This window comes from Cinclus cinclus, chromosome 23 (genome assembly GCF_963662255.1).
Source record: "Cinclus cinclus chromosome 23, bCinCin1.1, whole genome shotgun sequence".
NCBI classification, from domain to species: Eukaryota; Metazoa; Chordata; class Aves; order Passeriformes; family Cinclidae; genus Cinclus; species Cinclus cinclus.
The window spans coordinates 4609717-4741769 of record NC_085068.1 but is presented as its reverse complement, the minus strand read 5'-3'; the positions used below and the strand labels follow the sequence as shown (position 1 = coordinate 4741769).

The 132053-nt window shown below is 47.6% G+C and overlaps 1 protein-coding gene across 1 annotated transcript; it reads right to left on the bottom strand.

Annotated features, from left to right (window-relative positions):
- Positions 1 to 14054: 14054 nt before the first annotated feature.
- On the bottom strand, positions 14055 to 96770 carry KAZN (kazrin, periplakin interacting protein). The gene is made up of 8 exons (XM_062507700.1): positions 96705 to 96770; positions 24522 to 24678; positions 16465 to 16601; positions 15893 to 16063; positions 15422 to 15611; positions 15136 to 15266; positions 14822 to 14872; positions 14055 to 14222 (listed from the first exon to the last, which is right to left on the bottom strand). Exons 1-8 carry the CDS (start codon positions 96768 to 96770, stop codon positions 14055 to 14057), a joined length of 1071 nt encoding a protein of 356 aa, XP_062363684.1.
- Between the last annotated feature and the right edge of the window lie 35283 nt (positions 96771 to 132053).

Sequence of the window (132053 nt, the reverse complement as noted above, 5' to 3'; positions counted from 1 at the left end):
CTCCTGGCTTTCAGAGCTGTTCCTATTGCTGCTCCAACAGTGCCCTGACGTCAGTATCCTGGGAAGGGAGCTGCTGCTGTCTCTGCCTTGGGTCCAGCGCTGTCTGGATGCTCATCCCAGAAAACAGAAAGCTCTGGGGGGAAAGGGACCTTAAAGCCCATGTCATCCCACCCCCTGCCATGGGCAGGGACCCCTTCCACTATCCCAGGTTGCTCCAAGCCCCATCCAACCTGGCCTTGAGCACTTCTAGAGGTGGGGCAGCCACATCTTCTTTGGGCAACCTGTGCCAGGGCCTCACCATCCTCACAGGGAAGAATTTCTTCCTAAATATCCAGTTCAAATTATCCCTCTTTTACTTTAAAACCATCTCCCCTTTACTTTTCACAACAGGCCCTGCAGGAAGTTTGTCCCCACATCAGCTGGGCAAGTGCTGCCTGAGTGCTTCAGCCCCCTACAGCCCCTTCCCCTTTCCTCTGCCTGCAAACCAGACCTCTCTTCATCCTGCTCCCTGCTCGTCCGTGCCCTGCCCTGGCAATGATTTACACCAGGATCTCCGAACCATTAAACTCCTCCGGCAGGCTGCACAGCCCGGGGGTACCCACACATCCTCCGGGCCTCCCGCACCTCTCCCCTACTCCTGCAGGCTGCCGCGGTCCCTCGGGATGCTCTTGCGACATTTCCTAGTGTTAATTGGGCATGGGAAGGTTCGGGATAAGCCCGTTCTCAGCAGCACAAGCCCCGGAGGCTTTGGCACGGGCGGCCAGGTGGAGCAGCAGCAGGAACAGCTTCCCCTCCATGGGACACAGAGCAGACCCCCGGCGGGGCAGCCCCGGACCCTGTTCCACATCCCGGTGCTCCCGGAGGATCTGCGGCCCCGCTGACTCAAGAGGAAGCCCGACAGCCCCTGCTGCCCTCAGCAGCACCCACGCTCCTCTGCCCTCCACAACCTCTGGATTTTTCCGTGCCATGACATCACCTTCCCACTCACGCTCCAGCAGCAGCACCTTTGTCACGGATCACGGGAGATGAGTCTGCAGTCCAGGGAACAGGTCGGACCCCGCTGCAGTCACCAGACATGGGATGAGCTCCAGGGCTTCCTCGCCCCCCAGGACAGCACCACAAAGCAGCACGGCCCCTCAGAGCTGCCTCCAAAAACCAGGGGGAGACTCCATCACCAGTCAGACAAATCATTTTCTGGAAAATTCTCGGAGAAAATAAACCCGTTCTCCAACCATCCAAAGATTCCAGAGTCTCCTCCACGTTAGATTACAAGGCTCTCCCTTCATCTTCATGCTTCCACCCAGAGAACCTGCTCATTAACTCCCTTCACTGCCAATTGCTGGCCCAGCACATCCTCAGGAGCTCATTTCTGCAATAGCCACAGCCTTGTGCTGAGCCCTTGGGTCCAACCCAGCAGGAACACAAAACTCCACATGGGGGTCTAAAAAACAACAGGCCAGGACTTGTGAGGTATTTTCACAGAGTCCCAGAATGTTTGGGTTTGGAAGGGATCTTAAAGACCATCTACTTCCAACTCCCTGCCATGGTTTCTCTCTTTTTGTCCCTTCTTGCTGTCCCTGGAACAGGGATGTTTTTTGCCAGATGCAGCCCAGAGAAATCCAGCTGAGTCACAAAAAGAAGCACTGCTGCTGATTTAGCCAACTTCTGATCTCTTGGACAAATCCCAGCCCATTTTAGAGCATCTCACCAGGGAATAGGAATCTGGAGGGACAGCCCCACACAGACTATCAGGGATTTTCCACATTTTGCTTACACTTCCTGCCTAGAGCACAAAAGAACACATCCACATCTCCACTGCCCCCAGCATTTCCTACAGACATTTAAGAGGTATTTCACCCTCTTTTTCCCCCAAATTTAATTTTTAACAGCCCCTCCTCAGTTGTACCTTGTACACAGCACTGGGTGACGGTTTCCTCAAACCCTGCCCAAGGCTCTCCCCCCTCTCCCACTCCAGAAGGAGCCCAGGGCCCCCAGCTCTGTAACTTCCTGCAAAACAAGGATTTCATGGGAAAGCCATTCCCATTCCCAGGCTCAGAGTGCTGCAATCCACCCAGCTGGCTGTGGCCTCCACAGCAGTGACAAGCTCACAAAACACCCCATTTCCACAAAACACCCCATTTCCACAAAGCAGTGCCTGACCATTCCCAAGCCATATCCATCTGCCTCCGCCGTGTCCCTGGGAGCTCTGGGCAAAGCTGCCAAAGGCTTCTGAAGTGGCACACATCACACAGACCACAGCAGCCAAACTCCAGAGCTGTAATCATGACTGCAGCAGCCATCACCTTGGCCCTTGCCACTGAGATACAGGAAACTTTCCAGCCTCCCACACTCCATCTCCCCATAATTCCATTCTATCCATCCAAGCGGCGCCTGCTGCATGGTGGGAATGCCCAGGGACAGAGAGTCCTTTTACGTTTGTGTTTCAGGACGTTGCTGTTTGTTCCTGGGGACAATGCTGCCGTGGCCACCGAGGCCAAGCTGGCAGCGGCCCTCGGCAGGTCGGCGAGCCCTCGCTGTGTCCTGGCTGCTGTGCAAACACTGTCCTGGGGCTTTTCCTGATCCAGGCTCTGCGACTGGCACTGGGACCAACTGCCACACTAATGCTTTCAGACCCAGCTCTGATGAACCACGGAGGGGGGCTTGGAGTGATGCCTAAGATTTTTAGCTTTTTATATTTTTCATGTACTTGTAGTTTTGTAGATTATTAATGCACGGCTGTAACTTCTAGTACTTTTACTATCTTTCTTCTTTATGTTTAGGAACAAAAAGCTAACCTTAGAAACACTTTCCCAAAATGCTGTTTAGTTTTATTCCAAGAAGAGAACCGACTACAAGGATGTCCTGTTTTCCAAACAGAATCTGGACCAGACAAAACAAAAGTGGGGCAAAAAAAAAGCCTCTGGACTGTTTGCAGTGTGGCAGAACAAAGAAATTATTACCAAATCATCTAACTTTTTTACTGGAGAGTATATGATCAGTATACTAACTGACTAATCTTATAAAATTGTAGAATTACTTATATAATTGTAGAATTACTACACCATGTGTGATTTTCACCATATTGTGTACCTGAAAGCTTTCAAGTAAAGGTTTGCTTTTATATCCACTCTAACATTGTTGGGAAGATTGATTATATTTTCCAGGTAACAGGGGTGCTCACCCCTCTCTAGGGAGCTGAATTCCCTGTGCACCTAGGCCTGGGAAAGCATGCCTGCCTGGAAAATCCCAGCACTTTGACTATTTCTCCTTCCTGCTTTCCTTTGGACATCACCTCACACCTCTGAGTTTGGAATAACTATTTTTTTTTAAATTCTGATCTGCAGTTTCGGCTGAGATAAAGCCATTCCTCCGCAGCCTCCCCCTGGCTTTTGTTCTGGGACCTCTCCCCATCTCTGTGCCAGATAACACCCAGATAACACACCCTCCTCCAGAGCCTTCCAGCATGGGGAGACATTATCCATCTGCCGTTTTGATGTCCTCTGAACAGAACCCAGCATTCACAGCGTCTCTGGAGTCCTTTAAGCACCTCCTGTCCCACCACTGGAGCCCCTGGATGATTATCTCTCCTTCTCACAAGCCCCTAACCTGGCACCTCACACTCATCAGCCTCGCCAGCACCGCCTTCCTCATCCTCTGCCAGCATTTCCAGCAACATCTATTTCCCCAACACAGCATCACCTCTCCCCATGCTTTTCCAACAGCTTCTCAGGAGCATGACCCCAGAGAAAACCCACTGTGGACGGTCAAGGAGCCTCCAGGGCAGGAAGGGAGTGAGAGGTGATGCTGGAGGAGCCAGCCTGGGGACATGGAGCAGGCTGGGCAGCCAAGCGACACGGAGCAGCCAGGCACAGAGCAGCCGTGTTCCGCAAGGTGGGCACAGGTATTTTGATATGGATGGAGGTTTGCTGGGGATTATGTTGCTCCAAGCCACCTGCACTGCTCACCCAGGATATCCAGCTGTTTCCACAGAGCCCTGACATCAGTTTCAGCAGTGAAATACGCTGGGAATGAAAAAAGCATGGAGCAGCATGGGGAGGCAGACACATACCTGGGCTGCTGGAGGGATCCCTCCTCCCAGGCTCCAGGTAGGAGAGCAGGCAGACAGCCCTGCTCAGCTGAGAGCCCTGCCCAGCCCTCTGGCATCTCCTACAGCACCACCACGGCGCCAGGCACCGACACTCAGCTCTCTCCAGGGCACCAATGGCCAAACATTCCTTCTTCCCCAGGCACTGCCCTTCCCAAGGGTTTTCCAACCCGTGTAATTACACAGCTAAAATCAAAGGTGTTTCACATACTTCCGAGTCACCTGAGTCCAGGACTGGGTTCACCAGCCCCACACCCACATGCTCTTCGCTGACACCGGGGAGGTTTCCCTTTCTGGCTCTCATGCCAGGACATCCAGGGCTGTGGACAGCTGCAGGTTGCTTGGATTTGTTGTAGAGGAATGTCTTGTGGCAGCATCCCATCTGGCAGTGGCCTGGGTCTGCTCCAGACAGGCTTTAAGGAGCTGGAAAGCCAGGACCACAGCTCCTGGAGCAGTTTCACCTCTCCGGGCTCCATAATCACACGGAGCCAAGGGCAGCCCATCTCACACTCATGGAACCGCTGGTTTCTGCTCACACATCCACCCTTCCCAACAAACACAGCTATGCTGTGCTCAGCTACGCCTGTCCCCACCAGGTCACCTCCAAAAATCAGACACCAACACCAGCAGACAACCACTCCAGGACAGGCCTGGGAGACACCCGCGGGTTTGCTGAGCCCCTCAAAGCTCCAGGCCACTCATTCTTTGGGGGGAATGTCACTATAGGAATGGCTGAAACCCCAGTGACCGTGCTGGGCTCAGGGACTGCCAGGCCCCGACCTGGCCTGCACAGGTGTTCTCCTTGGCTTTGTTTGCTCTCCCTGTGTGTGTGTGCCTGGCTCACACACCGCTCCTGCACCTTCCCGGGGAAGGACTCGTGATCCGTGACACTCCTGTGGGGCCGACACACGTGGGAACAGGCAGCGGGGTGGGTTTGGTGTGGGGGAGGACCTGGCCCCTTCCCCAATACCATCTTTCCCAAAAGTGCCAGCTGATGGCTCCCAAAACCACAGCCACTCTTCCCCCCACTCAGCACGGCCACCACGGTGCCAGGCAGGGCTGGTGAGGTGCCCCAAGCCCCCGTGTCCCCAAGGGGTGTCCCCCAAAGGTGATCCCAAGGGGTGCCCCCAAAAGTGATCCCAAGGGGTGCCCCCCAAAGGTGATCCCAGGGGGCGCCCCCCAAAGGTGATCCCAAGGGGTGCCCCCCAAAGGTGATCCCAGGGGGTGCCCCCCAAAGGTGATCCCAAGGGGTGCCCCCCAAAGGTGATCCCAGGGGGTGCCCCCCAAAGGTGATCCCAGGGGGTGCCCCCCAAAGGTGATCCCAAGGCACCGGCGCTCCCCAAACGCCGCGGCTCCAACTCTCTAACGCGCGTTCCCGCTTTGGGGTGCTCGCTCCTGCTTTGAGGGGTGTTTCCCCGACCTCTGCAGGTCTTTCCCCGAGCTTTGCAAGTGCTTCCAGCTCAGCCCCAGCCGGAGCCGGCTCCGACTCCCCTCCGGTCCCGTTCCCGGTCCCGTTCCCGGTGGGACTGAGCCCAGCCCGCCCCGCTCCGGTTCCCAGAGCACCGAAGGGTCCCAGAAGAGGGGATCCCGTCCCCCCCCGGCTCTCCCGAGCCCCGTACCTCCCCTCCAGCAGCGGCTGCCGTGGGTCCTGCGGGGCCGCTCCGCCCTCCCCGGCCCGGCCCTCCCGGGGCGGCGCTTCCCGGCCCCGGGCACCGGGATCCGCTCCTGGAAACCTGCCCGGGCCAGGCGGCGGAACTGAGACTTCCAAAAACACTAGGGTGACTCCCCACAAACCGCCAGGGAGGTCCCCAAAACCAGGTGTGGGTCATACTGGGGATGCCGATCGGGTCACCCCCTCGGAGCCGCTGCAGACCCTTGATGCATCGCAGCCCCCGTCTCTGCTTTCGTAGAATCCTGGAGTGGTTTGGGTTGGAAAGGACCTTAAAACCCATCCCGTTCTTCCCTGCCTTGGCAGGGACACCTTCCACTATCCCAGGTTGCTCCATGCCTCATCCAGCCTGCCCTTGGACGGTTTTGGGCATGGGGCAGCCACAGCTTCTCTGGACACCCTGTTGCAGGACCTCACCACCCTCCCATGGAAAAATCTATTCCCAACACCCAATGAAAGTTTTGGTTTCTATTCTATAGTTTAAAACCCATCTTTCAATGTTTTGTCAAACTGTCTTGAGAGGAGCTTTTGCTCAATCAGTTCCAAGCTTTCTTTGGAGAAGCCCCATTTTGAGGAACTCAAATCACTCAGGCTCATCAGTGCATTAACAGAGCAAAGCCAAGCCTGCACTCACAGGGAGCCTGGAGAGTGCTTTTTATCAGTCTGCTGCCGTCTATAAACTTTCCCAGTTAACCACTCGTGTGCTGGGAAGAGCCATTTCAGGCATGGCCCTCACCATGGCTCCTGGCCACATGCCTTGGCCTCATAGCCAGACATTCCCGTGGTTTCCAGACTGAACCATGGGGAGCAGAGCTGGGCTCTGGCAAACTTCAGTGCAACTAACGCTGTGTCCAGTGTCACTTCTCCTTGGCTGCCATCCCAGCAGCATCGAGGATGTGTTGTTTTTCCAGGCTCTTCTCACACCCAGCTGTAATAATAAACACCACCAAGGACTCAAATCCTGTTAGAGATTATACTCAGGGTGGGTTTTTTCCTGATCCAAGCGAATAAAACTGCATTGCTATGCTGCTGGACCAGCCACTGCAGTTTTTCCTGTCCCTTAAGCCCTGTCAGACCTTGTGGAGGCAAAAGCATCATGAATAAAACGAAACTTGTCACATCACCCAGCATGACTCAGCTCCACAGCCCTGCCTTGGGGCCACTGGTGTTCAGGATGCTTGGGAAACCCCCCCTGCTTCCCTGCATCTCTCCTTGGGAGTGCAATCCCACATGGAGCCAAGGGTAGTTTCCACTGACTCACCTGCCCCGGTGCACGGCAGTGATACCTCCCCCCCTAATCAAAAGGGCAATTGCAAGAGCTGTGCTATAACAAGAAATAATTATTAAACATAACTGCCTTCATTTTTTCCCCTTGGATGGATTGTTTTGCATTTTCCGGCTTGGCCACTGGCTCAGGCAAATTCACCCCACTTCAGGCGGATTTCCCCCTCTCCTTCTCCACCTTCCTGTGTCAAACCCGACATCCCAAGCAGCTCTGGCAGTCAGGAGACATAACAGGGAATTGTTTTCTCTGTAAGAAAATGGGGGGAACACGGCCTTCACACAGTGACTGTCACCAATCCAGCGCAGGGAGAGCTCCGTGCCCGAGCCAGGTCACCCCCCTGCAGAGGCCCTGGAGACCGTGAGCACAGAGGGGACATTCATAACGTGGTTCCTCGTGTTCCCACTCCACAAAGCTCAATATTGGCTAGGAATGGGCTTTTCAGTGGCAGTGGAGCAGGATCAAAGAAGGGGGGCTTGCCTTCACCCCTTGGATGGCTGCTAAAGCACCTGCCTCTCCCTGATTCACATTTTCTGTGAGAATGTATTCACATTCATCCCTTGGGCTCATTTCTGTTTCCAGCTCTGCAGCTATCCCAATGTGGGGATTTATCTCTGGCAGCTCATATCTTCCCCTTGCAAACACTCCCTGCCCAGTCCCAGGATGGGACTTCTCCAGGGTGATTATCCAGCCAGGTATGCAGGCTTCAGAGCACAGGAATGCCAAGGAGGAAACTGGAGCCCCACTAGAGCCACCAGCAGGCAACAAAAGGACCTTTCAGAGGGGCATCTGATGCCCTGCTACGTGCAGAGATGCCAGGGGCTCACATTATCCTGCTTTAGAAATTGCTCACTGGCACATTTCCCTGCTTTTTCCTGGTCAAAGGTGCTCGACATGCATGTTAAAGTCACCAGTAGAAGCCTGGACATGTTCCTGGATTCCTCCAAGACTTCCCAATGGTGAGCCAAAAGCACTGCTCTAAGTGAGATACTCACACCTGGGTGGCTTGTCCTGAAAGAGATAAAGCCCATCCCTGGGAGTCAGGCTGGTACAGCCACCAGACTGCACATTTATATTATACTGTAATATTATCATATTATCATGCCATGGAGTAATAGGACAAGGTGAAATGGGATCAAAGTGGCAGAGTGTAGATATAGATTAGATATGAGGAAGAAATTCTTCCCTGTGAGGGTGGTGAGGCCCTGGCACAGGGTGCCCACAGAAGCTTTGGCTGCCCCATTCCTAGAGGTGTTCGAGGCCAGGCTGGGTGGGGTTTAGAGCAAGCTGGGATATTAGGAGGAGTCCCTGCCCATGGCAGGGGTGGATGAGATGGTCTGTAAGGTCTCTTCCTATCCAAAATATTCTGTGATTTGATGATTAATAGAGTTAACAGCTAATTAACACCATAAATATAATCTATATATATGTATCTAAATATAATGTATAATGGAACATGGCAGGGCCCCAGCTTTGCCTCCAGGATGAAAGCCCATCCCAGCCTGCTCTATGATGGGCTCCCTCAGATCCCATTCCCAGCACACATGCACTGGTCTGTACTTTTCCCTCTCTTCCTCATGCCTTAGTTCCTGCACCCCAATTTAGAGTCCCGGTGGGGCTGCAGGCTGGGAACCTGCCATGCAAGTAGGAGAAAAGAGGAAAACCAGCCACTTGGGAGGCATTTCCTCATGCTCCCGGTGGGAGGGTGTGACCTGCCAGCATCTCCTGGTGGGGTGAGGATCCGGTGTCTCTGGGGCTGCTGGGACCTGGCAGTTCCAGTACAACCAGTTCAACCACTGTGCCAGGTCACCGTCTGCCGCTTGGAGCACACGCACGTATGCAGCTGGAAAACAATGTAAATAAAACTGTTGTGTTCACAGCAATAACAATAAATAACCTGCTGCTTCCTCCTGGAGCTGCTCTGGGGACTGCTGCATCCCATCGGGGAAGCTCTGGCCTGGGCAGGACTTGGGAATGGGAGACCCAGGGCTTGAGGAGAGCACAGCTGGAAGAGTGGTGGTATCGTGCAGCTGGTTACTTAAAAGAGCTGAGCAGAGATTAATGTAGCTTTTCAAAATTAGGAGCAGATGGAGAATGAGGGCTGATGCCCAAGAACAGGACAATGCTGGGAAATCAAACACTAGCAGTGATAAAGCTCCAATAAAACCTCCTTACCTGGATATGAGGCCTTATCACAGCTCCGGTGTCACAGCTGGATGGAGTGGAGCCACTTGCTGCTCTGTGCTCTGCTGGTGCTCATGGCTGTGTCAGGTCGGAGTAGTGGGAAGGTACAGACAGGGGCTGAAGTGGGGACATCTGCAGGGACAGTGGCAGAGCAGGATGTCCCAAAGGATGTTTGCAATGGGGGATATTGTCAGGCACTGCTGCATGCCCTGGGTTGTGCAGGTGAGGACTCAAAGACACTTCCAGAGCTGACTTTAGACATACAAAGCAGAACCAGTGGAAAACTCCCCCAGGGAAAACTCTGAAAAGAGGTGAATTAACAACAGGCACATTCCAAAATTTTCAGCAGTCCTGAGCAATAAGCCAGCAGCCTCAGCAGAAGCCCTTGACACCACCTTGACTCTTTTGGGGAGGTAACACCATCACCCACACTCTGTGCCAAACCTCACCAACCTACTGATGATTTATTCAACTACTTGGGGTACATAAGTTTAGCTCTTTATCACCAAAAGTCCAGCCCAGGAAGATCACCAGCTAAAGCTATGGGGTGAGTAAGTGCAGAGGCAGGAAATGTCCCAGACTCACCCTTGTTTCTCTGCTGTGACCTCTCAACCCCATTCCTGACCCACAGGTTACCAGTGCAAAGCTATGGCACGGCAGGTAAACCCAGCTTCTGTTGTAATGTCACCCAGAGGTGATGCCAGGACTGGCACAGCTGGGTTACACACCCGGACAGGCTGCTGGGGACACTGGGTGTCCCCTCTGTGGGGTACCCCGGCCATCCCACACAACACCCCATGCCCCGACGTGGTGTTGAGCGATTTGCCTTTCTCAGTCTAAAGTCCTCGCCAGAGAAAAGGCTCTAGTGAGCGTCCGCACAACAATGAGCGCGGTGCAAAGTGAAACGCGGGCGAGTCACACCTAAAACAAACACACCCGGGACGTAGAAACTCGGGGACTGCTCACACGGTGGCAGCAGAGCAGCACGGTGCTGCAGGAATCAGCACGGCGGGGATGCAGCAGGGATGCAGCTGATGTGAGAGGGATGCAGCAGGGATGAGGATGATGTGAGGGGGGATGCAGCAGGGATGAGGCTGATGTGAGAGGGATGCAGCAGGGATGAGGCTGATGTGAGGGGGGATGCAGCAGGGATGAGGATGATGTGAGAGGGGATGCAGCAGGGATGAGGATGATGTGAGAGGGATGCAGCAGGGATGAGGTTGATGTGGGAGGGGATGCAGCAGGGATGAGGTTGATGTGAGGGGGGATGCAGCAGGGATGAGGATGATGTGAGAGGGATGCAGCAGGGATGAAGCTGATATGGGATGCAGCAGGGATGCAGCTGATGTGAGAGGGGATGCAGCAGGGATGAGGATGATGTGAGGGGGGATGCAACAGGGATGAGGCTGATGTGAGAGGGATGCACCAGGGATGAGGTTGATGTGAGGGGGGATGCAGCAGGGATGAAGCTGATGTGAGAGGGGATGCAGCAGGGATGAGGCTGATATGGGATGTAGCAGGGATGAAGCTGATGTGGGAGGGGATGCAGCAGGGATGAGGATGATGTGAGGGGGGATGCAGCAGGGATGAGGTTGATGTGAGGGGGGATGCAGCAGGGATGAGGTTGATGTGAGGGGGGATGCAGCAGGGATGAAGCTGATGTGAGAGGGGATGCAGCAGGGATGAGGCTGATATGGGATGTAGCAGGGATGAAGCTGATGTGGGAGGGGATGCAGCAGGGATGAAGCTGATATGGGATGTAGCAGGAATACGGCTCCTGCAGCCTCCACTGCCAGGAGTAGGTCAGGGGCAGAAAGCCACCAAGACCCCCCTCTCAGCCCAGGACATCACAGACACAGGCAGTGTGGCTCCTCCGCTTGCTGTGGCTCCGGTGCAGGAGGTGACCTGTGTCACCCCACGCAAGGTCTGGTGCAGATCCCACATCACAAGGAAGGGTAGAAGCCTTACCAGGACTGCTGTGGCACTCTGACATGTTCCTGGCTCCTAAAGAGCTCCCAAAACTTAAAAACCACAGATGGGATGGACTAGCACCCACACCCTATCCCATGCACAAATGACACCACCAAATCTCAGCAGGGAACTGCTCCAAGTGCAGCAAATCCCACCATGGTCTGTGCCCAGCTCATGTTTGCTGTGCTCAGCAGTTGCCCTTTAATGCCACCCTTAATGCTGGATTCCAGCTGCAGGTGATAGAGTTGGAGAGACAGCTGGCTTCTCCCGAGTTTTTCCTATTTTTCTTTGCTCCAGTTTCCCCCATTTCAGACTATGGTGGCTCTTACCTCCTCTGCAGCTGCTCCCAAACCCAGGAGGCTGCTTCTGTCAGAAATAAAAGAAAAACTACATCTCTTGATCTGTACCCTGATTATGGGCTTGAAATTCATTGTAGGTTGCCCTTGCTTCAGCCTGCAAAACAGCCATTGACCCCAAAACAGCATCAGGCCCCACTGGAAGTGCTGGCACAGTCCTACAGGTGACCAATGCCATCTGAATAATAGTAGTAGTAATAATAATAACAATTATATCAACCTGTACATTGATAACAATAATTTATCCAGTTGGAGCACAACATCTTCTGATTTCTCCATCCCTTCTGCTTTTCTTGATCCTTCTCATTATATTTTCCATATACGAGCAGGACATCTCCTGGCTGTCCTTACTTACCTTAAACCCCTGAAATCACATTTCATAGGAGTGCAGACAGTCCCAGACTCCTGCCACAATTATTGCATCTGGGAGCAGGCATTTGGCTGGGAGCTGGTAAAAGCTGGCCCAGCCTTGTCCTGAATTCTCCCATCACCCCAGAGCCCCCAAAAATCACATGGCACTCAGGGTGTGCTGCACCCTGGTGCTATGACAGAGAATGCCAACACCCATCCAGGCTCTCCAATTAAACCACGTGGAGTTCATCCATACTTTAAAATAAGCTTTATTTAGATCTTTTATAATTTTATATTTGCATCCATGCCTTCAAGGATTCTCCCCCACTCACAGAGGGAAAAGTTAAATCTAATGTTACCCATAATTCATATGCTATTTAGCAAAGTTCTCTTTTAAATAAATCATCCTCTTAGTAATTTTTAGAATTACTTCCTAATTTACAAAAAAGCTGAAATGCAAAGGAAACTACTTGATAACAAGGAGATCTCTCATCTGTTCGGGTGGTTTAGAGTTTAAATTATAAAAATGCAAGGATAACAGAAAAAAAACAAACCAAAACAAAACCCAAGAAACAACAAAATGTATAAAAATGCTTCTCCGCAGAGAAAAGATGCCATGGGGCAAAGCCTGCCCTGCCACCCCAGGAGAGCCTGGGGGGGCTGGTCCCTCTGTCACCCCCTCCATGGCCTCTCTGCATCATCCCTTGGAATGGAATACACAGCACGAGGGCATCGGCTTAGTTTGGTGATTTAAGACAAAATACCCTTTTTTTTTTTTTTTAAACCAGGGTGCACGTACTGGAATTAAGAAAAATAATACACTATTATAGTTCATTAAATAAATCTTAATACATTTTTTAAGAGCTTAAAATTATACTGTAAGCATTAAAGCATAAGGTACTTATCTTGGCATAAGCAGAGCACGGCACGTGTTAGTGAAGAGGGGAAGCGGCCGCTGCGCCGGGGGGGGGGGGGGTGGTTTGGGGGCAGTTCCAAGGGATTTGGAAAAACAAGCTCCACCTGTGCTTCCAAATCACCCCAAAGCCAGAAAAACCTTCCTAGTGGGGACTCGTACCGATTTCCCCAGCCCCCTCCGACGGCAGTAACACCCCAAATTGGAGTGGGGTGGCCAGCCCTATCTGGGCAATGTCTTGGGATATGGGATATCTTGGGATATCACCTTTCCCCTTGCTGCCAGCTCGTGCTGGATCCCCCTAAATTTTACTTGAAGCAAAGGGTGAGCCCCCCCAAAAGCAGGGAAAAAACAGCGGGCAAAGCTTCCACCAGCTCACCCCTGTCTGATTTTCCGGCATGTGTTTAGGTTTGCGTTTTCCAAGGCGTTAAGTGCTCCTGGGGCAGCTGAGGGAGCCTGGGCTGGGGGGTCCACAGCCCCAATCCCCCCCAACAGCAACTTCCCAGGACAGTACAGTACAAACACCCCCTTCCTCCTCCCCGCCCCATCCCAACTGACGTGGAAAAATATAAAAATCCCAAAACTTCTGCAATAATTTAGTTAGAATAGCTCCTCTGGGTTTGTGCAAATAAATTAAAACAACTAAAAAGGAACGTTAAAACACTTATTTCCAGACTGGCAGGTGTAACAACCAGCCCGGGTTGCCTCTGCGGGGCTCGGCCAGGAAGACATCGCAGCGAAGGAGATTTTCATGTCGTTGTTTTTGTGTGTTTTCACTCTAAGATCCCTCAGCTGGGCAGGTCCTCTGTCCCCAAGCGAGGACATCCCACAGGCTGGGCTCCGGAAAACAGCGGGTTTCGGACAAGAGACGTCACAAGCACAAAGTGCACAATATTTCTCATATTTACAGAGACACAGCAGTCCTTCAAGTTTCAAGTTTTGTCAAAAGAACAAGAAAAAAGGAAAAAAAAAAAACCCCTCCCAAAACAAGAAAAAAACCCCAACCCAAACTGACAAACTGAAGCGACAACAAAGGAGTGACCGGGATGGAAAAAACAAAAACAAAACAACAAGAAAGGGGGAAAAAACCAGGAAGTTACGACACAGCTGCATCGCTCCCAAGACAACAGGTAACACGCCCACAGGTGGGACGGGGGTGTGGGATATGGGATATAGGATATGGGATATGTACATGTGCAGGGCCGGGAGAGGCTCCGGCGCCGTCACCAGTCCGCGTCCTCCTCGATGTAGTAGTCGGGGGCTGTCCCGTCGAAGAGACCGGGATCGAGGGACTTGCGCTGCTTCCCCCGGGCAAACACTCTGGAGATGGAGCCAAAGCCCATCTTCTCTTTCTTCTTTTTCCGTTTTTGGTCTTCCAGGTCTTCTAGAGACTGTGGGAGGAGAAGACACAAGTTTGAGCACCCAGCTTTTCTTTTACCGCTTTACCCCTTTGTTCACATCAGGGATGATGGTCCGTGTGGTTCCAGTCCCAAAAAATATTTGCATCTAGATCCCATAAAATATTTTCATCCAGGTCCAAAGTAATGTTAAGATCCTGGACCAAAATACAGTAATATTCCTGAGACCTGTATGGTGGAATTTGCAGTGAAATTGGGCCCCCTCTCCACAGTTCTGGGATTTTGGCCTCTTTAATTCAACTGGATCAGAATTCCAGCTCTGGGAATAAACAGTCAAGAGCATCTGTCTGGAGTGCAAAAATATCCCAATGTTTTAGAGCCAAATACAGAAGAATAACTTGCTTTGGCTGGACCTTATAAAAATCAACGCTGCAATAGGCCTGAGCTCAGTGAATGCCTACAGCATTACCCTGGATTTCGGGGCAAATTATGGCAATATGAGACATCCCAGACTTACAATTCAAGATGACTTCCATTCATCCCAAACTGGTGCCTCTGACCCACCACCCCCAAGTACTTTCTAGCACAAGAAGGGGTCTCACAAGCAGGATTTGAGAGGATTTGTGCCCTACCTGTACGATTGGATTGTGCAAGTTCTTCTGTACCGGTCCAGGACTGTCCCCCTGCGGCACAAGGAGATGGATCCATTGAATCAACCCTGATACAGCCCAAGACCCTCCACCCCCAGGGCAAAAGGCAGCAGTTTTGCAGCTGAAGTGCAGTAGGGCTGGGATAAACCCTAGGGCAGCAGCTTTCCAGGTCAGCCGAGCCCCAACGTGCCCCCCCTCCAAACCCAATGCCGTTTTGGGAAGCGGATGCCCCACAGAATCCCCAGAGCCCATCTCTCCAAAGCAAGGCATCAAAGCCCCAGCAGGCAGGCCCTTACATTGCAGAGGGAGTGCGTTCGATGCCGGGGGGAGTTGATGTCACTCGGCGTGGATGACCGGTCACCCTCGGCCGCGGAGGCGTCGGAGATGATGGACGGCTGCCGGGAATGGCAGGGGCTCACTCTGACCGCTGGAAGGCAGGAGGAAAATGGAATCAACGCCAGCACAGCCTCTGATGCACTCCCAAAAACATTCAGGGAGGAGTGCTCCTGACCATCTTCTTTCCTCCCCCGGAGGGGTTTGGCTCTGAGAACTTGCCCATGTCCCGATGCATGGGGTGCCCACCTTGCCGGTCTGCCGAGTGCTGGGGGTGTGAGTGGTAGAGGGTCTGCTGGCTCTGCCGGATGGCGGCGGTCAGCGGGAGGTCAGCCTGCATCACCCACTCCTGGTTGCCGTTCAGCACCGTCTCACCCGGCATGGCCAAGGAATGGCGCTTGGGCACGTCCTTGGTCAGCGTAGCCAGGGACTGCTTGGCCTGGGGAAGGACATCAGGGTGGCGGTGATGGAGTGGGAAAACCATATGAACGTGTCCTGGAGCAGCAGAACAAGCAGCAACACACTGCACACCAAACCCACCCTCCCCTGGGCAAGCCAAGATCCCAATTGTGCCACTCAAAATTCAAGTTATTTTTGAGTGATGTTGCCCATGCCAAGGGTATCGAGATCCTTTTGAGAGATGGAATATTTTCCTCTCAGTATTGCAGTAGTGCAACCATTGCGGCAAACACTCAGATCTACATAAATTATCCAGCTCACCATGGCCAGCTCGGCCTCCAGTTCCTTCATGCGGTTGTCCTTCAGGTCGAGCTGGGAGCGGAGGGCACTGGCGTGGTCTGTGGCTTCCTTGGCCTGCCGCCGCAGCTCCCACTTCTCCCGCTCCAGGAGGTCCTTCTCCTTTGCCAGGGCTTTCACCGCATCCTCGCTCTCCTGCCGGGACAGAGGAGGGTCATCAAAAATCCATGTGCTACTAAAAACCCCTCTGTCGCAACCTCCTTGGGGAACGCCCAACCACGAGCAGCATCTTCAGGTGTCACAAGAGCCCTGTGCTGGAAGGAATGTCAACCCTTTTTGGGGAGATCCAGAATGCAGCTGGTTCCCAAAAAGAAATGCTCACTGTGCACCTGGTTAAAATTACATCGAATTCCCTAGGTCTGGCTCTATTTCCTCCAGTGCTTATTTAACCTTAAACTGCTGTGGTCCATCCCAACTGTAACAAGAGTCCAGCTGGGGCTTTAGTGGGGTTTTACCAGACTATAAACCAGGTTTCACACTCAACCTGCTGCCAGCCCTCTGTGCCACGAGACCATGGTGCTGGGCTCTGCACTTACTTTCCTGTGCTGTTCGTAGTTCCGGATGAAGTCGCGGAGCTGCTCCTCTCGGCTCTCCAGTGTGGCGTACAGCTGCTGCATCTGGCTCACCAGGTCTGTCTTCTCCCCCTTCAAGCGCTTGCGGTCGGCTTTCATGGCTGTGGGAGAGAAGATCACTCCAGCATAGGAGGCATGGCAGCCTCTTGACTCCATCTCCTTTATTTTTCAAAGGAAAAAGTACCAAAATTACAATGCGGGGGGCTGGGCTGGGATGGGAGAAGATGCCAAATTCATCCCCATTGCTGCATCCCTCAAAATGCCCATCACGTCATCACTGTGGCTCCTCATCACTGCCCATCCTCCAAGGGGCAGCTCAGAGCCTGGAAAAGGAGGTTTGGGAGCAAAACTGCAGCCTGACCCTCAGGGCCTGGTGCAGGAAAACCTGCTGCTGCCTTTCCAGGATAAATAAACCACCACCAGTTTATTTTTAGCAGCGAGGCAGATTCCAGAGCACTCCCACAAGCCCAGGGCACAGCTCCCCAAGTGTCCCCTTCTAGCTCAGTGATGCTGTGTCAGGATGAAGGGATGGAGCAGAAGCACGTGGGACCTGATGGGTGTTTCAACAGCCCTGAGAGGAAATCAAAGCCTTTATGTTTTCCCTCCTCATTGCACCAGGGAGGGATGCTTGCTGACTGCTGACCACTGACCCCAGGACAGCTGCAGAAGTCTGGCAATCTAGGGAGAATTACAGAAATCTCATGTAGGACAAGGAGTTTGGGTCACTTCTGTACATCAGTGCTTTACCCAGTACTGAACCTGGTCCTTGGCAGTGCTGCAGAAGCCTGTGTGGAGCCCTGGGGCTCCCTGCTCCAGATACACCTCACCCCACCCCACCGAAATAATGCCCAGTTTAGGAATCAGATCACAAATATTTCATTATATATTCCTGCTTTTCCACCCTGAACAAGTGCTATGAAACACCCTCTGCCCCTCCAACTCTCCCTGCACTCGTCATATTGAATCACTCAGTCTTGCAAGTTGTTGTTCATATTATAAAAAAAATCTTAAATGCCCCCAAAACTCTCCAGAAAAAAACAACCCCAAAGCCACCAAGGGCTGTGTATACTACAAAACTGTCTCCATGCACACATCCAACCTTTCTCCATCAGATTACAGAAATCACAGCGGGTATTTCAGCCCATGCTGCATTTTCTACCCCCTGTAATGAGTCACTTCATCTGGGGACTTAAACTGCACGTAAGGTACCTTTGGGCTCCTCTCAACACGTGGGGACAGTAAAGACAATGTAAGAAATACAAGGAAACCATGACTGTGGCACTCTGAAAGGGAATTAATTTCCATCACGCACCTTTGGCACTCTTGGCTTTGAGCCTTTGCTTCACCCAGCACAGGGGAGCTCTGCTCCCACCCTCCTCTGCTGGGAACCCTCAAAAGGAATTTCCACCTCCCTGTAAGCAGGGAGAGCATCATTATTTGATGTGCAATGAAGCCCCCAGGCACCCTCAGGCAGAATAACCTGACAGCAGGAATCACTCAGCCCTGTACGTGTGCTGGAATAAACCCCAAAATCAGAGCAGCCCTCCCAACCCCATCCAGCTCTGTGCAGCTCCCACATCCCAACCCAGCTTGTCACAGTCTCGAGAAGGGTTTTATTCAGGTATGAACTTCTGTGCACAGGTTTTACTCTACTTTTTTTACCGTTTCTTACTCTAAGTTTGTGCTGGGAAGATGAACAATAAATCAAGTGCTTGGAATGGAGCTGTAAGGAAAGGAGGGGGTTTTCAGGTGAGAGGAGAAAAAGATGGGGGAAGAAATCAGACTAAATAGTGGTGGAAGAGGGAGATGCTCGGGACTATAGAGGTTTTTATCTTTTAATATCCGAGAGATTAAACTCTTTGGACCAACTATTCTGCCATTAAGCATTGGAGATAAATCAGAACACCAAAAACCAGAAAATGAGGTAGGAAATGCTGCAAAAATTCACATTGTCCTGTGACAAGGAGCCTTTCTCGTCCACTTCAATGAACATGACTCCTCCTGGGACAGCTCAGCCTCTTCCGACACCAGGACTTCCCTTACTTTTTTCCCATCTTAGGAAATTACTACAGAAACCCTCTAAAAACAATCACAACCACACCCATGTCTTTGAAAAAGCCCTTTCCCACTGCCTGTGTGTACTTAACCACCACCTTCCCCTGCCCAATTCTTTCACAGGAATTAAAAACTTGCTACAAAAGAAAAATTCATGATAAGTTGACCAAACCATACTGGGGTGAGATCCGAACCCCACAGACACATATATATCCATATATGTAAAATTTAATTTCCTCAAGGATATTGGGAGGCTCTTATAAAAGTTTAAGTCACATTTGCCAATCTCTGAAGCTGGAGGCGACAAAAGAATCCTAATGAATTTAATTAAATAGTGAGTCTCCTATAGCATAAACACTCCTTTAATTAGTGGCAGTGTTCAAGGCCCTTGAAGATTTACAGAAAACACATAATCACTCACCAATTAAAAAAAAAAAAAGAAAATGCTCTGAAGTACTATTAGAAGAGGGGGAAACTATCTCCCAAGGTTGAATATGTATTGATATACTAATATTTACCAATTATGCCAGTGTATCAGTATTAGAAGAAGATTATGAGTTTTGGGTATTAAAAGAGCAGATTTTTTCCTATTAACCCAACAGGACAATTTACCATTTGTTGCATTTCATATTTGAGAGATTTGCTGAAATTAACAGACTTTTTTACTCCCCTCTATTACTCTCCGTCCTCCAAGAATGATTAGCTCCTAAGCTTAAAGAAGATTTATCAGTCATTTGAGAACTTCATTCCAAACCAAATTAATAGGAAATTAATTGAAAAAGGCAGGAGAAAAATAAAAAGTGAGGCAGAATTGAGCTGTGAGGGCTGCCAGCAGCTCCTGGACGCAGCCCCACTTGCTGCAGCAGCTTAATTTGTCCTTAGCAAACAAGCCCAGCTAATTACTCGGTCGAGGAAAACGAGCCTTTGCAATCCATGACCAGCCAAGGAGGGATAAAGCAGCTTTTCCCTGGCTATCAGGGCCATCTGAGGAAGTGAAATGCCTTTTTCCTTTAATCTGATGATCCAGGGCCAGGTTTCTATATCCCAAACCCCCACAAGCATCCAAATAAATTCCCCAGCCCATCGGCACAGTGGGCTCTGGCCAAACCTCTGACCTCTTCATAAACCCAAGAAAAGAAGCAAGAAATCCTAAACCCAGACCATGAGTGGAAAGTACTTCTCTTACTTGCATTATTAATTTTCCCCTCCCCCTCAAAGCACATGGCAGAAGGAGAGGGGGGACCCAGCAGCCCCCCTTGTACTCAGCAGCTCAGCAGCAGCCCTGGCAGCAAGAGACAGGGGAGATGGGTTGGGATGAGCTGGGTGAACCCCCCAGCTCTCAGCACCATCCCCACCTGCACCAGGTCACCCTGCCCTCCTGTCATTTGAGCTTCCACCTCCTGCCACTTGATCTGCCCCTCAGTCCTTTGGGAGAAGAATGATGGACACAGAGATGTAACAGGACCAGCTCCGTGCTGGGCTCCTCCTGCAGCCAAAACAATTAAAAATCCACCCCCTCGGTGCCTTTTATTCCCAGCTCTATGTGAGGAGCCAAAATCCAGTTGCTCCACTGGAGAGGCACAGCCTTGTCTGGGACAGCAGCAGGGCTGGAACCACCCAGCAATGTCCCTGCTGGAAGTGTCACCACCCCGTGGCCCCAGGCTGATCTCACCATCCAACAGCTTCCAGCTGGGAATTAGCTCCTGTATCCTAAACCCAGGCATCCCCTCCCAGGATGGTGGATGCTCTAAACATTGCCTTTGCTCTTTGAAATTAGCAGTATCAGATTAAGGGGATATCAATTACAGAACATCCTGATCTGGAAGGGACCCATAAGAATCACTGATGTCCAATCCCTGGCCCTGTGAGGGTTTGGAGTGCTCCGCCATCCAGCTGAGGGTCCCTTGGAGGACATATGAGTAATAATTAATTTGACTACCTTGATAATGTGATATTAGATGAAAAACTACTGTTTGAACCACAGAAGCAGCATCTCTGCCCAGTTTCACAGTCCTGGGATAAGGCAGCAATGCCCGACATCCACCAGGGCACTGGCAGACAATGCAGCACACCCTTGAACTCCAAAGAGCAGCTTCCCGTAACTCCCATCTACTTCCAAGTCCTCCTCTCACTCCACACAATGTGAATTTTCATGCCAGGAACAGAATCAGAGCTTTATCACTCACTGAATCACAAACTTATTTTCTAATTCAGGGAAGAGCATCCTCAGGGAGCACGGCTGGAACCCCAGCAATGCCCTGCATAACAGGAATGTGCAAACCCATCCTGTCCCATTAACATTTACTTAATTTCTCCTGTTTCTTCCTTGCAGCCATGAAATCCAATATTGTCACCATGACCAACCCATAAAATCAGTATTGCAGTGCTACTCCTTGCTTTGAAATTGAAGATGCATGTGTGGCCCCCAGGGCAGCTGCCACCATCAGGGAGATCTTGACTTTGAAAACATCAACGTTCTGTGGTGTCAGGCAGAGCCATCACTCCTGGGTGCATGGAGGTATGGAGCAGTCAGGAAATGAGAGCCCAAAGTCAAATTTCAGGAAAAAGTTAGGTGAGGTAATACTCCTGGGGAAGTTTACCTGGTAATAGCCAAGGACTTTCCAAACCTGACCCAGCAGTCAACAAGGTGGTCAATGACTTCTGAATACTTCAGGTGGGTCTTCAAAGGAGAACAACAGGATTTCTGTAGAAATTCATGTCCTTATAGTGGAGATGGCTTCCTTGGCTGGGTCCATGGCTGGGACATCCATCTGCCAGGACACCCATCCAGTGGGACACCCATCCAGTGGGACACCCATCTCCCAGGTAACACATCCTTCTGGGATATCCATCCGATTCAATCCCCATCTTCTGAGTCATTCTTCCACTGGGACACCCATCCCCTCATTTTTTTGCTACCCACCCCCTCACTGCAGGAAGTTGAGTGTGCTATGGATTTCTGTAGGAGGCTTCCCCCAGCTCAAATATTATTCTTGGGGTGTCACAGCTTTGAGCTGAAGGTGAAGGAGGGAGAAAACCAGGCTACAACCCATTTGTGGAGCAGAAGCAACCAACCATGAAGTTGGTTCATGATTTTCCAAGCAGCAGGGAAAGCCAGCCTGAGGTTTCCACCCTGGCACTCAATAAGGAAACAGAAACCAGGTTTGGTCTCCACATGATAATCCCGCAGGCAAGCTCCAGCATATTGGATAAACCTTCCCAGAAATGGGGTTTATGCCATCAGCCCACACGCTCATGGATGTCACCCAGCCAAGAGGCTCCTTGAGTCCCCCAGGTGCTTTGGGCACAGTCCCTGCCCACAGCAGGACCAGCAGTAATAAAGCTGTCTGCAACTTCTCCCCTCAGGGATTTCCACACCAGAAATCCAGACCACATCTATACCTTTTCAGCCAGGACAGGGGTAATAATAACTGCACTAATGCTGGAAGCACAATTCAGAGTCCCAGCCATGGCAGAAGTGGAGAGGGTGGTAGGATGTAGCACTATGGGGTTTTAATTGGATGTTAATGGATTTTTAAAAAGTGCAAGAGGTGGAAGTAGCCCAGGAAAAAAGTGGAATAAAGATGCACAAAGCACATGCTGACAAAAATAAAGAAACTGGTCGAGTTGCTCTTGCAGAGTCCCCTGTGCTGGGCCAGATCCCTGCTCCTACCCTCCACAGCAAGGACTTGTTAGCATGGCACAGGGAAGATGTAGCACAGGCTTATCAGCTTTATCCCTGTGCCAAATGCTGTTGGGAAGGGCTGGAAACACACCTCCAAAGGGAGACAGTGAACCCACCCTCCATGGAAACCATCACAAACCAAACCCTGTGTGGCTGTGCAAAATAAAGGCTCTTAAAAACTACTGGAGTCGCCAAAAGCAAACCCGTCCAGAAAACCCTCTCTGCTTCCCCCTGCAGCATGGCCTGGCAAGCCAAGATCCATCTGAACCAGCTGTGCTGCACTTCCAGGCTCAGAGCCAGCAATGATGACAGATTTCCATATAATTTATCTGCTAATGACATTCCACAGCACCCACCATGGATCGTGGGCTGCTGCAGGAACAAGGATGCTGCAGCGGATGCTGCTGGATGTGGGAATGGGGTGCAGGAATGCAGGCTGTGAGGAGGAGTTGCTCTTGGGAGATGCTCTGGCTGCAGGACACAACTGACACAGATCCTTAAGCTACAGGACAGTGTGGCCAAGATTCCCTGTGCTCCTGGCATGGCCTTATCCTGCAGTTCCTTACTACAGAGACATGACTTCCCCAGGGCATCCATCAGCAGAACTGTCTCTCCTGGCAGAACCAGCCACCAGAATTTTCCTCCAATTTTGGCTATGTTTCTCTCTGGACAATTTTTCATGGGAAGGAAAAAGGATTTTTTCCTCCTCCAGCTGCTGATCTAGTTTTCAAGTTATCCATCTCAGTCACTGTTGCCAAGCCTGCTCTGCTGCCCAGAGTCTCCAGTCCAGATCCAGCCCGGACAACTTTCCCAAAAAACCCACAAAATATTGCAGGACAGGGAAGGAGCATCAATTGAAAAAAGCTTTCTGCTATGTGCCAACCCAAGTGTCAACTAAGATTCTCTCTTCCTTTCCACCACACCTGCAGAGAAGTCCTGGAAAACCAAGGTCAGGGGGTTGACTATTGGCAAATAAAAGCCCAATAAAACCCCAACATTGTATTCCTCAAATACTCTCAATTTTCAAGTCAAACTTACATTTTCTCTGGAGTATCCTCCACAGAAACACATACGACATCATTGCAGCTTTGGAGATGACTTCTTACTCTTATTTATTTATTTTTTTGTAACTAGTATTATAATAGTTCTGCTTTTCTGCATTTTGCACTTATCAGCATTCCCCGCCCCCCCCGCGGCCCCATCCACATGGAGCAAATATTCTGTAATTGCAGTTTTTCTCCTCCAATTACAGTTCTATAAACTCAGAGCATTTCCTGCTGCCTAAGGCTGCATTGGTGGTGTGGGGGAAAGCAGGATTTTGAAGGTATTTTGGCTGTTGCTGATGTATAGGGATGTTTTTCTATATCATAGAGTGATAACAAAATTTCCTGAAGTCCTTTCACCAAATACTGACTCAGCTCAATTCTCTGTGCCTCTGAGCATCTCAGCATCCTGGACAGGGGCAGATGCAGAAGCCCCACAGCTCCCCACGTGCCTCTCACCCTCTGAGCTTAAAAACTTTTGACAGCTTCTCCTCATAATCCGCAAACACGAGCTGACAAGTGCAAGTTATACTCGGTATGCTGGGGATTTGAGATGATATTTAGAGCCACGGCACTGCCAGGGTTTGATGCATGAGAGCCTTCCCTGCTCAGGATCATCCCCTAGCTCCAGCTAACAAACCATCCTGCCTGGATTTATTGTCAGCTTGCTTTTAGAGTGGAAAAGCTGCAATGTTGTATTTTGCTCCACACACCCTACTCCTGGGGCTTGCTGTGCTGGTGAGGAAGGGAGACCACAACCCTGACTGCCACAAAAACCCCAAAGGCAGGCATGAAGGAAGGAGGAGACCCTGCACTCACCTGGAGGTAACCCCATCTGGTACAAGGAAAATTGCAGTCACCAGGAAACTCGCAGCTTCCCTCCTACAAGTCCGAGGGGTGCAAATCCAACCCAAACCCCATCACCAGCTGCATTTCAGCTGCTGCCTTGGCTCTACTCTACAGCTGTGGAGGAATTCCTTTGCACGGCTGCAATCAGCCCTCGCATCCCATCTCCCAGCCCATTGCTGCACCTCAGTCCTCCCCAGTTCCACACCCCCCCCTTGCTGGGGCAGGAGAGCAGGGGGGTCCCAGGGACACCAAAGCCCCACCAGGAACGCCTGGCAATGCACTCTGCAGAATCCAAGTGAAAAGGATGGCTTTTCCTATCTTCATTAATCAACCTTTTGAAAGTTGGAGGTGCCAGGGAGAGGTAGAGCAGAGGGAGGTGAAGCCCTTACCCTGCAGAGCCTCCTTGGCACGTGCCAGCTCCTGCTCCTTCTGTGCCAGCTGCACCTTCAGCTCGGTGGCCGAGAGCACCTCTGGGGACTTGCTGCCGTGTGTCTCCTCCAGCTCCTTGGTCAGCATTTCCTTCATTTGCCGGAGCAGGTGGACCTCCTCCTGCAGCTGGGCCACCTCCTCCCGCAGCAGCGCTGGAGGAAGGACAGACACAATGTGAGGAAGTGAGTGATGGCTCCCAGAACAGCCCCACGTCCCTGCTGGAAACTCAAACCCCGGGGAAATGCTGCTGGGCTGGCCCCTCCCAGATGGCAAAACTGCTCTGCACACCCCAAAATCTACACTACGCCGGGACTGGAGAAGGAAGAGGATGGATGTGATGGGAGGGAGGCGGGCAGCTTCCACTGGGTGATGGTTTTTGCATTAAATATAAAAATAGATGTTAATACGTAATGATAATAGTAATAAGAAACCAAGGACTTTCCTACCCAAACCACTCACTGACTCTCTTGGGGTCCAACAGAGTCTCCTGAGCTCCCACACATCTCAGCTCTGCCTCCAGCCACCCACATGGTCAGGGCACACTCAACAAAACCACTGTGAGACTGGAAAAGGGAAGATGACACTTCCATCCACAGCCCCAAATCCTGAAGTTTGCAGATTTACACCCAGTGACTGCTCACTCCTTCAAGCAGCTACACTGCAGGAGCATCCTGACAGAACCCAGCCAGGATCCCCTCCACATCAGGCACTGGAGGAAAGTTCCAGCACCCTGTTTCCTACAGCTGCACCCACTGTTTCATGTAATAAAATGCATTTCTGCTACTTCTGCATTGCACCCATCACCCTCATCCTGCAAAACACTTCTGGGTTGTGCACATGACACTGCAATCTGCCCTCTAAGTCTGGCTTTGCTTTCTCCCCCTTTAAAAACAGGTGGAGAAAAGTCTTTTCGCATCCCAAATTGGCTTACTGATTTTGTAGAATCATGGAATGGTTTGGATTGGAAGGGACCTTAAAGACCAACCAGTCCCACCCTCTGCCATAGGCAGGCACACTTTCCACTAGACCAGGCTGCTGCTCTAAGTCCAACCTGGACTTGAACACTTCCAGGCATGGGACATCCACATCCTCTTGGGTTGGCATTATGGACACGGGAAGAAAAAATGACCACATCAGCCCACACGTCACAGTTACCAGAAAAATGAAACAGAAATTAAACCCGAACACCTCCTCTCTTAAGCACCGTGCTTGTGTCCTTTCCCCAGTGTAGCAGGGAGCCTGGAGGACACCAGCTGGAGACAACACAGGGATTTTTCCCCTTATTCCTCCCCGGGTCCCTCTGCACGTGCAAGGGCCGTTTCCTTTCCAGCAGTGCTGGCCCAGCGAGGCCGGGAGGTGACGCCGGCGGCAGGACAGGGAGAGGCAGCTCCCCCCGGCAGCTGCGCCAGGAAGGCATAAAATCTGCTGCACATACTTGAAATGCTTCCCGAATGAAAACTGGCAAGGCCCCATTCTGTAAATTATTTAGCAATAAAGTCACTAATGAGGAACAGTCGAGCTCCGGGCTGGGGGGTTTCGTGCAGCCCATAGTGCTTTATTGAAATCTGTGCAAAAAGCAAGAACTGGAGGCGGCCGAGGCCAACAGGATCTTTCCCAGGGATGGGAGAAATGCAGTGCGTCCCTTCCAGCCTCTGGGAACCCTGAGAGGATGTGAAGGGCTCACACATGGTGGAGTATTTGGTGTGCAAAACCCACCCAGCGCCCTCCCCAGCCACAAAAAGCCCCCTGCAGTCCCACAAAATACCCCTGCCTACAACAAATTGCTGGGGTTTTTTTTCCCCCCACTGATAACTGATTTTCACATTTCCTTACATCCCACTTCACCAAGGGCCATTCCTAGGGAAAAAAATTAACCAGCAGGATAGAAGCAGGGCAGATTGCACAGGGGTGACTGATCCCGATGGATTCCTGCAAATTGCAGCATTTTAGTGGGAACCAAGAAAATCCCCACACAGTAGGAAGTGATCTGGGAAAGTGAGAGGAAAGACAAGACCAAGGACAGCCTGGGAGGAATTCTGAAGCAAAGAATTCCAGAGGGGTCTTTGGGCATGGCCCAAGGTGCTATAATGCACTGTCCAGTGCAGCTCTCAAAAAATGCACTGATCCCCTCTTAGAAACACTGAAAAAACTGAAAAGCATCTCTCCTCCAAAACAGGCAACAAGGGAATTTCATCCCCACTTAGTACTCAGCTCCTGATCCAGGCAGAAACTGCTGAAGGATTAAAATCTGAGATCTATGGAAAGCTACAGATGTAATCTGGAGAGAAGCATGCAGCACCATGCTCTCCATGCTGCTGGCTGCAAGCCAAAGTCTATGGAGAACCTGAATTATTGATCAGCCATATATCCAAAATTCTTACTTTTTAGACACATAATTTGAGATAGACATATATATATATGTCTGTAGAATATATATATGCCTGTATATAGTCTATATATATATCTGTAGAAAAAAGGATTATGCTTTGCAATATATAGTTATATTTGCTACATATATATATTATTATATATATGGCAAAGCCAAATACAGTTTATATATATATATATATATATATATATATACACACACACACATACATAAAATTAGAAAGCACAATCCATACAGCCAGGGTTTGATAGGAAAATCCCTTTTTCCAATTCCCTCTCAGGGCTCCTGCCAATGTCATGGAATCACAAACTGGTTTGGGTTGGAAGGGAGCTTAAAGCTCATTTTGTTCCACTGGGCTGGGCTGTAGTGGTGATTTACAAACATCAGCCCCTTGAGGAGATGATGCTGTGGGGTGGAGAGGGGGCTCGTTTTGAGCCACTTTGAGTCCACTGTGGTGTCCAGGTGTTGGGCAGGGACACCTTCCATTGTCCCAGGATGCTCCAAGCACTGTCCAACCTGGCATAGAACACTTCCAGGGATGGGGCAGCCACAAATTCTCTGGGCACACACCTCTAATGACAACCACTTGTGTGAAGGATTTCTATCATTCCAATGCTTCCTCTGCTATTCTGCCCACCAAAATCACACCAACTTTCCCCCTCAAAACAAGTCCCTCCCCAGCATGGAGCATCTGTTCTCCATCACTCTCCTCCAAGCTTCCAGTTTAAGTACCTAAATAAATGACCAGAAAATGCCGTTTGCAGGCAGCTCTTAGTGACTGTAACAGAAAAGTTCCAATAGCTGGGAAAATGGGGTCAATTATTCAGGAATCTCACTTCAGCCTCTATTTCTTCCACATACAGATGGCTGAGGGAGGATTTCCATGTGATTCCTATGAGCTGGATGGAGCTGTGCCTCTACTTGACGGTGCAAAAGAGTTTGAAGTGAGCATCAGCCCTCTCTAGCAGGGCTCAGTGTCCCTCACAAGGAACTCCATACACCCCCCAACATGATGCAAAAGCAATAAGGAGAATATTTTTAAAGGCTTTTTTTTTTGCAGTTCACCCTTGCAAGTGTCACTATATCAGGGCGCAAAGTTAAATCTGCCATTAGGAACCACCTCCTAAATGCAAAAGCCTCAATGTAAAAAGCTTCCACAGCACTTTTACCCCAATATTTTTGTGCCTTTAATATTTTCCCTCCTCTTTTTAACCCTTTTTTTGGGGAGGAGGGGGGGTGAGTGGGGGAAGGGGAGTTGGGTGCCTTCTGTAATTCCTGACTACCCAGACAAGGAGGTATTGCCTTGCATGGACAAGCCCCATCACTCATCCCAACCCCTTCCAAATCTGCTGCAAGTGGGCAGAGATGAGATTAATACAATTTAAACATTTCCCAGAGCAATTGATGGAAACTACCATTCCCACTCAAATAACTGGCTGTTAATTATATTTTAGCTGATCACATTAAACTTCCATGACACTGCTGGATTCTGCATCGTTTATGGTTCAACCACTGATGTGTGTTAACAGACAACCAATGAGATTTTTAAAATTATTATTGTCATTATTTGTGGTGAACATCTCCAGACAACATTTGGGGCTGAAGTTTCCACTCCTACTCCTGCAAATCCCATCTCGGACTCCTCTGGGCAGCAGACCAACTCTCCATGCAGCAGCAAAGACATTTACTGGCCTTGGAACAGGCATCACTTTAAAGACATCCATTTAAAAGCCTTTTTTTTCCCATGTCACTCAGCTGACACGACTGCTGTACATGCATTTCTGCCTTTGGAGGGGACATATTAAAAATGGATGCAGAACAAACGATGAGGCTCGTGTGGGTGAATCAGTATCTCAGGTGAAAGCTGCATTTTGTGTCGCTTTTGTGAGTTTGATGGTGAGATGGTTTTTGCTTTGCTGGGCACAAGTCAAGGGTGTGTTTTTATCCAGAACATCAGCAGGATAAATATACATGTACACACACTTCTGTCCTAGGAAGAGAAATGCAAGGGTCATAAAGAACCTTATCAGAAAAAAAAAAAAAAAGATTCAAGACTCAAGGATGAGCTGAGTTTGTATTTTAAACAGCATCTCATCACCTCTGATTTTTAAGTAGCTTCTCAGCTTAGGACCTCCTTCTTGCAAAGGTGCAGAAAGCTGGAGAGGGACTTCTGGCAAGGGTCTTGAAGTGATAGGACAAGAGGGAATGGCTTCCCACTGACAGAGGGCACAGTTAGATGGGATATTAGGAAGAAATTCTTCCCTGTGGGGGTGGGAGGCCCTGTCACAGGGTGCCCAGGGAAGCTCTGGCTGCCCCATCTCTGGAAGTGTTCGATGACAGATTAGACAGGGCTTGGAGCAAGCTGGGATAGTGGAAGGTGACCCTGCCCATGGCAGGGGGTTGGACGAGATGGGCTTTAAGGTCCCTCCAACTCAAACCATTTGTAAGAGGACACAGCTACTGCCACTGCCCAGGACTTGTGGGGCAAAGCCCACACATCCAACCCCTCCTTCAATACCTGGACACCATAATGGACTCACGGTGGCTCAAAACGAGCGCCCTCTCCACCCCACAGCATCACCTCCTCAAGGGGACAAGTACAAGGGCCTAACATTCGTAAATCATCACTACAGCCCAGTCCTGCTGCAAATGCCAGGCACATCCCTCAGCACGGAGCCTCTGCAGCACTGTGGCACTCCATGACCTCAGAGGAGCTGTTGCCACCCAGTGCTCCCTCCTGGGTGGGTATTGGGGTGCCCAGCAGAGCCTCTGGGATTAACAAAATGAATTTTGGCTTTGCACACCTCTCTCTCACTTTTAAATAAACTTTTATTTCCATCATATGCTGCTGCTGCAATGCTACGAGTGAGCTGTCACACCTGGTCACAGACAATCTGTAATGATTTCAGGGAAAAGCATTCACCCAGTGAGAGCAAATCTTGCAAACACCACTTCTGAGCATTTCCTGAGTTAGACACCAGCTTGGCCTCAGTGTGCCCACATGGTCACAGCTCTGGGACAGAACCCCCAGCCACATACACTGACCCTGGGGCAGGATGTGCAGAGACCACCTGCTTTCCAAGCTACCCGCACGTCCGGACATTCCCTACCCCAAAATAAGGATTATTTCCGCCACGCAGTCGCCCAGTCTCTGGTCTGCCCCGGTGACACGCTGGAGGGTATCTCACAGCGGATGCGAGTGAATACAGCCTGATCTAAACCCCTGTGCACGCTGGCAGGAGGCCGAGGGCGAGCAGAGGGGCTCGGGGGCCGCAGGGCTCGGGGGCCAGGCCGGGCTTGTGGAGGCTGCCAGAAGCACACAGGGCAGAAGAGGCGCTGGCCGGCGGGCTGCGAGCCCCGCGGCAGTCCCCGGAGCCGGCTCCGAGCCCTCCGCCAGCTCCCGGCTCGCTCCAACTTCTCCGGGAGACAAGATGGACCACGGGGCACCGGGAGCCGCCCGCCCCGACCCTCCCCAGCGCCGCGGGGGCACGAAGCCCCTCGTCCCTGGCCCTGGGCGAGGGGACAGCCCGGCCACCGCCGCCACCCGCCCCGCGGCCCCGCCGGCTCCCGGCGTTGTTTTGTTTCTCCCAGGAGGAAGCGAGCTCCCAGCACAAAGCGAGCGAGGGGAAGCCGTGCACGCCGGGCTGCGGCCGCTCCCGGGGACCCTCCGGGGACCCCCTTACCTGCGTGGGCTAAGCGGGGGCACAGCGCCCTGCCCGGGGCGGCGCCGTCCGCGGCCGCCCCTCGCCGTGCCCGGCCGGCAGGACAATGGGCCGGGCGCGGAGCGGAGCCCTGCTGGCAGCGGCACGTCCCCGCCTTGCTCTCCTCCTGCTCCGACTTCATGGCGGGGCACGGCGGGCCCGGGGGCGAGGAGGGGTCCCCGGGTGGGCGGCTCCTCCCCGGTACCACCCGGCAGAGCGGCCAGCGCTACCGGCGCCGGGAATTTGACCTCTCGCCGGTCGCTTGATGTCACACGGCTCGGAGGAGTGGCTCTGCCCCGCGCAGCCCGAGGTGTGCGGGAATGGGGGCCCCCGCAACTCTCCCGGAGTCCCGGGGCCGCGCAGGAACCCGCGGCCGGCCGGCGGCGGAAATGATTCCCGGCTGGAATCATCCATCGCTGCCGCCGCTGCCACCCACCGAGCGGCCGGAGCCACGTCCCGGCTCCATCGCCACCGCTGTTCGCGATACTCGGCCAGAGCCGGCAGCACGGGGGAAAACTGAGGCAGGAGGTTGGCGAGACAGCCCCGGTGCCAGCGCACGGCTCGGGTCAGCTCGTCCTGGCAAGGCAAACGCAAGAGATTTTGCTCGCAATGCAGTTGTTACTTATTTTATATAGGATGGCGTGAGCAGAAGACAAAGCAAAACCCGTTGAGAACACGGAGACCACCTGCCTTTCTGTGATAAAAGCCACATAATAATACACCAGAACGACCAAACTCTCTGAAACCCAGCACGCTGGTATAGCTTTTCCATAGAATCATTAAGGTGGGAAAAGACTTCCAAGATCAAGTCCAACTTTTAACCAAATAGCACCATGGCCACTAAACCATATGGCACAATGTCACATCTGGTTGTTTTTTGAACACTTCTAGGGATGACGACTCCACCACTTCCCCTGAGGAGCCTGTTTCAATGCTTAACCACTCCTTCACTGAGGAAATTTTTCCCAATACGAGTATTTTTGTTCCCTATGGTCCACGGTGCACCTACTACCTGCCCTCACCCTCCTGCCTGGGCTGCCTGTTTCTACGCCCCCACAGCAGACCTGCTTTATGAATTTTTTCACCTGCTGAAGTGATGAAGAACTGGGCAGAAGCCCTTTGGGTTTATGAATTTTTGCCAGTCTCTACACTGTTCACCTCACTAGATGAGCCCTGCGTGGCCAGATGCTGGCTCGGGGATGCTCTGGGGGCAGCCCCAGCACACTGCAATCATACACCTTTTGCTCTGCCCAGGAAGGCAGGGCTTGCACAAAACTCATAAAACAGCCCAAGACAAAAGAAAAAAAAAGTCACCATATTCCCCTTTACAACAGCACCAAGCCTCTGCCAGCCAGCGTGAAGCCAGCTCCCCCACCCTACAGCAGCAGTATCTCAGGCATGGGGAAACTGAGGCACACCCCGTGTGCATGGGCTTTGACGTTTTGGGGAAGCGAGTGACAACCCCACTACGGGCAGAGTGAGCTGTCCTGCCTAGGAAGGGATGCACCCATGGCCACCCTGCACACCCGAGTCAATAAACCAGGTTGTCACCCACCCCGTGACCGTCCTGGCCTCCCAGTGCGCCGGCGGGCATTGCCCCTTCCCTGTCCTGCTGCCTCCTCGCCAGCGGCTGGGGAAGGGGAAGCGAATCGGTTTCGTTGTGCAACAGGCGCTGGCTCTCATTGCGGCAAACGGAGCGCACGCAACGGGCTGGCACTGCCACACGGCTCTGCCGCCAGCTGTGCTGTGCCCCACGGCCGCGGCCATCTCCTACCTCAGCTCCGGGAAGCCCAGGAGAGCTCTGCGTCACCTCCCATCGCGCCCTGTTTGCACAACTCCTCTCCCCGGGATCAAGTCGGAGCGCGCCCGTGCCGACTCAGCTCCCAGCGCAGCGGGAACGGCCGGAGCCACCCCACGGGAGCCGGGAATCACCGCCGGCTCCGCGGCACCTGCGGGTTTAATCCTGCTCTGTACGTAATCCCAGAGCAAAGGTAGCCGTGTGACCTGCCACGGCACGGAAGGTGCTGAGTTGCAGTGCCCCCGAACCAAAGCAGAGGGAGGAGGTTCTCCGCGTCACAGGCATTGCACAAGCCCAAAGCTCCCCAGGAGCTCCCCTTGGAGCCTCCTCCCTGGAAGAGGAGCCCGGTGAGCGAGCGGGAATGCTGGGCTGGGTTTAATCCTGATTTCTGCTGACTAATGGTGGCCCGGCAGCGTTACTCACTCCCGCAGCAGCTCGGCTGCTCTTTGACCCAGCGATGGACCCGCCAGGATTCTCCTGCCCCTTGGTGATTAGTAATCCCTTTGGAAGGCACACGGACGAGTGGTGCTGCTAAAGTCAAAGACGCCTCGGCTGGGTTTGTGTGGTGCTGCCGGGCTCTGGGCCCCGTGACAGGCAGCAATCACCCTTTGACAGTGGTTAAAGTGGGGTCGGGTATTGGCATCCTGTCCTTGCTCTGGATCAAGCCATTGCTGTGTGGTGGTCCCTGGCCTTAGCCAGGTGGAAGCTGAGGCCAGGGAGGTATTTCTGTCCCTGGAGTCATTCCCCGTGGATGCTGGCTGCTGCTGGGAAAGGGACAAGTGATGGTATCAGTGCAGATGGGTCTGGCTCTTCATTCCAAATTGGCCAGGGTCCTTCTGCCCTCCCTAGCCAAAACCCTTCTTCAGGGCCAGGAGACCCTTCCCACCCAAGCCTGGTTCTGAAGGTCTCTGCAGGCTGATCCACTTAACAACCCCCACCAGAGGACAAACCTGCATCTTGTGTCCCATCTCCAGCTTCCTGGGCTTGGAGGTCTCACCAGAGTTACGGTTCTGAAACAAGCAAGCTACCGGTGATCACCACCAAAAATTGTCCTAACTCTGCCAGAAAGCCCAGCCATCACCCCCAAGGGCAGGACCCACCAGAGACAGGCAACAGAGAGTCAAGTTGGCGTCAAAACACTGTCCAGCCCTGGCACAGGCTGCCCAGGGCACTGGTGGAGTCCCCAACCCTGGAGGGATTTAACAGATGTGGATGTGACACCTGGGGACATGGGTCTTGGCAGTGTTGGTTGGACTGATGATCTTGGAGGGCTTTTGCAATCTTGATGATCTTATGATTCTGTGAAAAAGCAACTCCGCTTCGGCACTGCTGCGCCAAAGGGAACAGCTCTCCCTCCCTACAGTGTGGAATAGGAGCTGGTGGCTGATCAAATGCAGCTTGAACATATTGCTGGTGCTGTGTCACTACCCTGGAGGCACTGGCACCTGCAGCCACTGCTGTGCAACCTCAGTCCTGCCTGAAGAATCTCTGCACAAGGCCAGAGATGCATCCATGTACTTTCAGACAGGAGCTGGCCCTTGAGAGCCACATTTGACCTGGAGGACAGAGCTCCATAAAAACCACCAGAACAGAAAAACCTGGAGACCTCAAGCAAAGACTCCTGCTTCAAAATGCCACCTGCTTCCAGGAAAACTTCCTAAAACTTCTCTCCCATGGCCATGGAAACCCCCCTCTCCAACCCCCTCTTTCACAAAATAAAGATAACAGAGTGAGGACATGTTTCAAAACAGAGCTGATTTCTTTTTTCCCCCTGGTTTCTCTTTCAAGGAAAAACTTCTCTCAAAAATGACAGATTTTTGTCAAACATTTCACTCATGACAAATTGGCATTGTCATCGAGGAGAGCACTTGGCTGGGAATTTCGGAGGCGCTTTGGGAACCTCCATCTGCTTTTACTGAGTTAAAATCTGATGGTGGTGAGGTTGGAGAATTTAACATGTGAGGCAAGGATTAATTAACATCGATCTGGCTCCAAAACTAGGGGTGGTGAGAGTAATTTTCATTGAGGAACTTGGCACCGCTTAGCACCTCCTCCTCCTCCAGTGCTGCCAGAGTATTTTAAGCTCCTGAAAATCACACGTGCATCACCAAGAGTTTTTGCAGTTATTAATGAAAGCCTGAGTAGAGAGAAAAATCTTAATTTTTTTGTTAGCTCCCCACTCAGGCCATACACAGCAACTTTCCCCTTCTTTAAAACAGCACTGCAAAAGCTGTTTAAAAGAGGTGAAAAAGCAATGGGGAAAGGGCAAACATCATGTTCGTTCCAATCTCATTTGGGACAACTTCCTGAGCTCATCACAGTTATTTCTATTGTGTTTTTAAATTTATCACGAGGATTATAGTTATCATCACAGACATTTTATGCCTAACTTCTGGGTTCTTTACAATATTTTCATTCAAATGCTAAAAGGCTCTAATGAGACTAAAGATAATGGCCCGCAAATATAAATGACACAGATCAGAATAGGGGGAAATTGGTTAAAAAGGAAAACAAACAGAAATTATCCATCTTAATTTGCATTCAAAGGCAGTAACTGGGGAAAAATTGATGTATTATGGAGAGGGAGGTTTTCACCTGGTACCCGAACCCAACAGAACCTGCTGTGCTTCTGCAACATCTGGATCCAGCTGCAAATGTCACTGACTCCTCCCTGCCCTCCCCAGCTTCGTCAGCACTAATGAGGTGAGGGATGGCACAGACAGCTGCACGTTTGTGGCTGTGGAGGGCCAGGGTGGGCATCGATCAGCAGAACGTGAGTTCTCCGAGAGCTCTGAACCGCTGAACCCCGCCAGAATCAATGTTTTCCTTTTTAAAACAATGCTGGGGGGAAAGCACATCTCATATAGATTCAGTGTTATTCTGGGGTTTACATTATTCATTGAACCTCATCCTATGTCGTGCTGCAGTGAATATATTACCATATATGATGATAGAAAAATTACACGACTCCTGCAAATACCCGATAAAGTGTCAGGCTGGGCTGCTAAAGGAGCTGCAATCACTCATTAGCAATGTGTAATTACACTGCCACACGTCGGGGTTGTGCCTGTGCCACCAGTCACTGTACAGGGAAAGAGAAGGAAAATAGTAATAATAATAATAACAATAACAATAATAATAATAATAATAATAATAAATCAGGCAACAACAAACCCCAGAGCTTTATGGTGGGTCTCAAACTTTGGGAAATATTTTCTTGCTGAAGCCTTATCTGCCCCACAGCACATCCAGGAATGTCAATGCAAGGCCACCAAGGGCCGCCGTGTCCCCAGAGCCTCCCAGTTCAGCCCACCCCAGCAGGGATCATGGGGGCACTTGGAGGGAACAGGCTGCTTGCAGAGAAACATCAGGGGAACTGGGAAGTCTATTGGGAAAGGTTAATGATTTATCCCTGTGTATAAATGTGCTGCTGTTTCTAAAAATGGCTTTGCAGCCTCAATGACACCCACACAACCTGCTGCATTCATCAACACAACCAAAACTTACCCAAATCCCATTTCTTTATAGCCAAAATCTGCCACTCACCAGGCACAAGGCTTGTTCATGTGCATAGACTCCAAGTGATGCTACAGCACAATTTTTGGTTGCTTGCAGGAATTGCAAAGACAAAAAAAAAAAAAAAAAAAAAAAAAAAAAAAAAAAAAAAAAAAAAAAAAGTGGGAATAAAGCCTGGCTGGGATGGCTGGGATTTGTGAGGCAGGTTAGGAAAGCCCAAAGGGCTGCATGGATCAATGACCCCTGAGCCTGGACATATCCCGTTCCCCTCCTGTCACTGTGTGTATCAACAGAATATTTATAAATCAATTGAAAGCAATTAATCAGCGAAAGAAAGATAAGGGATAATGAAGAAAAGAGATTAGCTGGCGGTGCACAAACAGGGCTCCTCCGGGGAGGAACTGCTGTGGCTGGAAGCCTCCTCTGCAAAGCCTATTAGCTCCACTTAAAAAAGAAATTCAAAAGAGGCAACCTGAATAATTAAAAGGAAGAGTTAATGGTTCATACTAACAGCTTCTAAAAACCTGCAGCAGCCGTGTTTGTTAACCAAGGGGACCTGCAGACAAACCACTGCTGCAGGGCTGCAGCTGCAGCCCCACATCCCTGCCTGGAGCCCAACATTCCTGCATCCCCTGGCATGATGGGGCCAGGCAGGCTCACCTGGAAACCACGAGCCAGGGAGGCTGACCTGAACACTGTGAGTTGAGTGGGGACACCAGACTGCTGGGCTCACTTAAGTGGCCAACCCTTTGAGCTGAGTTACAAACAGTAACAGAAATGACTCCAGGATATGAGGAGAAGCCTCCAGCGATGTAAATCCTAATATTACCCACCCGGTGTATCCCATGGTATTTTTCCAACCACCAACACGCTCCTTGTTTGCTAAACCAGGACTAAATATATAGTTAGGTTGGTTGCCAACTGAAAAAATAACCTCTGGGCAGGGCAGTCACCATTTCTGCCATTTTCTGTATGTTTTCCTACTGATTTTCCACCCTAATCCTTCCACACCAAACTCTCAGGAGGGGCGACTCAGGGCAGGACCATCAGCATTTTCCTTGGCTGTACTGCTGCCAATAATAATTTATTTCACACCCAGAAGATGCTAACACCAGGGCTGGGTTTAATCCTGTCTGCAGAACCAGCACCACCATGATGGTGTCACTAAGAACTGGGTGCTTTTGGCCAAAAAACTTCCTGAACCTGCCACTTCATTTCTGAGCCCCATCCCTCAGCTGTGACCTGCAGCCTGAGAATGTTTGTGAGGAGCTTTCCCAAATTTATGGGGAAATTGGCAGCTTCTTCCAGTGCTGTGGGATCCCACCTGAGAGCTGGCAGCAGGTGGGCGTCTTAATCAGGAAGACCCATCAATTCAGAGAACTAAACACAGCATTTCAGTGCAATACTTGCCTTTTTCAAGTAGTACTCAACAAAATTGCCAGGTCAGGGCTGGAGCTCATGGGTTTTTTTCAGAGGAGGAGGGTAAACATCTCCCTACCTTCCTCACCAAACTGCAAGGCAGCAATTTAACCTTCAAGGTAGAGCTCACATTCATTTAGTAACAGCCCTTATCTACAGACTATGGGCCAGAATAATTCCACTGGGAACAATATATAATAGATAAAAATAACTGCACTGCAGCATGGACATGGATGGCACAAGCAGCTTCCTCCTTGCCCATCGATTTCATGGCAGGTGATGGGCTGACAGCAGGAAAACTACCCAAATTCTGATGCTTAGGAGGCTAATGTTGATTTAACAGGATAATGCTGGTCTTGGAAGGTGTGAATCCACAGGCTGAGCCCACCTCAGGCTGTCCAGACACCCCAATGCATCCTGCTCCCACTTCACTGCCCTTCACCCTGAAGACCCAGAATCCTGTTTCAGAAATCTTATTTTTCCCCTCTTATTTTTAATTTTTTTTAAATGAAATAAACTTGAAAGTTTTCCCAAACGCCTAAGAGAGACAATGTTTTGCTTGACAATTACACACCACTTATTGAACTTCTAATCTATGCTTATTAAAACTTTTCACTGCAAAGTTTGCTCTACCCTGCCAGGAGGTTCAGGACAAAAACTGAACACCTGGGGATTTTAAACCATTTTTTTTTCCCACCAAAGTCTTACTACTACACTAAATAACACAGCACACCTGACTGTGATGAAACAAATATACCTATGCCCATAAAATCACAGAATGGTTTGGGTTGGAAGGGACCTTAAAGCTCATTCCATTCCACTATCCTTCCACTATCCCAGGTTGCTCCAAGCCCCATTCAACCTGGCCTTGGACAATTGCAGGGAGCAGGAGTTCACAACCTCTCTGGGCAAAAAAAAAAAAAACCAACAAAAAAACAAAAAAATGACCCAAAATCAGTAGTGGAAATAAGGTTTTTCAGTCTGAAAATGAAGATGCCAACCAAATGCCAACCAAAATACCAAAAAATACACTTGTTTTTCTGAAATACCCACAGTATTACTGGAAGGGAGTGTGGCTACGGGTGGTGTAATGCTGCCCCATCTATTTTACACACATTCCCAAAGGCAGGAGAAGCCATTTAAAGCTGGGAGGCCTGCACTAGGTGCCTGCCTGGAATTAAACACCACACTAGGTAGCAAAGTTAATAAAAGTGACAGCCTTTTATTCATCTTGGCTAGTGCTGCAGTGCTTGGAGGCAGCAGGGAGCTGCTCTCATGGAGTTATCAGGGTACTGCACCAGGCAAACCTGGGGCTGGGAAAATAGAATGAAATTGAAATTTTAAATAAAATAAAAAGAAATAAAATAAAACCAAAGGGAGCAGCAGAAAGCATAGAAGCTGTATGTCAAAGCCAGCAGCACAAACCCAAGCTCCAGCAGCATCAGGGTGGGGACATATGGGTTGGAATGTGGGACTGGATCCCTGTGGAATGAACTCAACACTCTGTAGATCGACTCTTGTTAGGGTGGAAAAACACATCCCAGAGAAGGTGTGAGGATGCACTCAAACCCAGCTAAGCAGAGGAAAAAAACAAAAAAAAAAAAAAGTATTTTATTTCCATCCAGATGAAGCAAAGCAGTGATGCTTCCTGGAGGAAGCCACTCTCTGCAGGGTTCTATCTGGAGAGCCCAGGGAAGTCGAGCATAGCAATTCCTGCAGCAGCAAAGCACCAGGTGAGTGAGCAGGGAGCAGGTGAGAACACCAAGCTCCAGGAAAACACGATCCAAATGACCCCAGATGCTGCATCGTGGCTGGAAATAGGTGGTGGAATGATCAGTTTGATTTTTCAACTGCACTAAATGCCTTCCCAAGCTCCCCAAGAAATACCCAGTGCTCGGTTAAGGTCACAGGGGGATGTACAAACCCTTCCATGCCCTGTTTTACTTGGTCATAGAATCCCAGAATGGTTTGTGATGGAAGAGACCTAAAAGCTCATCCTGTTCCACCCCCTGCCATGGACAGGGACACCTTCCACTATCCCATGTTGCTCCAAGCCCTGTCAAACCTGGCCCTGGACATTTCCAGGGATCCAGGGGCAGCCACAGCTGCTCTGGGCAATCTGGAAAGTTCCTGCCACTCTTGCATGGGACAGCAGCCAGGGCACAGTGACACTGCCATGAGGAGAAATCCTGGCTCCAACATGACATCCTTGATATTCCCGAGATCATCCAGGGATAAATACGAGGCAGCAGGGAAGAGAGGTGGGACAGGAGTAAAGAGGAAGAGAAGGGAGATTTTACTGGAGCAAGATGTACAACAACAGCAGCTGCTAGTTTTCATCACTTCCTCACAAATCTCACAGCAATGATTGCATCCGGATTCTTCTTTTCTTTCTTCTCTTCCCAAAATTTTTTTTTTTTTTAAATTCAGACTCATGAAAATCTCATAAATAAATTTCCATGACCAGTATAGAAAAGACTCTTGCATTTTCCCCCATGTGCTGCAGAAGGCTCAGCAAGCAAAGCTGACAGCAGGAACCCTTATCCCTTCCACATGCACTTCATAACCCAAACCACGATTTTCAAATAGCCAGAGCTAGAAAATGAAAATGAGCAATACATGATCCTAGGAGACAGGTACCCAAGAAGCAATCGTATTAACTCAAAGCTAAATATGATCAAGAGTAATAATTCACATATGGGTTTTCAGTGCGGTACTTGAGGAAGACAAAAAATATGTTATCTCCTGCTATTTATTCACATAAAGGTTCCAAAGTCATCCACCTTTTTACACTGCCCTCACAGGACCTCTCCCAAGCTGTGCCCAGCACTGGGCATTTTCCCAGAGAAAACATGGTTGTACTGGAAAAATGAGGCCAATAATAACAAAAAAAAAAAAAAAAAAAAAAAAAAAAAAAAAAAAAAAAAAAAAAAACCCAAAGCAACGGGGGGATTTGGAGGAGATAAAAAAAGCCACAGGCAAATGCAATTCTTTCTACTTGATACAAGCACCAGTGTGTGGGACCAGGATAGGAGAAGGGGCACCCAAATGACTCCAGGATTAGATTTATAACTGGAAAATTAAAGAAATAACTGATCATTCACACACCAGGCACCCAATACCCTCCCCCCCCACCCCACTGCTGAGCACACCCAAAAGATTTCAAAGACTTAAAATTCTTCAGAACTCATTTTTACTTGGCAAAACAGAGATTTTAAAAAAATTATCTAGCTGTTTTGTGCTGGGACAGGATGCTGGCCAAGTCCCCTCTCTCAGGGGCCGTCTGTGAGATCAGAAGAAAAAGTATCTAAAATTCAGGCTGGGTGAAAGGGTCTCCATTTCAATATTTCTAAATATAAAAGTCTCAGCAACACCTTAAATAATTCAGGAGCTTTAGGAGAGGCACAGCACAGCCCCAAGTTGAGCCACTTTTGGTAACTTCTCTTTCCACCAACTTCCCCCCATCTATACCACAAAAATGATGGAAAAAATCCCTTTATTTTCTTAAGGGAGATTCACCCTCTCACTGCAGTCCCCACAGGAGTACAAATATTTGATGCGATCGGAAAGAAAACAAAACCGTCCCGAAATGACAACTGAGAGGGAAACAATCTGGGAAGTTTTAACCTTCAAAATCTGTCTCTTAATTCTGGTTGTGATTTCTGCAGGCGAGGGAGGAGGAAATAAGCACAGCCCGAGCAGTGTCTGCTCCTGCCTTACAAAGGCAACTTTAAATGGGATTTCAGGAGAACATGACTAGGCCGGAGTTAATGCTATTAAAATTCAAAGTGCAAAGACAGCCAATAATCCCAGCCGGTTCCTGGGACAAGAATCCGATCGTGCAGCACACAGAGATCTGGTGCTGCTGGCTGCTATTGATTTCCTTTTATTGGAAGGAGGGGAAAAAAAAGGGAGAAGGATCCACAAGGAAACCCAAAGCTCCTGGGCAGCCCAGCCAGCCCAGCTCGCTTTCAACACCCGCAGCTCAGCAAGCGGAAAGGAAACCGCTGGCAAGATGAACTCAAAAACACAGGAAAAATAGAGATTTGGAGACAAAATCATCCCCTGGGCTGTCAGACCTGCCCAGGCGTGGATGTGTCTGCCTGGGAGAGCTGTGGAGCAGCAGCACAGCACAGCCTGGAGCGGGGCACAGGGCAGGGAGGAGGTGATGCAGCTGCAGAACAGCCCCAGAGCATCCACAGCAAGACACGGCCCATCAACACAAAATACTTCCCTTGGACCTCAGCCCTGCCCTGGGAGCTTTGGACACCTGAAATCCCAAACTTGCTCATGATCCTGTGCACCTTCATTTCCTGCACGCTTCAACCAGGCTCTGCATCTGCAGGAGCCACTGAGGGACCACTTAAGAGGAAACAAGTCACTGTATTTATACACACAGACTGTTTTTATTTTTTAATTGTATTTTTTAAAGCACATGGTCAAATACTGCCTTGATTTTTTTTTTCCAATTAATCCTACAGCCATAGATTTTCCTCTGTTCTTCAGCCACTTGCAAAATCCTCCCAAAAGATTGCTGGGGGTTATAGAGGAATTATGTTGGTTAGTGAGCCAGTTATTATCCCTCTGATAAGAGGAGCTGATCTGGGTGGAGAGGCATTGGCTCCACACTATTTGCAAGGAAAAATTAAAGCTGAGATAGTGGCAGGTTTGCTCAGCTCCTGCCTTATCTCCAAAGCGTGGCAGAGATATTATTTGATCCAGCTCCGGCCATGGAAGGAAAGCAGGGCTCCAGGGGAATTCAGCAAAGGCAGTTTTTCCAGGCATTGGCAGCTCTAAGCACTGCGGAGAAAATCAAAATACAGCAACAGAGATGTACAGGGAAACCTGCATGCAGGGAGTTTTGGGAACAGACACCTGGAAATTGGGTGTCCTGTGACCGAAGGTTTATTATATGGTGAAAGGCACCTATAAACCACGCCACCTGCAAGGTGTCAGAAATTCCCTTCCTTAGTGGATGCGATCAAGCTGGACAGACTGAAAGCAACCCTGAGGGGAGGTTGCACACCCAGGAGGGCTGGAAGTGCCAGCTGCCCTCCAGAGAAATCCTTACAGCAGCACAAGCAGCATCTCCAGAAAAAAATGTGTCCAAAAGAAACTCTCCTCCACCTCCACAGCTATAAATAGGGCAGGACTGGATGTTATCCATGATGCTTTACACACTGTTGTTTCAGTTGGAACCACTGAGAAATGATTTGTGACTGAGGAAAGATTTTTTTTTTTTTTTAATTTTTATAACATTTTATTTTTAGATTTGGGGTCACCAATCAAGCTCCCTGGAGCTATTCATTGCCCTGAGCCTGGTTTTGAGAGGGCAGCACCACACAAAGCTCTCCTCAAGTTGAACAGTGATGAGGGTGTGATGCAGGACAATGAGGTTGGTCACAAAGCCAGCTTTTCTCTGGGAATTGCAGGTTTGGGAGCAGGTTCCTCTCCACCCTCCTTAGCAGCTGTCATTATTTGGGCTAAGTTATAATATCTTCAGGGGGGTTTATAAGCCTTCATCACTCTGCAACAGCAGCACAAGGAGATTTACATGCAGGAGTCTCTCTCCAAATGTACTCCAGGGAGGAAAAGAGTATCCTTGGGAAGATAATATTTTAAGGGCAAGGTTTTTAATTTTAAGACATGTTTTAATCCAAATTGTCTGGACCCAAGGAGCAGACAAATGGCATTTGCTCCAGCCACTTCTCATGGTCTCTGCTGTCGCAGCAGAGGAAGGGAAGAAAAGCAGATCAAAAGAGCCATGTAGGGAAAATAATGAGTTTGGATTGCACTGGTGGCACAAGGAACAACACGGAGTGAGGCAGGAACAGAGAAATCCATATGTGATACTGAGTTTCTTTTACCTACTACTGGGCTTTTGAGTACACCAGGTATTTGAGGAAAGATACAGGTAAACCCAGAGGAACTGCAAACCAGTTGCAAATGTGAATTAAAAACCTAATTTTCAGATAACCCAGGAGGTTTTTTTGAGGAAGTAGTAACAGTGCCTGCCCTGATGAAGCAATAATGGGGCAGAGGTAACCCCAGAGGCTCAGTGCCTCATTTCCTTCAGCACAGGGATCACCTGAGTGAGTACCCAGGGCAGGACTAGGGGTGGTGGAGGAAGCAAACCCGAGAAGGGAAGATGGGCTGATGGTTCTGCAAGCACTGCCAGAATGTTTTAGGGAGCAGCTGTGCCTTACCAAAAACATGGAGAATCATCCCATCACCCAGCCTGAATCCCAGCCAGCTGCATATGGCAGTTCCCAGGCTAGGTAATTGCCATAGCAGTTATGGAAATGAGAGGCTAAATTCTCCTGAACACTTTACAGCCCTTTTACACTCTGCAACATTCAGCAAGGGAGGGACAAGGGAGACTGCCAAGGTTGACCAAGGGGATGCTCGAGCCCCCCAAAGGCTGAAAATTGATTGTTCCCCCCTTGTTTTCTGCAGAACAATTACTTCCTGCTCCTTGGACTCACTTGTGTAGGATTTTAGTGTCCAGGATACACGTCCTTACCCTCAGCTCATGTGCACATTCCCACCAAGCCCCATGGATCCTGCAATGCACCATGGACTCTGCACTTCCCAGGTCCTCTCCATGTTCTGGAGGGGTTCCCAAAAATAATTTATTGCAGTCTAATGCTACTCACTTATACATGGAGGCCTTTTTAATGTAAATTGTTTAATTTGAAGTCAAAAGCATGCTTTAAATTAATACCCACAATGAGGGGGGAAAGGAAGCACACTCCAATTAAATAATTATTTGCAAGAGATAATTCCACATGTGAATATTCTCTATCACCTTCCTATCCTCCACTTCTTCTCTTACCTATCTCCAAAGCTGCAAATGTTAACTTCAAAGCCAAACACCATTTCCAAGTGGAAATCCATGGACTGGTCCCCAGTGGATGTGGGGAGATGAGGGGCAGCCAGGATGCTCAGCCCCAGCCAGTGTGTCCCAGGAACTGGTGAGACCCCTTTCCTCAGGAATCCCTCACCCTAAAATCCCCTCTACACCCTAGTGCACATAAATCACACACACTGCCCCAGTTGCTGCATCTTCCCAAGGAAAATGCCAGGGAGCTGAACCTGCCCTTGGCACTCTGCATCATGGACTGCCCAAGGACAGGGAACCTCACAGTCTTCACTGCAAGACATTCAACATCCCAGAAATAAGCCCCAGGAGGATGTGGGGAGCTGGGGAATGCTCCATCTAACTGGATTAAGCTCCAAAATCATCTTTGGAGATGCAGCAGCTCTCCCCAGAGTGGCCGGGGCACTACAGATGCACGCACAGACCTCTCATTCCTCTCCATGCAACAGACCCCTGGCATTTATCTCTGCTGCCTAAAGATCTGCTGGAGCCCCGAGGATCTCAGCATAAATCAGCATCAGCCTGGGCTCTGCTCACTTGAGCCCCCCTTCATCACAGCAGCGAAAATGCCTGTCCCCCACCAGAAATCCTGCAGCCAAACACAGCAAGAAGCAGGATTTCAGGAGAGCTGCAATCCCGGCTTTGCAGCTCCAACATCTCACATGAAAGGGAGGAATTTCCCTCCCAGTGAATAGCGGTTTATACATTCTTTGGCAGCCTGTTACCATTAGCAAACACAATCTGTATTTCTGCCTCACTCATTTGTTTGCCAAGTGCATTGGAAAGGAATATTTTATCCACTGCCAGATAAAACCCGTAAGCGACCGTGCCCAACGTTTTGCTGCAGGTATGAGGTTTGCTCCTGCAAAAGGACACCTCCACAAACCCCACCTGAATAAACTCCCCCCCAACATGGGTCTGAGAGTTCAACACAAGGGTGGGGGGCAAGGAGGTGTCATCCCAGCCCCTCTCCTGGCCTGGGATAAAAGGTGGTGGCAATAAGGGGAAAATTGGCTGCACTAGAGCACGGTTAAAAAGCTCATGCTGAATTTGGGATGGAGAAGAGGAAAAGCCCTGCAGCTCCCAGCCTGAGCTGCCACCTGAGAGATCGCTGGTCCCTGCCAGCACCTGGAGGTCCCTGGAGTTTTGGCTTCCTGCAGCTCTGGCCCAAGATCAACTCAGCTCCTGGGCACTGTAACCCTGGGTTTAAACCAAGCTGCTTTCAGCTCATGCCCCAGCTCCTTTGCCTAGGGTATCATTTAAACAAAACTCCCTGAAAATGCCCAAACCAGACATTTGTGGTTCCACAAGTATGTTTTTTTCTCCCCTTGGTGATCTGCACATCAAACACATAAAAAAACAGACAGAGGAAAGGGTTTGTTTGAGTTATTTTCTCCTTCCTCTGACCCAGCTCTCACAGCCGAGCCTTTCCTGCATCCCCAGTGCAGCAGAAGCAAAGTTCTGAACACACATGGGAAGAGATCCTGGGAAAAGGGAGCAGCCAACTCACAAAGTCCCATCATGCAGTTTCAGGAAGCTTAAAAAGCCTTCCCCCCGCTCCCCCAGATTTTAATTTAATTTTTTTTCCCCATTTCCTGCCTGTATTCTGCTCCTCCAGCTGGAACATGCTCCCACGCAAAACTCCTCCAAACCCATACCAGGGGCTATTCCTATGGGAAAAGCAGCTCCATTGCCTTCTTGGAGCCCCAGCAAGGGAAAAAGCACACCCAGGACAACACACACTCCCAGCATCAGCTCCATGGCCCCTTATTGTGAGACTTCCCCCTCCCCAGCAGCCCCATAGCCAGACCAGAACTACCAACATGCATCTGGGAAGCTCCCAAATCCCACTGGCAATTTCCACAGCCACCCAGTTCCACCTTTCATTTCCAGAGCAACCTTTCCCCTCTTTACTTGGCTTCCAAGTTCAGTTGAAGACATTAACCTAATTACAACCATCTCTGGCATCGTTTTCGTCTCACTCTCACTCCCCCTGCATTCAGTCAAGGTCAATTTTGCAGCTTATCCCAAAAATTCCTGCTTGTTTGGGACTTTTTTTTTTCTTGCAGCAGTTCCACTTCAGCCAAAAGGCAGGAGAAACGGAGATGCTGTAGGGGAGTGAGAATAAATGGGAAAAAGCTGTGCCAAGGGTGGCATAAGGGGAAAAAAACCCATTATTTGAAATTAAAAATACATCCGTTCCCCGGATGCTGTTTGAGCTAAGGATGGGGTGATTCTGGAAAAGGCTGGCAGGCATGGAGCAGGCAGCTCAGTTTTATTCCCTACTGGCAACCTGGAGGTAATTTGGGGGGCACAGAGAGTGACCCCCATTTCACCTGTGCAAGCTGCATGCCCAGAGGTGCTGGAGAGCTGGGATCCCCCACTTCAGGGTGAATTTTCAGCACCTATTTAAGATTTAAGATTAAGCAGGATTTTCAGGAGCACCAAAGCCGTTTAGGTGCCTAAATCCCACTGAGTACCTTTGAACACTGCCACCTTCCTGAATCCCGGGTGTTAATTAGTGTCATTAGACCCCTAAACACCCCCAGGCACATGTCCTAATCCCAGGGCTGGGAAGATGCTGACCATCACCAGCCAGCCCAGCTCTGCAATATGTGGGCAGGGAATCCCAATTTGGGCACTTCCAACTTGTTTCAACCCTTCCCTGTCTGACCTGGGAGTCCAAGTTTCTCCTTTTTTTTCCCCCTCTTGCTCTATCTAGGTGAGCACTGGGGTGAAGTGGAGATCACTGTCTACAAAGTCTCTTTGAAAGGGTTGTACAACAAACCCCCCTGCATTTCCTCCTGTTCCACACAGGCCCACAGCCCTGTGCTGGTGGAGGATAAACCTTTAAACCAAGGGACAACCCACAAGGGAGATGTGGCAGCACCCTGGACCCACAGAACTGCAGTTCCTGGAGCTGCCCAGTGCTCCAGCTGTGGGTGCTGCAAATCCCCCCAAGCAAACACACCACCACCCCAAATTTGGGGTGATTTTTACCTTTCTGAAGTTGCAAGGAGAGGGGATGCAGCTGCAAGCAATGCTCTTGGGGGTGCAGACCCTCCCAGTTTCTTTCCTGCATTCTCAAGCTATTTAAGTTCTATGAACTTCTCTGATAATGCAGGGAAAGAACATGCCAAGGCATGTGTTTGGTTTCTATCATGTCAAATACATTTTAATTGTTGATAATTCCTGCCTGCCTGGTATATCCAGGTGAAAATGAACCCTGTGTGCTCCTCTCTGCTCTGCAGGTTAATGTTCCTGTTCATGGGGCTGGAGCAGTGGGAATTTAAAAAAATCAGCTTTTAAAGGGCATCTCTCCCAAAAGCACCATGAGATGTTTAAACTTAGCTCCAACCTGGGAGCAAACTCCTGTTTTAATAAATGTAAGGGATTTGGGGTTATTCTCCCCTTCCTCTGCTGAATGGGAGGGACACCTGGAATCAAAGCAGCACCTGGGGGGCACATTCTCATTTTACCCCACTATGGGCACAGCAGCCACCCCTCACCCCAGGCACCCGATGCTCAGGGGAGGATGCACAGCTCTCCATCATCTCCTCCAGGCTGTAATATTTTGATCAATAGCCTTATTCACATCCAGAGGCAGATGAAGGCACTGCTGTGTGCTTCTCCCTCCCTTTGAGCAGGGAACAAACACAGAAAACCCGGGAGGGACGGAGCCCCCGCGGCAAATCCGCACCCACATGGATGGTTTGGGAATTATTCACTGGGCAAGCAGTTATCCACCTGGGCTACAAGTGGATGAGCAGCCAGAAACCTGAATGGGGTTGTGATTAATTCACACACACAGCTGAATTTATGTGGTATTTTTATTTCTTGATTCATTCAGCCAGCTTTAATTACACCACGGCCAGATGGATGCTCCGCAGCAATGAGGTCTCTGCCTTCTCCCTCTCCTCAAGCTGGCTCTCACCAGCACTGGGCTCCTGCAAAGGCAGCATGAGGGGGGTGCTGGGTTGGGGGGCCCTGTGGCAGGATGAGCCACAGGACCATCCAAAGAGCCTGTGATGGAGCCACAGCAGCTCCTCCTGCACCAAGCAAGCAGGGCTGAGGTTTAGACAGCATTTAGCACAGGTAGCAAACACCCTCAGCAAAATACCATGGTCCAGGTCTCCAGGGTTTCCATCCCTTTTGTATTTTCTCCTCAGTGCCCGTCACCTTTGCAGGCCCAGAACTGGCAGATAGGAATGGTAATAATTCAAATATTCCTCGGGGAGCGCTGGCAAGAAAAGCACAAATCTTCCCTTTGAGCTGTGTGTGAAAGGCAATCTTTGTGCTCAGGAGCATCAAGTGCCTTTGGAATCTGTGCTGGAAATCTGAATCCAATCTGATGGGCTCCTTCATTTTATTTTTTCCAAAACAAGCCGAACAACTCTATATAAACAAAATATGCCAAAGCTCCTCTTTCCTCTCACCTGTCTGATTATTTCTTCCTCCTCTCTTGCTTTGCTGTATCAAAATAAACAAACACTGTCTATTGATTCTGACTGTTCTCTGAAGATTTGTGGCAGAAAGCTGAAGACTCCTGAGCTACTGTAGAAAAATAACTGGATGCCCACTGGTTGGAAATGCTTTCTTGGAACAAAAAAGAGATAAAAAAGTGGCTATATCATAGCAAAGGACATGCTTTGCTTCCTCAGACTGGAAGGAAGTGTGAAGTATGACTTTGTTAATAATTCATTTTGACAAGTCTCCATCCTTTCTGCCTTTTTTTAAAATCCAGGATACACTAGGAAAATCAATACAAGAAATAGAGTTTTGCTTTTATTTTATTTTCCAGAAAGCAACAGGGTTCACAGACCCTGCATCTCCTTGCACCCAGCACATCCAACCATTTCCACCAATCATTCCTGCAAAAATACATTTTCCTATTTCATCTACATGATGGCACGAAATTAAAGGCTTTGCTCTCCCCAGTACTTTCTGCAACTCACAAAACTTCAAATTAACCTTTTGCTTTCAGAGTAATTAATGCTGCAACACCAGTAATGACCTGGTTGGATTCTAATACACTGGAGAGCTGCTGCAGCTTGATTGGGATGTTCTTGGTCCACTCTGGATACAGGGTTATAATCTTCTTAAGGAACACTTTTCAGCTCGGTAATTGCCTTACATTGTAAAATCCTGCAGAAAAAAACTTGCCCTGAAGCACATTTGATATGCTCTGGTCCTTGGCAAAGCTCTGCACAAGTCCATTGGATTCTACTGGGCTTTTCCCCCTTTAAATTTTACTTTTTTGGGGTTTTCTCTATGGTTAGTATGGCAGGATTTGGCACATTTCATGCACAGGGAATGCAAGAATCAGTGAAATGACAGAGATCAAAATACAAGGTCCTCAAGACCAAAAACCACATGAAATCCCACAAAAGAAATCTGGGTTAAATCAGCTGCAACAGTTCAAACTGAATTACCTTCACCCTAAACCAGAAATCCAGCCCATACTAATACCAGCCCCAGATTTCTGAGGTTTATTCACCACCACAACCCAGACTGATGGTCAGGTCCCCTGGGGTCACCAACCTTGTGTTCCATTCATCTTCACTTGCAACTCTATTAAAAATCTCAAATGCATAACTCACAAAACATTGAGATTTTGTCACAAACCTATCTTGAGCTGACCTCTGGCCATCAGTTACAGGGGAAAGCCCAGGGACAGAGGAACTCTCAAGCAGAGCTGCTCACTTCCATAGCTTTGGGCAGCATCCTCTGCCAGCCAGGTCTTCCAAAACCCACCCTTCCCTTCCAGTGTTCCCACTTTCCCCATTACCTGCTAACAAACAATGAGGAAAGACCCCAGGGAAGGTATTCAAAGCAGTTGCTGGAAATCAGGAGCTCCATCTAAGCCCAGACAGGGTTGATATCACCTCCAGCTATGCAAAACCAGCCCACAGGTGGCTTATAGCAAAATTCTCTTTGTTCACAAAGCACTGAAGTTAGTTTGCATTGAGCTTCTCCTCCAAAAAAATTGGGGTTTGCCCCTAAAACCTAGGACTGTTGGTGTGGCACAACCACTCCATGTGGTTCCCTTCTTGGAGAACTTGGTGCCTGTGGCTGCATTGCCTGAGGCTGCAAACCAACTCCCTCCTGCCTATCAGGCTGCTGGCTTTTTTTCCATTTTAAGATTCATGATCACTGCCTTAAAAAGAGAATTAAACTGATGGATTGTGGACAATGTAAAACCTCGATGTCCTAGGAAGCTGCACAAATAAATGTTATCAGAGTAACTAAAAGGGGAGACAAGCTGATTTTGACACTAAGTGGGATTGAGATGGTCTGAATTTTCTCCATCCTCCCTGAATCACACAGTCCTGGTATCACCCATGTACAAAACCACCTGCAAATCAGTTCCCTGTAGGAAAGGGGTTGACTGGAGCAACTTCAGCACAGAAAATTCAATTTGTGTTTCCATTGAGACCAAGCCATGGCCACCCATTTCCCTCCACTGCTGGTCTTGAACTGAGACCAGAAGCAACCTCAAAAAAGCCAAGAGTTTTTTCTGGCAGAAACACAAGATCAGCACTGATCACACTGCCAGGGTATCAGCTCACACTTGCTGCCAACACATCAGGCCAGCTGTGCACCTGCACTTGCTCATTTGGCCACTAACCTGCTTTAGCAATTACAGATAATTAAAACATCACCCTGCAGTCATTCTGATTTCTGATGTACCCATCTCCTGCTTCTGCTCTGGAGCTCAGCTGGAAGATGAAGCACGGGGGAAACTTTCAAGGGTGTAGATCAGAGTGTTCCCATCTATTCTCTGCAGCAGCACAATGACTCACAGAGATGGGAGAGCTAACTGGTGTTGGAAGGTGAGGAGGACAAAGGCAACCCCTCTGCCTTGCATAAGGGATGCTCTTTCTAATTTGCAGGCCAAAAAGCCATACTAAATAACCCCAGACAGGTGCAAGAACAGACTCTGAAATCTAAGGAATACACATAATTTCATCTGCTGGGGGAATGCAGTGCCAAAACCCTGACCATCCCAACAGACCAGGTTAAGACCTGCCCCCTTTCACTGCACACTGGGAGACCCTTTCTGTGGTCCAGATGTCCTGAAAAGGTTATCAAAATACCAGGGTATGGAGGAAGGGGGATGTTCCAGCAATGCTCCCTCCTAATATACCAAAGCAATCCCTTCCAGGAGGAGATAAAGAATTTCTTCCTCCACTGGCAATAAATCAAAGGGCACTGTTCAGCTGATGGGAATTGATTTTTCTCCCTTCCTTTGCACTTAGAGCGAGACGGGACCATGGCGAGAGCCCCCAGATGTGACAGAGCCCAATCGATGGCAGGGAGGAGAAGAGCTGGGGACATTTGGCACCAGTACATGGCATTTCTGGCCCTCCTGCAGCAGGGGCACCCTGCTCCCACCCTCAGCTCCAGTGGAGAGACACAGGGAATGGAATTATTTAGGTTGGAAAAGCCCTCTAAAATCACCCAGTGTAACCACTAACCCAGCACTAAACCATGTCCCCAGGTGTTGCATTAACTGTCAATTAAATCTTCCAGGGATAGGAACTCCACCACTGCCCTGGGCAGCTCTTCCAGGGCTGGATAACCCTTTTGGTGAAGAAATTTTCCCTAACATCCAACCTAAACCTCCCCTGGTGCAACTTGATGCCACTTCCTCTTGTCCTGTCATTTGTTATGTGGGAGAAGAGATTGACCCCCACCTGCCTCTAACTTCCTGTCAAGGAGTTAGAGAGGGCAAAGCCCTTCTCAAAAGGAAAGGGCACAAGTGAACTTTAGTAGGAAATGAATGAGATTTGATCCAAATAAAAATGGAGGGGGAGCATGGGGTGGGGAAGGTGGAATTCTCTGCACAAGCAGAGCAATGGTGTAAGGGGTGAATCCAGAGATGGGATGGGATGGGATGGGATGGGATGGGATGGGATGGGATGGGATGGGATGGGATGGGATGGGATGGGATGGGATGGGATACAAACCCCCTGCACGCTCCTGCTTTCACAAGTGATAACTAGGAGCCTGCCTGGCAGCCCAGAATAAACAGGCATCTGCCATTCCAACTAAAACACAGCTCCAGTTCTAATCCACTGTTAATTAAAAAGCTTTACAACATAGGTTCCATCAAACCCAAACCTCTTTGGCTTTTTATCTGCACAGAAGGGAAGGAGGGGAATAAAAAAAAAAAGCTGCCTGTAATGCAGATCATCCAGAGATCAATCCCTCTCCCCTTGCCAAACTCTTTAATAAGAATCACTGAAGGCAGTGATTTACCCCCTTCTTCTGCACCCAGCACTGCGCTGCTGCAGGATGGGGAATGCTGGATTGATTTGGTTTCCATCTAAAACCCTACAACAGCCTAACTTGGTTTTGTGTAGAAGCAGAGGCCTGATTTAACAGGTTATAAAGCTCTACTGTTATCTCACTATTGGCTTTATTGCAGTGCATAAGATTTTTAATGAGAAATAAATTGATAGAGATACATTACCACAAGGGAACTCTGATCTGCTCATTTGCCAGCTATAACAGCATGGACCATGTTTCTGAAATCGAGAGGGAAAACTGCACTCATGGTGTATTTATGTCAGTATTCAGCTGGAATGGGTACTTAAGTGTCACCTGGATGGTGAGGGTCCCTTGCAGTGATGCTGGGAGAGACAGTGGTGGTGGGACCAACCCAGGTGATGCCCAGCAAGTGGCTTTGCCATGGCAAGCAGAGCCTGAAAAGATGGAAGGAATCGCTCAAGCCAGGGAGCTAATCACCTTTTTCACTCCTTTGCACCCACCCTTTGGTATCCACTGTGTCCCCATGCCTTGGGAGCAGTTGAGGTACATCCCATGGCAGAGCCATCTCTGACTGTCATTTACATCAGCCAAACCCAGCAGGGAGTCCTTCACACATCACCTGCTGTACCCCAAGGATGACACTGGGGGGTAAAAAACCAGAACATACATTGCACTTCAATAAAAAAAAAAAAAAAAAAAGGAAAAATTGGCATGATGGGAAAGCGTTGCCCTGTCCCAACATGAGCACTGTATCTTCATCCTTGTGCCACCTTCTGCAAAGCTCCTGTCCCCTTCTATCTCTCCCTTGGCATGGGCTCTGCCACCCTTCCTGCAGCTCCACCGTGCCCAAGGCACCTTCTCAGCACCTGCCCAAAATGCCAGGACACTGCAAGGTGATGGCCTTGGGAAGAGAATGATGGCAGAAACCTTGTGACCACAAAGGGGACCTCATGCTTGGGGGGACCAGAGATGACCTTGATGCTATTCCCAGATGTGCTGTCAGGTGAGATGGCTGCTGCACATCTGGATCTTTCTTTTTTGCTTCCCTTATCAGGAGAGGCAGGTCAAAGCACAAACATTTCAAAAATTATGTCCAGGAATGCCCTTCCCACAGCACTGCCATGGACAAAGCCCTGGATTTCTCTCTCTTTCTCCCTCCCACCTTCCTGCCCACACGCTCCAAGCACTGCCATTCCTACACCCACACACCACTGCTCTCCTGTGCCAGCGATGCAGCTGTGCAGATTTACCTGAAATCGCTACTCTAAATGTGTATTCACACTTATATGGGCAATATTATTATTTTTAGTATAGAAAACAACTCCCACCTATTGCTTTGCAGGCAGGCTTGGACTGATGACTTTATCATTTGTCCATCACTTTCCACTGGGACCATCCCCACTCCAAGAGGAGCACACAAATACCTGGGAAGGTGGCACACATGTGCTGCCACATCTGACAACCCTCCTGATAACACAATGGGTACAGGCTCCTTCTGTGACACCCCCCACCCCAGAGCTCTGTCCCAATGCACTGTCTTCTCCCTGATACCAAAGTGGAGGGATCCTTCAGTACTTTAATTAACAAGTACTGGAGCAAATCAAGCCAAGTCTCATCTTCTGCCCTTTCTTTGATTTTCTCATTGACAGTTAGGGAGAGAAGAAAAACAACTCCTTGAATGTGAAGTTTTGATAATCAGAGTGCTGGGAGAAATACTGGTACCTATAGTGATATTCAAGGAACTGAGGACAAATGTGCATATCCTGGATACCCAAGGGAGAAAGAGAGCACTTAAACTATAGGAAAACAAATCTAGGTAGTAATTATTGTGCTTGTAAAATAATAAAGATCTTTATCAGCTTCCAGCTTGCCACTGATGGTTAATAATACACATCCTCATGCTGTTGGAGTTGGCTGCTGGGCCAAGGGGTTCAGCCACATCCTCATCCAAAGGGTTTTGAAACCCCGAGCAAAGCAAAAACCAGCAATAGACCTGAACTTTGCAAGGTCTTTATTTTTGATCAGAGTAAAGGTAGGTAAAATGATGGGCATTTTACAGTGAGAAAGCACCCAGGTTTCCCTCCACTCTGGGGTGGAAGGGTTATGTGTCTGCCTCTGCTTTGGATATAGCCAAGACCTGCCAAGTTCTCCCAAAACCAAAGTGAACAAGCTTGTAAATTATGGCTGGCACATTCCTCTGGATTTTTTTTTTCCATTCTTGCTGTATTTTCCAAGCCAGAACCAGCTCCTTCCCCCCTCCACAGTCCTGGCATTCTGCACGACACAATTTCCTCACCACAATTTCCAGGATTTCCTGGAAACACACACAGACCTGAGACAGGGAGCTGGCTGCAAGATGCTTCCAAAATTTTTATTCAAAGAGTATCCTTTTGCTGTGTGCTGACAGTGGGCAGAGCACACGTGTAGCCCTGGGAACACCTTTCCCTTGGCCCACACTGTGCTCTCAAACTCTGCTAGAGCGTGGCTGTTTCTTAGCTAATGCCTTGGGTGTTTTCCTGGAGAGGAGCTAAGGGCTGTGGAATGAGCTGAGGGAATGGAGTACAACAGTTCATCTTGTCTGGAAAAGGCACACAATGTTCAGAAACTGGCATTTTTATAGCTTTTAAAATTGTTCACTTCTGAAACTACTGCAGCCATTCTCTTATGAATGGAGAAGGACCAAGAGAAATGGCTCAGACCTGGCAGGAGGGGAAAAAAACCCCCCAAACCCTCCAACTCTCCCTCCCCAAAGTATCCTCCTTAACTTTAATAACTCATTATCGTATTATGAGGCGAAGGCTCACAGGATTATGGTATTTAGTAATATTATAATGGATGTGAGCCAGCCTTCCAGAGAGCTTTTTGTATGTCTGCTTTGTGCTGACCTGGCCTTAGACATGGGGTTTGTGTCCCACTGAGCTATAAAAGACAAACACCCCCCACCCCCCATCAGTAAATACACATGCATTTAGTAAATACATGCTTAGTAAATATATATATATATATATATATATATATATATATATATATATATATATATATGAATAGATATATATGTGCAGCACAGGTAGGAGAGAATTTCAGAGTGTGAGGTTTTCTGGCTGCTTCCACTCAAGACAAATAGATTATACAATCCTTCAGCAGCAAAATAAACAGCTTAGAGTAAACAAGAGGCTTAGTGTGCCAGTACTTTATATTTTCTAGCTGGGGCTGGCCATGGCCAGTGAGGCCACCGAGCCCAGCCCCTGCTGCTCCCTCTGCACAGCCCAGAGACCTGCCCTGGTTTTAGCTCTTTGGGTCACCCTGCACTGTGTTCAGCTGGATTTTCTTCTCTTTTGCTTTGGTGCACTATAGACTTGGTCAGAGTTTCTTCTGGCACAGATCAAAGCAGGAAGAATAAAATTGGATGCTCTTATGTGCAGAGCTATCCTCAGTTTCATAAAATCATGGTTTGAATGGGAAGAGACCTTAAAGCTCATCCCATTCCTCCCTGTCCCATGTCAGGGACACCCACCTTTCACTAGACCAGGTTGTTCAAAGCCCCATCCAACCTGGCCTTGGTTCCCAAGATGAGTTTTAAGCAGTCCCAGGAATCACCCCCATCTCTTCATCCCTCACCAAAAGAACACTAAGCTCACAAGAGTAAACTGTACCCAAAGTTGCTGAATGCACAAGAAAGCTAAGCAAAAGAAAACATGCTTTCCACCACCTTTTCTCAATTATAGCAGCAAACAAGTTTTCATGCCAGCAGAATTAGAACCGAGACCAAAGGCATTGTTTTAATGTGAAAATTAGAGACAGCTTGGGTGATTTGCTTTGTTGCAAATATGTAGATGCATTTTTGCAATTCCAGTTCAATTTCAAAACTTGCTTTCTCTGGAGGAAGACACAATCACATCCTACCTGCCTGACCCAGCACACGGGGACTGTGTTTCCTCTCCCAAAACCAGGGAAGGTTTCTGCCTCATTAACACCCTCCTTCAGCCCTTCCTTCTCTTGGGAGTTGGAGTAGATGACCTTTGAGGGTCCCTTCCAACCCAAATTATTCTATGATTCTTTCATCACCACCAACTCTCACTGATTTCACAGGTCTGACATCACCCACCAGGCCCCAGGGCTGCAGCCCCTCTCCCATCACAAGGCATGGTGTTTTTCTGGGAACACCTGCAGCTCTGCTTTCCTTTCCAAGAGTTTGGCAGCATCACAGGAGCAGTCAGACAAACAACTATCCCCATTTCTACTAAAATAAATACAAACTATTAAATTCTAGCAAGTAGTCCTGCATAAGAGTGAAGGACTATTGCAGCATAAGTGAGAGGAGGCTGTTTTTACTCTTTACTCCAGCATTTTCACACCATCCTTCTCCCAGTCATGTTATTGAATCAGAAACATCCAGGTTCATCAAGGCTTACTTTGTCTAAATAGGATTTGGGGTCTCTAAGGGCCACTGGAGAATATCATGTTTAAAGAGAGATGTTCAATCTCAGGACAATAAGGGATGTGTTAAAGCACTGAGAGCCGAGTTCCTTCACTGCCACTCTCTTCCCAGACAAAATTACACAGATTAAAAGAAACACATGAGAACTGGATCACCCCACTCTTTTGCCAAGTGATCAAATTAACTTCCTACAATACATCCCAAATATTATATTTCACACTTGTGAACTCTTGCCAGGAAACACAAGAAAGTATTTCCTAGTGGGGAATGAAACAGTCCCAGTGGCCAAGGATGGAGCCCATGGCCAACACCAACACCTAACCCAGAGCACGGAACGGAGCAGAAAGAAGCAATACCATGAAATTCTCCATGAGAACAATTTATAAGCAGTGTGACTCCCCGCTTCTGTGCAAACAATCTTCTCACAGCTTCAGCTTCCTCACGGACAGAAGTCATTTTCCACTCTCCAAAAAAGAAAAATTTTCATGGGACATGGGCCAACTTAAGAACAAGTCCAGGAATAATGAACTTTTGAGAAAATTGCACTGGAGGAAGACCCCTAAGATGAAGCCCAGTGAGGAGAGTCCGGCCCTACTTCCCCACCTCATCACCTGTAGAAGGAGGAGGTGGAACGTTTCCCAGCCATGCCCTGCAAAGCCAAGGAGACAATCCTGAGACGTGAACATGTCTGCTGCCCCCTGGCCAGTCAGTACGGAATATTTCAGACTTCAACAAGGCTGTGAGATGCCTCTAGACCCCAACCTGCGCAGTGTTTATATGCCATAATGGCCCTCCCTTCTGCTTCAAGCCTCCTTATGCAGAAAAACCTCCAGTGAAAGCAGTGGGAGGCTCTTAATTGCCTCTGCTCCAATCAATACAAACAGTGCTCAGCAATGCCAACCACCGCAGCGAATGCTGCCTCCCTAATGGCACCATTTCCACATTTTATTACTGTTTCCACTGCAAACGAAAACAGGCAGAAGATACTGGATCTAGTGCTTCTAGGATGAGCCCACCAAACCCTGTAGCTGAGGACTTCGATCCAAGATGAGCCAAGATTTATGTGAAACCATCCGGGACATCAACCACCAGCCACTGCTCTTCCAAAGGCTGGAGAGAGCTGACACCAGCCCCTGCATGTGCCCAGCTCTCTTCCTTGGCTGGGATAATAACAAGGAAGCCCTGGGAGCACTGCTGCCAGGCAGGATGCAGAGGATCCGAGTTATTCCTGCCCTTACAGGAATTGCTGCCACCGACAAACTGAGCCTGAGAGGACCGACCACAGGAATTTTCATTTAATGCCATCTGCAAAGCATCTGAACTTCTCAGCAGGAGGCACAGCAGCTGGGATTTCCAAAGGCGCTGGGGCAATCTGAGCTCCCAGATCATCTTGGTTCCTGGGATACTTCAGTCAGCCTAAAGCCTGCTTAACTCGAACAAAGCACAAGAGAAGAGTCTTCCCTTACATTACAAAATCCTACTTCAGGCCCTGAGAAAACATGGCAATGCCAGAAACGTATCTGAGAAATCCAGGGTTAAACAGTTCTTGAGAATGGCCCTACCTTTATCTGAAGTGAACACTAAATTGCCTTTAAAAATATGTTAATTGACAGGGCTTCACCAAGTTTATTAAACAGTTCTCCCAGGTTCTATCACAGGCAAGTCCTCAGCCCTGCAAGTTTCTAAAGGGCTTCCATTCAGTAATTACAGCCTTGCCTATGCTATTAGATGGCCCGTTATCCTCATTTAACTCTCCTGTTATAATTACTGAGATCATTTTAACAGGTAATTTGGCATAGCTGTCATCACCTCTGAGTTTAATGTGCCTTCATTCACAAGTGCCACACATGTGTGCTTCCCTTCCAGCCCCAAGAGGGGCACGGGTGGGATTTTCCAGAGCATCCCAGGACCACATGCAAGGTATCAGCATTACCCACCCGAGCAGGGTACAAGCAAGACAAACAGATGGCTTGTCTCCAAATGACTCAGGATAAGGTGTGGGATGCCAAATTAACACAGAGGGGTGGCAGAGAAGGAGGAGTAGACAAGGCAATGTTGGCGAGCACATGAGTGGCAGCAGATTAGACTTGCAACAGACCAATAGATGTGTATTAAGAAAAAGCTTATCAGAGAGTAAAAAGACAGTTTGGGTTGGAAGGGTCTTGGGAAGCCCCATCTAACCTGGCCTTGGACACGTCCAGGGATGGGACAGCCACTGCTTCTCTGAGCAATGTATGCAAGGGCTTCACCACCCACACACGAGGAATTCCTTCCCAATATCTCTGTGAATTAAAGCCCTTCCCCACTGCCCCACCTACACTGAAGGGCAGCATGGCCTGCTGCTCTGGGAGTGGAAGACACCCCTGGATGAGCCCACTTGAGCTTCAATGCAAGGTCTGAGTCGAGCAGAAATGCTGCAGGGAAACCATGAACCTTGGCAAGCCAGAGCTCTGCCTGGGACCTCATTCCCCACCTCTCCTCCTACCTGTGGCCTCAGTGAGTGCTTTGTGGTTTTGCTCCTAAACCAGGACTCTCTGAAAGCACTGGCAGAGGACATGGCCTTCAGCCAGGCTGCAAAGAGCACCAGGCTCCTTAATTACTTCTTTTCCTGGGCTATTCCTTTTTGTGCACAGCTACATCATGAAAATTTGTCAGTGTTAACAATGTAGTCCCCTCCAGAGACCCATTCACTTCACAGGGCTGCAAATGTGATTGGTAAAAAATTAATTCAGGGTGCAATAACATATCAAAGAGGAGATGGAAATAAAACAAGAGCCCAGATCTGCTGTAGGAGGAATGTCAGCTGGCCAGGGGATCAGCAGCAAGACCATGGTAATGATAAAAACCATGGAAACTGCACCACAGTCATCTCTATAAAACAAATCCCATTAAAAAAGCAACAAACTAAAACCCAAAGCAAACCACACTTCAGTGGTAATCACTGGGTTAAAGTGGGATCCAAAGTTTAAAAATGCCTCCTTACGATACATTTCTGCACTCTTCAGGTTCTAAACGTATTCATTCTCTGTTTCCCATAAATCCAGGCTTTCTTTTTAATCTCCTTATGATACTGTGGGGGAAGAACTCTCATTTCATAAACTGTGCATTTAAGACAATAGCCAATAAAACCCAACAGATTCCCATACAAAGGACTTCAGAAGAGCTGATGAGGAGGAGATGCCACAAGATGAGAGGAGGTGGAAGACTGCAGAAGAGGCTTTCCAATGCAGAGGAGGGTATGCAGCCCACTAAGCCCCAGCTTGCTTGAAAAGCAGCTTTCAGATGGGTATGAGAAAAATAACAATCAGAGTTAGCTTGGAAATTGCCTTTCTTACAAGCTCAAGAAAGGGGAGAAGAAAGGGAAAAAGGCTGAAATCCCACCCAGCAGAACACAGATCCTTCTGAGGGTGCCTCTGGGGCATCCCTCACTGAAGGGGTCCTGCCTGTTTTGGTGGAGGGACAGAAATCCCTCAGCCTTGCATAGAAGCTCTGGAGGGCCCTGAGACAGCAAGAAATTTCTTCTTTTGGAATAAACTCAACTTAAAATCCAACCCAACTGGAAAGCACCTGGCAGCTACATAAACCAGCACAGGTCCTGCACTTGTCTGTGACTTCAGTCCTGGCATTTGGCAAGGAAACCACATAAACCTGTCCCTGATCTACATTCCTGCTCTTCCTTCCCCACCCAGCACACAGAGAACATCTGAAGGGTGCAGGTCTCCAGCAGAAGTGGAGCTTGGGGGACACCCACACAAACACACCCATCCTTGTGTTTTACAAGAGATGATTAATTCTTCTTTCAGAAGAGGAACTGAGTAGACTTTGTGGCTGCTGTGACTCTAAATGCTTGTGAGAGAGGCACCATATGGGCTCAGATTTACCACTTGTGTTTCCTAACTTGCACATCTGTTTTCTATAAGTAGCTGTCCAAGTCAATGCATCTCCCCTTTCCTCACGAACCGCCCACGGAGCTTTGCAAGGACAAATCATGGTTCCTTTTGGTTGTTACCTGCTCAGTGGGCTCCACTGTGCCACCTTCACAACCTGAACTGCTGCTCACAAAAACCCAGAGTGGACATTACCCTCTAAAAGAAGGGTAACACTTGCAGTGGTCACTGGGGGTGGGTTTAATCAAGATTCTGAATGAGAAGAGAGTGATCTGTTCCCATCTGCAACCCAGGAAACTCCCTGTCAGCTCCTCAAATTCCATTAAAGTCAAGAAAGTTGTTTCCATTGCCCTGTGTTAGGACATCTCCTCCTAAACTGAAAGCTGAACAGAGGAATCTAAGAGAAAAGGGGAATTTTTCCAAGGTCAGAAGTATAGGGAAAGTGGCACAAAGCCAGGGGGGTCACGAGGAACTAATGAGACTTCCCAGACCCCATCTCATCTGGACACGAGGAATGTGTGGCATGCAGAGGGCAGAAAGGGCCATCCCAGATAGGGGATAACTTGGCTCCTATGGATGGCCACCAGAGCAACTATCCCTTATTGCTTTGAAATTTCAATGAAGAGCCAATAATTTCTCTTTCTTCCTGAAACAAAAAAAGCCAAACCAAAGGCAATCTCAAACATTTCTCTGCCAAAAATGTGTACAATCTCTCATGTCTTCTTTCTTCAGAGTTTACAAGAAACCTACCAACTTGGTACTGAAGGGTGGGGATAAATGGAATAAAATAATTGAGAAAAAAGACCACGAAAGGAAACAAAAACATCTACTAGGAAATTCCTGCTCTGAAAGTTAAGGACACAGCTCTGCATAGCCCACCAGGCTTCAGGGCAGCAGTGCCACTGGGTTTGCAGTGCTGTGGGGATAACAGCATGAACCACACGTGCACAGGCAACGTGGTCCTGCTCCAGTCACTCCACCATCCAGCCTGCCCGTGGATCCTAGGGCAATTCCATGTCACTGCAGTAGCTCCAAGTGACTCGGAGATGAGCAAGATGCTACATCAATGGAAAACAGGGGCATCCTCTCGCCTCTCCAGACACATTTTGCTCCAAGACAAGTGCAATTAGGCAGTAAAACAGTTTTAAAATAAATGAATATTCTCAGCTGTTAATGATGCCCTTCAGCAGAAGTGCCCAGAGTGGGTTATTACCATCCCCAAGAGGAACCATGGGCAGCCCCTCAAGGGTTAAAGAGCAGGGAGGCTCTTGTGGATGCAAAGTGGGGAGATTAATAGTGAGTATATTAAAAGTGATAAGAGAATAAGCAGAAGATGAAACAGAGATTGTGGATGATATTTGAGAGGAAACCCTCCATCCACAGAAGAAATAAAAGGTCAGTGAAGAGAGATGGTGACTTCTCTCAGAAATGCCACAAGTGCTTTCCTGACACAAATATTGACAGTAGAGACAGATACCTAAAATTTATTCATTTCCCTGCCCTGATAGCATGGAGAGTCAAGCATCATCTGAACAAGGGGACAGGAGAAAGGAATAAAGCAGGATAACTGAGCAGGTAATCAAAGCCAAGGGCCACTCAGGGCAGGCAGGAAGCACCCAAGCAGGACACCACTCGTCATTTAATATTTACACTAAAATCCTGCCTCTTGCTCCTGCACCAAAAAAAAAAAAAAAATCCCAGCAACAAAGAAGGAAATTTATCTCAAAATGTGTCTGAATTCACCAAACTGCACTGCAACAGATTAAACCATAACAACACAGCCCAGAGAGGACAGACAAAATATTAAGCAGAATTAAGCTTTAAAGGATGTTACGGTCCTTGGAGAAAAATGAGCTCAATTGCTTTTATCCTTATGTTTTACAGCAACTTAAAAAAGCCTCATCTTCAGAGAATGTTCAGCAGTGACTTTTAGACCAGGCTTTCAGCAGCTGCCTCCCTCTCTTCCCTAACATATATAATCTAAATTACAGTGGTCACAAACAGTATTTCCCTTGCAAGAGCTTTATTTCAATATACTGTCTGCTCCAGTAGCGGCAGAAGAATTTACAATCTGCCTTTGCCCCTGAAACGTAGATTTACAGGAAGAGACATTTATTTTTATACCAGACTAATGATTCTCTTTCCATCAATGCATTTAATTCCTTGAAGAGCTCAGTTTCCAGAGTTATTTTGCAAGACTTCCTCTGACTTCTCAGTTAATTATTACTGGCAAAACAGCAGAATGTGAAGTGCTACTCTCTCTGTCTTTGGACACACTGGGAAGATGTCCCACTGTTGCTGGGGTGGGGGAAAACAGAGATTGGAAGGTATCTAGAGTCACCAACCAAGTTTTCCTGCAAAATGATGCTCTTCCCCCAGCATCAGCAGCAAGCCCACAATATTTTTCACTGAAAAAGAAAGGAAGAATTAATAAAGCAGCTCGTTTTCTCCTGCTGCACTTACTGCACCAGGGGAAAGCAGCCTCTCTGCTTTCTGCTATGTCTAGACACTTCTGTTTTGTACCATCCCAGCCTGACTTGCCCATCAATAGTCTTTAAATATTGAGGAAGGCTCCTGCTGCCATCACTGCCCCTCTCAGCCCATGTGCTGCTGCTGGGGACGGCCAAGGCCATCAAACAGAGGAGGTGGCATCTGCCAGCTTGGGTGCAGTTGCTTAAGTGCATGGTGGCAGCCCCCAGGAAGCATATCCAGCCCAGCCTGAGCCCTTAATTATTAATAATATTTAGACAGTACTTGCAGAAGTGAGAGAGAAAGCCTCAAGCCCTGCTGTGCACCACGGCCGGGCTGGGAGCAGCTCCTGCGCTGCCCTGCTGGCTGCACAGCTCTGTGCTCATGTCCAACAGCTGTGCCAGCCTGGGATCAGGGATTCACTTCACAGCATCAAAAGACATCTCTTGCTTTGCTGGCTGAGCTGGCAGGGAAGCCTCAGGTACTAAACATGCTGTTGGGGAAAATCGGTGTCGGGGTTTTGTCTGCGTCATCTCACCGAGAGCTGAGGCTCTGAGCAAAGCCCTGAAAGACAGCTCAGCACTGGACAGAGCCAGGGCAGAGCAGAAAACCCAGGTACAACAGCTGGAAATCCAGGTCTAAGCCCCATTTTTCCTTATAACCACAAGGGATGGTCTTGAAGAAACAGAGCAATTGCAGCCAAGCCTGGATGCAGCTCTTCCTTGGTCTTGACATGCTGCAGCACATGGCCAGGCAATGTTTGGAGCAGTGCTGGTGGATCCAGCCATTATTTCAACCATCAGCTGGGGTTTTATTTACCAAACTGGGATGTTTGTCTATCCATTGAGTCCTGGCTGGTTTGCTGGGGTCTCTAGGCTTCATCTCCTTCCCACAGCCACACTCTGCCTCCCCCCCAGTCACAGACCATTCTCCTTTCTTTGTTCCTGGAGGACAGCTTTGTTCTCTGCATAATAACAGGTGATTTAGCAGCTGTCACATTCAGGAGCTGAAGGATTTGAAGGCAAACTCCGTTGAGTAAAATGTGCTCCTGGAATCCCTCTGGCTGCCACATTCACCAGAGACAGAGGATGACAGAGACGGCAAAATTCACGTCTATGGCAGAAAGATTCCACTTGTCCCACTCAGTTTACAGCTCTGAGCTCACACTCCCAGCCCTTCACACCAACCAAAGGATGCTCAAAGCCACCCAAGACACATGCACAGCCTCATCTGGGGCTGCCTGGTGCTCACTAACAGTTATTTGGGCAGCTATAATGACATCTCCATTCCTTGAAGAACGAGATGCCACAGCCAATATTGCCTCCCAGGCCCGTGTGCCTGGATGGACACACTGCTCACAGCTCTCTGCTGCATCACCATCCTTGGATGTACCAGCATTTGCCTCCAGACCAGAACCAGCCATGCTCAGCATTGCTTGGATTTTTGCAACAGAAGAAAATAAGTAGAAAAACAACCTACAAGTGACTCAGTAATAAACAAAAAAATAACTCAACTCCACTGAGTTATCACAGCTGCAACACTCCACTCCAGCCAACTCCAAAATCCCTTCCAATCCCAGTTTATCTGTCATCCCTCTACATCCAGACTGACACTCGCACCCTGCTCCTGACATGAGCCCCAAAAATATAAAACACCCGAATATTTCAGTTTCTCTATAATTTGTGAGCAATAAAGCGATAAAACACAACGAACAAGCACAAGGAATGACACAAGACACTGATTCAAAATCAGCACAATTCCTTTTCCTTGGGTGCCCAAGGCCTGGCATGCACTGGGTTATATTGATTTAAAGGTGGGCTCATTACACCGCGGGCAGAATCCCATCAGTGAAATGAAGTAGGAATTAATACTCTATCAGCCCATGCTGAGGTGCAATACCAACCTGCAATGACAAAATTATTTAACCAGTTTCCCACCCCCCTCCCCAGACTCCCAGCTCCCCCCACCTCCCCGGCTCAGCCATTCCTGCATCTCTGGGTGAGTCTTCTTCCTTTTTCCACCAAGCCAACACAAACACACACACACACACACACACACACACACACACACACAGGCATTTCATGGCAATCCCTACCCCACGGACAATGAAATGAGAAGGGAACAAAAGAGCAAACCTCGCTGCTCCATGGCCTCGTGCTCGGCCGGGCAGACAATGGTCCCAGCTGCTTCCCAGGAAGCACCCAGCCACAATGAGCCCAGCTCCAGTGCTGAAGAGGGTCCTGGCTCCCTGGGGGCAGGAGGTTGTCACTGGAATATGCATCTCATTGGTTACCTGTCAGCTCTCCTGGGCGGTTATGAAGTACAGTCGCTGCCGGAGGCTATAATGGGATGTAATAACGAGGCAGCCCTTCCACAGAGCAGCTTTGATTAGGTGATGGGAACTGGCAGCATCTGCTGGCTTAAAAAAAAAAAAAAACCACAAGCTCAAAGCTGTAAAATAAAGGGATCGCCAGGAATGTGGCCACTTTTTCAGGCTAAGAGGGATGGAAGAGAGAAATAAATTACAACCTTCGTTTCTTGCTCTAATCTCTCCATCTCTCGCCTCTTTGGAGGTTCCGTTGTTGCTGTCCCTCTAGGCTCAGACATTATTTTCTGGCTCCTCAGGTATGCTAGAAAAATTACATGTTATAATACCAGGGAATTACAGATGGTGCAGGAGCAAAGAGAACTCCCTGCCCCACAAATCACTGCCAGCATCTCCTGTCAGCAGCTCAGGCTGCAGCCTGAGGAGGCACCCGCAAATTCACCGGGCAGGACTTTGCCGTGGCTGGGATTCACCTCTTCCACCTTTCACATGGGCAATATCTCAAACTCACTGCAAAACTCCCGACAAAAATATGACTGGAATGTGGCTGCAGCTTGGTGACTCCAGACTCTATCAGTGGGGTCATTGGGTCCCAGCTGAATGCAACTAAATGCAACTTTTGTCCTGGTAACACAACTGACCATGCAGCACCTTCCACCTACCCCTGTTCCAGCACCACCATGCCCTGGTTTCCCTGGCACAGGTGTCCTGGCACTGAGACATGGCAGAGACCAGCAGAATGGTATTTTTCTTACAGCCTAAGGAAAACATGTGCAAGCAAGATGGACATGAGAAAGCCCTGGAGTTTGGAATGCCAACTGGAAGAAATAAAACCTGACTAAATAAAGCACAGGCTGTGGAAGATGCTATGGATGCAGAGAGTGCAAGGGTAGGGAGAAAAGCAGCATGTAGGTTAATGAACACACCAACCCACGACTCCCCAGGAAATCAAATTCGATCAATCTGTCTGTGAAGGACACACAGTGAGACAACAGCTGGGAGAAAGAGGGCAGGGAACACGTTGGCTTGGCTTTTTCAGCCCAAAAAGGAAGGGGAAGCAGGGTTACCCCTGATGAACTGGTATTTCCCTCAAGCAAGCAGATCTGTGTGAAGTTGGGATTATTTCCAAGCAGCAGGCGATGCTTGACCATGTGAGGATTTGCATGGGGCAAACACTCAGCTGGGCACTGGGCAGGATTTGGGATTGGGTTACTGTGGTAAGGACAAGCATTCCAGAAGTAAAGCAGCATTTTGCAGGCTCAGCACAGCTCTTCCTTTCAGCACGGATCCCATAAACAACAGCCCAAAGGCTTAACAGGGCTGAAATATGATGGTATTCAAAGGGGATGTCAGGAGGATTAACAGCCCTGCTCCTTCCCACTGACACTGTGTTGGGACTGGAGAGTCGATGCCGTGCTGAGAGTGTGAGGTTTTACATCTTCATTAAGCACCAGCCATCGCTGGGTTGGTGGGGGAAGGATTTCTCCTCTCCATGACCGTGGTGGTGACATGAGGGACAGCTCCCACTTGGCACTGCTCACACCAGGAGAGGTTGGGAATGGGATGAGCACTCCTGCTTCCCCTTTGGTACCACATACCTGGGAAAGCACCACCAAGAATATTCTTCACCATGACAGGGAACCAAACAGGTCTGATGGTCATTAAGGCCAGCAAGCACCCCCCAAGAGAGAACTCATCCTAACAAAGCAGATTTGGACAGGGGCAAGTGATTACAGGGTGTTTGACCAGATGATAAATCAACAGGAGGTTAGAATAAGACTGCTAGGAGGCTTTGTAATATTAGGATACAACAGGAATGAAAAAAGAAACCTTAAAAGATCAATCAAACACAAAGTGCCATTACGTTTCCTCTGTTTGCCACGCAGAGATGGGGCTTCATGGCACCACAGGGCACCAGGCAGGGCTTTCCACTTACACACAGAATGCTTTGGGTGCCCACTCTGAATACTGGGGAGCACTGTCCCCACGTGAACCTCAGTCTGCAGCTCTGCTTCATAAACTTGACTTGGAACTTCACACTTTTCAAGTACATTAATGCGCTTTTTAAAAGAGAAGTGAGCTCAGACAATGATTCCTATTTTTATGGGCTGATCTACCTACACATCTGGTCACAACATGAGATTTCAAGCCAACTTCTCAAAATTGCAAAGAGTTATCCCAGTTCTGCACCACTGATTTGTGCTGTTTTACATGGCATAAATATTTATACAATTACTGTTACTATCCTTCAATGACCAAAGTTATCACATTTCAAAGGATCTATATTTAAAGAACACAATACCCTGATGGAAATGCAGCTTTAAATTTTAAATAGCTGTGTTCCTCCTCATACACTGCACACACACACACTGAGGTGCTCCACAATTCCCATATTCTTCTCAAAGCCACAGCAGCTCCTTGCCACCAACCCACCTCAGCACCCTGCATCCCAAACTGAGCATCCCTGGTGACACCTGGCTACCTGCCCACCATCTCCAAGAGGGAAGGGCAGTGACAGCATGACTGTGAAAAACACACATTTGTAACAGCACTGGGTTTACCATCTTCTGGACAAAGCCAGAAGGAAAAGCAGTTCATTTTTATTAAAATAAACTGAGGGTATCACGGCCTGTGAGATGGATACATTGGTTTACACCAATCCCAGCTGTTGCTATCCCATCCCCTCAGATGAACAGGACTGCTCCTGGTTTCCCTCTGTGAGCCTGTTATTTCTAACTACCTGATATTTCAATACAAACTAAGTATTACCTCTTCTATGATTTCCGAGTAATAATAATAATAATAATAATAATAATAATAATAATAATAATAATAATAATAATAATAATATCTAGATTAGGAATTAATAAACTGGGATTAAAACACCTTCATAAATAATTTCATGCTCCCTACATGTGGATGGATGCAATTAGTAGGGAAGAATAAAAGGTAAAACTCATTTGGGTCAATGCAATTGATTTTCATAGCAGGAAAAAAAAACAAAACAAAAACAAACCATGATGAATTATTAGAAATAACTCAAAAGGTTTTCAGGTTTAACATGGAAGCAGCAGCAGAGAGAAATCAGGGAACAACCTCTTTTGCTGTTCCCCATCCACCCCTGAGGTTTGGTTTATCCCTTTTCCCTCTTTTCTCTTGACTTCAGTGAAGCAAAAAACAAACACATCTTACTACCTGCAGTGTGCAAACTCAGTCCTGACTCATCTACAGGTTCCTCTAATAGGAGCAATACAGCCAAAGCAAAGGGGGAGAAAAAGGACCAAGTGGAAAAACATATTTAGGGAAGAGGGAGGGAAGGAGAGAGGGGGGTACTGCTCACTGTCCTCCTAAAGCAGTGCCCCACAACTGCTCCATTCATAAATATTTCACTGATCCAAACTCAGCCTGCCAAATCTGAACCACTGCTTTGATGAAAAATATAAAAAGGCTTTTCCATTAGTGCTTTTGATGTTCTTTGCATACAGAATAACGAATGCAGGAGATTCATCTTCTTCCCCTCCTCTGTCCTCCCTCACTTCAGTCTTTTATCTGGCCCAACCTCCCAAGGACAGATAAATCAGGATTTGAGCAGGAAGACAGAGCACAGCTTTTCGCCTGTATGCATTTTCCATGGAATCTTAGAGTCACAGAACCATTTTAGTTGGAAAAGCCCTCCAAAATCCTCAAGTCCAACCATGAACCCAGCACTGCCAAGGTCACCACTAGCCCCTGTGCCTAAGTGCCACATGTACATGTCTCTTAGTTCCCTCCAGGGATGGTGACTCCACCACTACCCTGGGAAGCTGTGCCAGGGCTGAACAACCCTTTTGATGAAGAAATTTTTCATAATTTCTAAATAAGCCTAAACGTCCCTGGTACATCTTGAGGCCATTTCCTCTAATCCTGTCATTTCCTCTTGTTCTACTTCCCCACTGTTATGCCTCTTTCCACCTCAGGGGACAAGACAGCTAGGAAATGGGGATTCCCAAAGGTTTTTTGGATGCTGTTGGCACTTGACACTCTGTTTCCAGCTGGCTGGACCACACTGACCATCATGACTCTACCAGGAGTTGTTTAGAGAAAGTGAACAGGAGTTTTAAAACCCTTCAAAAGCATCCTGCCAAGGACAGACACATCCCAGCTGTTACCCCAATTTTACCCACATGGCACAGCTGGCTCCAGCCAGGATTTTGTGAGCTTTTATGGGGGGAAGCAACCCCCTGAGCCCTGATCTGGGCTGCCTGAGCTCCCCTTCAGATTTGGGGGGCTCATTTGAGAGAATCTCAGAGGTGAAAGGAATCCTCCTTACAGCTCAGCAAAGGAAGCGACGCAGCGCCGAGGCAAAGCCAAAACAGAGGAAGCAGTACGTGACCTTCTCCCAGCCTCTTAATGCTCTCAGGAACTTAATAGCTCAACATTTATCTTAACTCAGCAGAGATGTGCCAGGGATAAAGTATCCATCTCCCTGCACACCAGCTCCAGCGTTTCCAACCCGCAGCTGCCGAGCTTTAAATTGCAGCTTTTATCGCCTTCTCACACTTCTGCTGTACCACAGCATCCAAAGCAATTAAATCCAACCTATTTTTTCCGACTTTTATTCCTTGAAGTGGAGCTTTCTTGTGTGGGGCAGAGATTACAGGGTTTCAGCTGGATTTTGATTCACATTTATTTTCCATTAAGGACTCGGCTCCACTCATCTTCTCTTCCTCCCATGAAGCTCGCTATGTGCTCAGCAAACTCAGCAAATAGGAATTTGAAAGTAGTTTAAAGGAAAACAAACAGAAACTAATGCCTTGCAGAATTTTTTCTACAAGAGTCCTGGAAACATGCAAAGCATTTTAAGGGACTTGAAAGAGAGCAACATTTTATCACCAGGAGTGGGATACTAATGTTTGGAGGAGTTATTGCTGTGCATTATTCATCCTCCTGGTTTGTATTTATTAGGAATTACTAGGAAACCCATCACCCACCAAGCTGCAGGGCTTCCTGGCAGCACTAACACAGCAGAAAACTCATTGTGCCCAAGGGCTCCTGCTTCTTTGGGGGTGGTGGGTTCTCTAATCCCATTTCCTGCTCCATAATCCCACGTGAAGGGGAGGAGTGAAGTACCTCACTGTGTTTGGGAGATGCCCCAGTTTCAGGTGGAGGGCACGGAGGTCTTGGATACTTGGTGACCTTGTGGTCTCAAGTGGGGCCATCCCAAAAGGATCCACAGGGACACAGGAGAGCTCACATCTCATCTGGATTATTTTAGAGCAAGCACTGAGGATGAGTGCATTATTGTGCTCCTGGACACCAGCAAACCAGTTGAAAAAGTTGCCAAGGAGACCCAATACAGTACATGGGCTCCTGGTGTTCCCCCACTATTCTGCAGGTGCACTGCTTGCACCTTTTTTAGCCCAAATCTCCTTCCCACCCACCTCTTTCACATTCACCTGTCCCTGAGCACACCACCCAACTGCTCCAGTATCACAGGGCAATATGCTGCCTTTTCTCTCCTTGCTTCAAACTATGCAACCACAAAAGGAATTAGCTGAAAAATAACCTATTTCCAATCCAAACATCCATTTCCCAGAGGAATTTAGCTTTTTTAATTATGCCATCTTCTCCCAGCAAACAAGCCCTTCTGAAGGGCAAGGCTCAAGCCACTGCAGGGATGCAGATTTTAAAACCACTCATTATGCAAATGGCTCATTTATTGCTGCTGAACTGAAAGCAGGAATTCCAGGCATGTAAATAAGAAATAGTTGGGGAGCAACAGCCAGTAAGTGCCTGTTAGCATCTGCTGACTTGGGTAACACACAGAATGGACCCTGCAGGCAGCAGCTTAGGGTGGAGTTTCAAACTATAGGATGAAATTGGTCTGCAACCACCACTGGTGACTCCCTGGGCTCTGCAGGACCGGCAGCATCTCCAGCTGGAAGTTCTGCCAGTGCTGCAGATCCTGCCATAGCCCTATTGATCCTGAAGTCTTACTCGTCACAAGACGCTGAGCTAAGCAAGGCTGAAATTCAAAAATTCAGGGTGACTGGACACAAGGAGTGGAGCTGAGGTTGGAAGCTGAGTGAAGAGGTTATGGAAGATTTCATTGCAACAGTGCCAGAAGCAAAGCTTTCCCCAAAACCTTAACCTTAATAAATATCCTGGGGCTGGGTGTGAACAAATGCTAATTAGCATCTGATAAAGATTCAGAGAGAGAAACTGGCTGGGAAAGGAAACAAAATTCAAAATTAGCCATGCAGGCGGGAAATTTTAAGCAGGACTATCCTGGGAACAGCCTGCCTCCACAATTCTCTTCTCACAGTGCCTGGAAGCACAAGGAGTGTAGGATGCTCCACGGCCAAGGATAAGTCTTTGTCCTCCAGGAACTGAATCATGTACAAACATTTCTGAGGCCCAGCGCCTTCCAGCTACCGAATCTAATTCAGGTCCAAGTCCTGGAAATGACCTGGCACGGGGTATCAGTTTGCAAGGCAGCCATGGGAAATAATAAGGAATTTAAAAAGCAAAACAGGAACATTGAGCTGAGTATTAAAGAACCTTTCAAGTTCTAACATGGGGGAAAAAATGCGATGCTGAGCCAGTCCAACATCAGCACTCAAGGTCAAATGGAAAAAGAAATCTCTGTGGATTTGCCTTTAACAGGCTGTTGTTAGTGCCATTATGTTTAATATCATTAACACAGAATCATTATGTAAATTCTGGTTTTTAAGCTCAGTTGTCGCTATCACAAGTTAGTTTTAATCTAGAAGCAAACTAAAAGCAGCTGGTGCACTGACCCCGGCTCGGCACACTCAGCATTCATTTTCTCCCACTGAATACAAGATTTACTCATTTTTATGTGCTCCTATATCCTTAAACAGCATCAGCAAAAATCCAGTTCAAGATGTGATACAAGTCTTATTGCAATTTTTGCTGCCAAGTGACTGAAATGACAAGAGAATCCAGCAAGAGCTGGTTGAGTGTACATCAACAAGCAGATTAATTGCTAAGACAGAAAGGTCCTGATACACAACCACCCGACAACAATCAGTTAATCACTCATTATGTGTCCTTTACTCAAAGTCCTGGAACTGGCACAACACCTGAATCTGGAGCCACATCAACCCAAGCAATGACAAATATTGTTTCCTGTTTAAACATCCAAGCTCAGCAATTTCAGACCCAGGAATTAAAAAGAATAAATTTACCTGAGCCCATCATTTCACAGCTGCATTATACTTACATACATATTTTTAAAAAAGGTTTTTACAATGGAGAGACTGTTCCTGGCTTCCAGCAAGAACATAAGCATTAATGTACGTGCAACAATACCACGACTGACCTCGTGTTTCAATGAGCATTCACACACACGATCCTGAACAGATGAAGGACAAGTGCTACAGGCTGAATGGGCTCCATTGAGTAAAGCTAATTAGCTGGATAAGCATATGCAAGACCAGGACCTAAATTTGTTCTTTGCCTCCTGGGACAATGATAACTCCTTTTTCTTGTTGTTGCGCCACATAGATGGAACAACTCTAAGGCAACGTTCTAACCCTTGGCTGTCACAGAGCATTTTTTCGTGCAAAGGTGTTAAGGTTGGGAAACAGCAGCTCAGGTGAAAGAAGAGCATTGTCCACGGTCTTGTCAGGACTCATCCCTCCCAAGCTGCCGTTAAACATTGCTAATACCCAGCCGTGCATAACACCACCAAAATATTTGCTGTGATCCACGAGAACAACCTTTGGATAATGGATCTGATAACCCAGAGCTGCATCCAGTAAGACAAGGCTCTAATTTCACACATCTTGCCACAGCAGTAGATGCAGTCTGTTATTACAGCCTTGATCCCGTGACTTGTATTTGCACTGTGGAGCTTTGGCACAATCTGTGCTTGCCTGGCCCTTTGAGGCGGTGGCGATGGAGAAGAGAACAGAGTGCAGTGCTAGGGGAATTTCAGCACACATCAAAATAGGGATAACCTCCACCAGATCCCTCTGAAACATGGCTTTTGCAGAGGACTAGGGTAGAAATGTAGGCCTTGTGAAACAGCTGCCCATGCCTTCCAAAAATGCAGCCCCAGCTGTGGCTGTAGTTTTCTCATCCCCAGCCAGAGCACAAAGCAAATAAGAACCAACCTGGACACTGAATAAGGCTCTGACCTGCCTAATGAGAACACCTCAGATCAAGGGGGCATTTGCAGAGAGCTCGAGAAAGCCTTGTGTGTATAAGGACAGGAAATAACCATTGAGGTTCTTGATCCTATCCTGACTGGAATTACTGGCCAAGTTCCCACTGGCTACAGGAATATGACTGAAAAGGCTGCAGAGCACACTGGCAGTGGCAACAAAAGGTAAAAGCACTTGGCAGACACCAGATGAGGCACATCCTCCACCAGGTGACACAGTTGTGGTTGTGGCACTCAGTGTGGCATCGCTGCTTCTCACACAGAGCCATGCACAGCCTTTCAAACCCAACCCAAACCCCCACACCAGCACCCAAAACACCCAGCTCTGACATTTTTAAAAGATAAAAACTTATGCCAATTCAGCCCTTTCCGGTAAGATTTGTGCCACTCATATCTTCTTCTGTTATTTATTAAAAGAAAAAGAAACACACAATAACCAAACCAAGTTCTTGCTACATTTTGTTCCTTCTTTAACCTAAACATAAAGTTGTAAGAGTGGGATATTTACTATAAGGAAATAAGCTGTCAAGTGATTTACAGTCCTGCTTTGTCTCTATCTCAACAGCTCCAAGTCTTCTCCAAGACCTAGTTTTAGCAAGCTGTAAAAATTAGAGGCAATGAGAGACAGACAGGGTGGGGAGCAAGGAGTTCAGAAATTTATAGAGCAAACTTACCTACATCTTCATTATCCTAATGCACCTCTAACTGCTGGATCTGGATACCACAGGGACATTCCCAGTCAGTGTTGCACTTGCCTCTACTACAAGGTGCCATCACACACGAGGTCATCTGGGCAGCCACAGACCACAGAGGAGCAGTGGTAGGAGAAACATCCCTGGGTTTGGGTTTGTTTGCTGGGGTTTTGGTGTTGGGATGTTGTTGTTGGAGTTGTGTTTGATATGTTTTCATTAATAATGGCCAGAATGACATAGTGCCATCATGTATAAGGAACTCATACACTGTTTAGATGGTAGACAAGACCAAATTCAGCTGGAGTCAGCACAAGCTTTCCTTTATTCCCAGGATGTCTCTAATGGAAACTCACACACTCCCCGCCCCCCCCAGCTCAACTATTAAATCAATAAAGGCAGTTGCCTAATTCACATTTTATTGGTCATTCCAGCCAAAATTATTCTAATAATTCCCTTCAACAAGAACCAAGGTCCTCTACTGCAAAAACTTTTATTTCCATCACCTTCGCTTGCAAATTATGACAATAATTACTCTGTGTCCCCATATAGCATTTTCCATACGAGAGTTTTAAGAGCTTTAACAATGGGAAGTTATTACCAAAGCTTTAACAATAGAAAGTTATTACCAGCATCCTTATTTGTGAGAATGAGGCACGGAAAGATCAAATGAATTGCTGAAGATCATTCAACAGCTTGCTGGCAACTCTGGGAAAAGAACTGTAATCTCCTGACCCTCCATCCAGAGCTGATTTGGACAGGGAAAAGAAAAAGCATTCTTGAAGCACCTGTGAAAAGGGTTTGTTTTTAGAAGTGCTGAAAATGAGCTTTTCCAAAAGGAGCAGCAATTGCAAATATTTGAAGTTTCACAAAATTCTGAAAGAGATTAAATGATGCTATTAATTATTGCATAGGTAGGGAATGGATAAACAGAGGATGCATGTGCCTTTTGACCACCTTCTTATCCTGTCTGGGCTGTCCCAGGAGAAACCCTAACAATCACATACCTTGTTGTACAAGCAATAGCACATTTAAGGATTAAAACTTTTTTCTCTCCCTCATCTTTCTTCTTCCCTTTGTTTTGGCCCCTGACTGTCCAAGTTGACACATCCAAAATCAATAGTGAATTTTGACCATTTTGGCCAACACAGTTTGCTTAGAAGTACCAAACACACACTAAGTCTCCATGAAACTCTTCCTGCTCAGGAGCATTTTAGGAGAAAGAACAGACCTTAATCAGCAGAAGAACCATGGAGAAACAGAATATTTATCTGAAACCACATCCTTAAACCAAACAGGATGAAATGCTCTGAAGTAGCTATTAAGAAGATTGCCCAGCAGAAAGGAAATTCAGCAAACCAGATTATTTCTAACAGGCTTATCCACTGAAAAACATCATCAGAGCAGTGACAAGATAGTTTTGAGAGACAATTAATGAAAGGTAGGGGAGAGGGGAGATTGCAACAGGGTGACAAGGAGTGAAAATCCATAAAATACAGATTGTTATGGCTGATCAGACATAAGGGCATTACACGACCCATCACACGTCTGGAAGAGGAAAGGGAGTCAAGATGTTCACAGTGTCTTGTGTCTATGGCTGTGCCAGGGGCAGAACTGCTTTTATCTTCTTTAGTACAGCAATAAGAAGAATTCCCCTGCTAGTTCTGTTGACAGCCATGAACTGGATCAAAAGAGCTTCCACCAGCATTACTCCCACTCCTCCTCACAGCCCAGCCCTCCCCTGCTGCTGTCCCCAGCTACATCCCACAGCAGAAGGAGCTGTCTTCTCCAAAGCATAATCCCCAGTGTTTAAACCAATGGCAAACCTCCAACAAACTGAAAATGGGTGAATTAATGAAGTCCACTGGATGGTCTTGGACTGGAAATCTTCCCACTGCAGGAAACCATCCTTCCTTGAGCAGGTCCACAATAGAAACGAAGAGCACAGAGCAGGGGCTTTGCACTACATTGCTGCTGGGATAACAGCCTTTCTCTTCCGGAATGTTATTTCCAACCGAGACTGCTCCTAAACCTCTGATGTTGTCAGAACACATCAGGTAATCCTAAATCTCTATGTCCCCCTCCCTTACCTTCCAAGTACTGCGACCCCAACATGATCCTCAGCAGTGGAACCAGGCAGAAAAACAAGAAAAAAAACCCAGTGAGGAAAAGATGAAGGCTCCTGGCACAAGAAGATGTCTGTGCCATCAGCTCTGGCTGAGGACAGGACAAGCAGGGACAGACAGATTAAGGGATTTGCCAGAGCTAATGACACAGACAACTTTCCACTGACTTCACTAGGTTTTGGACCAAATGCCTGTACAAAGAGCTGCACTCAAGAGCTATCAAGAAGCTTAATTTATTAGCACTTTTAAAGTACTTTTAGATCCTGGAGTGAAAGGCTATCAAAGTGAAAAGTCATTTTATTAGTGATAACAGTCTAATAACAGCAAGTTGAATCCTTCAGTCTAAAGCCTTGCGGCACAAATGGGTTTGTAACACAAAGATGCCACTAAGTCCTAAGAGATATTAAAACTTCCTTTTTATGCTTTTACTAGATCCTAATTTTCTCAGATTCCCTTCAACTCCACAAATTCTGATGGTAATTAGTAATATTCATGCAACAGGATGGACCCAAACCCACTGAGGGAAAGCAGGAGGATGTAAATGCTACTGCAGCCCTTGAAAGGCTCTCGTGCGTTGGCAGAGCTCACGTGCTCGGTGTGCTGTGTCAGGACCACAGAGACCCCGCTGCTCTAAATTCCTCTCATCCTCCTGGGGAAGCAGAAAACGAGGCTGTCACGGACTCTTTGCACGTGGCTCTCCAAAACTGTACAGGGAAATGGCTCCCAGTGTGAGAGGACACACAGCAAGAAGCTGGCACAGCCACAGGTTGGCCTTGCATTAGGATACTCTTCTTCCCCAAAATAAAATCTCAAGCCTATAAAAGCATTGGCAGCAGGCACCGGAAGATGCACAGTATAGTGTTCAATCATTCCACTGGTGGAATAGACTCCATCCTGTTCCCTCTGGCCCTAGATCAAGCACGGCTCCTCACAGGAATTTTCCATTATCCTGTGGCAAACACACCAGGGCAATCCGGCCACTCAACCAACTTACACTCTGACCCCCCTCCCCAGCAGCAGAGAGGTCTTGCATAAACACAAACCATTTTTCATAGGATGTGCCAATTCCAGCAGCACAGCCCACGTGAATTGAGGCTGGAATTCCCAGGCTGCCTGACAGATCTGCAGTGGGGCAATGGAGACACCATTAGTCTTCAGCTCTGCCCTCCTGACAGACCCTGCTGTCCCCATTTTGCAGTTGTTGAGCCCTTAATTTATCTCCACAGCCCAACAGACTTGAAACCAGGGGATGTATGGAAGCTCTCAGCAATGCCCCCCCCTCTGTTTCTACTTCAGTAAATCCTTCCCTTGCCCTGCTTTTCCAATAGGCTGTGAACTCACCACCAAGTCCATACAACCATCACACCATTGCTCATAGCTGGATCTCCATGTGAAAGGCACAGTGAGTGCCAAATTCACCCCTAGTAGCTCGAAGGGGAACATTTCCATGACTTCAGCTCTCATCCACAGCCAGAGGGGCTCTGGAAATGCATGCAAACCCCACAACACCTCTGTGGATACAGGGATCATCCATTAACAAGTGACCCTGAACCACCAAGGAGCAGGAACCCCCCTGGCATCACAGGGTGGTGCAAAGGGATTGCCCGAGGTGTGCTCATGGTACTGATAAATGCACAGAGCTTATCCTGACATTCCCTCTGCTACATTTATTTGCTCAAGAAAAATGTTCGGAATCTCCTTATCCCTGCTCATTTCCGATGTGGTTTCTGCTTTCCCCAGGGTCACAGGCAGCGACAGGCATCCCTGAGGCTTATTTATGTTTGGAGCCATCTGCTAAAGCAGGGAGGGTTGAAGGAGTCTACAGTAAGGAGGAGCCACTGAAGAGCACTGTGGTTTCCTTGGTTGGGGTGACCAAGGGACTAAAAATCATTTAGTTTATTCCCTCTTCCCAGAGATCTGGTACCAAATAATGCGATGGCTTGGCTCCAATAACATCACCTCTCCCAGCAGCATGGTTCATACTATCTTGGACAAGGCAGAAGGCTGCAGCTCCACAAACACCTGCTTAATTCCATTGCAGCTCACCCACTGCCTCCCTCGGTCTGGTCTGCAGGGGAGTGGGAATACTGGGATAGATGCTTCACCCCCAGGACATCCACTGCCAACTCCTGACGGCCTGCAGGTAGGTGTCCACTCTGTCCCTTCAGCCACCACATCCCTTCACTGAATTAAAACAGCCTTAATCCTGCAAACAGCTTCTGTATGAGGGAGAGACCAGAATCAGTGCCAGCTCTGCAGGCAGGAGTGGGGAGAGGAGAAACCATCCCCAGCACAGGGACAGTTACACAAAGGCCACATTGTCCCACACTGCAATTAACTCCAGGCAAAAAAAAGAAAAAAAAAAAAAAAAAAAAGCCAAGGCTTTCTATTTGTGCAGGGGCAAGGCTTTTCTAGGACATATCCAGCAAACAGCAGGTCTCTGCCCTGAAAAGTGCAGGATTATTACTTGTTCACCCAAAGGATCATTTAGGGTACAAACCCCAGTGGCCCCCGGTGCTGCTGTCTGCTCAGGGAGCTGCACTTTCAGTGTCTCACCCCCAGCCAACACTTGCTGACATTTTTCTAATATGAGTTCCAAAGGGTAAACAAGATCCAAAGGCTTTCAAAGCCTCTTTACAATTTGTTGGCACTTTCCTCAGGCTGGAAGGGATGAAGTTGTTGGGAATATCACGAAACAAGTGCCACATCACCTCTTTGAAACTCAAATAGCAAGAGACCACATCAAGTCTTCAAATATTAATCTGTACTTACCAACTAATCAGCACTGACAAAAATAACCCATCTAATTATCAGAACACTACCACCTAAATAATGAATTATATGCCTTATTAAAAAGTATAATAGATTAGAGGACGTGAAACAATTGCAATTAGTAAAACAAGAAACGCTAGGAAACAAAAAAACCCTACAAGTGTGATCTGAATTGTATAAATTAATGCTCCGAAATAGCGACTGATCTCCTTCAACGCATCAAACAACAAGAACTTTTGAAGCCTATCAGAAACCAGTGAATGCAATTCACCTTAAAATCACTGAAAATTCATATTAAGACATTGTCTTTGCTACTCAGAGCTGCTTTGTCCAGGGCACATCCCCAGCCTGGGGAGGCTCGTTACTGGGAGTGAGCCCACTTCTGCACATGTAATTGCTTTGTTAACAGGAGGTGGGGGGGAGGACAGGGATGCTGCACAGAAGACAGCCAGGGGAATGAGAGATGCCTCCAAGCACTCAACACAGGAAGCATTATCAGTTTTCCTTTAATATCACTGAGCCCCTCAGTGCTGCACATGAACCAGACTCAGCTCCTGCCCTACAGAACAGCACGAGGTGGGGAGGGAGGGCAGGGACACACTCATTAAACCTGTCCCTCACTGCCCTTGGTCCAGCTCTTCATCCCATGTGTGCCCCCATGGGCAATGGGGCATTTTCCCATCCCAGAACTACTCAAGCCTATGCTTTTGGTGAAACACACCCCTGGTACCACGTTCATCCCTTTGCTTATTGACCCTGCCACTGTTACCAACACAACACATGGATCTTGGGCAGGGTTAGGTGGGACATGGGGAAGGAATTGGCTGTGAGGGTGGTGTGGCCCTGCCACAAGCTGCCCAGAGAAGCTGTGGCTGCCCCATTCCTGGAAATCCAAGGCCAGGTTGGGCAGGGCTTGGAGCAGCCTGATCAAGTAGAAGGTGTCCGTGCCATGGCAGGGGATGGAATGGGGTGAGCTTTAAGGTCCCTTCCAACCTAAATCATTCTGGGATTCTGTGATCTTTGCAGAGATTCTGTAACAGATGTCCACGGTCTGCAAAATTCTCCAAGTCCTCGACCTCCCTCTGCAGCCTTCAAATACCAAGGGGTGAATAAATCCCAAAAATGCTGTTGGCTCTCTCTTTTTTGCCAGGACTACTGCTGTTCCATCCTCTGCAATATTTACCTTTCAAAGGCTTTAATGCTTGCTGCAGTCCTGACACCACTCAGCTGCAGAACACACTCCTAATTGTACCCCAAGGTATATAGCACAGAAGAAAAGATGTACCACAAAAAGAAACCAAAAAAGCTTTAGAGAAAAAAAAAGAAACCAATGAAATGTTGATTGCAAAATATTTTTTTAAATAAAAAAAGAAATCCCACACTCTACATGTCTCTGAAACGGTAGAATAGCACCTGAGCAAAGGTCATTGATCTTTAAAATAACATCCTCTTTTCAATCCAGAAGAGAGATGATGAAATTCTTATTCAGTTTAAAGCAGCCTTTTAATAACTTGAGTGCTGTTCATGTGGACTAAAGGTTATGACAAGGACAGAGTAACTCACTTCCTGTTCAAAATTAATTTTATTTAGCTCAGCCCTCAATAACTAATGCCATTCCTTGTAAACACATCCCCAAATGTCTCCCTCCAATAACCTGCATCAACTTAAGTGAAGTAAAAGAGGCTTTTGGTTTTCTGTCCCTTGTAGTGGTCAATACACTGTAACTCACAGCTGGGTTTATAGCTTTTTTCTCCTCACAGGTAATGAAGAGATACCTTTATTAAAATAAAGCATTTTTTATTTAATGTTCTAACTTACTCCACCTTTCAAAAGAGGTTTTCCCTCAAAAGAATGTGTTAACACCACACAAAAATATTTTTCATCTGAGCTCACTTTGAAGGGAGAATTTCAGCTGGAGACAATTAGGAAGGTCAGGAATACAACCCAAAGATCAGAGGGGAAGGGATGATGCATGGGCAGGGGCTGAGACCCCACTATACATTAATTTAACTTGGAGCATGTGGCTGCTCCCACCAAAGCCTGGAACTGGTGGGGGCACTTAGAATCTCATGCAGGAATGCTTGGATGTGTAGATCCTTCCAGAGAAACAAGTCAGCCTTTAATTCAGGCATTTTGCACTATATCAGAAAACAAGCATTTTCAATCCGAGCTGAAAATGAACAACTTCTTGCCTACTTGCAGCTCTACCCCTGAGAGTGTCAATGCATGGGAAAGTGAAAATGACTGGAGAAGTTAACTGCAACCCAAGGTGAAGCCAAGTGGTTTGTTTTCATTACTAAAACCCACAGAAAAGAAATGCAAAACACAAAACAGCCCAGAGCCAATGGTGAAATTCACATTCAGTTAGAGGATTGTTGGAGGGTAAGTGTTTGTTTTTATCCCAGTGCACTTAGGTCAGCTTGAATTTATGTTAATACCATCAACAGAACAGTGCCAAAATACTTAATGCCTGACAACCTGTAGATTAGGGGTGTTTTATAACTATTAATTTGTCCTGAATGTAACCACCCAGCACTGCCCCTTTCACACAGCACACCAGGGTGAAGTCTGCAGCACCTACAGTAACACAGATTTTGGCCACAATCTGTGGAGACTGCAGACAACCCAATACCCCCATTTATTCTAAGAATTATTTTCTCACTAGATCCCCAGTCTCCACATTTTTGACAGCTACCACAAGCATGGTCGGATTTGCTTCTCAGTTTGCCATCCCTTGCCTACCTTTCTATCCTAAACCACTGTCCTGCTCCTCATTTGTAACACCAAGTTTATCACCAGTTCTGAATTTAATTAACGTGTTGTTTCTCCCTTCAACCAGACCAGTAACAGAGTTGATAAATCAAATGTGCCATTGTACTCCATAACAGTGGATTTATGATATTCCCCAGAGGTCAGAGGACACACAAACTGAGGGCAGAAATTCACTGAGACATAAATATAGCATCCTCATCTGTGACAGTCAAATACAATCATACTCCAGTGATGTGAGCATTATGCAAGAGAACTTTGTATCTGGCCTCTTCCACAGAAAAGACCAATACAGAAAAACAAAAACTGTCTCACAGTCCATTTCATACATTGCTTCTCATTCTCCTTTCATTTGTGCTGCCAGGGCAGTAATATTTACTTTTGTTTCATCAGAGCTTGGGTAGAAGAACACCGCCAGGGCAGTGTTTTTATTGGTTTTAAATGAAGAATGAAGATTAAAATAGGAAATGCTCTACTTGTTGTCCTTGAGACTGTTTGGCATCTTTTGCCCTCTTACAAGAATTGGCTGGATGGAGCTGGGAGCAACCTGGTCTAGTGCAAGGTGTGTCCCTGCCCACAACAGGGAATGGGATGATTTTTAAGGTCCCTTAAAACCCCAAACCAATCTCTGATTCTACGGTTGAGCTGGTCCCCACGTGCTTACCCAATGCACATCACACGCAGCCCGTGGCATTAATGAAACCATTAACAAAAGAAAAGTAGCATGAGGTTGTGATGAAAACTAAAACTCAAAGCAACAGACAGCTACTGTCCACTTCGGACCAACCTGTCCAAAGCAGCCCCACGACAGCAGGCCCCGGTGCCATGGACACCGTGACCTGAGAACCCCTCTACAGCCCGGCAGATCCCTCAGCTACCTGCTGCATAAGGTTTTACACAAGTAGCAGCTATCAGAAAGCATCTTAGAAATGAATAAATAAATGAAAAGGACAAACCTTGTCCCTCTGCAATCACGTGGCTTGGCTTTTATTTCTGCCTTTCTCTCAGGACTGTGCTGAGGAGAAGGTGCCTCCTCTGAGAGCAGCGGCAGCGTGGAAGGTTCCCATGGCGAGCTGATTGAAATGCTAATGAACGGGGCAAGGCTGGGTTCATACACCCCACAGCACACACCTCCTCACCGCCCGCACCTGCAGAACCTCCAACATCGGGGCTCTGCAGTAGGTCACGACCCCAAAACCCCAAGAAGGTCGCGGTGGATGCTCCGGGACACCAAGACTTGGCACAAAAAGCTCTCCGAGTGTGTCAGGGAGGGGCAGTGGGCAAGGAGCAGTGCTGGGAACAGCCGTGAGGAACCAACCCCGCTCCGGCAGCCCGGCAGGGCGGCTTTTCCCAAAAAACCCAGCCCTAAGCACACTCGAGCAGACCGAGGCGGCGGGGAGAGGGCAGCAGCCCCTGAGGACTGTGCATCCCACCCTGGGGACTGTGCATTCCCCCCCCTGCGATGTCCGAAGCTTCTGGGGAGCAAATCCCCGCGGAGGAGCCGGTCCCCGGCGAGCCCGCACGGCCCGGCCCGGCCCGGCCCGGCCCGGCCCCGGGGCTCGGCTCCGCCGTGCCGAGTCTCGCCCTGGGAGCCCTGCCAAGCTTCGAGGGCTTCGCAATTAACTTTCACAACAAACCAAAGCCTCAAGAGCTTTTAATCTGCGAGTAAGTAGGAGATGTGGGTGCACGCCAAGGCTTTTGTGCCCTGGTTTATCGGCGAGGCGCTGATAAGGAGCTGGCTGCTTTGTGTCCGCCCGAGCACAGGACAGCACGGGAGCTGCTCCCGGGTACCCGCCTTCATTTCCACGGCAGGAGAGCCGGGAGAGAGGCACGGGGTAGCCCCGCAACAGGTTAGAACACAGGGAGCATTCGCCTAGCAAGGCAGCCTTTGTGCAAATAAGCTCGACACACATGCTGGAGAGCAAAGATTAAAATTCCTGCGCAGGTGCCATCCTCTGCAAAAAAAAAAAAAAAAAAAAATCTGCCTGTTGCTGTTCTCCACCATAAAAAAAAAAAATAAATTAAAAAACGAAAGCTGTAAAATACGTGTATACATTCAAGATTTCTCCACAAAGCAGCTGATCTTCTCTGCCAGCCATCAGTAACAAGAGGTGAAATCGCTACCAAAACAAGCCCGGGCTTGCCGGAATAAACGGGCAGGAAGGAAACTGCAGGATGCTCGGCAGGATTCTCTGCCGGCAGCAGCACTTGTCGCACAGACAGACACCGTGCTCGGGCCTGCGGAGTTCAGCGCCCGACCAGCACGACCTCGTCGTGAGAATACTTTTAATAACAGCCAGAACAACTCTCCTGTGAGAAACGCAGCTCTCCCGCATGCCCTTCCTCTCCCCGGGGAACTGAGAAGCTGCTGCCGCAGCACTCGAGCACGCACGCTGGCCTCAGCTTTACCCAGCAGTATTTTGGGCAAAATTCAGAAAGAACTGGCTGTATATTGCCCAGGACAACACTTTGGCATCCTCCTTGGCTTACTTTGAGCCTCAGCCATAGCATCTGTGGTAAGCTACGCCTCATCTTCCCACCCTTGTTCCCTGGCAGACAAGAATAAAGAGAAACCGTCATGTTTTTATCTATATTTCAAGTTTATTTTCCTTTTAAATTATTTATTATATTGTTTTTATTATTTACTCATTTTCAATGATGAAAACTTTTTAGCATTATTAATTACCAAGTTAATCCTGCTTTCCTAATGACATGTACACAGATTTCCATAAGATCAGAGCAGCTCTGCTAATCAGGGATAAACCCAGTGTACTAAAGAGGGTTATACTCTTACATTAGTCTTTCCTGTTGTTCTAATTAATGGTATTACCCTCTAAACCATGCACACACACTTAAAAGTTAAGATATGCTGAAAAAGTGCTGCAAAGGAACCAGAGTATATTTAATCACTTCCTAGCAGTTACCTCCAGCACTACACCCATCTACTTAAAGCCAACAATATCCATCTCTCTTCTTGCTCAAGATACTTGGTTTGATAAGTGGCTCTGGACACTGACATAAAAAAGCATGAGCAAAATTATCTTCAGAGCATCACTTCATTTTGCTGCTTCCCCTCTCCTCACCAGATTGCCACAAGGATATCAACACCCATTTGCTGCTTCAAGTCCAGGAAAGATGAAAAGCATCACTGCAGAATAAGCTTGTACTTACATTGGCAGAAACAACCATGAATGAATTAGCAAATGAGAGCTACCTCACAAAAACTGCAGTTCAGCAAAATATCCCTCAATTTGGAATCTTTATGCACAGCTGCAACTAAAAGGAACCAGAATAAATCACAGCAAATCTACAAGGCCTGGATAATTTTCCTTCTTTGAGAGAATCCAGAAGCTCAGCTACTCCCAGCTCAGAACACATGGAGGATCCAACACCTTTCAGCAGTTCTGAAAGTATTTGGGTGACTTCCAGCACCCAGCTGAGGTGACACTGGGCAGGTTACTGCAGCAGGAATCCCAACCCAACAGCCAAAGCCCCTTATTTGTGTCTTGGCAAGGAACAGGTCCCTGCAGCCAACGCAGGGGCTTCTCCAGCCTTACAGGCTTGACACACTGTGACAAAGAACTGGATGAGGTCACACATGTTCCCACAGGTATCTCACACCAAATTCTCCTAATCCTAACCTTGAGCCACCTCCTGGTGTAAAGATGGTACCAAAAAGGGTGGAAACAGCCCTTCAAAATTATAGGAACCTTGGCAGCAGCACCAAATCCAATGTGCCCAAGAACCAGGTGTATTAGCAGGTTGATAAAGGCTCTAAAATAGGCACAGCCCTGCAAATTTACATCTGAAGGGTGCAAATACTGCTTTTACTGCTCCCAAGGCTACCCGTAAAGGGTACCACCATGAAGGATTTGATTGATTTCTCCCTGCATAGTATTCCAACCCACTGGGAAACACAGCTGTACAAAGCCAGGTTTTACTGAACATCATGATGAGGTCAAAGGCATCTGTGCTGACATCACAGTATGGACAGACTGTCACTGACAGCCCAGCCAGCTCTGCTCCTCTGATGTTATCTGCATCCTTTATCTGCCAACAAGCACAGTTAATACTTATCTGAATAAGGGGTTTTAATCCTGCAGGGTGGTCATTACCATGGTATTGTCACTCTAATTAACAGGTAGAGCTCTCATGGCTTTTTTATGCATGTTTCCCCAACCAGAATAAAACAAATATAATTGTAATCACACATCCAGATTTTGCATTGGGCTATTTCCAGGACCTACAGTCACCCCAGTCTATAGCAATCCAACCCTGGTAGCAGAGGAAACACTTCAGTCCACACACCACAACAGCATTAAAAAAAAAAAAAAAAAAAAAAAAAAAAAAAAAAAAAAAAAAAGCTCAAGATAATACAGCTCCATTTAAATGAAAAAAAAAAATCTTTAAGGAACCTACAAGGTATTCAAACCTCTTTAGTAAAGTGCTTTCCATTAATCCTGCCACATGTGAAATGCTGAATCAAAGATGTTCAGTAAATGTGCCTGTCAGTGGAATTATGCCCAAAATCAAACTGGTCCCTAATGAGTGCACTCAGAAATGACAGCGATAAGCAGGGCATAGGAGATGTGTTAAATTACATCACTTACCAAAATACACTGGAAATGATGCATGTCCAAGGAGGAAAAGCACATAAAAAGGTTCTCTGCAAAGGTGGCAAAATGCAAAGTGTTTTTTTCTGAAGGTTTGCCCTGCCTGAAAGGAACAGCAGATGGTTCTCAGTGCCACACTCTGAGCACCTGTGGCAGCTGTCTGGGGCCACACACTCGTCCTGGGAGCCATGGCCACTGCAGACCTTTACACAACTCCAGCAAGACTTGAGCAGCTTGTGAGCAACTTCTAGGAGTGTGAGCAAGTCCCAGAGCTGGAGCAAAGCCAGGCAACGACAAGGGCATGAGAACAGGGGCAAGCAGGGCAAGGTGGCAGCTTGTACACCCTGTTCCAGCGTGCCCTGCCCACCCCGTTCTCTCCCTTGGATGCCTGTGCTCTCAGCAGCTCCTAAACTGGGGCAGACAGTGCTGGCAAGTGACCTGGGGACATGCCCACAAGGGGACCCTTGGGACCACCTGGTGACAACCCACTCAGCTCCCAGTCCCAGTTCTGCCTCACCCAGCAGCTGCAACAACTCACCAAAATCATCCATGCGCAGCAGCATCAGGACTCCAGGGCCTTGCAGGAATCCATCCTGAAGCCAACACAACTGCCTGGGTACATTCCAGTTAATAAATTTGCAAAGTCTCTGCTTATATTACAACGTGCTACCCCAAACCAGAAATTTTTGATATTATATACAGCTTTTTCACTAGATATGTGGCCTTTCTGTGGTTTCACTATGAGCTTTGTATTTTTTAAATTTAGGGTGGTTTTTTTCCCCTCCACAGGAGCTGCTTTGGCTTCACCAACCTCCCTCTGCTTTTCATGGAAATTTAAGAACCCTATTAATCAGCCCTCTCACCCTGAGCTGTCAGCTCTGGACCTCTCTTCCACCCGAAAGAAGATCACACAGGAAACTAAAGCTCATTTGAGCAAACCCTGTGTGGCTTTAAAACAAGCTCACTTCCCAAGGATGATAAAAACGATCTTTGCAGATTCAATTACACAATGCAAATGTGGTGGGGAGCACATTGTGTGTGTCTCCACCTGAAATGGTTCCCCTGTTCCTGCCTAAGCCATCACTTCGGCAGGAAAAGAAATGACAAATTTGGGCAAAGCCATTTAGCAGCTCTGGATATACTATAGGGATTATAAAAGGTCAAGGAATTAATGTTAAGAATCTGTGGTGGATAAAACAGCAGGTTTTGCTGGAGCAGATATTGCAATAATTGATGAACATAAAAGCAAATAATTGGGTGCATTTAAGGCTAGAACTAACAATGATGAACACAGAGAGAGAATATTTAACCATCACAGGATGGGGAATCTGTTTTCCGAATGTGCTGCTGTTACACAAAATCACACAAAGACATTGTTCAGCCTCAAGGGAGAATCAGAAGCCCAACAAGTTACTCTGAATTAAGCTCTGCTCACCCTCACACCCTTGTTGAGGAGTCACTTCAGTGAAACGCTGCAGAGGGACAGGGCCCCAGGAAGAAAACAGATCCCCAGGGTCACCTCTGGCAGCATTGCTGTGCCCTCCTGCCTTCCTCATCAGAGGGCAGCTGCTCTTCAAAATGCAGCTGCATTTGGAGATTTTCCTACTGAAAATCTCAGTGTGGTCCACTAAAACCTTTGCAGCAGTCCTACAGGTTTCTTCTAACACATCATTTTTTCCCCTCATGCAGCTTAAGAGAATGTCTAGACCGTCTAAATCTTTAGCATCAAAAGTAAGTTCCTCAAATCAATTTGCTTTGCTTTCCACCCCTAATAAGTAAATCTCCCTGGAAAACAGGCAAACACTTCCTGTGCTTGTGCGCCTGCAGCAAATTTTGACCCACGACCATATAGTACAACAACTGGAAATATCCCAGAAAAAAACCACCATTTTATGATGGCAGGGCAGAGACCACTCAAACTAGCCAAGGACCAAAAGCAGAATCTTATAAATACATTTTAACTCAGCCTTTGAGGTTATGGGATACTCCTGTGCATACCTGAAAAAGTAGACGACGCCAAAACTAAGTATTTTGGGATAGTCTGGTGTTAAAAGAGAGCAAGGAAGCTGTTATTGGTGAATTAGCCATGGCATGACTGCTGCATAATCCCAGTACTGGGATCCCCACTCATCTGATGTTGACCAACAGTAATCCTATGCTGCTTTTCCCAGTTCATGTCCAAGGAGGACGATGGACAGTTTTGTTAAAAGCAACAGGCTGGAGCAGTGTGGGTGCACTGCCAGCCTTCATCCTTCATCATCTCTGTGCCATGCACACTCACAGGCACTCACCACTGGAAAACTCTCCAGCTGTACAGTGACTGAGGGAGGAGTTGGCAAGTTTATGTTCTGGCTGAAATGAAAGAGTAATGAGAGTCCACTTCTGCAAACGCCATGATTTGATAAGAATTAAAAGGCAAAGGAAACCCAAAATATTCAAGTTTTAAGTTCTCAGTTTCAAACATGGTTAATAACCCCAATCTGCTGGAACAGAGGTACAAGCTCTGTTTCACCTTTCCTCCAAAATCTACTTCCCAGCCGTGTCAGCTCTCCAGGTTTGATTGCTGCTCCAAAAGAGTCAGAGAAAAACCTGCAGATAGGCATCAGGACACCATTGTGCTCCCTTACTCTCTTTACAGCTCACATATTCACCAAACAACAATTCTCCCCCACCTCCAATACACATTACTTTCTGCACAAAGTAGCAGATGTAGAACACACATTCTATGAGAGAGGTGGTGATGGAGAGGTTTGGGATTCTCCCCCCAGATGCCACCCAGCACAGTGAGACAACAAAGAGATGGCACAGGACAGCAGCAGGAAAGGCTGTGACACATCATCTCCCTGTCAGATAAACCCAAAGGTTTAGTTCCCAGATACAGGCTCTAAAACCTGTGAAATCTTAATTTAGAGGAAGAAGTGGCATGAAAAGACGTGATTCAGAATGACTCTGTAAGGACCAAAAAGGATGAGAAATGGATTTACGGATGCCCTCAGAAGAGATGATCCTTTCAAAGAAACATCTGCAGAAGCAACTGGGACAAGGATGATCCTCCAAGACTGTGATGAGCCCAGACCTGGACCAAATGGCAGCAGAACATCACTCAGTCCCTCTTCCATTTCAGTGGTAAGGGTGATGCTCTCCCAAAGTCTGACTCTTGGGTGCACACAGGAGATCCAGGGTGCCACCACACTCCCCTTCACTTTTCTGCAGGCATCTCTGCTCCTTTCCCATCGTCCAAGTGATCCAAAAGCAAATTTTAGCCTCACATACTTAAAAATCTGTGGCTGATCATGTATCTGAAAAGCATCAGCAAAACAGCTTTTTCCATTTCTCTGTGCAAACATGGCCCTGCCCACTGCAGCTCTCCCACCAAGCGTCAGAAATCCTCATGACAAAAACCCATTTCTCACTAATTGCTCTGTGCAAAAACATTTCTCTGCTGCAGCTCATCTTCTGCACTCCAAGGCAGAGGTCTTTGCAGTTCAGCAATTTTCAGACAAAGACACATCACTTATCAAGCCCAGCTGAAAACCAGAAACCTGACTCAAAAGCCACCCTCAGTGAGTCCAGGTGGGAACAGCTGGCCTGCATCACCTGTGGCCAGCTCTGTCCCCATCCCAGAGGTTCCTTGCAGGGATCTGGGCAAGGAGAGCACTAACAAGATAAAGGAATCAGCAATTTATCAGATTATGGAAGCTAGGGCTGGACTGAGGGGTATAGTGACACCCCTGGGAGCCACGGCCTCCAGCCAGTGTCACACTCAATCATGATCAATACAACTGCAAAGTTGTTCTGCAGTGACGTTATCCTCCCGGAGAGCCTCTGCTATCTCAGATCCCCTCAGGTCACAACCCATCCCCACCACTCAACCTCAGCCTCTTCTTCTGGGGAGACACCTCCAAACCCTCAGCATCACACCTCCCAGCCTCCAATTAACTCCCTGGGCCATGGGTGCAGAAGGAAAACCTGGGGAAGAGATTTTCCTCACCTTTACAACCTCTGCAGACAAACTGACTACAGAAAAGGCTTCAAAGCTTTCAAAAGCATTTATTCCACTTCCCTATTATGGTGAGACTGCTTCTTTTTCCTTAAAAAAAAAAAAAAAAAAAAAAAAAAAACCAACAAAAACTAAACCCATCCCAACTCCTGCTACCACAGGACACATTTCCAAACACCAAAATGATCTAGCTGGAGGTTCCACAAAATCCAAAACATCACCCATAAAAGCTCAAGTAAAACAACACAGAAAGGAAAAACAGGAAGAGATTGCAAAGCAACAAGAAACAACCCTATGAGCCTTCAGCATCCCACGGGTGGGGATGCATCCTGAAAAATGAGGCCTCTGGGTGAGTGATTCCCTGGGGTTTTGTGTGTAGCTGCTGCCCTGCTCTGCACGCTGCACTATGAGCACAGGGCTCTGCAGAAGCTGCATCAGGACCAGAGCACTGATCTCATGCTTTGCTGGCAATGAGAAATTGTGAGGATTGAATTTTAACAAGCTGGAGGCTGAAGTTCTGCTCTACATTGTGCTAGTGCTGTGGCTCAGTGCCTGGTGTACAGTGATGCACTTGAAGCACAGAAAGGAGTAGGGACCACTCAAGGAAAGGTGTTTGCACCCCAAGGCTGGGCCAGGAGGTCCTGCTCAAGGCTGTAAAACCTCTTTTGGCATCTCAGAGAATTCCCTATTCAGCCCCAGGGACAGAGAACACCAATATTCCAGATATACTGATGTACCTGGAGGAAAAAGAGTAAGTAATGAGAGGACAGACTGTCCTCTTGGATGACACCCAGCCCCACCATCTGTGGGAGAGTGCCTGAACATAGCCCACAAAATTATACCTAATCTTCTCCAATTTAAGACTGGGACTTACTTCTACGTCCCTCTCCCCACCTGCAAATCTAACACCATTTTCATGATTATATTTCAAACTGCTAAGTCAAAAGCCCTGGATTAAGTCCTCCTTCAAATTCAGTTTACTTGAGCTTACTCATCCTTAGGAGCTTCATTATAACTCCCCAGGACAAAGGCTGAAGCAATGATAATCTAAATATTATGCTAACCATACCAGATGAGGCTTTTGAACAGGAAAGCTCCAGAAAAGATATTTAAATTAACATCTTCAAAGACTAAGATGTAGCAGGGACCTGGAGCATTATCAGCAGCCAGTACCCTGTGTCTAAATCAACTATGGAAACATTGCTAAGTACAGATTTATTTCCCAGCACAGGCAATTGTTTTAGAGTATGAAACGAGTTGCTCCCTGAACTACGCAGGACAAAGGGAAACACAGTAGGAAATTATTAGGAAGAGTGATAGTACAGCAAGACCTTGATCTTGTGATAAGCATGGTACAAATATGCTCCAATACCCAACTGGGCAGCAGTGTCCAAATTCCTCAGGCTTCTTTACAGTATCAGCTCTCCAGCTCTGGAAGAACAAATAGCAGGGAAGATTTCTGAAGAGATGAAAATGGTACATTTTCAGCAGTCGGAGATGATTACTCACAAAATAGCAACAGCACAGAGGTAACTGATTGCCTCTGGGCAAAAGTCAAAGTCTTTGCATTGTAGCTATGAAAGGATACTGAGATCAAAGGGAAAAAGAAAAAAATTCTACTTTAGACTGTCATGAGCAGAAAGGTCCTCCTAGCCTGTTGGCATCACCACATACCAAGATACAACTGAAATCTTTCTTATGCTGCACGTGCCCGAGATAACAGCGCAGCACGGAGCAACCCCTTTATTCCAGGAGCAGGGTGCAGCTCCTGCCCCCTTCCCAGCTGAATTTTGGCAGCATCCATTGCAAACTCCATCAATCCTCACTTCCACAGGCCAGGACGCAGTGCTCACAGTGTGCCACCACCGCTCTGAAATCAGAAGTGACATAAGCCAAGCGCTGAGCGAGGTGTTATTAATAACACTTAGCCATTGATTGTGTGTTACATCTTCAAGCACTTCACCAACATTAATTAATTAAGGTGTTTTCCATTTAATGGGGAAGGAGACTAAAGCAAAGACACAAGGCTGAACGGACCAAACACCTGATGCAGCATGGCAAGTCATCACCAGACTTCAAGTTTCCACACAGATATTACTTTTAACCAAACTACTGAAAATACAGGTATAGGTTGGGTAAAGCCATGAAACCAAAAGCCCAGAGGTGCAGCCAGCATGGACAGGGTCACAGCTAAGCATGGACCTGCCACAGCAATGCTCATCTGCATCCCCCCTCATTACCAGCATCCCGCCCCAGACCACTGGGCACATCTCTCACTCACAATCAATTCAACCAATACTAATTCAAACAAGGACTCCAACACGAGGGTGCTGACACACAGCTGCAGAGATGTTACCTAGCACTGCCTGTAATTGCTGTGCTAAGAGCTGGGGACATGAAGTATTGATTTCCACGCTGATCTGCATCCAAGTTTAGACAGAGGCTGCAGCCAAAATACTTCTCCCAGCAAACTCACTGGTTAAAAGAGACTGTCAGGGCTGAGAGGTTTGAATGATTAACACTCACGCTAAGGACTGTAACAATATACAAGTTCCATTCCTGCCTACCTACACACACCCACCATCCTGCTTTCCCTCTTCACAGAATTATTCCAGTTTTGATTAAAATTATGGAAAAGATGCCCTCGAAACATACCTTGCCATGGCAAAAATAGCACATTGTAGCAGAGAAAAGTCTCAGAGTGCACAAAAGGGGCAGAGTTATTACCTCCAGCTGTCTCAAGCTCCACTGTAGTTACACAAATAACACATCTGACAAACTCGGTATTAATTACCGACTGAGCGTGGCACAGACACACATTCACCTCCTTCCACACAACTCGGGACAGACCTGGAGCAGCTGCCTGCAGCACTGTGATAGGGAGCTCCTTCCCACCTCAGGGAAGGAATTCTCTCACCTGTGAGGGCAGGGAGGCCCTGGTACAGGCTGCCCAGAGCAGCTGTGGCTGCCCCATGACCCCTGGCAGTGTCCAAGGCCAGGTTGGACAGGGATTGGAGCACTCTGGGACAGTGGAAGATGTCCCTGCCTGTGGCAAGGGGGTGGAACTGGATGATCTTTAAGGTCCCTTCCAAGATAAACTATTCTGGGATTCCACAAGCAAAGGGACCTGATGATTCCACCACGTGCTTTTCCTCCCAGACCAAAGCAGACCCCACCATGCCTGTCACCCAAGCACCACCAGCACACCAAATCTGCACTTGCAGGCTGCCACTCTATTCCCCATCCTCCTGCATGCCTTTAATATATTTGCATAAATCAAACAGCTTGGCAGCCCTCCTACTTAGGAGACACACAACAGCAGAACTATTCAGAGATTCTTGTTTTCACCCCATCCTTCTGAACGTCGTCTCATAATCCTGGAGGAAAAGCATACGGCTCACTATAGATATCTTGGGCCTGTCTGCACAAACACAGAGTGATGTAGGAGAGCGTTTATGGCACCATATAAACAATAGTACAAAACTTAGGGAGGAAACACAAAGCAGAGTGAATTTACTTGGTGGGTTTTGTGGAGATCAAGCGCTCGCCCCCTTTTCCTTCCTAAGCATGACAGATAACACACTCTTTGGATACAATTTTACACTTAACTAATTGGCTTTTGTTACACCACCAGTGGTACAGGGCTAGATATATCACAACTTTAATAACAGCTTATTAAATTCATGGGGAAAGACAAAGACTCATCCACAACCACAAGGCCATGGAGTCACACCTTGCTGCAGAAGAGTTCTTGTTCCTAACTCCTAGTCATCAGCACACTGAGCCAAATTTCCCGGCTTAGAAAGCAGGAAGATGGACCAAACCCTCCAACAACTTCAGCAGTCACTGCAGGTACCACTCTCCCATCCAGATGAGGGTGTGGCCGCTCCTTTCCCCTTCACAGGGACCCCACAACTCCAAAGCACATGCAAGCAGAGTTGTTAAGCAGAGACACGCAGGCTTTGGGGAAGAAACGCAGCGCGTTTCTTTGGCACCTTTACAGGGTACCAACTGTTTTCCAGCATGCTGCTAGTAAAGGAACACAAAGGGGAGTTTTTTTGTCACTAAACAGATTAGAAAACCACTGAGGAAAATGAAAAAAGCCCCAACCTTAGAGAACACACCCCCCTGTCCCTTGCCAGGACACGCTGCAGAAACATGCATCTCCCCAGAAGTGTCCTGGAGAGGAAACGAAACCAAACACTGAACAAGCACACAGAAATCAGTGTGAGCACGAGCAGCCAAAGGGCTTTACCTGCTTTCCTGGCTGGCAGCCTGTATTTCCACATGCATGCCCTGTACAACGTGTCACCATCTGCATTCCTGATGCCCCTGCTCCACAGGGAGGATGGAGGCTGGCATCCTCCTTCTGCCCTTTCAGCAGATTTTTATAAAAGTAGGAGCTTCAGTAGCCTGGCTACGGCGTATGGCAGAGGGTGGCTGAGATTATCCCAAAAGGTACCTCGGCACAGCATTTCAGAAAATCCCTGGCCACACAGGTCACTTCACTTCCTACATCCCCACAGCCACCAGGAAGCTCAGCTGGGTAAATGGAATTCACACCCCCACTACCAAAACAGTAAAATACAAGCTGGACGGAATAAAACCACTAATTAATCCCTCTAAATCGGTTTGCCACGAACAACAACACACCGGCGATGCGATCCAATCAGTTCCAGCCATGGCAGGGGGGTTGAAACAACACGAACTCTTTACGATCCTTTACAACCCAAAGCGTTCTGTGATTCTGTAATTCCGTGATTCCATCCCGCCGGCAGCAACTATGCCCCGCCAAACGCTGCGCTACCTTTAAAAAGCTTCACCAAAATGCTACTGTTATTTCAAATAGTGCCGAACCACTCTACCGAGAGATACAGTAAATAAGTAACGAGTAAATAACAGCTAATGACGTTTTTATCACACGTGTAAATTCAGTTATCGAGAAAGGGGAGGGATCACACTATTTTTGTTCTTTTCGGGGTAAACTGTCATGCAAGCCTGTAATTATTTGGGAATATAAACAAAAGATATTTGCTCAAATACAAAAGCGTTTAAATACAAACGTATCGGTGGTGGCAACACGCTTTGATTAGCAGGAAACTGAATTTCAGCGTGGCGAGAGCACGAGTACTACAGGAGCGATTCGGGCTCAGCTCCTTAACCTTCACATAAAGTCTCTTCCCGGTCCCCCTGCACCCCGTTTTCCACGCTCGGCCCCGAGACAACTTTTCAGGGACGCGGGGAGCAGAGGGGGTGCGTGCATGGCTCGGGGGCTGTCCGAGCCGGGGGAGCCGGGGCTCGGGGTGGGCTCCGGCCGCCGTACGCGGACCGAGCCCCGCAGCCCCCGAGCCCCGGGCCGGGCCGAGCGGGGCCGGAGCGCGGATCGCCGATCGCGGAGGTAACATGGCTGCTTTCCTACCGAATTACGAAACCGGCTGAGGGCGCGGGATTACCCGGGAGAGCCGGCCGGGGAACCTCGGGGCGGGGTGCGGCGAGAGGATGGGAATAGAGGGGGTGGCCACGGTGGCGGGAGGATGGGGTGGGGGGGGGGGGAGGCGGGGGGCAGCGAGTATTTGGGGAGGGGGTGTTCCCTCCTCGTGCCGAGGCTGCCGGAGCCGAGCGAGCCGCCGGCAGCAGCCGCAGCAAGGAACGAACCCGCTCCGAACCCGGCGGGGAACCCGCAACCACGGCCCGACGGGACGCGCCGGGCACCCCCAAAAATAAACAACGAACAATAACAGCGAGCCGAGTCGGCGGCCGGGAGCGAGCCCCGCCGGTCGCCCCTCGCCCCCTCGCCCCCTGCCCGCGGCGGGACCCACCTTGCGGGCCGTGCTCCATGGCCGGGTCGCTGCCCAGCTCGGCCAGGCGCCGGCCGGTGGCCGCCAGCTCGGCGCGCAGCGCCGTCACCTCCTGGCCCGCCGCCTGCAGCGCCCCGTCGATGCGCAGCGCCAGCTGCTTGTTGTCGTCCATCATGTGCAGGATTTTGGCCTGGGGGGAGGGAGGAAAAGGAGGAGAGAGAGAGGTGAGAGAGGGAGCGGCGTGGGGGGGGGGGGGGGGGGACGGGCAGGGGGATGTGCTGGGCAAGGGGAGGGGGGCAAGGGGCTGCCTGAAGGGGAGCAGCGAGAGGGGAGGGGGCGGTGCGAGGGGGCGGTGCGAGGGGAGGGGGCTGGGAGGGTGCGAGGGGGGAACGAAGGGGAGGGGGACTCGGAGAGGAGGAGGAGGTGGGAAGGGGGTCTGTGCAAGGGGGTGAAAAGGGAGGGCGGCCGTGCCAGGCAGCGTGCGGAGGGGGGGGGGGGGGGCTGTGCCAGGGGAGTGCGTAGAGGAGAGGGGTTCTGCAAGGGGGTGTGCAAAGGAAAGCGGGGGGGCTACGAGGGGCAACAGGTCGTGCGGGGGCTTTGGGGGTACCCCCTACCTGTTGTCCCCCCCGGCAGCCCGGGCAGGGCCGCGACGGTGGCGATCGCAGCTCGGCCGAGGGCATCCGCGGTGGGTGCGCGGCTGCGGCGGGGCGGGTCCCTTCCCTCCCGTGCGGGGGACCCTGCGATGCCCGCACCGCGCTGAGAGCGAGACCCCCCCGCAGACCCCCGGGGAAGTTCAGGGGTGCTGCGGGGGATGCTGCAGTGCCCGCGCTGAGCTCAAAATGCCGCTAATGAAGAGCCGTTCTGCTAACTGCACTCAGGTTCACCCTGAGGGTGGCCGTGCCCAGCAGCTGCCTGCAGCAAGTGGAGGAAAATGGGCTCCAAAAAATCCCCCAGGAAGGATTTTGGGGCCGGGGGAAAGCCACCTGAGCGCTGTTACCACTGCAGCAGTACTAGTGCGAGAGCTCTTAAACTGGCAATTCACGTGGCACGAACCCGGGGTGAAAAATCGAGAATTATTGGTATCATCCGTTCGCTGGCGACTGCTAGAGGGAGCGCGGATGTTTCCCTGTGCCTTTTCCATCCCTTAGAGGGATCCACTTGTGTGTTTGCCAGGGCTGCAGCAAGCCTGCAGAGCTGCCACCCTGCCCGTGGCAGCCGTGCAGATGGCTTCATCCTCACTGAAGTGAAATTATAGACTCACAGAGTGATTTGTGTTGGAAAGGACTTTGAAGATTGTCTCGTTCCAAAACCCTGCCTTGGGCAGGGACGCCTTCCACTACACCAGGTTGCTCCAAGCCCCATAGAAAGGGATGCTTTGGAGACCACGGCCCATGGGTCTGTACCTCCCCAATTCATCCCTGCATCCCAAATCTGCAGGCAGCTATACTGTGAGTTGTCACCTGAGACACCTGTACCTGGAAAAGTTCACAAATGGGTTTAGGAACTGGGCAGGAGTCCCCATGGCAGTGGGATGGGAACCTCACAGACACATGAGTAGGTGTGGGAAGCACACTGAGGAGCTGGGATGGTGAGCAAGGACTCTTGCTAAAGGTGAAGTCAGAAAAAATCATGAGCCATAAGGAAAGGGGAAGAAACAGCCCTGTACAATTTGCTAAACTCTCTGATATTTGCCTAAAATCAGGCTTTTGGCTGAACAAGCTGAGAATTTGGGGCAGTTCTTTGAACTTCATGGTGTCCTTGTGCAGCACCACTGACACTGCAGAGCTCCGTTTCAAAATGCAGTAAAAAGGATAGAAGAGGTCTCCCGTTCTTGAGAGCTGCAGGGATGGCTCCAGGGGAGGCTTGACATGAGGTAGAGCAGGAGCACATCACAATCCCACACATCCAGGGACTGTGGGGATGGGACTCTACAGGAGCAGAGGCTTTGGTGTGCAGAGTCCCCAGGCAGCTTATGGGGACAGAAATGGGGTAAATCCACTGTGTCAGTCTGCTGAAAAACATCAAGAGCAGCCTGGATCCCCCAAAACCTCAGGTCTGATCTGGATCCTGGGTACAACCAGCTCTCCAAGAGTCAAAAGGATTGAGTCCATGTCAAGTGCCATCTAGTCCTTACACCCAACTGGATCAATCCATCTGGATATTGTAAAACAGAGAAAATTTGTAATTTAGTCAGTGGAATGGTACAGTGGCTTTTACAAGGGGCATTATTTCTGCCTGAGAGTTTCCAGCAGTGTCTGCAACTCAACCTGGGTGCTGGGCCAGGGCACTCAGAATATCAGTGGAAAGGTCGGTTTTCCTTAATGAATTCCCAGAGGGCCAACAAACAACCCACAAGGAGAATAAGTGCAATTTTTGAAATTCTTTCTCCATCATCTTTGCAGCCATTCCTGAATGAGATAAAGTTATGTAAGTATATAAAGAAACTGAATCCTAATCAAGATAAATGCCCAGTTTCATACCTAATTTGCATGAGTATGTGCTGCAAATGGTGTTTGCAAATGGGAGAATTATGTATGTAACCAGATAACCTGAGTGTGCAATCCCAGTACTGTATATGCAAAATTTACTCATTGCACTTGAATAAAAGTCAAGCTTCAGCAAAAAGGAACTTGGCTTTAAAGTACCGGCACATTTTTTTATCATTAAAAAATCAGGTTAAAGCTGATTTGAACCTTCCAAGAACACATTTAGCTGCTAAGGCAAATTCCAAATGATGTTTCTTACTCAATCTAACTTTAATGATAGACTGCTTGAGTTGCTGTGCTGTCAGAGCTGTAATTTTTAAAATTTACTGACTAAGAGAATTTCTACATTAGCACATGGTTATTTAAAAAATGTGTCCTAAAGTTGGCTGTGGCCTCATGGATAAGTTAAAAACTTTCCTTACTACCTTCAAGTCTTCCTGAAATCCCCTGAAGATATCTTGGAAGATTTTCTCCCCTTTGCCATGCCTTCTCCTATCCTTACTGGGGAACAGCTGGATCCATTAAAATTGATTTCAATCTCTCAGAGCAGAGTTTGATTTCTCTGAACTTCCACCTGGAAGGAACACAGAGTGTCACAGCAATCCAGAAATATCAGCCAGAGGAAAAGGCACAAGGATGGGGCATTCCTAACCCAACTGGGTTGTGCCAGCTCCCAGTCAGAAGGCCAGGCCTTTGCTGGAAACCTCAAATTTGGGATGAAATGTAGGAAATGTGCCTCAATCCCTTTCTCCTATTAGTTTTAAATTAAGAAAAAATGGAAATTAAAAGCTAATTAGAGACCAAAAATTAGAAATATATTATTTCCCAAAATTGCTTTGATTATTTGTTGTTTTTTTTTCTTTACTCCAGTTTTTACTAGGAGATTGACAGCTCTGCAAGGAGTCTGTGTCCCAGAGGGATGGGAGTCCCTGGCCATGTAGATGAGGCATAAAGAGATTGGGAATATTTCCTAAGGACACAAGGGAAACCTGAGTCAATGCCAGTAAGTCACAAATCTTCATTCAACCTTACTACACTCAGCATCTGTTCAGGTGATGCAAGGGCAGCCTTGAAAATCTGGAAAACACCCTCAGTTTTGGGCAACATGTTCTAACAGTGCCATCACATCCGGGCAGGCTATTCCTCAAGAGTGTGTAAATGGAATAAACATGGATAGAGGAACATTTGAGAGTTCTACCCTTCATCTGTGCTCTTGTTCCAACCTAAGGAGTGCAGTAAAGGGAATATGAGAAGATTTAAAAGATGAAAAAGGGCTGAGAAGCACATGAGTACCATTCAGGCCTTCCAAACCCTTTAATTTGCTATTCAGATTACCATTTTTTTATAGTTTAATATGTGCAATATGCAAAAGAACCAGTTTAACTAAATGGGAAAAGCCTTCTGTGTTAGGGTTGAGCGTAATCTAATAGGGCCCTTTGACTTGATTCAATTAAATCCTTCTTTTTCCAATTAAATAATCATCCAGAATTTAACAAAAATGAATTTCCATGTGTCATCCTTCAGAATGATGACCTCTGTGATGGGGAAGGCTTATATAAATTCTGCTGATCTCTTTTTATCTGCCTCTGCCTCACTTCCTCCAACAAAATTGCCTTCTGTCTGTATATTTACATTAATTTCTCATCTGCTCCATGTATTTCTGTTTGCAGGAACAATTCCCAGCTGAAAGAGCTGTGAGTATCACCAGCTTCTTTCAGTATATCCTCAAAAATTGACCTTCTGTGATGGGAAAAAGATCTCCAAAGTGGGATTTTTGATCTGTGCCTCAGGTTTGTTGTGTCCTGGCACGCTGTAGGACCAGCTTCCAATTGGCCCCTTGGAAAAATATCACCAGAAGCATCTGTATGGCCATTTATCACCAAGAAAATCCAGTCCAAGAGACCAGCCACTCCAGCAGCAATCCCCAGGAAAAGCACAGCCTGCCCTGTGTTCCACAGTCTCTTCTAGCACATCTCCACTATGTAATTCCCATCAAAGCTACAGCAGTTGTTAATATCTACGATTTTTTTCTCCTCTGCAAAGGTGGATTTATAACTGCATTTCACCCTCCTCTCACTCATAAAATATGAAGCACCAACACTTTCCTTCTTTGGCTGGGATAAACAGCAGCATCTTTATGCAAACCTTGCTGATGTGGTATTGCTGTAATAACTCGCTAACTTAAAAGTTACTAATTTGTAAGTTATTAAAACTAAGCAAAACAGAGCTAAGGATGGACAGGTTTAAAATTTGAGTGAATATTCTGCTTCTCCCTGTGATGCTGCCTAGCCTCGTTTCCCCATCTCTCTGTGTGGGGAAAATGGTCCCGGCGACCTTCCTGTGCTGCTTATCCCTCGGGACCATGAAAACAAACCCATTAATGTTTATAAAGTGTCTCAGACTGGGGGAATTACATCACTGCGGCGAGATACAAGCTTAATGGATCAAAACAAACCCCAGCTCCAAACCCCCCAGCTTAGACACATCTCAGTTACCCAGCGCAGACCTCAAGGAATCCCACTGAGAAGGGATAATTGAGAGAAAAATGTGATCCCAGAGATTTTTGTGCAGTAAACCCATTTTACATTAATAGGAAGCAGATTTCTAGACCCCTTTGCAAACAAATGACTTCCACAGCATATTTCACAGCTGAGCGCATCCATGGCACCAGCTTTGGACGTGGGGCTATTAAACCCAACATTTGTTTAATGAATTACAGCAGTCCATGAATCTGTGTGTGCTCGGCCTGTGTTTAAATGTTTATTGAGAAGACGTCAGCAGCCAGCTCTGCCTGAGCAGGTATCAGCCTCAGGGATGAGCTCTTGCTGCAATGGACCCAACATTTTGAACATGTTTGTGGGTTCTGCTTTCTTATTGAAGGCAGATTACTCAGGAGGTTCAGGGTCTCTGCTAAACAAAACCGTTTGCATTCAGTGCAAGTTTTGGGTGTTTTCTCCCTGATGGTGAACTGTGTAAGAAAGATAAGATAAACTGTTGTGCATCTCCCACCTGGCTGGGGTTGGTCCCTACAGCTGAAGGGTGGATTAAGCAATTAAAACTCACACATTCAAGCAAGGTTGATGTGCTGCAGCCATTTCCAAGATGACTCCACTCTCACCTCACCAGTCAATCTATAAACCTTGACCAAAAAACTAACTCTGGTCCACCCTCCTACTTTAACACATTTTCCACTGCAAACTATGTGTGAAGTGCTCCCTTTGTGGCACGTACAGTAGTGATGATGTGCTGTGATCATTTTGCTTTCCTGCAAAATACCTTGATTTATGGTGGTCTCCACCCCAAAAATCCCCACCCAGGAGCAGTTTCTACAGAGTCACCGGATGGTTTGGGCTGGAAGAGACCCTAAGGACCATCTCCTTCCACTATCCCAGGTTGCTCCAAGCCCTGTCCAACCTGCCCTTGGACAGTTCCAAGGATTCAGGGGCAGTCACAGTTTCCCTGTGCCAGGGTCTCACCACCCTCACAGTTAAGAATTTCTTCCTCATATCTAGTCTAACCCTGTCCCCTGGCAGTGGGAACCCGTTCCTCCTTGTCCTGTCATTTCAGGTGAGGTCTGTATGAAACGCCATTTCCCCCTCCTTTTCCCCATCACAAATTAGGGAGCAAAGATGTGGTCGGGCTTTTTCAGAGCTGCCGGGGTGATCTGGGAGATCAGATCCTGCTGATCCCCCTAAAACTTCCCTGTCCTCTTGGTAAGGGGAGAATGGGGAGTCTGCAGAGACGTCAGCTTTACAGTCCCTCATTGCACTCAGATAGCAGGATAGCAGGTGCCGGGGAAAAAAATCCTGTGATCAATCAGCACACAAATGTATACTTAAATTAGGTGTTAGTGGGACAGATGCAGGAAAGGTGATTATGGGTTTGCCTCCGTGTTTCCCTCAGCAGCAGTGATGACACGCCAGGGTGGGTCACCCTACCCTGCCATTAATGGAGCATCAGCATTCATCTGACAGCTCCTTTGTCCTGGGAAGTCAGTTCTGAGGAAGATTTGGCATTAGCAGGGGCACGGTGAAATTCAGACGCCTTTGAATTTTCATGGCCCTCCAGATGCTTTATCCTGATGGATTACAGGTAAAATCACTGTGCTAATTTGGGCAGGTGTCAGAAATAAATATTTGCACCCATCTGTTTCAACTGTGGCAATAAACACCACCGGCAGAACCAGTGGAAGAACAGACGTTTGCTCCCTTCCCAGAAAGCAAAACTGGAAACAGGAGCTGCAGGGCAGAGCACATGGGAAGGGTCAGCTGGAGCATTCCTGGGATTGGAAGGTGCTACAGAGAAATGTGATGTTTTTTATTATAATATTTGTCAAGTAAGTGAAAGACAAGATCTCAAGGGTGGTTAAGCTCTCTAAAATAATCCTAAAATTAATTCAGAAATTGAGAACTCCAGATTGCAATGAAAAGGGGTTTTAACATGCAAGCACACTGTCCCCCATTGGCACCCAGCAGGCAGAGAGCACATGAGCATCCACAAAATTCCCATGGGCTTTTCAGGGACAAAACAGCCCAATCCAGACAGGAGTAAACCTTAATGTAGTCCTTCCCTTTTCTTTTAAGTGAAAGAACACACATTCTGCTCTAAGTGCCATCACCCCTCCTTGTTTTGTCAGTGGCACCAACCCTGGGTCACTCCTGGTTTGGGGATCACCCCACTGCCAAACCAGTCCCTTTCACAACAACAGAATGTTGGGGAGTGTGGAACAATAACAGTAGCCTTCCCCCCCTCAATTTTCCCCGGTTTTATCCAAGAAGCTACCAGCAGGGTGGACTAATCCTGTATTGCATAAGATTACAAACCTACAATTACATTCCCCACTAATCTGTGAAAGACCTAAAAATACACCTAGATAAAGTTTCAGCATTGAGAAAGCAGCTGAACAATTGGCATAATATTTCTACATATACATATTACTTTAATTACAGTCCTGTTTTAAGGTATCAGTATGGATTCCTTGATTCTGTGAATTTGGGGCTTAGAGTGCATTGACGTCCATTCTTTTAAGAGTTTGTAATACAGGTTGGCTGGAGTCAGCTATTCTGTGAAAAACAGAACTTTTCCAGGATTGAGAGAAATCCCTCTACATCAGATAATTCAAAGTATTCTTTTTCTTGGGTTAGGTAGGAGGATACTGCAGGTATCATTTCACGGGATGGGGAAACTGAGGAGCAGATGGGCTGGAACAGGGTGTGACCAAGGTCCAGTGGGAGAGGGCACCTGCAACCCATGAAATAAGAGTGGGGCTTTCCAGTTAAATTAGGAACAATTCCTTCATCTCACCATGCTTTACCCTACAGGAACACCCAGCCAGAGAAGGGCAGGGAACATGTGTCTTCCAATAAAGTCTGTTTAACTTTAACATAGATTACTTCTAAAAAAACCCATCAAACCACACCAAATACACGAATGTGATAAACAGTCTTGGTACAAAATCAATTCCGAGGCGATTATCAGCCTTTGAAAAATTCGGGCTCTAAGTCAGTTCATGGCAGGGATCAAATTGAGCTGCTGTCAACTCATTTGGGCATTTTACTTTGCTTCTGTTATCTGACAGTTAAAATAATCTCAAATAGTTCCCATTATTCCTGCGTTTTCTGCCTTTTGGCCCAGCAAAAATGCCCATGCAGCCAGGCTCCCATCCCAATCACCTCCCAGCCTGCAGCATCACTCCCCAGCTGTGGCTGGGAGAGGATTCCCAAGGCTGCCACACCTTCCTGACCACTTCCTCCACTTTGGGGAAAAACTGTAGATAAGGCTGATCATCTGTGAGCTGCCACAGCCAGCCCCAGGTCCCTCCAGCTGATTTCCAGCTGCTGCTGGGATCAATCTGTGGTCCCAGATGGCTTACACTGGTCATCAGCTGGAATGCCAGGAGGAGCTCAGTCCTCTTAGAGAGAAGGCTTGAAGCATTATCTTCTGCTAATGGAGGTGAGACTTGTTAAAATTATTTATATTAATAGCTTTTCAGGAAAATGGGGAAGTTTTCTCCAGAGAACAGGGAGATGCCTTCAAATGATGACTTGGTGGAGCAAGGGGGATCCAAGGGAAAGTTGATGTTCTTATCGTAGAATCATGGAGTGGTTTGGGCTGGAGGGACCTTAAAGTCCTTTAAAGGAACCTTAAAGCTCATCTTGTTCCAGCCCCTGCCATGGCAAGGACGCCTTCCACTCTCCCAGGCTGCTCCAAGTCCTGTCTAGTTGAGCCTTGGACACTTCCAGGGATCCAGGGGCAGCCACAGCTTCTCTGGACAACCTGTGCCAGGACCTGCCCACCCTCACAGGGAAGGATGGAGAGAGGGATCACACTGAGTGGTCTCTGAGAAAGCCAGGGCAGATATGTAATGTCCCCCTTGCCCTCCCAAAAAGGCTAAATAAATAATATTTTTTTAAAAAGCACAGCTGGATGGATTCCTTAGAAAAATCTAAGCACATTGGGAGGCTCCAGATGCAGGAGGTTCTGTGGGTACCAGCATCTCCATCACCCCAAAGTCTTCAGGACAAGAAGCTGCCAGGATTGTTGACGTAGGAATTTTAAGAAGGTGATGGATATAAAATCCATCAAAGGCAGTTAAACCAAGCAGGACAACTGCCAAGTTCTTGTGTTTGCTCACTGTCAGTAGGTTTTATGGAGACAGAGATATATATCTGCAAAGCTATTCAAGTGCATTTAATTTTTCCAATACCCACGTACTGCAGCTTGTATGAGGATAATATGTTTATCCTATAAGGTTCCTGACTTCATTCTGCAGTACCTGACTCCAGGGTGAGTTTTGTCTTATTAACTTCCTTCCAGTACATATGGAAAATAAAACCCGTTCCCGTTGAACACCCTGGGATGAAGTTTTGTTGGGTGTTAAGTGCAGTTTGTCACGGTGCTGGAGGCCCAGGGTGGGACAATAAGCCTAGAAAAACCTGGGTCCTCAAACCTGATGGAGATGTGAGCTGAGGTGTGGGGAGTGCAGGGCTGGAAGTGGGAGCTTGCTCGGACACAGCAGAAGACAAATGGAAAAGGGGAAAAGATTATCTATCTATCTATCTGTCTATCTGGAAGGTATTAGGGAGAAATTCTTAGCTGTGAGGGTGGTCAGACCCTGGCACAGGGTGCCCAGAGCAGCTGTAGCTGCCCCTGGATCCCTGGAAGTGTCCAGGACTGGGCTGGATGGGGCTGGGAGCAGCCTGGGATGGTGGAAGGTGTCCCTGCCCATGGCAGGGGTGGGATGGGATGAGCTTTAAGGTCCCTTTTAGCCCAAACCATTCTGGGATAAAACCCATGCAATGAGAGGAGGTGATGCTCCATCCCTCGTGCCTCACACCCCTCACTATCCAAGAGCTCCTGATAAGCATGAGAAATTACTTAGGACTGTTTCACTGATATTTTTTGCCTTCTGATGCCACCTCATAAAAGTAACAGTTCATAATCTGCACCAGACCAGCTTGATTCAAGATAAAGATCTGCCTCGTTTGCAGTGACATAATTAGCAATTACCCTAATTTCACATTCACTAAATTACATTTTTTAAAAAATAAATGTTATCTTTTCTGAAAAAAAAAAATCATCCTGGGTCTACTTCAGACTTTTTTATAAAAAGCAGAAGTGTCATTACCCTTTTCTCAGATGAAATGTCTAGACACTTTTAATGAAAATATTCATTATTGCTAATTTGCATCTGTTTCAATTCCAGGACAGAAATCAAATGAAGATGTCAAAACTGTGCTCCCTCTGCCTCAGGCAAAACGGAGCCAGAGTGACCCCCAAGTCCTTCCAAAGGGGATCTCAGTTTACGTGAAGGAAAAGCATCTCCAGCATCCTCATAACTGAGGGCAGCACAAGATAAAAGATGAACAAGGAAAATCAGAGGAAAATAATGGTGTCAGGATCTGGATCTGAGATCTGCAGCTTTAAAGGAGGGAAAAAGCAGGGAGATCCCAGCCTTAGGGTGCAAGATGTGTTGAAATACAGATGTTAATCAGAATGGTGGGAACTCATGTGGGTTCAGTAGTGACATTTCCTGAAGATAAAGCACATTTTAAATGCACTCCTTACTTGCTGGTAACAAAACTTTCCATTAGTACAAGGAAATACATATTATACCTCAAACGTGCTTCACTGAGTTTGGAGAATAAAGATAAAATAATCTTTTTTATAGCAAATAGGAATGAATACTTAAAAATAATAAAAAGTTGGTGAATATTCATTTGAACTCTTAAGCAAATTTACCCTTGTCATATTTGCATCCCTCTCGTGTTCTCTTTCTGTGCAATGAAGTTTTATTAGCATGAATATCCACAGAAAGTGAATGTGAAGCCTCAATACCCATGGGAAATGAATTTAAAATTCACTTGCTGTGTGCAGTCACCCAAGAAACTTGATCATAATTGTTTATTGTACTTAAATATTTATATTGTTGAAGCATTTGTTAGCTAAAATGGCTGCAATGCTCCTCTGCCGCGTCCTGTTCAAACACTGTCCCAGGCTACAGAAATTACCTTCATACCCAGCAAACAAACACACAGGTGGGACAGGTTTCACCAGACTGGCTGTTGTGGCAGGTGGCAAATTTCAAGGTCAACAACAAGTATTAGGTGAAAATCAAGAAAGTTTCTCTTAATTTTTCTTAGCACGTTGAGAAAGTTGAAGTGGACTCGCTGAATGGCACCACCTCACATGGGTGTGTTCACACAGGGTACTTGAAATGGAGCCAGAGATTTAAAGTTCATCAGGAACATAATTTTGAAGCTTTTTTACTGCCTGCAGTCCTCTGGTGCAGACTCCATCCCTTGCTCTGAGCTCGGATTCCAGCAGTGCCTTTAGGCTTTACAATGGATCCTTACATTCTCTCCCTTCCTCCCCCTGCTCCCCATTTGCATCTCGAAATGCTCCAGGAGCTGCACCCACGGCCACTGCCTCCCCCAGCAGATTCCATGGCCCCTGAGCAGGAATCCCATCCCTGCTCACCAGACCAGTTAACACCTTCCCACCCCTCCGTGGCAGCTGTGCAGGGCAGTGCTGCTCCCAGCCCATCCAAAGATACCTCTGGGGGTTTTTTTTGGAAGAGATAGGCAGCAGTTCCTGCAATAGGGAGACCGTGGTCAGCACTCACTGGATCCAGCACTTCCAGACCAATCCTCACTAATTCGTTTCTCTCTGTTACCTGCTTCAGCCTGCAACATGAGGGAGCAGAGTTTTTATGGTTATGGAGAAATAACTTCAGGGTCAAATCCCTCCTGGGAGTGGGGCAGGAATTTACACACCATGGACTTCATCATGTGCTGCACCATAGACTGTAGCACAAATAGCCAACTATGAAGGGCTGGGGAATGAAAAAACCCTGACACTGAGGCAAGTCATGACAGTAAGGATGCACAGGAGAGAAAATTGCATTAGGACATGCACTATTTTACACATTCCCCTAAATCTGGATTCAGTGATGGGAGGAGGGGATTTAGAGTCACCCCTCGGAGCAGGTTCAGGTCTCCATCAGCTTCTTACACATGACTGTGCCTTTTAATTATCACCCACCACTGTCAGATTAAGGTTGCCTGTGTCAATTTGCATTGGTAAGAGACCCTGGTGCACCAGTTCCCTGCTCCTTTATGGAGACAGCTGGTGGTACTGGAAACGTAATTACACACCATCGATAATTAGCAACAGTTTCAGCTGCCCAAAAGATGCTTCCAAGATCAGTTACCAGATTTCATGGCATTTCCTTCAAACACAGGCCACCGAGGGGATGCTGGTATGGAAGTGGGAAGATGTAATTGAGGGAATATGAGAAGAAGAGGAGCCTGATGAGGCAAACCAAGAGCTGTCACTGGCACTGCTGTGGGAAGGGGCAGTGCTGGGGCCACCCACTCTAGGAAGATTATTTCCAAAGGCTTGAGCTGCTTGGGAATGACATTTGAAATCCAGAGGGTTGGAAAGGGGAAGATGAAGGAATGGGAACTTCGGATGGGGATGAGTTCTTGCACAGGGGGATGAGGGCTCCATTGCTGCACAAAGCATCCACATAGTGGGGGCAAAATAGGGATCTCCATGGATGGAGAGGGGGACACACAGAGCAGGGCAATACACACATGCCCCATTTAAATAATCCTCTATCAAATAATAAATTAAGAGGAGATGCTAAATGCTGTGAGCAGGGTTTCCCTGCATGGCCAAATCTTTCCACCCCAATGGCAGAAGACGTCACATGTCACAGGAGCAAGATGGGTGATGAGGAAAAGAGGATGAAGGGCATAAGGTCAATACATGGTGCATCCCCACACTCAATACTATAAGAAAATGCAAGAGCCAAATGGGGTAAAAGCACCTTTTCCCAGACAAAATTTCGTTGGCTGCTGAGGAAGTCAAAGTTGGCTTTTATGGCTTGAAGTGGTTAATGATTTGGCTTCTTTAAACCAGGGAATTAATGGCACTGATCTTCACAACAACAACAAAAAATTAAAGGCACCCCAAAGAATGTTCTCTTAATTGCAGCAGCCCGCTGCATTAAAACTGCTATAGGAAAATTCATTTACAATTCAGCTATTAAATTGCAAACCATTACCACTGCTTTTACGGCTTTATATCCCTCTCACAAATTTATTGTGTAATTACTCGGAGCAACAGGATCATTTCTAGCAAGCAAAGCTGAAATAAGGCACCCATTCCAAAATCCTCACAATTCTGCCTTTTCCAGATGAAATTTATGCAAAAGAGGCAAAATGTTACATGCAGTTTTATGCCTGGGATTTGGGGGCATTTGGGGATGGAGCTAGAGTCTTGGCTGTTATAAAGCTGGAATAGAAGCAAGCACCTCAGCAACTGCCATTTCTTGCTGTAGGAAATGGAATTGCTTTGGAGGTGTTGGGACGTGCTCTGATGGATCTCTGCAGAGCTGGGGCTTCAGGACCCGGAATTTCCCCCCCCCCCCCCCCCCCCAGGGACTCAGATAAGCCCAGCCAAGCCACTGCTTACAAAATGAATCGGAATAAAATTGAATAAAAGAATTTGTAATGGCATCTTCTGCCCCTCATTTTCCACCCCGGTGAAAGAAATCTGTAAATAAATAAATAAATAAACAAACAAACAAACAAACAAACTCTTGGGCACCATGAAAAAAAAAAAATTGCATAAAGGGGCATTAAGCAGGACAAGCATTTCCTGGGCAGAATGACTGGATTATTGTTGGAAGATGCAAATAAATTCACATCATGCCCCTCTTTTTCCTCCTTTTCCTTTTTGTACCATCCCTCATCCAAAGGAGGAGACAATGTCGTCTCGGTATCCAGCTCAGGAATCTCATGAGCAGATTAAAGACCCAATTATGCTGGATTTGGGGGAGCTGCCTACTGTCCAGCCTCAATCCATCATTACAAACCCCAGGATTAAACACTCAGGAGCCCCCAGTCAGTTGAACCACCATGCTGGCCACCAGCCCCCACTATGAAACCATTTTCTTGGAAGCAATTCCCTTCTCCCATGGTGTTTCCTTCTATCCTGATGTACCAGGGGATGTTCTCGCCTCTGTCTCATTACCTTCAATCCTACCTGGAAGCTCATTGCAGACACATGTCCTTAGGGATGCACTGAAACAGGCACTGCAGTGCTGACTCAGCTGGGCCCTGAGGATTTAACACAACTCCGAAAAAAGGGAGGTAAATGAATAAGACCGCAATTTATTTTTTTTTTAATAATTACCCTTATTCTTGATAATACTCTAATTATTATTACACTGTCATCTTAATTGTTTTATTTTTGTTTTTGCTTTGTAAAGGAAGCTCTTCGGAGGTACCAAGGGCCAGTGAATGCAGGGAGAAGGCAAAGCAAACGGAGCAGAATTCCCAGCCCATCCCACGCCGCTGCTGCTGCCGGCTGCAGGGGAGATGGACGCGGCGCTCCCGCAGCTCCTGCATCCCAAAGGCACAGAGAACACGCTTAGTTATGCAGGAGACACCTCCCGGGGCTGGCACAGGGCAGGGGCTGGAACCAGATGATCTCTGAGGTCCCTGCCAAGCAAACCTGCTGTGATTCTGTGAATCGCTCCTTGGAAGGGCTGAATGGACCCATCCTCCTCCTCCCCCCGCGCTCCCGGAGCTGCTAACAGGGTCTGCCTTGGTGGGACCATTTGTTATTTATTCCCAATGTTTGCTGTGGGTATAATGACACGATCCCCGAGGCCAAACCCACCGTGGTTACACCAGCACAGCATCCTCCTCTCCCCAGTAATGACGAATCCTTGCAAGGAGGGGGGAAAGGAGCTGACAAGTCGGGATAATTGATTCTGCTGAGCCCAGTGCCTGCCAAGTCGGCTCAGTCTGGCATGGGATAGGCTTACAGGAACAGCCAGGCTGGGATTTGCAGAGAGGAAGAGTCTGAGTGAATCAGCTAGCCAAATCTCTCTGGATTCAGCAGGAACTGGCTATTCAGCCAGTTTGGGATTGTTTTCCTTCTTGGGTTTTCTGTTCGCTCGAGTGCTGCTAAATCGTGTGGGTGATCGGTGGAGGAGGGGTTCAGTTTAAGAGAGGATTTTGAGTAAAGCTAATGAATGATAAAATAATTATGATGAAAGACACAGGGGGAGAAAAAACCCTCACCATCTAAATTTCCAACGGGAATTGGATTTTGCCAGCAGCTACTGGTCAAAGGAGAGACAAGAGCTTCACACACAGTGCCTGACCCATTGCTTTGCTGTGATGTGTTCCCAGCTCCACTGGAGGAGTTCAGCAAATAACAATCATCACAGAATCATTTGGGCTGGGAAAGCCCTCTAAGATAATCCAGTTCCACCACTGACCCAGCAGTGCCTTAAGCACCACTAAACTTTGTCCCCAAGTGCCACACCCACTAATTTTTGAACACTTTAAGGAATGGTGAAACCAATTCCCTGGGCAACCTGTTCTAATGCCTGACCATCCTTTCAGTGGGGAAATTTCCCCCCCTTGCCCAAGACAGACAGGTAAGGAAGAATGGCAACGGCCTGAGGCTGGGGATTGGGTGGGTGAAGCGCATTAATGATGAGAAATTGCACCTCTGCTCCCTGCAGGCACCCAAACCTTCACCACATTGTCAACAGGAGGGAGAAAAGTCAAGTGCACCCCTCTGGAGGGTTTGAGGGGTGCGGGCGGGCACGGCCCCAGCCCGGGTTTCTGTTTCTGTCCGGGAGCTGAGCCCCACGCCCTGCTCGGAGGGTCCCCGGCCCCGGCTGTGCCGCACGAAGCCACACGTGCCACAGAGCCAGCAGTTGCTATGGAGACCAAGGATTTTCTTAAAACTCCTGCAATAAGGAGACGAAGGCCCAAGAAAGGGGAGACGTGTCCTTTGCTGGGGGCTCAGGATGTGCTCGGGCGCCGCACGACCCCAGGGCCGTCACACCACCCGTGGCTGAACAAGCTGCTGCCTCCAAACAGACCCTGTGGTGGTGACTTCTGTACCTTGCAAACTTCGTTTTCTCATCTCTGCAAGGCGCCGCTCTCATCCAGCAACTGCATTTATTTTCACAGTCTCCGAGGGTTGTCTAAAGATGCAGCTCCTCTGTCAACAGAGAAGCTGTTTTTTTTTTTTAATTGCAGCCCTTCTGGCAGGGGATAGAGCTTCTTCCTTCATCAGTATATTTTCTAAATGCATGGGGAAGTTGCAGGACTGGCAGATGGAGGAGCAAAGCCCCCTGATTATCCAGATTACAGCCCAGCACAGACCCTCCATACCACAGAGATACCTGCTGGGATGGGATATGGGGTGGGAAGTGGGTTAAACCCACAGCCTGAAGCTTGAGCTCTCATTTCCACAAGTCCCTAGATTCAGCTTTGCCCTATGATGTTTTTAAATGCTGGTTTGTCCTTTGCCAGCCTCCAGGAATTTGGATAAATCAATAACCCATCAATTTTGACAGCAGAGCTCTGTGGTACCCAAAGCTGTGGTGCTGCTCCCAAGTGATCCATATGCACGCAAGCAGAACATTCCCAGACGGCTTTAAATGAAGTGGCTGGCAAAATCCCCTGGGAATATTTGGTTAGGATGAGAAACATATAGAAACACAGCTTTTTGGAGGCATCTTGCAGTAACTTTAGTTTCCATAGTGACAAATGTTTGTGTTTATATCCAGTCCCTGTGTTTCTATCAGATTTTGCTTCATGGAACAGCTGTTCCAAGTCATTTCACCAAGACAGATGATCCTGATAAGGAGCAAAGTTTCCATTCTACACAAATGCACATTTATTTAATAAAATCCAAAGATTTCAAACCTGGAAAAGACCCTGTGCTTCAAAAGATTGATTATCAATGCAACCAACTGATGGGAAGAGAATAAAAGTGTCCACAGAATAGCAGCTGCCTAATGAGAGAGTGAGAATAAGCAGAACAGAAAAGAAATAAAATAACACTGAAAACACCGGTAACTTTATTTAATTTGGCCATGAGCTTTCTATCCCTGGGATTTACGTACAAATGTGATGCTTAAAAATCCTGCTGCTGGAGGTGTCACTACAGTGGGTCAAGGGCAGCTCTTGGACTCCCTGACCCCCTTTGGGCTACCTCATCTGTGTAAAAAGCTGCTCGGATTATCCAGAGGAACTGAATGTAGACTAAGCTGGCCTTTGGGTTCTAACAAACCACTTTCCTCAAGTACCCCATCCCTGTTGCAGTTATATAATCACCCCATTTCCATTTCAATGGAAATCAATACTGATTATTTCTCGGTGATTTTTTTCTTAAATAGGATGGCTCATGTTTAGCTTTTTGGAACAATACTTATTTTAGCCTCTATATCAGATTAAATAGAATATGAGCTCCCTGTTTGGATCTTGGCTTGGATCAAGCACCCCCAGAGTCTCTTTGGTATCAGCTCTACATGGGCAGAACTTGTACTAAAGCAAGAAGTAGGCAAGATAATCACCTCTGACATCTTCTGCCCTTTTGTTTTGTTTTTTTTTTTTTGCTGGAAAGACCTAAGTGTTGGATATGTCCAGGTGAGTCCAGGAGGCTCTAGAAGAGTTGGAGATGACACCTCCTCAGAGCCTGGGTGGGCATGAGCCTGTTGTTGTCTGCTTTCCTCCAGTGCCTGGGTGACTCCATAGGCAGAGGTGGTCCCTTATGTTCAGTGGTACCCCAGAAAAACTAAATAAACCTGCTTTTAGATACACAGCTGGAGGTAAGATCCCTGCTTCTCTTGGCTTCATCTGTGCCACCCACTTCTGCCACTGGACATAAAGGAACCTGCAAAGAGATTGGAACAACCCAGGGCAGAGCATCAGGAATGGTGAGAGATCAGGAAGAATGAATATGTGAGATAGAAAAATAACTCCAGCATTATCTGCCTCCAGGCCCCTAACCTTTGTCTCCCTATAATCCTATTCCCAACCCAGAACTGCCCTGTGCTGCTCCTGCCCCTGCAGAACACTGGGTTGGCAGGAGGTCAGACCTGCTCCCACAGGCTGTCTTACTCCTGCAGCCTTTATCTCTAAATATTCTGCTTTTAAAATATTCTCTCTTCTTGCCTGGCCCTGGCCGAAATCCTAATGGGAACCAACAGCTCCTTCAAGCTACATGAGGCACCAAAACAGCAGCAACCAGCTGCTGGGAGAGGACAGAGTCCTGCTCCCCAGCACTCATTGCCATAAATAACTGGAGTGCACAAGCACTGGCAAGGACTAGGGAGTTGCTTATCATTTTAATCACTTCTAAATCACACTGCAGAGCTCCAAACCTAAGGAAATTATTTTCATTGTTAACCTCCTTCTTCCTAATTTGCAAACTTCCTGCAAGTAATTGAAATTCCTGCTCCGCAAAAGCAAAAGCCTTATCTACCTCCTTGTTTAGCCAAATTAAGAGAGATGGGACTTGACTCCAGATTTGCTAAATATTTTTCCTCTGCCTTCCGAAACATTTATTACATTTTGCATTGCACAAACTGCTTCAACCTCCTGCTGGCTGCAGAAACATGGTGAATTATTTTAATCAGAAACTAGAATCGTGTTGAAAGTAACTGTAACATGGCACAACAGGAAACCTGGGCTTGCAGACTCCTTTGGAAGAAAATTCCAGCTCTCGTCTTCCCTCTTTGCAACTATCAATCAAACTCTAAAAATAAAGTCAGATATACAAAATTATCCTGCCATCAGGGCTTGAAAATATTTCAGTTAAGCAACTGTCAGTGCTTCCGTGATGGATCTCCATTCCCCAGGTTCTCTATCTTCCCTTTTCAGACTGCACCAGGCTGAACTTTGGCACACATCCCAAGGATGATGCTGGAGCAGTTTGTTTAACAGCAGCCTCTTAATGTCTCTGGAAGCTGGGCAGCACAGGGAGCCAGCACATCTCCCTCTGTCAGACCCAGGGATGCAAACACCTGCAGCTCCCACGGGTTGCGCTTGAAGCCAGAGATACTTCAGCACTTCCCAAAAGTCAGGGCATGTGCTCTGACAGCTTTGTTGGAGCATCAATCCTCCTTGGGAGCACCAGGGGTGCCAAGTTCGCTCTCTGCTGAAGCTCCTCTGGATTTGCCAGTGGGTAATGCAGAGCAGGCTGGGGGTAATGCCTGGCAGATATTGTTTTTCCTCCTGTGCAAAGCTGGAGCCTTGGGCTGCCTTTCACACCTCTCTGCATCCACCTCACACCCAGAGAGATCCTTTGCTCTGCTCCTGCCAGCCATGCACCATTTCCTCTCCTCCCTGCCCAGGGCCCAGCTCAGCACTCTTGGAAAGTCATAGAATCACAGAATGGTTTGGGCTGGAAGGAACCTTAAAACTCATATCCTTCCACCCCTGCCATGGTTGGGACACCTTCCACTATCCCAGGCTGTTCCCAGCCCCAATGTCCAACCTGGCCTTGGACACTTCCAGGGATCCAGGGGCTGCCACACCTGCTATGGTCACCCTGTGCCAGGGCCTCACACCCTCACAGGGAAGAATTTCTTCCTCATATCCATTCTTCCCTCTGGCAGTGGGAAGCCACTCCCTGTTGTCCTGTCTCTCCAGCTCTCTTGGAGCCCCTTTAGGCACTGAAAGAGGCTCTAAAGCCTCACTGGAGCCTTCTCTTCTCCAGTCTGAAGAACTCCTTTACCTTTCTTCATTCCCAGTTCTGAATAAAATATTGGTTGTAAGGAATAGAAATACCCTTCTTTTCCCAGACTCATCCCCTTCTACACCCAAGGGCCAGGAGGCTGCCAGAGCCATGTCCTCTGCCACTGCTGGGGTTCATCTCTTCAAGCCCACACCAGACACTTAATCCCAGCCAACAGTAATCCAAATCCTCCCAACTGTTGTTGAAGCTTTGGGGAAAACCTCTGCATTTATTTGTTTCTTCCTCTTGGAACACAGCAATATGTAAAAGCAAATCTAACAAGGACGAGGCACAAACATACAGCATCTTGTTATTTTGGACCCATTCTCTACCACCAAGACCAAGAGCATCCAGTTGGTATCTACAACACGAAACTTGTCTTGGGCTGGGAAGCAGTGAATGAGGCAATAAGAGTCAGGAGTTTTGCACTGCAGACTATTTGTTTTTTTTTTTTAATGCTGAGAAAAGCGGGAACATATGTGAGGGGGGAAGGGTGGTAGCAGAATTTGTAATGCTTAATTTACTAAAACGACATGTTGAACACATCTCCCATCTCACTTCATTCAGAGAAATAAGTGTTGGGGTAAACCACCCATCCTGGATAGACACCCATCCCAGGGGTCTGAAACATGCTGCTGGGACAAGGATCCTTCCCAAAAGATGTCTTCAGGACAAAAGCATCACCCTTGTCACACCCTGGCCTGGGTGAAACACTCATTTGGTCTTTTTTCTTGCATAAAAGCATCAGGGTTTTGATGGAGCAGAGCCAGTCACTCTCCATGTACATGGACCCTACCAGAAAGCAGGAAAGATGCTTGGATTTTAGTGTTACTTCAGAAATTCCATGCCAGCTTTCTTTCCCTGTATTAAAATCTATGAAATCAGTGAGACCAAAACAGGCAGGAAATGACAGCAAGAACAGGATCAGGTCCTGCCTTTGAACACTACTTAATTTATAGTCCTTCCATATCAGAATTATTAAGAAAGAAAAATACCTATTGCCTCCCAAATGTCACCATATCCACCCGACTTCGGTGAATCTCTGAATGGATTTACCAGTGCCAGGGGCAATCTCATTTTCTAGAAAACCTGTTTTACTGCCTAATATTCCAACCAAGTCTATGGCTGATCACTTAAACAGGCTTTTCCCAGGCAGGGCAGGCTGCACGTCTCATTTCCCTCAGACACCCTGCAGCGGCTCCGTGGGTGGGAGGGGAGAGGAGACGTCGCAGCGAGCACACTGGGATCGCTCTCTGTCAAATTAAAACTGTGATTAATTCCAAATCGGTGCTGTTGGCCCAGATATTTTCGGGTTGTTTGATTTCAATAATTGCAGTGTGCCCGAGAATGGATGGAAGGAGAGGAATGCCCCAGTCTTGGCACAGGGGGTGGTGAAAGGATGGGAGACCTCGGTCTGTGCCAAGGGATGAGATTTCCCAGCTGGAGCATCCCTGGCAGCCCCAGTGCAGTTCAGGGAGGCTGAAGAACTTGACAACCTGATAATCAAAAGCTGTCCTGAACATTTCCCTGTCTAATCGATCATTTGCAATGTTTACTGATGAAAGAGTGGTAAAACCTCAGCTTTATCCATCCCTGCAGTCCTGCCATTCCTCCAGTGCCTCCGTAGGACCTGAGGCCATTGATTTATTGTAACACACCTAATCTGTATGTGCAAGCACAGAGAGGAAGAGGCTGATCCTTCGACATGGACACAGCACATCGATTCCTTTATTTTAATTTGCCACCCCGTTAACCCACCCAGAACTGGGGGTTGGAACTACAGGATCCTGAAGGTCCCTTTCAACCCAAACTATGCTGTGATTCCATGAATGTCCCACACACAGTGCCCAGCATGGCTATATTTAGAAGGAAGAGAGAGGATATCTGAGGCCTGATCCTAAATCAAGAGTCAATCAATCCTAAGCAAATCTTAATCAAGAGTCATCCAGAGTTTAAATTACTTAATTTGTTCTGTTTATGCCAGGAAGCCCAAGAAGTGACTGGAATACAGGGACTTTCTCTGGAAAAGGGAGATATGAAAAATCAGAGGGCAGATGCTGAATCTCCTTACACTGGCTGTAAGGAACAAAATGTCACTCCTGGGAGTCTCCAAGAGGGACAGGCAACCCTCTACAAATAATATTTAATGTTGTTTATTATATTAAATAACCTTGATAAATTATGTATAGAACAACGTATAATAAATATTGGATATTTATAACTATTAAAAATGAACATTAACTATAATAAACATTTCTGGATATCATAGCAACAACTAAGCTCATTACTGTGCAGTGCAAATCATTTTGCTAAGGGACTGACATTCTGGAAATCAAGAGCTTGGCAGGCAGCAAACCCAGGGTGGTTTTGGTTGTTCAGTTTTGCATGTAGCTTTGTGCTCTTGAAAAACATTTAATTTATTGAAGATTCACCTTAGAGCTCATCAAAGCTTAGATGTGACATCCAGTAAATCATCTCCTATTACTCAGAAAGTCGTGCTGCACGAAACAAAGGGATGTTGAAAGTCAGCCTGGAAATGGAGAAGAAAGTTGGCAACTGGGAATTATCTGGCTACACCCAAACAGCTCAGAGTTAGAGCACTAAATGTGTGCTGTCTGTAATGGCATTTGAACAGAAAGAGAGTGGGATTGATACAAACCCTTCTCCATCCACGTGAGCCTCCTGGAAGCAGCATCTTCCCATGTGCTTTCTGTGCCAGAGCAGATCCAGAAACATGTGCTTGGTCAAATGATTTACTTGGTAAAAAAAAAAATTACAGCTCCAGAGGTTGAAATGTTTAATCTCTATTTCCAGATCACAGAGTAATCTTAGTTGGAACAAGTGAGCTCTAACACACAGACCTTTGGGGATATTTTTTAATCTTTGTTTTTCCCCATTGGATTGAATCTCCCATGGTTCGAGTCAGAACGTGCTGGGGCAATTAGAAGGGGGTTTGTTAGGTTCTCTAACAACAGATCATGATGAGCTGAAGTCCTAAAAGTTTCATTACAAAGTAATTTTAAACTATAGCATTAATGAAAAGGATGAAACTCTACTTAAAAGAGATTTACAGGACTTCTGCTGGTGAGGACACAGGGGGCCAAAGGCATGACTTGGTTTGACCTGAGTTATTTCCTGCTGCAAGGATGGATGGAATCACAAACCTACACTAAGAGAGAACAGTGTTACTGGAAAGAGATGCTGAGAAACAACTCACTGCTACAGGCTGGTTAAAGGCTGCACTTTGATCTCAGAATCACACCTTGGGCTAAAGCTGATGAGATACTGTGGTGCTGGACACTCTGGGTATAGGCTAAAGGATGGTTATCAAAGCCAAGCACCACAGACTTTGAAAGTTCCTTTTTTTAAGGGAAACTCTATCCAGTACCTTTATCTGTTATTTACACATCAAGGCAGCAGAAGGAACAGTGCACTGGGCATGGATTCATCACCCACCTTCCTTGCTTCTTCCTTCCACTCCAAAATCAGGGGGCCATAAAGGGAATTTCTGAACTGCTCCCATCCCTCTCTTGGCTCCCAAGCCTTTGCCTTTACTGCAACAATATTTTCCTGGGGTACACACTGCAAAACAAAATTCCAGCAGAAGGGAATGATCACGAACATCCACATGTCTCCAGCTGTGCCCAAATTAAAGCCTTCCAGTGCTGCAGCTTTGCAGTGGAAACTTAAAGTGGCATCGCATAGCAGGACTGCATTTCATCTCATCTCCCATCACCTTCTCCAAAGTTCAGAATACAGCTCCAGACTGGAGTGATCCACTCCGAGCAAGGAGGGGAAGGTCCACAATGCTCTGTGCTGCTGCTCTATTTCCTGCTAATTAAACTGATGGCTTGTGTTCACAGTTGATACAGAACGAGGGCAAACAAAGGATTAGGCAGAACACAAGGAACCTTCAACAGTCATATTAACGAAAACCATCTCTATCCACCTCCCCCAAACTGCCTCCACATCTCCTTCAGCAGATGTCAGGGATGGGGAGAGCAGCAGGAGATGGAGAAAAAGGGAAAACAGGTTTTGTTTTTTTTTCCTGCTCCCTCCTGGGCTGCACACCCAGCATGTGCAGAAGGGAGTGGCACAAAGGCATTTCCATTGACACACGTCCTCACCTCTGTCCATGAAAAACGAGGAGAAATGGGGGGCTATGCCAGTGGGCATCCAAGCCCAGAGATATGAGATTATCCTGGCTCTGGGGCTGAGGAGAAGTGGACTAGCTCCCTCTCTTCTAGGGGCTGGGCTGGAGGGCTGAGGAGACCAAAACAGGATTTTCAGAGCCAGCTCTTCAGCTATTAGCTGTGATTTCCTTGGTAACTCCACTTGGTGAGCCCACAAGGCCACCCTTCTGTCCCACAGTCTGGCCAGTCACTGGATCCATGAGTTCCATGAACTACTCCACAAAGCTGATATTAAATGTACCATGTTTACTTGTCCAGAATATTTATTTTAATGCTCATTTTTCTAATGAGAGATCTAAAAATCTCTACCCTCCATTCTTCTACTTTTAATTTCATTTCTCTGCTGGTGTTTTTTTATCTGCTTTTTGAATCCAGAATGAGAATCTCTCTGGGCCTCTGTCTATTCCTCTCTTCACACAGCTTGTCTCAATTACCAGTGATATATTTTCCTCCTCCCTGCTTTTCATCACGTGCTGTTGCCCCATAGAGGTGAATAATAGCAAGGTCTTTCACAGCCTCTTTCCTCACTTGCTGTAAATTCCATCCATACATTCAACCCTAAGAGAAAAGTCCATCTTCATGCTCCTGAGTCCCCCAAGTCAAATCTCAGATTAATAAAAGTGACTGTTCAAAAGGATCAGCTACCCTGGAAGGCAGAGCTCAGCTCTGGGGCACTTGGTAATGGACAACAAGCACCTGACCTAAAAACCAGGTTGCTGTGAGGATCTCTTGCCTAATAAAGCAGGACTTTGGGAATGGTGTGGGTCAGGGAAGATGAGGCAGAGCAGAGTAGTGAGGTGCTGTGGCTGCTCCCATGGAGACAGGAGGGCACCTGGAATGGTGCTTTACGAATCATTACAGTGTCACAGCTGTGTATTAGAGGAGAGCTGCAGTTGGCCCGCTTGGAAATTAAGTATTTAGAGAAAATTGCAACCACACAGGCCCTCCTTAAATGTGGTCAGGTGTTTTTTTTAACATGCAGTACAAGGGAGGTAAGGATGGGCACACTGACATGAGCTGTGGCTGCTGTGCTGGAACAGAGCAGAGAGCATGGAGCGAGTCATGAAAGGGTGGGAGATTTGAATCACTCCCTCCTAACCACCTCAGTCACTCCAAATTATGTAGGAGTCACATTACACCCTTACAAACCATGGTTGTGCCTAGGAGGCACCTCCAAGAAGCTGTTCCTGCTCCACTCTGTACCAAAGGAGATGAAAGAGCTGCTCCCAAACACCCCTCAGCTCCAGCAAGTCTCTAATTTCAAGCATGAGTTTCATCCATCAGCTTTGCCACAATGATTACCAAAAGGCTGAGCCCAAAGTACACCAAAGCTCTCCTGCCTGGGCACAGCTAGTGGTGGAGAAAGTCTTCTCCTCTGCCATGAGCTGAGTTATCTGGGTAAATAACAATGCCACGGCAGCGGCTTTATAAAAATAAATTAGAGGGTATGAGCCATTCTGAGGATTAGAGCCTGACACTGAGGAGCACAGGAATATCTCTGCAGGGCAGTGACATCCAACTGTATTTTTTTTCCAGATAATTCTATAATCACCCTTGATCAGTGCTTTGGAGAATAGGGCAGCCCATACAGCTTTAGGATCATTTAGAAAGGAACCAAAGCCTTCACTGTGCCTCAGCCACAAACCAGCCTGTTTCTGCTTCACACGGGCTGGTCACACCCAATTTAAAATCACACCAACCTCCTGCCTCTTCCTCAAGATGATTCATATTAATTTGTCATTTCATAGAAGAACTTTGACCCAGGAATACAGATTAATAGTCAGAACTTAATTAGGAAGCATTTGAAGAAGCAAGAGCTCCTTTGGCTGCCAGCCATATAATTTCCTCGAGGAGCCTCTACTTTCAGCATCAGGGATCCAACCTGGCGGGCTGATGTTTATTTTTTTTTTTCTTTTCGCCATTGGCCATTGTTGCTCTTCTCATGCCTTGCACTTGAGTTTAGTGTTTCCAGTCAGGGAACTTCTCAGAATTTTAAACCACTTCCTGCTTCACAAAGTTACATGGACTAGATGGTCCTCATTGTGTCCCTTGTAACTCAGGATGTTCTATGAATTTCTGTGCATCCATCCTTCACCATAAAGCAGACAGTATAAAAAGTGTAGAGTTTGAGATAACCAAATTCAGTTTTAAACTGTGGGGTATCCAATTTCAATTGGGATAGTCAGACTTCCCTCCAGAAGATGACATCTCCCCACACAGTATCTCTATTCAAAGCCCACACAACGCTGAGCCTGATGAAGTTGTCAGCATGGGGAGTGAGAGGGGTCCCTGTCCCTCTGCCTGAGCTCAGCTGTAATTCCCAGCCAGCACAGTAATAACTCAGCTAGACACAGATTTCTGACGTGCTCCACGAATATCCCAAATCTGTGTTGGCTGCAACACAAAGAGGGCTGAGCACTGATCTCACCCCTTCGAGAGCAGCTGGTGCCAAACACCGAAACGTCGGAGCACGAGGAGGGTTCCCCTTTGGGGGTGATCCTGCAGCTCTCATCTGCAGCAGAGCAGCATGGCTGGTGCCTTCAGAGAAAGGGCTCTTGCTGCAGTGTCTGGGATGCTAAATACAGTTTTGTGGAGGAGCTCTTTTCCCCCATTGCACTCTGGCGTGTGCTGGTTTGCACTGGGAGCCCCGGACCCATGTCAAATGATTCTCTGCAGTGCAGGTGCCCCAACCCCACAGGTCGTCTCAGTGTGGATGAAGAGGTATTTGGGACCTCAAACAAGGGAATTTGAGGCCATTTTATCCCAAAAGCCTGTTAGATGGAAGAGGCTGCTTCTGGTCTTGCAGAGCAGCAGATAGCACAGGATCCAAAGGAAGGGAATTGAGGCTTTTCATCTTCCCTGCCTATCTTCATCCCCAAAAAACTTAATGAAATGTGTGATTTTCTTTGTATTATCTACACTACAACCAGAATCCTACTTCTGATTAAATCTATCTGCTTAACAATTCTCAGCAGATCTCCGAGGAATCAATACTCATTACCCAGAGAGCCACAGCCTCTCTAAAATTAGTATTAAAAGAAGTGCAAGTTTCTTCCTGCACAACCCAACTCGATAGGTGTTACTGCTGTGAGGAACTTTACAAACCATTAATGGCTCCCAGGAGAGCACTAATCATTTTCTACATGTCCTTATCCACTTAATCCCATTATAAAGATTTGTAGCATGAAAGCTGACCACTCATAAGCCTGAACTCACATGGGAAACTGGAATAAAAAAATTACATTTGGGAAGAGAAAGAGGTATGTTCTGTTCACAGTGCTTGGATACTTGCTACCACCTTTCCAGGTATGACACAAATGAAGGAATAATCCTGAGTATCTCCAGAAATACAGGAAAGAAGAGTTTTAAAGAAGTTACATAGAGATATGTTACCCAAAAATTTATGCTCAAGGTCACCCCACTTCACACATCAGACAGTAAACCTGGAACCATCTTCAGTGTTTGTCCTCAACAGCCATGTCATTACACTCAATAAAATATTTTGATGATTGAAGTATTTTGATGATTTTTGAGGAGTTTCCAAGCCCCACATGGGCCTGACATGGAGGTGATGGTGTCCTGGGGTCCTGTTCCCTGGAACAGGGACAGACTGCTCATCCAGTGACTTTGCCAGAGACCAAACTGGACAGTCCTGGCTCTCAGGGCTGCTCTCTAACCCTCTGAATTGAGTTAAAAGGTGCTCTGCTAACAGCTTATCCAATGGAAATCTCATTATCCAGAGCTCTGCCAAGAATTTATTCGAAGAGCCTTCACAAGGAGCTTTGCCAGTAGTTCATTGAAAGGGAATCTGTTATGGGGTCAGATACTATTTTATTCTAGTGAAAACCTAACAAAGATGGACTTGCCTTATAATAGGGTCAGTCCTGTCATGATTAAATGAGGCCTTCTCTAAGTGGCTGAAGCTGAGAAATCAGTAAAAACCTGTCTTATCCTGAGAGAAGCACTGGTCCACTGTGCACCTCATGAAAGTAGCCTTCATACATCAACAATGCAGTTAAATAAAAACTCTAAATACATCTTTAAAATCCAACCCAAAATCTTGCAGCCATTTTTCAGTGTGTGGAGCTTCACAATTTCCATTGAACTCTTCTTATTCAAGTCCTGAAGACCCTTCAAAGGAGCTCCAAAGCTCCCAGGAGACTCAGACCACGGCCTGAAAGCACCTATTGAGGGTTACTAAACTCTAGGTGGATTTACTGTGATCCGGAAAAAAGACCAAGTCCTTTTAGCAAACATTTTTGTTAAGGTCACTTTTCCCCACTTTTCAGAGCTGATTTTGTCCTACCAAGAAGAATACTTTGCTGCCCCTCATACTGAATTTCATCCTGTGCAGATCAGAAATACCATGAGCCAAGGTCAACCTGAGTCACAATCCTGCACTCCAGAGGGCTTGAAACAGCTGCCACCCCTATCAGCTGCAGGTTCTGTAACCATATCATCACTTTTATCATTGAAACCACTAATGGAAATAAACAGTGAATAGAAACAGATCCTGGAGAGACTCATCAAAACCCAGGCTGAGCATGACTAATAATAACCTGCTTGTATTCCTGGTAATAATGTCTCCTGTGAATAGAGTGATATCCAGCACACTGCCAAATAGCCCAGGATCAGAGAAACAGGACTTGGGTTTTGTTTTAGTCAGAGAAATTAAGCTTCTCAGCTGCAGGAAAACTGCAGTTGTTCTGCTCAAATAGAAAATCCAAAATGAAATATTAGGGCTGGTCCTCAAAAGTGTAAAGATAATTCCAACATACCTTTAAGATGGAGTAAGAGCTATTTAAATGCCAGAGCTGGTCTGGCCCTTGATTAGGTGTTGCCTGGATTACAGCATAGTTCCACATTCCCAAGTGCCATGTCCAAAAGCCTCTTGAATGCTTCCAGAAATGGCAACCCCACCACCTTCCTGGGCAACTTATTCCAATGCCTGACCACTCTTTTAGGGGAAAAAAGTTCTAATATCTACTCTGAACCTCCCTTGGTACAATTTAAGGCCATGTCCTCTTTTGAGACATGTCAGAAGACACTGACCCCCAGCTCACTCCACTCTCCTTCCAGGTGGTTGTAGAGAGCAGCACTGCTGCTGACAACCACCAGTTAGAAGAAAATGTGTTCCCTGGTGCATGTGAGAGGGATGGATAAGATTATCTTATTCCTGTGGCTTCTCATCTCCATGAGAAACCAGAGAAGGTGCACGCTGTGCTTTGCTGTCTCCCTACAGCTTGCACTGGTTTAATCTCCAGCCGTAACCTGAGGTTCCCCAGAGCTTTGTATTCCCCTGTGCCAGTGCAGGGGTGCCAGAGGATGCAGGGACAGAGATGCAGGGACAGCACAGCTCTGTCCCACCCCCTCAGACCACATCGTGCCATGGTGCAATAGATCCAGGAGCTGAAGAGTAAACTGCTCCATTGAATCTGCAGCAGGAGTTTGGCCACCAGCCGTGAAGTCTTTAAAGAGCTGATTAAAAGGAGCTGTGATGCTGCCAAAATTACTGACAGACAAATCAACGCTTGTCTCAAACGTGGTGTCAAAGGCTGCCTGAGGGAAACGTGTGAGAGCACCAGGAGCCTCCTGCCTGCAGCTCTGCCAACCTCAGGCACACCAAGAATTTTCTATTAGCAGCTCAGCTACACCTGGGAGAACAAAAGAGCCTAAAAATAGTTTTTGTCTCAGGCTGGATGGAAATATCATTGAATCCTAGAATGGTTTGTGTTGGAAGGGACATTAAAGCTCATCCCCTTCCACCCCCTGCCATGGTGGGGGGACACCTTCCACCATCCCAGGTTGCTCCAAGCCCTGTCCAGCCTGGCCTTGGACACTTCCAGGGATCCAGGGGTGGCCACAACTGCTCTGGGCTCCCTGTGCCAGGGCCTCCCCAACCTCTTCTTCATATCTCACCTAACTTTGCTCTCTTTTCAAATGATAAACAAATTATTTGAACTGCAGAAGCTCAAGACCTGCAGGCAGTGCCAGAAATATTCCACAAAGTCCCAGTAACTGCAGAGCACTCTGAGGCTGCGCAGGGCATCAGCATTTTCACACCCTGTCCCTGCTCTGCCACCAAAGCAATGATGCCCTGTATTTGATGTAAAATGACATCAGCAGAAAAAAGTGCTGTTTTAGACTCCTTAGCATCATAACACAGCCATCCAGGCTGGAGATATCTCATGCTGCAAAGCGGGGAATTAAAAATTCTCATCGTGGCTCACAGTGAAGTGGCTCTCAGCGACTTCTGATGCTACTCCAAATGGATTAGGGAATGCTGTTGTCCTCTTTGGCCAACACAACATCACACGTGCTCTACACAGCACACAGCAAGGAGTTCAAAGGCCAGGTACTGCCCAGAAGCAGATTAGCCATGGCAGCATCCAGCATCTGGAAGAACTGCAGGTCTGGCCATGGTTTTTGATCCAGCTGGGATTATCCATGGCTGTTTCAGATGTGGAAAGCCAGCCTGTGATCCCAGTGGATGGCTCTCCACATCTCTCCACTTCAAGGGAATATCTGAAGGACTCAGCAGGGCCTGGACCAGCTGTTGCCTCTCTGAGCAGTGTTGTCTGTCCAAATTCCTCTGTTGGCACAAGGAAATACAGAATTCTGCTGCTTCAGATTAAGAACAGTTTTAACAGCTTTGACCTGTACTCTCCCATAAACTTGAAGGAAGCTCTGGAGAGGTTGCCTGATTACATGGAAAAGGGCAAAATGCTGAAAGAGAGGCTATTAACACAGAGCTGGATAAAAACCAGCCCCAGGCTCCCTGGCTGCTGGGAGCAGCTGCCTCACACTGTGTAGTGCCTCATGCTGGGATCAAACACATCCTGGGCACAACAGCAAATGCAAATTCTGGTTTGAGGACAAAGCACCAACATTCAGATACGTTCCTGGGACAGAATCAGAAAAAAGTATCAGAAAATAGTGTTTTCCCAAGCACTGTTTCTCATACTCCTGGTGCCCATGCAGCACATTCAGATGAGGTGTGAGCCCCTCCAGGGTGTCCCACTGGGAATGCACAGCTCCCAGACACCCACCCCTTCCCCAGGAATTCACAGCAAGGGAATTAATGATGCCTGGCTGATCTGATCCTGCTAGGTGAAATGCTAGAGCAGCACAGGGCCAGTTGTAAAATCCTGTTTCTCAGATCCTATCTGGAATAAGAGGAATGTGGTTTAAGATGTGTTATCAAACTACTTGTAAATAAACCTGTTAGGGCTTTTAATGCACACTTTTAGTTTAAAAAAGAAAAAAAAGCCTTAATGGGAAGTCTAGTACTTATTTTGATCCACTAACAGGAATATATACATCTTGACTTGTGTTACCTGTGTTGGGGTTTTATGTTGATTTTTTTTCCATTGAAAGATACACCTGTTTTCCCATCATAGATGAGTAAAACTGCAGAAAGCACCAACTCTGCCATGTGTGCTCAAGCCTTGGGAGAAGGACTGCACGAGTTCACATGCCTTATTCACTGGGAGGAGGAGACATTTTGCTTTTTGAGTACAAATTCATGGCTGGATGGGATCTGCCTGTGAATGCAGCCTGATGAATAAGTGCATTTCAGGTATTTCATAACCTGAAACCTGCCAAGTTTTTCTGTCTCTGTGGCTGATTTTATTCATCCGTATCCACCTCCCAGATGAAATACTCATGTGTTAACAGAATTACACTGGTTAACACGCAGTGGCCTGTGCTCATGGACCCCTGACCTGCTCATGTAACACAAACCCAGCACTTCTCATCAGCCAAAGTCTGTGATTTCCTCCTGATGGGCAAAATGCAGCAACAAAAAGCCTTAGGATGAAATTATTGGCGAAAACAACTGAGGCCACAGACAGGGTCGAAATAGAGCAAAAAAAAATAGTTAAGCCCTGGAGTTACAAAGCAATAAATAAATAAACAAACGTGTGATGGTGAAAGAGTGGGGAAGTGTAGAAATAATCAACGGGGAAAGAAGGCCCTGACCCATCAGAGGCAGAAGCAAATGGGGCACAGGGTGAAGGGAGAGTTGGGCAGGGGGTTTAGAGCAGCAGCACCAGACAGAAAATGGGAATTGCACTAAGGCTGAAGAGAAATACAAATACTGATTTTTCTCTTTTTTCCCCAAAGTGTGGAATACAAAAAAGGATCATTGAAAGAGACTCAAGTAGCCTCTGGAGACATGGTGGGATTGGATTGCTGACAGAGGAAATAGATGTTGCTGAAATATTAAGAATTTGTTTCTTTGGTATTCGCTAAGAAAGATGGGAGGGAGAGAGGCTGCAACTGTGACCCTGCAGGCAAGGCAGGGAAGAAGGAATAAATTCCACCTGAGGAATAAAACACAGAGTATAATTTTGCATCTAAAAATCACTTTATGAAATCACTACCCTTGCTGCAGCAGCCATAGCCATGATTTGTCCTAAGCATCAAATTATTATTGAATAAGAGTTGTTTATTCCAGAATTATTATTAAGTAAGTCAAGGCATTTAAGCAGTCGATTTTGTGGGGTGCAAGTCTGGGGCATTGCAGGGGAAGCAGAGGGGTGGTGGCAGGACCCTGGGTCTGGAACCAGGCTAGCTGGCACCAGTCTGTCCCACCACTCTGCAGCAAAGCAACACTGAAAGAGGCTCCAAAAAAGACATCCAAACCTGAGTGTCTTATCTGAAGCAAGCAGAAATCTCTGCAGCTTTGGAGATTGTGCCTGCCACTAGAAATAATTGCAGCTAAGGCTTGTGTCTGGTTTTTCCCCATCTTTTTTTTTTCTGTCTAACAGCTGTTTCTATAGATGATGTGGTAATATAAGTCTGAAAGAGCTGCAGGCAACTGATGTGCTTCTTCTGCTTGGCCCAGCATCTCCAGAGCACCAACAAATGCCATTGGTACCTCTTTCCCAAAGGGTGGAAGATTCATTTCAAGGGTTCTGAGATCTCAAGAATATTTACACCGCTCAGAACAAATTTTGCCTCTGTTGGTATACCAAGCGTATTCACTTTATGATTATTCTTTTATAAAAATCAAACTGGCTAGATTTTACTCAGACAGACTGAGGAAAGCACTGGTGTAACAGGAAAAGCAGAAATGAGGGAGTGGAAAGAAGATGGACAGGGACAGAGAAAGGAAATGAAGATTAGAAATATAAAAGGAAAAGAAAAAGCCCTTGTGTAAAGCTCAGGAAATGAGTTGGCTTCTCAGAGATATTAGAAAAAGAAAAGAGCAAGGACAGATATGGATGACTAAGGAAATCACAAAACCTATCAAGGAAAATAAGAAGATTTCTGCCATTTGAGGCATCAGGAAACATGAAAAGTATCAAAAGGAGCATGAATGAAGCCAGAAAGGGCAGAGAAGACAGGCCAGAGTTCATGTGCAAAGTGTGATTTTCTCTTATCTGGATATAAAATATTAAAGTGAGGCAGTAGCCAGCCCTGGGCTGTATTTTCACCCCTCCCTCCCCAGGCAGTGTCATGGCTTGTTCCTGTACCCTGCATTGAATGGTAAAGAGGAACACACAAAAACTGGGATAATTTAGATAAAGGTGCTTTGTCCACATCTGGAGGGAGGGCTGTACCCTGTGGATTCAGAGTGGCAGCACAGGGAATGGCTGTGGATTTACAGAGAGGATGTGGAGAGCACCTGTGGGATGGGTTGGGCTGGGAGCTGAGCCTGACCTCCAGCACCAGCACAAGAACAAGTGACAGCAGCAGTGGCTGATGGAGTGACAGACCTGGGGAATCACACAACTCCTTCCTCACAGAGAGAAAACACTATTTTTTTTTTTTTTGCAGTAAAAACTATTTGTAAATAACCCAGCAAACTCCCTTCATCTGCTCCAAGTGATGTAACACTTGTTTGGAAACAAACACCAAAGTTAGTGCAATTTCCACAGGTTTATCAGAGGGTTGCAACTTTGGGCTTTACCTGCAGGAAAGCTGTTTGTTCCAGAGATCCCAGAGATGCCCCAGTGGTCACACCAGTCTTACAGGCTCAACAGAAATAGCTGGATAGACCACCACAGGAACACAACTAATTCTTGGTTTAGCTATGTTATGGTTTAGGAGTATTCATAAATCATCCTCCTGATCTCTCGGGCATCCTACCAGCTCCCATTATCACCTTCTTATTCTAATAGGAACAATCTCAGTGCAGCAAATCCCCCATTTTCCACAGCTTTCAATCACAACCAAAGAGTAGAGATGAAAAATCTGCATTTCAAATTATTGTTTGTTGTTATGACAACATCACATGGATTCAGTCCTTGCTGCAGTCCCAGGCTTCAGAGCATTTCCAAGGCTTTTATGCAAAGATTGTGTTTTTAAGACACATATGCCACAAAGCCAAAGGGGTCACAGCTTCATGGGATGTAAAGTATCAAGGGAAGCCTCCTGGAATATGATTCCAGAGAAAATTATCTCAGCAGACAAGCAGAAACTTTTCTTCCTCCTATACTTCCCCATAATATTTCAAACTGCAGCCTGGTACAAAAACACCCAAGAAGGGTCCATGGAATGTACAACAGTGGTGTCCTTTCCCTCCATCCTTTTGGTGCATGGGATTATTCAGTTAATGTACTAATTTCATTTTCTGCATTGTAAAGAATGTGAATAGATATGGGGGAAAAAGAGAAAAAAATAAATATACAGTTGGGACTGTTGAAGCCAATAAACTGCACTACAGGAATGCACTTGATAACAGCATTGGAGTTTTAGAGCCCAATTTATCATTATGGGTGCCTGAGACAGAGAACAGGCCAGAGATTTCATCTGGTGATTTCTGAGAATGCTGCTCAATATATTAAAAACAAAAACCCAAAACCCAACAAATATCATCAACAATTCATGTGAAGTCCAAAATGAAAGATTTTCCTCAATGTCAATGAACCACACTAATGACATCAAATCCCATCCCAGCCATGGTGACCCTCTACCTCCATCCAACAGCTTCACCTGACAAAACTGGGATGTCACTGGGATGTTTTGAACAGACACATTTTGACACACCATTAATATTTTTATCATCTTATAGATTACTTCAAAAGTTAAAGCTGCTGTTAAAGGGAGTCAGAGCAGCATCAAGGGACCTGGTCCTGGGGGAATAAACAGGAATTATCTGCTTGGACTATCAGAGACTCTTCTGAGCTCACAATTCCCTGAAGCTGGAAAGAAAGTGATACAGGAGGAGCCCATCATCTCCCCCTGTGCTGGTGCAGCTCTTGGAGGTTTTAATCCCTCAGGATTCATCCTTCCAGATGCTGAAGTCACTCCAATGCAACTTAAACTCAATAGATAAGGGAGGGTGATCTGTATCTGGAAAGGTGAAGCTGAAGGACAACGATGGAGGTGAAAGGGTTAGTGAGGATCAAAGGGGGATCTCTGATCAGATGTGACTACAAGGGCTCCTGAGGAGGAGGAGGAGGAGGAGGAGGATGCGAGGTCTTGGCCTTGAGGGAAAGGCATTCCTAAGAGCCCTGCAGCCATCCCTGGGGTGAGGAGGGACCAAGCTGCAGAAACATCAGCATCTGATCAAAGGAAAACCAGCAACAAAGTCCAGAATGGGTTTAGAGCACTAAGGAAAAAAAAGTGGTTGAACTGAACTATTGCCATCTGTCTCAGCTGAAAATGGAGCCACACATCCATGGCAATTTATAAATAGATTGGGAGCCTTATTAAGGGTTAGTAAAATTGTCCTGACTCCTTATCTCTCCTCTCATTGACATGAATAGC

Coding starts and splice junctions, on each gene's coding strand:
- KAZN (XM_062507700.1), bottom strand. CDS start 96,770: ATGATGGACGACAACAAGCAGCTGGCGCTGCGCATCGACGGGGCGCTG. Junction 16,064..16,464: donor ACTACGAACAGCACAGGAAA/GTAAGTGCAGAG, acceptor CTGTCCCGGCAG/GAGAGCGAGGATGCGGTGAA. Junction 14,873..15,135: donor GAACGCACTCCCTCTGCAAT/GTAAGGGCCTGC, acceptor CTTGTGCCGCAG/GGGGACAGTCCTGGACCGGT.